Source organism: Mytilus trossulus, chromosome 3 (genome assembly GCF_036588685.1).
Source record: "Mytilus trossulus isolate FHL-02 chromosome 3, PNRI_Mtr1.1.1.hap1, whole genome shotgun sequence".
Classification (NCBI taxonomy): Eukaryota; Metazoa; Mollusca; class Bivalvia; order Mytilida; family Mytilidae; genus Mytilus; species Mytilus trossulus.
The window spans coordinates 68,134,405-68,261,314 of NC_086375.1; the positions used below are offsets into that span (position 1 = coordinate 68,134,405).

The 126,910-nt window shown below is 31.5% G+C and overlaps 1 protein-coding gene across 3 annotated transcripts; it reads left to right on the forward strand.

The window, feature by feature from the left end:
• Positions 1-4,711: 4,711 nt before the first annotated feature.
• LOC134712220 (regulator of G-protein signaling 7-like) lies at positions 4,712-90,100 on the forward strand. Of its 3 annotated transcripts, XM_063573549.1 has the most exons (16): positions 4,712-5,633; positions 23,006-23,102; positions 24,877-24,927; positions 34,105-34,211; positions 48,082-48,133; positions 50,481-50,622; positions 63,322-63,403; positions 66,019-66,093; positions 67,352-67,438; positions 70,419-70,480; positions 70,949-71,062; positions 71,828-71,959; positions 72,717-72,791; positions 73,407-73,521; positions 74,716-74,808; positions 88,780-90,100. In XM_063573549.1, the coding sequence occupies exons 1-16, from the start codon at positions 5,487-5,489 to the stop codon at positions 88,816-88,818; spliced, it is 1,470 nt and encodes a 489-aa protein (XP_063429619.1). In that variant the 5' UTR covers positions 4,712-5,486; the 3' UTR covers positions 88,819-90,100. The 3 variants fall into 3 exon arrangements, with proteins under 3 accessions (XP_063429619.1, XP_063429618.1, XP_063429620.1); XM_063573548.1 differs by lacking the exon at positions 88,780-90,100 and having other exon boundaries at positions 74,716-77,950; XM_063573550.1 differs by lacking the exons at positions 4,712-5,633; positions 88,780-90,100 and adding an exon at positions 9,760-9,856 and having other exon boundaries at positions 74,716-77,950.
• The last annotated feature ends 36,810 nt before the right edge of the window (positions 90,101-126,910 follow it).

The following is a 126,910-nucleotide window of genomic DNA, read 5'->3' on the forward strand; positions in this document are numbered from 1 at the left end:
TAAAATTTTTGATGGATTCAGTCGAGGATTATGCCAGGGCTAAGCGCGAGAAGGAAGACATTGACACTCTATCCGAATGGATTAAGGCAGTGAGGTCGTTAATACAAATCAGAACTAAGAAACTGAATGGGTCCATCAACGCCCATGCTAAGTCAATCTTTAAAGACCCAAATGTTGCTAAACACCTATACGACCTCCATGATAAATATGTTGTTGTCCCCGCAGACAAAGCCCCAAATAACATCGTTTTTGTCTGTAAAAGTCATTACATTAATTGCTTGATAAACGAATTAGGTATAGACAATTCACTTGGAAACTCAACATATACCCTCACGACACTTACCAAAGAGGAAATCCTGGATAATCATAGGTCTGTTCTGTGTTCCTTTGGTATTTCAACTAAAGATGAAGAACTGAATCTTCCATCACTGTATTGGATACCTAAACTACATAATTGTCCTTACAAACAACAGTATATTGCTGGGTCTTCCAAGTCCTCCACGAAACATCTTTCTAAATTATTAACATCTATTTTATCAGCAATAAAAGACGGACTTCAAAGTTATTGTGAAACTGCCTATTCTAGAGGTGGCGTGAATCAGATGTGGATACTTAAAAATTCCAAAGATCTTTTAGAGTACATACAATCTAACTCTCTTTCATCTTGTAACAGTATTAAAACATTTGACTTTTCTACTCTTTACACAAGTATTCCACATTCCAAACTAAAAGACAAATTAAAAGAGTTGGTATTACTTTGCTTCATAAAAAGAATGGCCAACGGAGATACAAGTATCTTGTCTTAGGGAGGGATAAATCCTACTTTGTAAAGAATCACTCTGATTCAAACAAAAATTTCTCTGAAACTGATATTATCAAGATGCTTGATTTCTTGATTAACAACATATTTGTTACGTCCGGATGACGTGTTTTTCAACAGACTGTTGGCATCCCAATGGGAACAAACTGTGCCCCTCTACTTGCTGACTTGTTTCTTTATTATTATGACGCTGACTCCATGCAGAAACTTCTTAGGAAGAAAAATAAGAAGTTAGCAATATCCTTTAACTCTTCTTTCCGCTATATAGATGCCGTTCTTTCACTAAACAATTCAAAATTTGGTGACTATGTGGAACGCATCTATCTCATCGAATTGGAGATAAAGGATACTACAGATACAGTTAAGTCGGCTTCATATCTTGACTTACATTTAGAAATTGACAATGAGGATCGGTTGAAGACAAAACTTTACGACAAAAGAGATGATTTCAGCTTTCCAATTGCGAACTTTCCATTTCTAAGTAGCAACATTCCAGCAGCACCTGCATACGGGGTATATATCTCCCAATTGATACGATAATCCCGTGCTTGCATTTCCTATCATGATTTTCTTGATAGAGGGTTACTGCTTACAAGGAAGCTATTACACCAAGAGTTCCAAATGGTGAAGTTGAAATCATCCCTTCGTAAATTTTACGGACGCCATCACGAGTTGGTTGACCGTTATGGAATAACCGTTTCACAAATGATATCGGATATGTTCCTTGCGTCGTAACTACAATCCCCTTCCCTTTCATGAATGTGACCTACCGAATTAGACTATTTACCGGATTTGTAATCACATAGGCAACACGACGGGTGCCACATGTGGAGCAGGATCTGTTTACCCATCCGGAGCACCTGAGATCACCCCTAGTTTTTGGTGGGGTTCGTGTTGTTTATTCTTTAGTTTTCTATGTTGTGTCATGTGTACTATTGTTTTTATGTCTGTCTTTTTCATTTTTAGCCATGACGTTGTCAGTTTGTTTTGGATTTATGAGTTTGACTGTCCCTTTGGTATCTTTCGAATAATGGGCGACAAAAGTCAATTTTGTATGCAAATTAGTTAATTTTGAATTCTGTGAACTAATTTGCATACAAAATCGACTTTTGTAACACAAAATTGATTTTTGTGAGACAAATTGACGCGACAAAATTGACAAAATTCAATTTTGTCTCACAAAAGTCAATTTTGCCTATTTTGTCTGACAAAAGTAACAAAATTGAATTTTGTGAGACAAAATTGAATTTTGTGTTACAAAATTAAGACAAAATTCAATTTTGTCAATTTTGTCTCACAAAAGTCAATTTTGTCGTCACAAAAATGAATGTTATCATCACAAAATTGAATTTTGTCATCACAAAATTGAATTTTGTCTAAACAAAATTGACTTTTGTGAGACAAAATTGACTTTTGTGAGACAAAATTGACTTTTGTGAGACAAAATTGACAAAATTGAATTTTGTCTCACAAAATTGAGACAAAATTCAATTTTGTCAATTTTGTCTCACAAAATTGAATTATGTTGTCACAAAAATGAATTTTGTCGCACAAAATTGAATTTTGTCTTCACAAAATCGACTTTTGTCTTCACAAAATCGACTTTTGTCTTCACAAAATCGACTTTTGTGTCAATTTTAAAGTCAATTTTGTCTCACAAAAGTCAATTTTGTCTCACAAATGTCAATTTTGTCTCACACAATTGACCTTTGTGTTTTATTTTCCATATCAGGTAACAAAAGCCAATTTGTATGCAAATAAATTTATATTTGCATACTTTTTTGACAAAATTGACTTTTGTCATGACAAAATCGAATTCGATTTTGTCTATCGATTTTGTCTACAAAAATGAATTTTGTCATCACAAAATTGAATTTTGTCATCACAAAATTGAATTTTGTCTGAACAAAATTGAATTTTGTCGTGACAAAATTGAATTTTGTCTGAACAAAATTGACTTTTGTGAGACAAAATTGGCTTTTGTCAGACAAAATTGGCTTTTGTCAGACAAAATTGACTTTTGTCAGACAAAATTGACTTTTGTCATGACAAAATCGAATTTTGTGACAAAATCGAATTTTGTCTACAAAAATGAATTTTGTCATCACAAAATTGAAGTTCTCATAAAACAAGTCTGTATAACATAGTTTTGTAAGACAAACATGTCTTTGTTATGACAGAATTGAATTTTGTACAAAACCACAAGAGTCCCTTCGGCGCCCCGTAAATACCACTACACAAGTAAACAGCTTCTACGTATTTCTGAAGACCCTCTTTCACGTTGGACAGAATTTTAGTCAATCTAATGGACAATTCTTTAGTCGTACATGCAGATGAGCCGGCAATGTAACGTTGTTTGCACGTTATTTTGTGAAGCATGGGTATCAAAAACAAACAATGTAAGTCCTCCGATTTGTTGTTTAATTTTATGTTCATTAAAGCCATGAAGGATTTATGCTTCGCCAAAATCTCATCCTTGTTAAATGGTTTGTTTTTTGTATGTGGCATTACCTGAGTGCTCAATTATCCCTAATTCGTTTACAAGACAATCGTACGGAGAAATATACTAATACAATATTATTCGAAGCTTTGTCCGCATGATACTTATTACATGATATACATTTCACAGCCCGCAGTCTTTGTCTCTGAAAACAGACTTTGGTCGATCAAACACACAGTTTTTCAACTTATGAATGCAACGTTTTCAGAGACCTGATTGTTTTGTCCCAATCTGTATAGTTAAAGTAGAATAAAGCATGAACGATAAATGTAACACTATCTCAACATTTTATGCTATAATGTTGTATATTGACATTAGAAGTCGTAGTGTTATGCATGACATAATGCCGTTGAGTTGCTGTCTCATTGACGTATATAACAATGACTCTTTTTATTCAATTTCAGTTAAAAAAATCATGAAGAAAATATGTGTTGTGAAAATGGACGGACGGACGGACGGACGGACCATGATTACAATATTCTAATAGACAAACAAACTAACAATACCAGCTATAATGCAAGTATTTCCCTCAACGCCGTTGCAGTTATTTCCCTTTGATTACTGACTAGACTTTCATAGTGTTGTACCAACAGGTCAATTACTATTTGGACCCAAACGGATAAAGGCCTCGATACCAGTGGTTAGATAACAGCTTCTAACTATACCCATGACGATGAAAAACAAAAAATGTCTAAAACATAATTGAATTTTGGAAGAAGAAAAAATCCACTAAAACAGATTCCATTTTGTAACACGCACGAAGCTCTATGTGCAAGCACAACTTTTTTTTAAAATTAGCAAGGACGTATGTTTTACCAATACACATCCTTATGTATGGTCAAAAGAAAAACGATAGATAACTTTTAATTAGCTTGCCACAATGAAACTTAAAGATTTCTAGGACATGCTTAACGACGGACCGGTTGTAGATATTATGTGATGGCAGTATATATGGAACCTCCGTTGGAACACAGATGCAAATGATTACTGGAGAAAGTTCAAAATATCATGCAGATACCTTTTTGGGGATCCCAATAGACAAAACTGTTGTCAACTATATATATAGAGAGAGAGAGCGTGTTTCAGTTGATTATGGCCTTTTGATACAGTCTCTAAGTTTTAATTCTACTCAGTTAAAACAACATATTCTCCGTACCTGAATAACTTTTGTATATAAATGCAATCTACCATAAATATTATTTGATTATTATTCTTGTGATAGTTATAATATGATAACACACATCGACAGTACAAGCACACTCATACACACGTGCGTTCTCAATGAACTTCAGTGCTTAACTTCAAAATGATCTTTTCAATACTGAATATTCACACAATGTTACCAGATGATTCAAAAATCATTAATTTATTCCAATTCAAAATGGCGATATTTGCATAGCACATATTGGAATAAATATTAGATGAATTCTATAACTGCAAATACACCAAACCGTTCAGTCATTAGCGACCAATACTAATAATAAACACGCTTAGCAAAAAAATACAAACAAATATTGTACATCAGAGGATATTATTAGATATGCGTAAGTAGACTTAGAAGCAGACGATATCAAATCTGCTAAAGATTGATCGATCCTCTGTTCAGTCAGTGGTAGCGAGATTCCTTTACTTTAAGAAGAATGGCTCTAAAAGACATAATTAGCGACCAGAACAGTGTGCGGAGTGTTCTTTGAAAATGGTCGGTATAAGTACTTTATGTTGTTTTTCTGGATGGATTAATGTACCATTTATTTTATAGTATGCTACGGGAAAACCCATGTACATATAAACAACAGCTGATTATCATTTTCTGAAGCTTTAATGAGGTCTAATTAATCTCACTGATCACCGGAAGTTATTGAATTGCAAGGATGTGATGGAAATAAGCAGACGAGAACTTGTTCCGAGGATTTACATAATAAAAATGCAAAATCTAAACACTCTAACAAGATGAGAAAAATTAACTTTAAAGGATGTAAAATGAAGTTACAACGAAAAATATCCACAAATAATTTTTGGAAAGTTGAGTGGAATATTGTTTAGTTTACCCCTTCAGTATTATATAGTTTTTGTGACATATGTTTCTATGAAATGTGATTTAAAAAGAATCTTAAAAGAGTTGCGAGATCTTGGAGATATATTGCTGTATTGGCATAATGATTATTGATGTGTAGTTTAGTTCTGCATAAGGATATGGCTCTAACGCCAAGATATAAGCAAAGAACTGAATCTTTGCCTAATGCATTACATGTTATGTTCGGTAATGGCCAAATCAACCCAGAAGACAATCCAAATCATTTGGTATACAAAAAGGTAAGCGGGAGACGTTATATAGCAAGAAAACGTTAATTTTTAAGAAAAAAAGCTTTAAATTCAAAACCAGACACCGTATGTGCCTCTCTTGATGTAACGTTGAGCACACTGCTGAATTAATGGAATGGAAATGGGGAATGTGTTAAAGAGACAACAACCCGACCATAGAAAAAACAACAGCAGAAGGCCATGCACCAACAGGTCTTCAATGTAACGAGAAATTCCCGCACCCGGAGGCGTCCTTTAGTATAGAAAAGCACTGTCTTGTGCTCTTAAATCAGGGTTGGGACAGTTAATTGTACAAATATTCGAATTTTCTTGTTGCATATCATGACGACATTATTGCTGAAGACGGTATTAGACCTTATTTTAACCTATAATGGTTTACTTTTATAGATTGTGACTTGGATGGAGAGTTGTCTCTTTGGCTCTCATACCACATCTTCTTATATCTATATAACAAATTTGTAATTTAAAGAAGTATTAGATACGTCATCTTTAATTTTAAACATCAAATGATTCAATTTCTGTCGAATTTCTTGGGTTAATCGCGGACATAGCCTTTATAATTACTCGCACACTCTGTTTCATTGCAAGACGGAACCATGGACAGATAGTTCGATGATTGCAAGCATCGAAAGTTAAAAAAACTTTTGACACAATTTTGACAGTTTGTGTTACTTACTGTCTTACCACAGGCACTTGTCTCAAAAAGAATATTTCCTATATATACCTTAATATGTGTCGTATTAAGGTATATAGGAAATATTTTTTTGGAGACAAGTGCCTGTGTGTCTTACACTGTCCTGCGAGTCCGATCGCACATCATTATATCGATAATAGCCATTGATATATTCAACTAGGTCAAACTATATATCAATATTGTGCATTTAAAGGCATTTTAAAATCAATTTGAGCATTCATGGCATACACATATATATGTTCATATTTATGCGAGCGTAAGACACAATGCATGATTTACTCCAGAAGAGTGGACATTGTAAATATTGTGTACCCGATGTTTTTGCCTTTGTACTTGTTTCGTAGACATGGTAGTTTTACGCAAGTTGTAATTGATGTATTGATATATACATTGGTTTCTCAAGAACTTCCCAGGACGCTGATAGTGATAGTTAACTCTATACTTAATATTCTCTAGTACCATTTAAACGATTATCATCTTGAATTCCGTCACAACACAAGAGTTGACTGTGGTTTATATGTTTTAAGAAATATGGTTATCCATTGCTCTTCTTCCTACCGACAGTAATACCTTTGCCACGTTCTCTTCATCTCGTTAAGAACTAGGTGACCTATTCTAAGTCTTAATTTCTTTCCATATTCAAAATGTCCTTATTTCCCCAATGCCCAGCTTTCCCTTCTTTCACCCAGTCGATAACATGTTGCAGTACCTACCCTTTGCATGTTTTATTTACTTTGTTTCCGTCTTGGAATAAGACTGAAATATTTGCCAATGGACGTAAATCAACCACTAAATAATCAACCGCGAATCGATCACAAAGTTGATTGACAGGTTCTAGTCATAATTCTCAACATGTTGATGCATTTTTGACACCTAATATGACATTGGATTTATTATGCAATGCTTAGTAGATCTCTTGTGTTCCTACCGTTCTCAACCATGTTCTTGAAACAAATAAAGTAATAGTTTGAAAATAAAACAGGCTGCTGGTTTTCTCGTTTTCATTTCTGCACACTGTTTCATGTCTATATGCTAAATATGGCTTTTTTTCATTTATATATATATAAATACGATGACCCATTGTTTCTTACATCTTTTAGGAGATAGTTATCTCGTTTACAATCAATCCACATCTCTTTATGTTTTATATTTAATATAGAATTGGATCGTATGTGCGCATGGTGAGGTACAAATTTTAGCCCATTTATTTAAACTTTCAATTTCAAAGTCCATATGCTCCTCTGAATTTTATGTACATCTATTCTAAATTCAATTGCATATAGACAATCATTATCATGTTTTTGGTTTTAGTGTGGGGTCCATTTTTCTGAACTATATATGGTATAATACATTATTGTTTAGGTGCCAGCTGAAGTCTGTCTTCGAGTGTGAAATTTTTCTCGCTGCGTTGAACACATATTAGTGGCCTTGTGCTGTTTTCTGGTCTTTGAACGGGTTGTTGTCTCTTTGACATATTCCCTCGTTCTCTATTCTATTCTCTTTATATATAATTTGTGTAGATGCTTATATATTTCTATTACCATATTTATCATTGGATTAATTCTCATTTATTGGGTACAAAGATTCGTTGATTTCCTTGCTTAGGGTAAAATAAGAATTTAATTGTTTAACAAGATCAAGTTGTATACTGTCTGCGTCAAAACCACGAAATCAAATTTTCACGAAAATACACTGAATTTTTCATCAGTCCACAAAATTGGAACAAACAAAAATAGATTCTACAGTACATTATTAATGCTGGTGTTCTTATTTATAATGCAAATGATATTCTGAGTTAACGCGTGCATAAAGTTGGTTATATGAAACTGAAGCAGACCTTTCTCTTTTTTCGTATAGAAATTTAGATTAATATTGATGCTGTATTTTCTTTTAATTTTGTAATTTGTTTTTTCCAAAATCAGTCTGAATTGTCCCTTGTCCATGCAGCCTATATATGTATGTATATATACGACGTACATGCATATATAGTTTCTTGTTTAAACCAAGGATTTTTATACATTTGCATGGGTTATCGCATTGCATGCATTAACACTGGCTTCTTCATAAAGCGGAAAAAAGGTTCATTTATATATTGATAGTTAAATGAAAAACAGAATATAAATGGATTTAGGTTACGTCACGTTTGTTTGTGTAGTTAATCATAAATATCACTAGGTACACTAAGTGGGCTAAGCCATAGTACGGTGACCTATAACCATGCTAGGTGTTAAAATTTTTTTATACGTCATATTGGTCACTAGAAGCAGGGACTTTATACTCAGTATAGAGAGCCACTGCTAGAAGAGAGTTGTCTCATTGGCAATCATATACCACATCTTCTTATTTGTGTATGTCATATATGTAACATACAACTTTGGCCTGTTGAACCATAACTGAAAATTGAAAAAAATAATACATTTATCGTTTTTTTTAATTTTTTAAATATTCATTTTCTTAAATCAAATATCTTTCTCCAAAATCAAGCTAATATGTTATTGGTACATAATTTTCCGTTCGATTGTTAAGAAATGACCATAAGGTGACTAAGAGAGAAGGGAACACAGAAAATGTAATGGAAAAAAAAACCCGAGCATTTATGAACTTTTATAGTGAATGTTTCTGTTTTCCAAAAGGAAAATCTAGCTGTGTGTATGCCTTTGGTTCCCCTATATGTAGTCTGTAACCTTTTGCTATACTTCTACTGTGACATAATAATTAACTTAAATCAAAAATCATAAAAAAACAACAAATGCCAAAGGCTTCTGACAGTGGCTTGGGACAGGCGCAACTCCCGTTGCACCGTTGCAATCCGATATTTAACCGAAACATGATATATATACTAGCAAATATTGTGTCAAAGGATAGATATATGACCATTATTATGGTATTTAATATGCTTATTATGGCCTAAATTAATAAGTAAGGCTTTGTTTAAAAAAAGGGGGGGGGGTATATGCCGGTGATAGAAATACTGTAGGGGTCATCGTGATGATAAATTGATTTTGGTCATTTTGTATCACGAATATATACTAGTAATGGATAGCTTGAGAAGATTTTTTTTAACATTAACAAGAATAACGTGTACATATATCCAAGGATTTGTATAGTTAGACTACTATACAAATCCTTGATATATCAGAGACATATAATACCAATAGTATATGTCTCTGCATTATACTGAGTGACGTACAAGTGATACCTTGTATAGGACGACGACTTGAAAATAGCCGGGTGACATTTTATATCATAGTCGTGAAAATATGTGATAATAAAATATTGATTGATAAATTAGTTTAAACTTTAGCACAAATAACCAATTTCACATTAACGTATTTTATGATAAAAGATAAACAATAACTTATTATTTTTTCACTCACAAAGCGGATTTTACACTCAATATATTCCGTACTGTATTCGTAGCTTAGAATTGTTACATCCGGTGTTTTCCAGCATCAGTACCTATTATCATCATGATCATTTGTAATTCATTTGTTGTTCAATGAAGAAGGATAGGTACCTGGTTAGTTATTTAAATCATTTAAATGTCGAACAAATGTAATTAAAAAGAATATCTACACTTTTTGATATACCTGTAACCACAAATACTGAAATATGTCACAAGTCGAAAAATGACGTCTTGAAATGCTGTTTTTTTTTAATTGTTAATGCTTTCACTCCTTAATGAAAGTGTCACTGAAAAAGTTTAAAACTTAAAATAGTCATTTAAGACGTCATAATTATTTGGACTAGTCTGTCACACAAACATGTCTTTTATTCATCACATGTCGCCAGATATGTTGTCAGGATCATATTCATACATATCCATGGCCATAGGCACTTTCCTTCAGGTCAGAAATATTCATATAACTACTTTTATATGAGGGGGGGGGGGGGGGGGGGGGGGGTAGGAGGGGTCCTGATCCCAAAATCCCTGGCTTTAAAACACGAAATCCAAAGATCCCCAATTTAAATTAATTTAAATCCCGAAATTCGAAAAAAGAATTTCACGATCCGGAAAGGGTCAATCCCTAAATCCTGAGCTTAAAAACACCAGATCTCCATGTCCGGAAAAAGGTACTATCCCCCCTCTGAAATAGGCCTTTAATTTTTTTTACAATTTTTACAAATTATGACATTAAAGATATACAAAAGAACCAAAATTTGAAAACCAAATTCTTAAAATCTGTCTGTCCACTTAGTCCTGACTTCCAAAAACCATTAAGAAATGACAGTTAAGTCTGTATGTCTTAAAGTTGGTTTCTCTACCTTTATTTTGCCTTAACCTGTTAACTAAATAGTATGCAACTAATATACACGATTACTAATCGATGGTGTCTCTTTTAACTGTTCTACAGTTATGCCCCTTTACAATTGGAAAAATGGCTGAATTTTTAGTTTCCTTTCTTTGAGTTTAGTTTACCAAATGCTATAAAACTTAAACACAATGTTTTTAACCTCTAAATGCAGATCAAGTTTTAATTTTGGTTGTTTTTTTATAACCATATAAGAGTTATGCCCCTTTACAAATAGAAAAATTGCTGAATTTTGCGTTTCTTTTTGTTAACTAAAGTTACCAAATTTTATGACACTTATATACACAATGCTTATTACCACAAAATGCAGATTACTTTAGTTGTTCTAGAGTTATTGCGGTATGGGCTTTGCTCATTGTTGAAGGATGTACAGTGACCTATAGTTGTTAATGTCTGTGTCATTTTGGTCTTTTGTGGATAGTTGTCTCATTGGCAATCATACCACATCTTTTTTATATTATACCCCTTTAAAAATGGATAAAATTGCTCCATGTTTTGTTTCACTCTGTAACTTAAATTTAAAGCCCCAACCAAATTTTATGAAACTTACACACAAGACGTGCATTGTTTAACAACAAGACTCAGGTCAAGTACAAATTTGGGTAGCATCACTTTTCCTGTTCTTTAGTTATGTCCGTTTATAACTTTATATGTTTTTCACGTGGGGGCATCATCTGTGTCCTATGGACACATTCCCCATTTATTTTCTGTTTTCTTTGTTTTTATGACATAGAATCTAGATAGGTTGGGACACAATTAAAACTGGTTTAAACCAAGAGAGTTTGTGCCAATACCAAGTCTTGCTATCTGGTCTAAGTGAGTAAGCAGTTATTACTGTCATCATTAGCCATTCAACACTGACATGACAGAGGTTGTGAGTTTGAACCCTGAGCCTGCAGGTGCTCTCAACTCCAATCTTATTTGACATTTTATTAGAATTGTCAGTTTTCCTATTTAAGGTCAGTGTTTTTCTCTTGGCACTCCCCCTTCCTTCACCAATCAAAACTTGCTGCCACGAAATAGCTCTAAAGCAGTGCTGAAAAGTGGCGTTAAAACACACAAAAATTTAAAAAATCAAATCAAATCAAATGCAATTGTTTATGTTAGTTTGTTGGTGTTATTTTTAGTATTTGTTTGTTTGTCGGGGCTTCTTTTTAGGAGTAGAGTGGTTGATATTGTCTGTTGAGCTGTGCAGTATTTTTAATGATTCTAGTAATCCTGTTTATAATTTAACCAAAAGTTTGTACCAGAAAGAAAGGACGAAGTATCATAAACATTAAAGAATAGAAAAAGAAATGATTTGATTGATGTGACTGAAGTACATTGGGTTATTAATCAATTATAGAACTGTTGTCTTATTAATTAAAAGAGAACATGAGAACAAGTTGTTTACTAATGATGGGACATTGTAATCACTAATGTCTGGTTATCTGTGATGGAGAATGATCAATATTTAAAGTCCATTAACCGCTGTATTTATAGCTCACTTTAATCAAAAGAGATGTAAATCTGCTTTAGACACCTTTTATTTGTCATAAAGAATTCAAACTAGAAATCAATGCATAACCTTTAATGTTACATATGTACATGTATCAATGTATTTATTCGTTACGGATGAATTAACTTGTACTTTTATTCCAGTTTAATTGAAAATTCAACATCGATTTTAATCACCTGCATGGCCAAGACTTATATTTTATCTGCTCTAGAGAAGAAGAAATTGCATTAATTTATTACCAGTTCACTTCATCTCGGATATAACCAAGAATTAAGCTTGAGAACTTAGAATACCATAGAATTAAGATATGAACAAAAGGTCATATAGGTATTCTATATATTGAAACCAACAATTGTTATTTTTTTTTTAATGAAATTGAGAATGGAAATCGGGAATATGTTGAAGAGACAACAAGCTGAAAAAAGAAAAGATAACTTTCAACCTAGACTTGCTGCAATTCCCTTTCTATTATTTTCCCTTACTAATTTATATGTTTACTGATAAGTGCTAGCCTACTGATTGCCCTTGGAGAAACCCTGTAGATGTCAGTATAATTGTAATCTCCTAGTTATAGCAGTAAAACTATTAAAGGGGCAAAATTGAAAAAAAGAAGAAAAAACATAATTAGGAAGGGACATGTAGCAAGTCTACTTTCAACCCAACATGCCCAAGTCACAATTTGTAAAAACCATTATAGAGAGAAGTATGGCCTTCAACACAGAGCCTCTGCTCACACCAAATAGTAAGTTACATGTATAAAGGGCCCCAAAATGACTTACTGTTATCCTCTTTTGAATGATTACCTGAAGATAATTTAAATGAAAGCTTCCAATCCATTCTCAATTTTATTCATCTTAGTATGTGAACCTATTATTCTGAAATATTGATGACTCCAAACTCTTCAAGAAGTTGATACATGTGTGTACAAAAACATGTACCATATCTATCATATGTCATACCTCAAACATTTGAACTAAAGAATAATTTAGATTGTTTCCAATTTCCAGAATTTTCAAATGTTTTTAGTTTTGGTATATAATAGTCTTTTTGAACTTTTTACATTATTATCTACATCATTTTCTGAAATCACAATTATAAATTATCTTTGCAAATTTAACCATTGTTCAACAATTGCAATAATAAGTTAATAACATGCAAAAATTTCAGAATTTACAGTATTTCTATCTTGGATTATAATTTTAAATAGTACTGCATATCTTGGTGTATTTTTAGCTCACCTGGCCTAAAAGGCCAAGTTATTTTTTCTCACTTGGCGTCCGGCGTCCGGTGTCTGTCGTCCGTCGTCTGTCGTCGTTAACTTTTACAAAAATCTTCTCCTCTGAAACTACTGGACCAAATTAACCCAAACTTGGCCACAATCATCATTGATGTATCTAGTTTAAAAATTGTGTTTTGTGACTGTGCAAACCAACCAAGATGTCCGCTACGGCTAAAAATAGAACATAGGGGTAAAATGCAGTTTTTGGCTTATAACTTAAAAACCAAAGCATTTAGAGCAAATCTGAGATGGGGTAAAATTGTTTATCAGGTCCAGATCTATCTGCCCTGAAATTTTCAGATGAATCAGACAACCCATTCTTGGGTTGCTGCCCCTAAATTGGTAATTTTAAGGAAATTTTACTGTTTTTGGTTATTATCTTGAATATTATTATAGATGGAGATAAACTGTAAACAGCAACAATGTTCAACAAAGTAAAATTTACAAATAAGTCAACTTGACTGAAATAGTTAGTTGACCCCTTTAGGAGTTATTGCCCTTTATAGTAAATTTTTAACCATTTTTCATAAATCTAAGTAATCTTTTACAAAAATCTTCTCCTTTGAAACTACTGGTCCAAATTAAACCAAACTTGGCCACAATCATCATTGGGGTATCTTATTTAAAAATGTGTGGCGTGACCCGGCTAAATAACCAAGATGGCAGCCACTGCTAAAAATAGAACATAGAGGTAAAATTCAGTTTTTGGCTTATAACTCAAAAACCAAAGCATTTAAAGCAAATCTGACATGAATTAAAATTGTTTATCAGGTAAAGATCTATCTGCCCTGAAATTTTCAGATGAATCGGACAACCTGTTGTTAGGTTGCTACCCCTGCATGGTTATTTTAAGCAAATTGCTATGATCTTGAATATTTTTATAAATATAGATAAACTATAAAAAGCAATAAATGTCAGCAAAGTAAGATCTACAAACAAGTCAACATGACTGAAATGGTCAGTTGCCCCCTTTAGGAGTTATTGCCCTTTATTAACCATTTTTCATAAATCTTAATAATCTTTTACCAGAAATCTTCTCTGAAACCACTGGGCCATGTTCATTATATATAAAGATAATTGTAAGCAGCAAGAATGTTCAGTAAAGTAAGATGTACAAACACATCACCTTCACCAAAACACAATTTTGTCATTAATATTCACAAAGAACCAAGGTGAGGGACACAGGCTCTTTAGAGCCTCTAGTTTTATCTTAGTTTCATTTTACATCTACTTTTGAAGCAATATCACAGTTGTAAGGTTCATATAGTTAGTCAAATCACGTTTTCACATTTCATATCTTGGTGTAGTCAGGTAGTCTTTGGTCAAATTTTCACATTTCATATCATGGTGTAGTCTTTGGGAAAATCACATTTTCACATTATTTTTTGGACCTTTGATTTTGACTCATATCTTGGTGAACAGTAGATATATAGATTCTTACACTGCAACAAGTGTATTACGATATTTCTCCCCTCGAGACAGTTAAATTTTATTATTTAAAGCGCGAGGCTTGCCGAGCCCTTTAAATAATAAAATTTAACTGTCGAGAGTGGGGTAATATCATAATACACAAGTTATAGTGTTGGAATCTGTTTCTCTAATGCTTTTTATCGTTCTTTTTCAAAAAAAATCAGAAAATTGTGCTCATTTTATGCGACGTCATCAGCCAAGGTCTCCTTTTTTGATGACGTCACAATAGGAAAATTGAGGAGAAAACAAAACATTTTGACGTCATAATCAAATTTCGACTAATCATTTGCCGAGAACAGATTTTTCACTAGTGAGGAGAAATATTTTTCTCACACTGGTCAGGAAATGTGAAAATAGCACAAAAATTAGAGAAATATGTATATCAGTCACATCAAATTAGTGTTGACCAATATTTTGTATAGTTTATATCTTGTTGTTATCTGTTTTAATTTGATATGGTATCTTTTTGACATCAAACATTCCTATGGTTAAATCTGTTACTGAACCATAATCAGATCATTTGGATATCAGGATGAGATATGTGGTGAAGTCACATTGTTATGTCACAACATTCTGAATGAAAATTTGCTGATCTTTCGATCTCTTTGGAATCAGTCTTTATCATGTTTATATATCCCCGATACAATGGAGCTAGATATACTTGTTTACTTTTGTCTGTGTTTGTTACACAATTCAATCTCATTTTCTGTGCAACTACAAATCACAGAATGTTGATATTTTGTACCAAGCCTGATTTTGGTTATCTAATACTTTGTGACACATTTTCAGATCTATCACTTATTTTTTCTATCTACTACAATTATATGCATTATTGTCTTCATATTGATGTATATATAATTATGTGTAAACATTTTATATTACATTTTATCTCAACCAGAACAAATCAGCTTCAGTTCCAATTAAGCTTCATATTTGTATTCTTTACCAAATTAATCATTTTCTGATCCATCGCTTTTTAGCCATCTTTTCTCATTGCTAAGCAGCAAGAATGTTCAGTAAAATAAGATGTTCAAACACTTCACCATCACAAAAACATAATTTTGTCATGAATCCATCTGCGTCCTTTGTTTAATATTCACATAGACCAAGGTGAGCGACACAGGCTCTTTAGAGCCTCTAGTTACTTCCTGCTGTCAGATACATGTATGCTCTTTACATTATAGTTGTTATTTGTTATTGGAAATACATACGGCGATGTGCCTTTGGCTCCATCATACGGTGTTTATATATCGCAACTCGTTCGGTTTGCCCGTGTGTGTTCTGATGTCATAGATTTTAACGAACGTAATCAATGCATCACTGGTAAATTGTTGTGTCAGGGATTTCGATACCATAAATTACTTAAAACTTTTACTAAATTCTTTCATAGATACAAAGATTTGATTAGTAAATTTGGCTATACCTGTAGAAAGCTTATTAAAAATGGTATTTCTCATCCTAAATTTTATGGTAATATTGTACTTAAAGCGAGGAAATCACTATGTGATCCTTGTAAACTCATCGAACCTTTAAACAAACTTATAAGTAAGGGTTATCGTACCAATATTGTAATTAGATCTCTGAATATAGTTCACATTGGCACTAATATTGATTTTGTCATTAGCAAATTAAAACATAACTAAATTTCATTATCTTTTGAGGCGAGATGTACATGTATAGGGGACACAGCCACGTTTGCTTTTATTTCTATAGAAGTCGCTCTTAACTATACTACTACCTGTCGATACATTTATTTTTGGCATTGCACAAGTCATGTCTTCTTTAACTATTAATGACGTTAAAATACTAAATCCCTGTGATGTGTTTTAGTCGATTTTAGTCTCTGATGCATGATTTTTTACTATTAATTGGTTTTGGCTTTTAACTAGCTGTCAGTAACTGCGAGTACTCTCAAATCGTATTTTCTTGTTAATTCGACCTGTTGATACTGTTTATAATGCTTTTTTGTCATTTTTTATTTATATGGATCTTTGCTGTATACCAGCTTTGATTATTTGTAATATCTTCAATTTTTCACTTATTCTTACAACATTTGTATAAACTTCAAGATTATAAAAAAACGGTTTTTTTCTAAAGTGAACATTGATTGGTTAAATATTTCTCAGTGTGTTTGAATTTGTTTGTTAGCCTTTTGGTCATGAATGTTTGTCTCTAATATTTAATTAACTGTGCATTTGTATTCAGATATCGCAGATCAAATTTATTCGTTCATTGTGTAATCATACGTTTTTTGATTGAGTTAAGTCTGCCAATTGATATTTTATCGTATGTTTTTATATGTTGTGATGTAATGCTATTGTTTCAGAAAAAGGGAGAAGGTTTGGGCCCATTAAAACGTTTAATCCCGCTGCAAATGTTTGCACCTGTCCTAAGTCAGGAATCTGATGTACAATAGTTGTCGTTTGTTTATGTAATATATACGTGTTTCTCGTTTCTCGTTTTGTTTATATAGATTAGACCGTTGGTTTTCCCGTTTGAATGGTTTTACACTAGTTATTTTGGGGCCCTTTATAGCTTGTTGTTCGGTGTGAGCCAAGGCTCCGTGTTGAAGGCCGTACTTTAACCTATAATGGTTTAATTTTTGAATTGTTGTTTGGATGGAGAGTTGTCTCATTGGCACTCACACCACATCTTCCTATATCTATATATAGGAAATTTCTGTAGCATTTTTCTCAAAAGTTCTCATATGATACCAAGTTAAACATCGGTTAGCTTTACCATGTGCTTATCTAATTTCTGTAATCTACTTCAGCATTGCTTGCATGTATTTTATTCTACCCCATGGAGAGAGGTGGGGTATACATTATTTGGCATTAACTAATATTAAATTTGTGGTGCTTCTCTGAAGTCTGGTAATCCTGCTACTGTATAACTTAGATTAAATTGTGGTTTGCATGTAAAAACATTCAAATTTGATTAAACACATTTATTAAATAATTGAAGTCCATATTTTATGTTAAATTGCATATAAGACTTTAAATTCAGTATGTTTTGTACTTTTTGAATGGAAAGAATGGAATACTATAATCTGGCCACCAACAGAAATTGAAGAACTAATTGTATTGAGATTTGATTTAAGTAACTTTTCAACACCTACATTTGTATGATTGTAATGTTTTTTAACGTATCTTTTTACAAATAAAAATACCCAGATCACATGATTCCTATATCTGTTTGTCAGGTTTTTTGTTTGGTTGCTATGGTAATGTTCAATTATAAACTGATATGTTTGTTATCAAACTTATATTAGTGCAGATTTTGTCATAATGTAACTTATTGATGGTAGCAAAATCAAACAAAAAATGTGATATTTAGTTTGCACTGAAGATAAAAGTAAATAACATTATCTCAATTCTTGTAACTCAAAACATAGCACTTGTCAGTTGAACAGCTGGTCTTGTGCTATCAAATTCTCACAACTTACGTAATACATGTCTAAATAAAATTCAAAATGGAAACAGGGAATGTGTCAGAGAGACAACAACCTGACCAAAGAGCTGAAAACAGCACAAGGCCACCAATGGGTCTTCAACACATCGAGGAAAATCCACATCTAAATGCGGACTTCAGCTGGCCACTAAACAAAAATGTGTACTGGCAGTTCAGAGAAAAGGATGACACACTAATTTCTAAAACACCTCAATGAACAGAAATTAAAAAAAACAAACTTACAAGGCTTACAAACTAGGCCAGAGGTTGCTGACTTGGGAAAGTATTTTCTTGATTCCAGGTTAAGTGTGGTTGGAATACAGTGGCAGATCCAGAACTTTTCCTAGGAGGGGGGGGGGGGGCCTCTGACTGACATAAGGGGGGCCTCTCCAGTCATGCTTCAGTGATTCCCTATATAATCAATAAAAATTTTCCCACGAAATGGGGGGCCCCCTGGATCCGCCTATGGAATACAATATAATTAAAGCAATAACAGTACTGTAGTTGAAGAGTTGCCACCATCAATTTCCATTTTACTATTTCTGCTACACATTGCCAGTAAAAATGCATTTGGGGCCGTCAAATCAAAATGGATGGTGGCAACTCTTCAACTACAGTACTGTTATTTCAATTCTAATGCATTACAAAAAGAAATAATACTTTAGAGTTTGGAAAAACGTATAAATTTGAAATAAAATAAAATTCCACAAAACTTCATGAATGTTTTTGGCGCATTGAGGTCATTGCTAAGCATGACGTCATACAAATAAAAATTTACGAACAAGGTAATTTCGTTCCTTCTAAGATTCAAATTTGGATAAAAACACATCAAAATTGCGATAATAGGGTAGATGGTTTTTTTTTGTTGATAATATTGTAGTAATTAACATTTGTTGATCCAATTAATTCAATATGGTGGGCCTGTCCTTAGTAACAACTGGTCAACTGTAGATTTGATTATTTCTTTTAGCGAATGAAAAAGTTTGTTACATAACAAATGCATTAAAATAAATCTTGTATGATCTGCTAAATGTTTGCTAAGTATTTGAAAATCTTTTCAATATGCCAGATACTAGATATATTGTTAAATGTTGATTGTTCCATGTCATTTAATGTAATTTGCCAATATAACATAAGTTTTGATATCAATTTTTCAAAGAGCTTTTGATAAATTTCAGTGGAACTGTCAAATTACATGAAAAAGTAATGCAGATAAGATATATCTTTTTTTGCAATAACCCAGATTTTTAGAGAACTGAATCCTTTTGATTAAGATTGTGATGTGTATTTAGTTACTTAATGTAGTATAAATGTTTCATATTTTACTTTTGACCTTACTTATAAAAAGACATTCATGACATTCTAGATAAATATTACATGATGATTTTGTTAATTTCTTGTTGAAATCTTTCTTTTTATTTGGAAATAAAGAGAATATTAAGAACACTGTTATAATGAAATAAACATAACCTCCATCGACTTTTCAAATCAATGGGCCAGTTGCATATGTATATATTTGTCTTCTGCATCAGCTGTTTTGTGTAGCAATCCTAGTGTATTGATTTTTCTAAGAGAATTCCAAAGTAAATAATTTTATACATATATTGTGAATGATATTTACATCTGTTGAAATTGACATATTAGAAAATGAAATCATCTCTAGTGAAATCATTGATTTGATCCTCAACAAATGAAAAATACATCAACATTTGTCCCTAATTGAACACCTTGAACATTTATATTGAAAAATCTGGAAATTATGAGAAATGCAACTGTTTGAAAATAGAACCATTATTGGAAAATTTATAGATTTTCTTCTTGTTTTTTTACCGTATTGTTTATTAACCAAGTGAAGGAAAGTATGTTCATTTTCAGTTCACTTACTTTCTATACTGTACGCATAGAGTAAAACTATAGCATCTTTACTTAAAAAATAATATGGAAATTCTAACCATATTTATTTGAAGCAGAACTATGCTTCACAACAAATTCTGGGCATGAAATGATAGCTTTATTAATCTCTCCATTTGTCCATATATATAACTGTAAACAAAAGGTTCTTGGGTATTAATTTGAACACCCCTAGTAAACTTTTATGAATAAAATATATATATATATATATAAGAAAATTATTAAAAGATAATAACGGTTTCAATGCATCACTTTTTTACGTATATATATATACAACTTGTCTAAACATCAACCTAACAATGTTAGATCTGTAAATTTGCTTTCGCAAATTTTTGGTTCTTCCCTCGCCCGGGATATATATATATTATATTATATAGGACACAGAAGAAGAAGCCTTTTGATTTTGGGATTAGAAGGTACAAGTTTAAGATAACTTAGTGAAAAAAATATGAAAAAATGGTTCACAATATTTATATATGAAGGCACTGTGATCAATAGTAAAGTATGAATACTCACTCAATTGGTATGATTTATATATCATCTGATCCAGTACTTACGACTTGCTTTCATTAACTGTCAGCATAGATCAATACTATAACTTAGTATTGTTTTTGGACTCTATAATCCTGAGGGGGGATTGGACCCTAATCAGGACTCTGAGATCGGGTGTTTTTAAGCTTGGGATTTCGGGATTGATCCTTGCGGGATCTGGGAATTATTCTTTAATCAAATTTCAGGATCTCGGGATTTCGTGTCTTAAGCCTGGGATTTTGGGATCAGAACCCCTCCTACCCTCCCACAATACTAAAATTGTAAATACAAGTACTTTTTCTAGTCTGACTTGTGATGTATGTTTTCATCATTCTTTTTGTTGTGGGAAAACCTAGAGCTTTATGTTTGTCTAGATGAATTGTTTTAAATCTTACCCATGTGAAAATGTGATCACTGATGCTGTTTAAAGATTCTGGTGTTAATGGCAGGTTTTGATAGTCACTTGTATACTGTGGATTCATTTGATTTTTTGTGGGTACCAATTTTCATGGATTGAGGAAAACTTGCATTTTCATGGATATTTGAATTCGTGGACGTGTCCCAAAAGTCTGCATATAACCATACAGCAAATTTGTAATTCCTTGAACATTAAAATTCGTGGTTTCTTTTTACCCAGGAAATCCATGAAAATTGGTATCCAATGAATAATAATGAATCCACAGTATTTGAGACCGTTTTAAGCTTGTAATATTCTAGATAATTCATAACACTGCGATAAATTGATTGACATGGAGTTCAACAAAAGATATGCTTAAGATGTATATCACACATTTAATCAAAAGCAAATCATGAAGGCTTTGAATGTTCTCAGACGAAAATACGACTGAACTGTGAGAAATGATTAAAATGAAATGCTGACTGACTGATTTAACCTAAATAGATTATTATGATGGTCATTTATGAGGTTTTATAATGATAATTAAGGGATTAGCGACCCATCTGATTGGCGATAGGCGGATTACTTGTCATCACAACTTTTAACACCTTTGGTAAACGTTAATTACCTGAGGGTCATAAACTTGTCAGAAACATAAAGACAGGTAGAATTCAAGTAATTTGATGTGTAAATATTTTTACACTTTCCAAATTTAAGTGACGAAATTGATATGAAATATTTTCGTCATTTCGAAAACCTTTTCGTAAAATACGAAAGTGACGAGCGCTAGCTAAATCACTGAACATGACCAAGTATTACAAAGTATTACAAAGTATGCTACCCATAAATAATTAATAGTTATTGATGGTAATTGACAAATTATTTTATCTGAAATGATCCCTGGATAAAAAGATGAATTTAAGTTTTGAAATATTTTGGTAAAATGATGTTAAATTAATAAATTAATTGCATGGCCTATCTGTCTGTAAGGATTAGTATTAAATTAAGAAATTAATTGCATGGCCTAGCTGCCTGTAATGATAAGTATGGATCACAGAACTTAAAAGACCATTTTTATTAAGGCAAGATAACTGACATGTTATAATGTTTATTAAACATGCCTTAATGCTTGGATTGGCATTTTTACACCTAGAAGAATTAATGTTTTTTGCAGGTTTTGATTTGTACACCTGTAAGAAATAAACTGTATAAACAAAAAAGTAACTGAAAGTGAGATGTTGAACTTAACCAACATGTTTTATGTGTGTTGATACTTGATGTCTTTGGTTTCTAGTAGAAGCTTGGCTCTTTTATTGGGTTATAAAATTGGATGCCAGATTTGACGGAATTTATCTCTCAATGGTTTAAATTCATCTACTGCATATATGTGTAAAGGTATATTATGAAAAAGAGCACACTGTACAACCGACACTCATCATTTGTTTAAAGCCAAATGTATACGAGGCCGAGCATACACTGCAGTAGTATAATGCAGTTGTATGATTTCAAAATATATGTTTACTTGAATTATTCATTTTATTTCTCCTTTCCTCAATGAAATGCATGTAGATAGATCTGTTTTCACAATTTCTTGTACTGAATGATAATTTGCAAGAATGTTATCATAAATAAGGTACATTGGTACTATGGTAACTAAATTTAACTTATAATATCTCAACAACTTGAAAAAGGGTTTTTTATAGTGTTCTCTAGTGGTTTTATATGGTTCTCCAGTGATTGAGAAGAGAAACATTTCTTTTATTATAGAGGCTTCAAGAATGGTAAAATCCTGTTAGTAAATAGAATTATGTATTTTTCAGATGGAGACCATTGTGGAGAAGATGCAGGATGAACAAACTGGTGTTCCTGTTCGAACTGTTAAAAGCTTCATGTCAAAAGTCCCCAGTGTTTTCACAGGTACAGTTAACCGGAAAATAGATACCAGAAATTTAATTGTCTTGTTTAAAGCATAGCAGTGTTCTTGTGGTAGTTCATGAACCACAATATATATACGAGCACTGATGTAACTATTGCTTAAACATTTAAAAAAAAACCATGTTTATCTTCCATCAGAGACCTAAGGACAAGAATGAAACAACCATACCCAAAGAACAGTCTTCAATAATGAGCCAAGCCCATACCATATAGTATGATTTAAAATTAAAGCCTAAACAGCTCTGGTATGAGGAAATATGAAACAATTCAAAAGAGAAAACCAATGTCCTGATTAATGCTTAAAGTAACTAATTAAAAAACAAACCTGACAGCAACCAATGACAGTCAATGAATACATGCTCTACAGCTGTGACACAGGCAGAGAAAGACAATTTCTAATTATGAAAAAGATCTTCGTCACTTTTTCAATTTTATCAGATCTGCATGTACATGAATTTCTTTCAAGAGAAAAAAAAGGTGAAATTAGGGTTAAATAAAGGGGGGAAACTAGGTTTTTCTGGTCAATGAACAATTAAGACAAGTTAAAAACAGTGTAAGGGTGGTAATTCAGAAACAGTTAACATACAATGTTTGGTATGTTCAGACTAACCTCTCTTACAAAAGGCGAATTTAGGGTTAAAAAAAAAACCCAAAAAAACCCGGGAAACTAGGTCAATGGACAATTAAGACAAGTTAAAAGGAGTGTAAGGGAGGTAATTCAAAAACAATTAAAATACAATGTTTGGTATGTTCAAACTTACCTCCCCTACACTTCTTGTAAATAATGTATAAAGAAATGTCAGGTTTTGGACATATTACTAAAAAAGGGGGGATTGTAGAAGTTTTCAATTGTTTTTTTCCAAATTTCTCAAATTCCAAATTTTTGAAAGGTTTGAAGAAGAAATCTTTGTTTGCACAATATTGCATAATAGATTTGTAAGATCTTGACATTTGTTTTGTGTCAGAAACTCATATTATATCAAGGATTTGATCACAATCCAAATTCAGAGATGTATCAAGCTTGAATGTTGTGTCCATACTTGCCCCAACTGTTCAGGGTTCAACCTCTGCGGTCTTATAAAGCTGCGCCCTTCAGAGCACCTAGTTTCCCTATATTTTTGGCTCCAAATATCAATGCTGTTGTTTAAAATTGTTTAATTAAAAAACTAAAACAATTGACAATACCTTTTATACCACCCCAATTTATTCAGAAGAATGGATATTGAGGATATGTAAAAGAAAACTCCAAATCTAAAGTTAGTACAACCTAACTTTAAAGTAATGTTTGTATTACTTCCGCCAGTAGGTCCTTTTTCTTGTTTTTCTACATGGATTATGGATTTGTTACTTTACCATAAAAGGCGTAATGACATTGGTAACATGTCAATATGCCTATTGAAGATCAACAAGTCCTATAGTGGGATGACCTCATGTAACAGTTGCATGTAAATTAGAGGACTTAAAAACAAGGACATTAACTTTAATAATATCAAACGGATTAGTTTAATCGATGGCAAACTAAAGTACATAAGAAAGGAGTAAACATGAGAGTTGTTTACATTTGTTTTTAAGATTCAAGGTTTAGCAGGCATCACAGATTTGAAATAAGGAGGAAGCTAATAAACCTCTAGATTGACATTATAAAATAATTATCACAACTGCAGCCAGATATCTTCCTTCAGCACTGTTCTGCCATTACATTTGTTGATAAATTTTACAAAACCAGATAAAGTAAATTGTTAATACTATTTTGCAGGTGTTGATTTGGTGGCCTGGATGATGAAAAATGTAGATGTAGAAGATCAAGGTACGTTCCCAGAAACATAGGGAGAAAATACAAAAAAACAAAACATTTTACACTATTTCCTGAAATCTGAGATTAAGTAAAGATAATAATACTATGGTATACATGAATGGTTTCTATAGAGAATATTCCTAATAAATGCCTTTGGTCATCTAGTCATAACATGTATTGTTGTATAGTGTCCAGATATGGAATTAAACAAAAGTGGTGACACATTATTTTTCCCTTTGACAATCATTATTTCTATGGAGCCCCTATTAAATTTAGCCTTTTTAGGTGAAAAAATGGTTGTCATGGTAGACTAGATAAATGGTAGTGTTTCTCAGTCGAAGAATCATTCATTGGCTCCAAGCTCCCACTTTACGTTATCTCCACAGTTCTTCTGACCTTTGACTTATAACCTATATGTATTTTACAACAAATTTATCACTTTTACATAACTTCATTATTGTATGCTGGTTCATATTCTGGCCGCCAATCTTTGCTCCTTCATACCTGTAGCCAGGGGGGGTTCTGGGGGTTCGGACGAACCCCCCCTTGAAAACAAATAAGCACTATTAAAGTCAATGTTCTGTTTGAATTGTGACTGTTAAAGTCGAGTTTGTGAGTCAAACGAACCCCCTCTTGGAAATTCCTGGCTACGGGCCTGTCCTTTATTATGTAATTCACTAACAAAACAATTATGAAGCTTAGAAATGGAAAAATACTAAATACTAAACTTGTTCAAAGGGTATCTACACGTCTCAATCTTCAAAATCGGGTATCTAAAAATACTACCATCGCTAACATTTTTAACAATAAAAATCGTGGTTACCCTTCTATCGATAAGTGTCATGCCAAAAAATGACTTACATGTCCCCGTCTTTCCACCAACAATACGGTAAGGTCCATGTTTAATGGTCGCACATTTTCTTTAAAATTTGAAACTGATTTTACTTGAAAAACAAAAAGTATTATTTATTTACTCACATGAAACAAACCGGGATGTGGTATTCAGTACGTAGGAGAAACTGGAAGATATTTATCAAAACGCACTCAAGAACATCTGTATCGTTTTAAAAGACCTAATAAATTCAAAAGTATCATTTACCAACACCTTAAGAAGCACAACCATCCTTTTAAATATTTAGCAGTTCAACCTTTAGAAGTAGTAAATAAGCAGCCTGGTGAATCGCATTCAATGTTTGTACGATCATGGAAAATAATTGAATTAAATTGGATTAAAAAATTACAGACAGTTTACCCTCTCGGTCTAAATGATAATATCATGGGAATTGGTAATATATCTAGAACCAATTCCGTTAACATTTTGGATATTGTTTCTAAAACTGTTCGTAAAAACCGTTCTCACGGTTGTAGAACAAATGGCAATCAAAGAAAATTTCGGGCCAATCATACCAATATTTCGGACCTAATTTCTATTTCAAAAAACAACGGCAGACATTATCTGTTAACAAAACTCTGTTCGTTACCGGTTAATAAGTTAAATAAAATTTTGGAGGATTGCAACACAATTTCATATAGCAGTCCTAAGTATGAAATTGTTCAAATTATTATGGCATATTGTTATTCTAAATTATTTCCCAAAATTGATCGCCCTGAAGATCATAAAAAACATTTTATTAAAATTAAGTATGTCAATAAAGGCTTTGATTTTGTAAATATTGCCGGTATATTTATCGACCATTCTGTTAAAGAACAAATTCCTGGATATTTTGACAATACTGAGCTACCTCTTATTTGTTATATTTACAAGAAATCTACCCGGAAATTTGTGTTTAATTATAGTCAATTGTGTAAAGATGTTAATATCAGTGAAAATACACCTACTTCATGTAATTGCAGTAATTCCGAATATATTTATGGACCCATTTCCCATGTTATAACAGGAGATCTTAACATCGTTCACGACGGAGAGTTAAAATCATTTCTCAGTAAAGGACCTAAATATTGTCCCCCGTCAATTAATAATTGGAATGAGTGTCGTAATATCATCCACGACTCACTCCATACTTACTGTATGAAATGGATAAAACGGGAAAAAGCTGACAAAAAATCTTTGGACTCTTTTTTTAATTCAGTAATGAAGATAGTTGATATATGTATTCAACATTTTAAAGAACATTTTACTATTAACAATAACCACAATAAACCTATTTCTCGTATCAAACATAAACTAAAAGAGCTAGCCAAGGAATTTGTTTTTGTCCCGGCCGATAAAGCTGCTAATAATATTATTATTGTTTGACGTAAATTTTACATTGAGGTTCTGAAAAAGGAAATCACCAATTCACCAACATTCCAGCTGACTCCATTTTCAGAAAACGAAATCTGTAACAAACATAAACTTTTAGCCACCGCTTTACAAGCAGAGCCAAATACAATGAAAGTCCCAACTATGTATTGGCTTCCGAAGCTACACAAAACCCCTTACAAATGTAGATTTATTTCGTCTTCAAGCCATTGTTCAACTACTAAATTGTCTATTATTCTTACCAGCACACTTGGTACAATTAAAAACCTTATAATAAATTGTTCAAATAAGGCCTTCGAAAATAGTGGAATAAATTACTTTTGGAGTGTCAAGAACTCGTTGGAAGTACTTGATAAATTGCATGCTTATATTGGTGATTTTGAATCCGTTCAAAGTTTTGATTTTTCTACCCTGTATACCACATTGCCTCACATTCTCATTAAGAAAAAATTCACACACCTAATTAAATGGGCATTCAAAAAATCAGAATGTGAATATATATGTTCAAACTCTTTTAGGTCATTTTTTAGTAGCAATAAACAAAAAAACTATGTTAATTGGACATGTTTTGATACTATATATGCCCTTGAATTTTTACTAGATAACATTTTTGTTCGCTTTGGGGATTCCGTATATCGTCAGATTATCGGAATTCCAATGGGGACGAACTGTGCACCACTTATTGCGGACCTCTTTTTGTATTGTTATGAGTTACAATTTATGACAAAAATAAGCAAAGACCCATCAAAACAACATCTGATAAACAAATTTAATAATACTTTTAGATATTTGGATGATATTTTGGCTCTCAATAATGACAACTTCAGTATGTATATTAATGAAATTTATCCTGGTGAACTTACTTTAAATAAAGCTAATACTAACAATGACCACTGCCCTTTCCTCGATCTTGATATCTATATCACTAACGGAAAGCTGAATACTAAAATTTATGATAAAAGGGATGATTTTTCATTTCCTATCGTTAATTATCCGTTTTTAGATGGTGACGTTCCCTTGTCACCATCTTACAGTGTTTATATATCTCAACTTGTACGATTCGCTCGTGTATGTAACAATGTTTTAGATTTTAACGAGAGAAATTTATGTATTACTGAAAAATTATTACACCAGGGTTTTCGATATCACAAACCAGTCAAAACATTTACTAAATTTTATCATCGGTATAAAGACATCATTCGTAAATATAGCTCAACATGCAGACTTCTTATACGTTCAGGTATTTCACATCCAATTTTTTATGGAAATATTCTTTATAAAGCACAAAGGAGTCAGTATTCACCTCATAAACTTACAAAACCTTTGAATAGACTTATTAAGAAGGGATATAATTACGATACTGTTGTCAAGTCATTAATGATTGCATATTTTGGCGTTAATATTGAGTCACTTATAAGGTCTTTGCGTCAGAACTAAACACATTTATTCTAAAAACAGTTGTTGGCATGACACGGGTTATGTTCTTCTCATATATGTTATGATGGTATGATACTAAACCCCTTACGGGAAGGATTGTGCCTGATGTTCATATGATGAAATCATAATCTTTCAGTCAGTTTAATTGAAGTCTGGAGCTGGCATGTCAGTTAACTGCTAGTAGTCTGTTGTTATTTATGTATTATTGTCATTTTGTTTATTTTCTTTGGTTACATCTTCTGACATCAGACTCGGACTTCTCTTGAACTGAATTTTAATGTGCGTATTGTTATGCTTTTACTTTTCTACATCGGTTAGAGGTATAGGGGGAGGGTTGAGATCTCACAAACATGTTTAACCCCGCCGCATTTTTGCGCCTGTCCCAAGTCAGGAGCCTCTGGCCTTTGTTAGTCTTGTATTATTTAAATTTTAGTTTCTTGTGTACAATTTGGAAATTAGTATGGCGTTCATTATCACTGAACTAGTATATATTTGTTTAGGGGCCAGCTGAAGGACGCCTCCGGGTGCGGGAATTTCTCGCTACATTGAAGACCTGTTGGTGACCTTCTGCTGTTGTTTTTTTATTTGGTGAGGTTGTTGTCTCTTTGACACATTCCCCATTTCCATTCTCAATTTTATTCTCTCTTTATCTCCCGCCTTTAACCATGTTGTCCTGTCCTGAGTTTTTGCTTGACCATATGTTTGACCAACTAGGCATATGATAGAACAATAAAGAGCTGTGTGATATCAAAAAATAGAGAAGCCCATGCATTCTTTAAAAAAGATATTACTATTTTCTCTTGAAGTCACCTTGAAAGTACAGTCATAAACAACTCATAAAAATCTGGAAATGAAAGTGAGCGAATTAAAGAAGATATTATCTAACTTTAATTGACATTGATATCTTTAACAGAAGTAAGATCATTAGTATGCTATTAATATTACATTCATACAAATTCTTGGCTCAAAAGATCACCTTCCTAATTCATGATATATTAATTTAAGCTCAACATAGAATCCTAACAACTGCTAGTTTTATTATTTTATGAGGTCATTTATTTCATTTGAAACAGCTTAAATATGCTTTGTGATTTTGATAATTAGAAATGTGTTCAGAAAGATCCATCATTAAATGACCTAAGAAATCTCTTTTCGGGGAAATACATTCACAGTCTTACATGAGAATGAAAAAGAATTCTAGCAGAATTATTTTTTTTTCATTATAAAGTCTTCCTTCCCCATGCTAATATTTACGTCCAACAGATTTTTTCCACATGAAATTGTCAATTTTCATGAAGAATTTCAGTACCATTACGTTTCTGTATTTATTACACAAAAACAGACTTTTATTCTCTGTTTCATGTAGTCAGTAATGTTGAAGATTGATTTTTTGTGCTTCAGAGGTGTTTTAAAAGTAAGATTACTAAAACTGAACATAAATTCTGAAAATAGCTTTTCCTACTGCATAATGAAATAAATCATTGAAATCAATCAGAGTTGATTAGAATAATTGCTTTCATCAGGCAATATATATTGTTATAACATGTGTTTTATACATACATGTGTTAATTGGTGAAATTTATTAGATTCATAACTTGTTGCTTGGTTAAAATTGTGTAAATGAAATCCTATTGATAAAACCAGAATAATATGATACCTTGTAACATTACACAATTATTCCTGTATATCATGGCTGATCAATTTGAGCATGTCTATATAAGCGCTATTGTTTCTTCAGCAAATCCAGGATATCAGTCATAGAATTCCCTTTCTACCAATATATTTAATTGACAAGTAATATATATCGGTATATAGATTGTTGTATATTGATATATCAGTGTATATGAGCAAGCTAAGCATCAGGTGCCTTCCTGTTTCGTGATTGTGGTTATAGTAGTTAATGAGCATTAATGAATAAAACAAATCTTTTGATGTTTTTATCTTTAAATTTGACACACATAGACCTCTCAATGTCTTAAGGTTTTTGTGTCATTGGGATGGTTGCACTATATCAAAATTAGGTTTTTGGTCTAACTGTAAAAAAGATAGGAGCTATGGCTGAAACAATCCAAGAATTTTAATCTATTTTATACGAGTAGAACAACTTTTAATCCCCTATGGATACAGTTATACTATTTTGTGTATTCCTTTATTATTTGAATCCAGCTATAACATTGTGTGTCTGTCCCTTCATATGAAAGGATCTGTACATAATTTGTGGTTTCCTTTCATTCCAGAGTAATGGACTTTTATCTAACAGATTTGATCATGTCACATGTACATGATAACTTAGCTTTCCTTTAAAAAATCAAAGTTCACACAGTGATTAAGACAATCAAAATATGAAATTTGAATGTTCATAACTTAGAATTGATATTCAACATTTTTTCAAATATTTGGATCATGAAAACACATGTATAAGCAATCACTTTGGTAACTTGAGCCCTAAGTAAGGTTTTCTTTTCTTATATGAAGACAAATGAAATTTAGAATAATCTTTTTATTATTTCAATCCTGTTTGTATTGAAATTTAGGACTTTTGTTTTTAAAATATTTAAAGAAAACAGAAATATCAAGTAATCATTAGACAGCTGTTATTTGTAATATTTTTAAAAATCAGATTTTTATTTCTTAAATTTGCCTTTCATTGACATAGCTGTCAATCTTATAGCTGACCTTTTATATTTAATATTTGGATCAATAGTAATTTGGCTTCTGTATCAATATTGTTTCCTTAGACAAATGTCTAGGACTTCATTATGTTAGGATAATCACAACTCTGTCCATCATGAGCAGAATTGTGAAACGTCATATCTATGGAGGTGTCTAACAGACTTTATTGACGTTCTTCCATTGATAATTCTCTTGTCAAACCTATTTGAAACACTTGATAACACACTGTAATGACAGAATATAAATAGACCAATGGTGGAGGACAATAGGATTAATTCACTTGGGCGTATGACCATATTTAAGATCCGTTGGACAGGATGTAGCAGTTTTGGACTAATTAAGGAGTAGAAGCAGGATGAAAATGATCAAGATAATAATGCAATCAATATTTATCAGATATAGGTCTTGGGGAAAAATAAGCCAGCAAAAGTGTTTTTCCAACCTTGAAATATGAATGTAAAAAAAGTCTTAAATTAAAGACATAAAGTACTAAATATTAATTGATTGTTAGTATTTAACACCACTTTCAGCACTATTGGTTTAACTATGGCCGTCAGTTTTTACTGGTGGAGGAAGCAAGAGTGCCTTTCTACAGGAAAACTCTCAATTCAACCCAACTAAGATTGAAGTCTAGCACACCTGCCACCTGCGGGATTGTAAACTAACATCTTTAGTGTTTACAGACTATAGTGAAACAGGAGTTCAACTTAACTTTGAACTATTAGATAATTACCTTTTTTAGGGGCTTTTGTGACAGAGTGGTCTTAGAAGTCAAACTCCTGTATCACTTGCATGTAAACACTGAGATTGTGAGTTTGAAATTCCCACGTGTGGCAGGTGGGCTCAACTCCAATCTTTGTCGTTTTGGATTGATAATATTCCTGTAGAAATGTGCTCTACTCTGGCTTCATCCACCAATCAAATTTGACTGCAACAATATAGCGAATAGTGTTGAAATTGGCTTTAACCACCAACAATCAATCAATTATTTCTGGTTTCAAACATCATACAGAATAAGTCAATAGACCTTTCACAGCCTATTTAATTATGTTGAGAGAGACTTTGTTCCACCTAAGTAATAACACTGTTATGCTGTAGTCCTAGAGTTCTAAGTTTAAGAAACCAATATGATAAACCTAGTTGATGTTTTTATATAAATCTTATTGTGTATTTTGTGTTATTGTGAATATGTTTGATTCCCTGTAGAATATGCAGTAACAAAAACATAATAAGATTCTGTGAAAATGAAATTAATTTTCTGTTCAATGTTTTTAAAATAGAAAGTAAATATGAAAATCTTTCAACATAATTTTAAACAATGTAGTGTTAAGAGTTTGATTGTCCCTTAGTGAGGAGTCTGTGTGTTAAGAGTTTGATTGTCCCTAAGTGAGGAGTCTGTGTGCGTCAGTTAAAATCATTTCTCTCAGCTCATACATTCTTTGTTCTGAAAAACAAGAGATTGAATTGATTTTTTTTGGTGTAATGCATTTTACCTAGTAACAAAGCAAATATATGTAAATATAAAATTGATGAAACTAGTAGAGTAAATGCTATCAAAGATGAATGAGAAATGTTACTCAAGGGTGCATCTTACACATAGGCTTTGTTGCATTTTCAGTTTTTAATCTGTTAACTGTCAGATACTCATTTTTATCTTAGAATTTCAGGTGGATTTTTTTCATCAATAAAGGGAGATGTTGAGTTAACTTCTATCAGACAATCCTGCAACCACAAAAAATAAATTAGAATATGAACATCATTTTACTGATACCTGACTTTTTGTTGTCTTTGTTGTCTTTGTTGTTTACTGTTTCTGTTTAGAGCAAATCAAATAAGGAGATGTGGTATGCCTGCCAAATGAAACAACTATCCATAAAAGTCCAAGTGATATGGATAAAAATATCTATAGGTAACTGTAAAGCATCACACAATTCCCAAACCCATACTGTATAGTCAACTATGAAAAGCCCAAGAGCTGTTCTAAAAATAAACGTATGGGGGGTTGGAAGCCACATTTTATCTGACCCTACCATGCAAACATTTTTAATTGGATATTTCCTCAAATTTGTTCGTGCAATCTTTCTTAAATATCCACCACCCATCAAATTATAATAAACGAGCGTTCCAACCTCCCCCAATACACATTCAATAAATTCTGGAAAAGCCCATACATGACAAAATGTGAAACAATTTAAATTCAAATAAGAAAAAAAATGCGTTTTAAACTGCATGGTTTAAAGCTTGCAACCACAGACCCCAATCTCAAATTTGATGAAATCATAAAATCTATGATACATTCTTTTGGCCTACACTTGGCTGAAATCATAAAATCTATGATACGCTCTTTTACACATGACTGAAACCAGTTTATCATGCCTAGGCTGAAGGGACTGTGTTAAACCGTCCTTTCTGCATGTACTAATTTTAAGTGTTATGACTTGTTCATGGTATGTTTACCATTTTTTCATGCCTAGGCTGAGGGGACTGTGTTAAACCATCCTTTCTGCATGTACTAATTTTAAGTGTTATGACTTGTTCATGGTATGTTTACCATTTTTTCATGCCTAGGCTGAGGGGACTGTGTTAAACCATCCTTTCTGCATGTACTAATTATGTGTTATGACTTGTTCATGGTATGTTTACCATTTTTTCATGCCTAGGCTGAGGGGATTGTGTTAAACCATCCTTTCTGCATATACTAATTATGTGTAATGACTTGTTCATGGTATATTTACCATGGTAGTGTTAATTTGGTATTTCACATGTATATATCTGACATGACTTGAGTACAATGTATTGCTTTTTTTTCTTTTCAGTTGAGGCCCTACATTTAGCTTCATTAATGGCTGCTCATGGATATTTCTTCCCAATAGATGATCACGTTCTAACTGTAAAGAATGACAACACATACTACAGATTTCAGGTAAAAAGCTGTATAAAAGTTATGTATCTGAGGTACTTCCAAATTTGTTCTCATCCTAGAGACTAGACTAGCTACATACAGTATGGTACCTGTTAAAGATAGATTTATCATACCATAAACCCTTATATGTCCATCTGTTTGTCCATCATATCACTCAGTATCTCAAGTTTGCTTTGATTTTATAAAATATTTGGTTTATCAAAGACAAACCTCCATTTTATTTTGAAGTTTTTGAAGTTCAGAAGTTTTACGACTGTGATATTAGTGCCAATGAGACAACTCTCTATCCATGTCACTATTTGTAAAAGAAAACCATTTTAAGTGAAAGTACGGTTTTCAACACGAAGCCTTGGGTCACACTGAACAGAAAGCTATTATGGGTCCCAAAAACAACTCATGATAACTCAAATTTTTGTTGACCTCAAAATTCTTTTGATTTTAATCGTGATGATCAATGTGATTTTAATAGCATGTAGAAGAAAGTGTTTTTTTTCATTGAATGGCATTTGATATTTTTAATGTTCAAATTCATCCTACAGATATTTAGAAAAAAACAATAGATTATGTACATTGAGAAATTGAAATGGCGTACATGCACACTTTTGAATTGAAAGTTTATGATATGTTATTTCAGATATTGAAATAAATATCAAATTATGCATTTGGCGACAATTTTGTTAATGCTATTGTCATCATGGGGGCGTTATTAATCATGGTAATTGCCATTGTGCCAAATGATAATTAATAATGATGGAAAAAATAGAATGCCCTTTCTGTAAATATAAATTATACATATATTTATTACAAACAATTTAGAAAATTAACAAATATAGTTAAAACCAGACTAAAATATATTTTTATTTATAAATGTCTGGATGTTGTCAGAAACAGACTTGAGTATCTAACTTTATGTTGAAATATATATACATACATGAACAGGTATTATAGCTTGAAGCAGGAAGTCAATAGTTATTGACCACTCACAAATATTCTGTTTGTGATTTCCAAAGTCAGAAGCCTGTAGTTCAATGGCTGTCATTGGTTCATGTCTGTCATATTTGTTTCTGTCAATTGATTTTGTTATAACTAAAATTAGGCCTTTAGTTTTCTCAATTGAATTGTTTCATATTTTTCATGTTGGTGCTTTTTATAGCCAACCATTAAGTATGTGTGTTTTTCCATTGTTGATGGTTGTCTATAATTGTTTACATCCACTTTATTTGAACTTTGATGGATGATTGTCTCATTGGCATCTCCCTATTCCTGCCACATTCTTAATGTGCCTCTCTGAAGCCAGGAACATGTATTTTAGAGGTTGTCCTTGATTTATATCTGTCATATATTTTGTTTTTAGTTAATTGTTATGTTATAAATCAGGAACATTTTTTATTTGCTCATTGTTGAAGATTGTACAGTGACCTATAGTTGTTTACATATACGTCATTTGGTGGATATTTGTGTCATTAGCAATCATATCACATCTTATTGTTATAAATAGTTGTTCTAATGTCTACTGAATTTGTACACCAGAGAGACAGATGCTGATTAAGTACTGATATATAAATTGTATATTTAGCCTGTGGAATTGTTTTATATCCATATAAATTATTGCAATCTTTAGCTTGAGGGATGTGTTTGATGATTATTTATAATTATTAGTATTTAATGGAAATAATAGCAGTCCATGATGATTAAATATTGATTTAAATATCAGATATGTCAAATAAAATGTAGCAACTGATTTGCCAAGGACACCTGACATTAAGATTTCTTCAGGTCCAAACAGATATAAACTTATAATCCTTGTTTCTCAACTCTTCCATTATATGTCCTATGTATCATATGGATGTTTGCAATCTATATTAATGACGATTACAAATGTGAAAGTATGGTTTTACTACCTAAACATGCCAGTGAGGGATCCAGAATTTTTTATAAGTGGGGGCTCACTGACTGCAGAAGAGGGGGCTCGCTCCAGTTATGCTTCATTGATTCCCTATATAATTAACCAATTTTTTTCCACAAAAAGGACCCCAACCTAAATCCGCTTCGGCATGCCTTTGTTCAGATAAAAGAGACAATTTGCAAATTGTTAATACTGACTAGTCACCTTTATAAAATATATTTCAGTTTAGTATGTTAATTATCAAACATAGGTGAAGTAAGTTTTCCCTAGTTTTAATAAGGCATCAGACAAGGGCATTCCTATATTTATGTTAGGAGCCTTGGTAGCTGAGTGGTATAAGTAGTTAATACTGTTATCAATAGCCAGTCAGCACTGAGGTTGTGAGTTTGAACCCCCTCGTGCAGGTGTACTCAACTCCAATCTTAATTGATTGTCAGTTTTCCTATTGAAGGTCAGTGTTTTTTTCTGGGCACTCTGGTTTCTTCCACCAATAAAAACGAGCCTCCAGAAATGACCCAATAGCTGTGCTTAAAAGTGGCGTTAAAATACCATGAATCAAATAGAATCCTATAATCATGCTGATAACATATGTCTTTTGTATCTGTAGAAAGTGCAGTTATACTTCAAAATATCTATATTTTTCACAGCTGTTCACATCATAGAAATTTCACTTATTAAAATCTATCATTTAGAGACATATTGGTTGCACTTTGTAAATACAGCTGTTTCACAAACCACACCTCTTTTAGGGAGATATTTAATATTCATATATATATTTTTATTTATTTTACTTACCCACCAGAATTCAATATAAGATCTCTATATATTTCATTTCTATGGAATATTATCTGTACATTAATCCACATGGATAGTGACCAAATCTTATTCTGTAGGAGACCAAAAGTGAAGGATCAGGGTTTCTAAGTACAGAATTTTAGTATAAGTTTTAATTCTTAGAAGTGTTAGGCATAAAATGTTGAAAATATGCAGTACAGTCCAATGCTTAACCTTTGAAAAGTAGTAGTGCATATGAACTTTCCAATTCTGGGATATAGTATTTTACGAAACTTCAAAGTAAAAGTGGCACAGTTTTTGCTGTAAAAGGAGTTACTATGAGCTCGAGAAATTGCATTGTCTATATTAACAAAGGTGCAATCTATAGGAGACTAATTTGTTTTGAATTAACACTTTTCATGTGTGTGAGGTCTTATAATTATATTTGTACAGATAAAAAGAAGATGTTCTTTTATTTACAGTAAAAGAAATCCCAGTTAATCTTGATGTTTTACTTTCTCTTTAATGTTATGTAAAGGTACTTGGCTATATCCATTAAAATACCAGAGGGATTACTTTATAAAATGCAATAATAGGATTATATGTTTCCATTGCATGTTCTATTTCCCAGGGATGTATATACATATTAATAATGTATATTGCATCATCTGTTTACTCTCCGGGAGGGAGTAACGGGTTATATTACTGTTAATCTCATCATGAGTAAGATTGTTTGGATCATTCCCATTTACAGATCAGTGGGAGAGAGAGTATACTACATCTAATATGGGAAGATTATTTATTGAATTTATAGAAATCTGATAATATGTAGCCCATTTATTTTCCAGCAGATCTGACACTGTAATTACTATCATATTCCCAAATTTCATTTTCCTTGTCAGATTCAGTAAGCTTGGATCTTATCTTAGCTCAGCTTGCTAGTCTACGTATTATATATTTTATAAGATTTGAAAGGAATTTTTGCAAGAAAAATTGGAGAAAGGAAAAATTGTATTAGACACTTAAGTAATGATATTAGTTTCAAAGGAAAATTGATTTACAAATCAGTTGACAATTGCATTTAGTTCTACTTTTATTTTGAATGAATGTACTGCTGTCTGTTTTTTAAAGAATGTAACTTTCTGGTATAATTACATTGTAAGCAATGACATACTGCATTAAGTTCATAGATGTAGTAAACCCTCTGTTTCACTTTGTAAAAATAAGAGATTTATTACATGTTGGGGAAGACTTGCTGTTGTCAGTGACTACACAAAGGTTTTGTAAAGTGGTAAATTATTGCCATTTGATTCCAACTGTGTTTCTGTTACAGTTATACCAGAATCAATGCAATACACAGAATAACTATACTCTTTTAAATTGAATAAGGAGAGAAAAAAAAAAACGTTTATGACAGAAAACTCTGAAAATTCATTTTGCACATTTATATAGTTTTATCTCAGTGAGTTTTATGCGTTAAAATTCTGCCAGTTTTTGTTCTAGAATTTTTGTTATTACTATTTTCTGTAATCTAGTCTCAGGTTCTCGCTACATTGAAGACCTGTTGGTGACCTTCTGCTGTTGTGTTTTTTTATTTTGGTCGGGTTGTTGTCTCTTTGACACATTCCCCATTTCCATTCTCAATTTTATTATGATAGTTATCCACCAGATTTTTATGTTACTGAGTCTGTTCTTCCTTGTAAACTAGCCTTATCCACTTTTAAAAGTATTGTCACTGTGTGCTTTGTAAAATAGGCTGGACGTGTGTTAGTGATTTGAAAAATTCTACCTCTTGTGTTCATCCATGCATTCTTTGTTTTCCCTACTTTCAAACTGGTTTAACAAAAATTTATATGGAGTACGGTTAATTTATGAATAAAATTGAGAAAGGAAATGGTGAATATGTCAAAGCGACAACCACCCGACCATAGAGCAGACAACAGCGGATGGCAACCAATGGGTCTTCAAAACTTTTAGTAAGTACATGTAGTCAGGTTAAGCTTCGAGGAAGAGTCCTATTTCATAGTGACTATTCATGACAGACAATGACAGATCAACAAATCTATAATTTAGATTAGAGTAGTCAGTGACTCAAAATTTTTCATTACAATTGTCTTATTTCTAGAACCAAACTTATAAAGCAAACTTATAATTGATTTTTGTCACATTGACCTATTAGTATTTGATAAATGAACTAATTGGAAGTATATGAATTTATTTTGGAACATCATTTATCTTGTTAATTATTGAATGTAGTGAAAAATATTTAATGATTCTGTTATATAATCAGCCCAATATTATGACACAATGTTGGTCAAGATCAACATGGCTTTGCTGCATAACATATATCACTGATTATCAGTGTAGATTGCAGCAGCTTAGAATCTGTTTTTAATTTCAGTGAGGTTGAAATAGGAAAACTGGCAAAATAATTGTGTATGTGGTACCACCAAAGGGTGTTCAAGTGACATAAAATTGCAACCATTGAGGCTAGATATCTTGACTTACTTCTAGAAATTGGCAATTAGGATCGGTTGAGAATTCAGCTTCCCAATTGTGATTTTTCACATCCAATTTTTGATAGGGATCTAGTTGCTATTTCTTTTACTTTCTATGATGTGTTTTGTGTACTGTTGGTCTGCCTGTCATTTTTTTTGCCATTACATAGTTTGAGATATAAAAAAAAGTATTCTGTGAAATTTTTTAGAAGATGTTGTATGATTGCCAATGAGACAACTATCCTCTAGAGCCAAATGTTGTAGAAGTTAACAACTTTCAGGTCACCATAAGGCCTTCATCAATTACAAAAATCCCATACGCCACATAGTAATTTAAGCTATCAAATACCCCAAAATGCCAAACGTAAATCAACTTCAACGTGAAAACTAATTTATGTACAAACAAACAAATGGAAAACATTTATGATATATATAAAGTCATCACAGATACCAGGACCAAATTTGGCATATATGGCAGACACGTGTTTCGTCTACAAAAGACTCATCAGTGACGCTCAAATCCAAAAAAGTTAAAAAGGCCAAATAAAGTACGAAGTTGAAGAACATTGAGGACCAAAATTCCTAAAAGTTTTGCCAAATACAGCTAAGGTAATTTATGGGCTAATTTATGCCTGACGTAGAAAAGCCTTAGTATTTCAAAAAAATTCAAAAATTTGTAATCCATTTTGGTTGAAATGTAAGAAAAGTGTAATTTATAATGTCTCAACCATGGTGATAGGTAAAACAAGCCTGTTTTATACAAACTAATCAATTTAGAGAGTTGCTGAAACATACAATGTAGATGTAGCATTGGATTCTATGTATGGAGAAAAAAATGTTGCTTTAAACAAATATGTCTTCATATCATATATGTTCTCAGAATTATATTGTTTAATGTCTTGCCAAATTAAAGCATTAAAACATCACAAAATGGAACAGTGGACATAATTACTTGAAACCATGAGGAACAATTTGCAACTTATATTAACCAAAATCTATTGTCACAATTCTCAAATGAAATGTCAAATATCTACCATACATCTTCCATCAAATGCTGCGGGTCATCAGAAATGAATCTTTACTATTCCGTCTCAAGTTTCATCAATATTTTCAAGCGAGTTATAACGAAACCAATCATGTGTTTGTCATTGCATATTAGGATTCATCTCTCAGAGGAAATAATCAATTTTGTTTGGACAAAACATTCTACACTTGGTTAATCAAACACACATATATGTACAAATTTCAGTTTGTTTGCACAAATGAAAATCATATTTCCCATTGACTGAAGTGAAAAGAATCTTTATTGCTGTCCCTGTTCCCATTTGATACAGAATTAAAAGACAAAAATGAGAAGTAATATTTAATCAAATATATGCTTCATTTCCCTTTTGATCATGAACCATTTATCAGATTAGAAATATAAAACATTGATGTCCTTACTGAAGGTTATCACAGTACAATTCCACCGTATTCCTGTTGTTATTGAGATACTACTGTTTTGACAGTGCTTGAATCAATTAATATTGAAACTGCTGGGCCAACCAGTAGAGTGGTCCTTTCAAAACTATGTAAAGCTGTCCAAGATGGGAGTCATTAAAATGCTTTTTGTTGTACATATTTTGTCTGAAAAAAAGCTTGGTCAAATAATATTAAACTTTTTCAAACTGTTTCTTTAATGGTCTCTCACTAAAACATCAAATGCCAAACCAATCATTCAAATGGTATAAAACTCATCTGATTTAATGAGATATTTCAACTTATATATTAGGGAAACTCAAAAAGTTGAGAAATTCTGTATAACCTCTAGATAATCCTATGTACCAAGACTCAATAAGGAATCATATCCAATTGACCTTGCCTCCCTCCCATGGGGCTACTGTAACCATGATGGTAATATTGAAAAGTTAGGGAAAGATTGGATTTTACTTATTGGTATTTTTCTTCTAGCCATTGGAGAAGTCAGGAGTCAATACCTTTCTTTCCAATATGTATCTGTGTACTTGCTGTCTCAATAGGCAACAAGTTATCAGATTGTTGTCATCGATTGTGGTTGTGTAGTTGTAAATTACAGATTATTACGAATCAGGACATTCTCTGTGATGTAATTACTATTGAATTGTTGTGAAGAGATGTGTTCTATTGTATTGCTTTTTCATTTGAATGCATGTCTCAGTGATCTGGATGTCAATATATTGCTTTTGATGTCTTGAATAAGAATGAGGATATTTTAAAAGCATATAGATCTTGTTTTCATCAAAATAACTGAGTGCACTTTACAGCTGTATTATTTAGCATATGCATTTGCATTTACGTCAGCATCAATGTATCTAATTAAGACTGAATTCACAGTGCTGATCCATTAGATTTATAAAAAAATGAAAAGTTTTCATAATTTGTATAAAAATATGAAGATGTGGTATGAGTACCAATGAAACAACTGACCAACAGAGACCAAATAATGTAGAAACTAGCTACTAAAGGTCACCATACAACCTTTAACAATGATCAGAATCCATACAGCATATAAAAAAAGACATCAGAAGATTTACATACAATTTAATACAGTAATACAGTAATCTCCTTTTTTTTAAGGTCTAGAAAAATTTAAATACACTCTAAATGGAGACTTTCAAGGGGTGCCAACATCATTTATTATTTCCTAATTGACAAAAAAGATTAAGATATAAATACTAGTAAAAACAAAACAAAAAAGATAGCCACATGACCATGTGTCTTGGCTAAACTAGGTTTTTCAGATCTCAACCATCCATCTTATTGCAGTGGTACATTTTAGTCCCATAAATAATGTTCAGCCCAACCAATCCATTGACTTTGATATTTTGGTAAATTTGTGATCAGATGAATATAAAATGAAGTATTAGAGTTATAATTTTGTAAGTAAACCATTTTTAGCTCACCTGGCCTAAAAGGCCATGTGAGCTTTTCTCATCACTTGGAGTCTGTCGTCGTTGTCGTCGTTAACAATTTTTCAAACATCTTCTCCTCTGAAACTACTGAATGGATTTGAATGAAACTTAGCAAGATTGTTCCTTAGATTATCCTGCACTAAGTGTGTGCTTCGATTTTTGATCCGTCAAAAAACATGGCCGCCGTTACTTAAAATAGAACATAGGGGTCAAATGCAGTTTTTGGCTTACATCTCAAAAACGAAAGCATTTAGAGCAAATCTGACAAGGGGTAAAAATGTTCATTAGGTCAAGATCTATCGGCCCTGAAATTTTCAGATGAATCAAATAAGCCATTGTTGGGTTGCAGCCACTTAATTGGTAATTTTAAGGAAATTTTTCAGTTTTTGGTCATTATCGTGAATATTATTATAGATAAAGATAAACTGTGAATAGCAAAAATGATCAGCAAAGTAAGATCTACAAATAAGTTAATATGACACAAATTGTCAATTGACCCCTTAAGGGGTTATTGTCCTTTAATGACAATTTTTCACAATTTGTTCATTTTATTTGCTAACTTTAAAAAATCTTCTCCTCTGAAACTACTGAATGGATTTGGATGAAACTTAGCATGATTGTTCCTTAGATTATCCTGCACTAAGTGTGTGCTTCGATTTTTGATCCGTCAAAAAACATGGCCGCCGTTACTTAAAATAGAACATAGGGGTCAAATGCAGTTTTTGGCTTACATCTCAAAAACGAAAGCATTTAGAGCAAATCTGACAAGGGGTAAAAATGTTCATTAGGTCAAGATCTATCGGCCCTGAAATTTTCAGATGAATCAAATAAGCCATTGTTGGGTTGCAGCCACTTAATTGGTAATTTTAAGGAAATTTTTCAGTTTTTGGTCATTATCGTGAATATTATTATAGATAAAGATAAACTGTGAATAGCAAAAATGATCAGCAAAGTAAGATCTACAAATAAGTTAATATGACACAAATTGTCAATTGACCCCTTAAGGGGTTATTGTCCTTTAATGACAATTTTTCACAATTTGTTCATTTTATTTGCTAACTTTAAAAAATCTTCTCCTCTGAAACTACTGAATGGATTTGGATGAAACTTAGCATGATTGTTCCTTAGATTATCCTGCACTAAGTGTGTGCTTGGATTTTTGATCCATCAAAAAAACATGGCCGCCGTTACTTAAAATAGAACATAGGGGTCAAATGCAGTTTTTGGCTTATATCTCAAAAACAAAAGCATTTAGAGCAAATCTGACAAGGGGTAAAAATGTTCATTAGGTCAATATCTATCAGCCCTGAAATTTTCAGATGAATCAAACAACCCATTGTTGGGTTGCTGCCACTTAATTGGTAATTTTAAGGAAATTTTGCAGTTTTTGGTCATTATCTTGAATATTATTATAGATAAAGATAAACTGTAAACAGCAAAAATAATCAGAAAAGTAAGATCTACAAATAAGTAAATATGACCAAAATTGTCAATTGACCCCTTAAGGGGTTATTGTCTTTTAATGACAATTTTTCACAATTTGTTCATCATATTTGCTAACTTTAAAAAATCTTCTCCTCTGAAACAATTGAATGGATTTGGATGAAACTTAGCATGATTGTTCCTTAGATTATCCAGCACAAAGTTTGTGCTTGGATTTTTGATCCATCAAAAAATATGGCCGCCGTTACTTAAAGTAGAACATAGGGGTCAAATGCAGTTTTTGGCTTATATCTCAAAAACGAAAGCATTTAGAGCAAATCTGACATGGGGTAAATATGTTCATTAGGGTAATATCTATCAGCCCTGAAATTTTTAAGGAGTTATTGCTCTTTAAAGACTTTTTTCACAATTTGTTCATCATGTTGACTTACTTTAAAAAATCTCCTTTGAAAATGCTGTATCAATTTCAGCCAAACTTTGAGAGTTTCAGAGTATCTAGTATAAATTTTATATTTCATTTCCTTGTATGTCAAGAAACATAGCTCCTATGGCTAAAATAGAACATAGGAGAAAATGATTTTTTTTTTGCTTTTGAAGAAAATAGGGCGATTCAAAGAACATTTAAATAAATTGAAAAGCCAAAATAATCATTGATGAGAGATTTAACCAAAAAAATTAAGGTGAGCGATTCAGGCTATTGAGAGCCTCTTGTTAGTAATTCTTCACACAAGTGACATTAATATAAAAATAATGTGATATGGTTTGATTGCCAATGAGAAGACTATACCCTCCCTGACCAAATGATGTGAATATAAGCAACCAAATGGGACTGTACAGCCTTCAAAAACACTATTTATATGCATACATGTTTCTACAAGATTGTTTTTATGCCCCACTTAGGAGCCTTATTTTTTCCCGTCTGTACGTCTGTTTGCCAGGTCATTTATATAAAAAAGAAGATGTGGTATGATTGCCAATGAGACAACTATCCACAAAAGACCAAAATGACACAAACATTAACGATTATAGGTCACCTTATGGCCTTCAACAATTAGCAAAGCCCATACCGCATATAGTCAGCTATAAAAGGCCCCGATAAAACAATGTAAAACAATTCAAGTGAGAAAACTAACGGCCTTATTTATGTAAAAAAATGAACGAAAAACATACATGTAACACATAAACAAATGACAACCACTGAATTACAGGTAATATTTGTCTGTTTGTTCCTCTGTGCATCTGTTTGTTCGCCAGGTCGTTTGTCTGTTCTTTCTCTGTGCGTCTGTTTGGTTTCAAGATTGTTTGCCTGTTTGTCTGTCTGTCCGTCTGTTCCACTTCAGGTGAAAGTTTTTTGGCCAAGGTAGTTTAAGATGAAGTTGGAAGTTTAATCAACTTATAAGTTAGTACACATGATCAATTTTTTTATTTTCATTACAAATTAAAATTTTGTCCCAAATTTTAAGGTCCTCTGAACATAGAAAATGATAGTGTGTGAGGGGCATCTGTGTACTTTGGACACATTATAATTTTTGCTGCATGGGATGATCTCATGTATTAGTGTTGAAAGTTTAGTGCCATTGAATAATTCATTTGAAATATAATGGCAAAAGAAAAAAAATTATTGAGCATAAATCCTATGTGGCCTGCATTTTCATTGTATTTATGAATAATTAACGTAAAATATCAATCATAAAAGGAAAAAAAATTAAAGATAACTTTTTTAAGACCCCCATTAGAGAACATAATTAATGGACTGCATTTTATGAGAGTTCTTAAGTAACCATAACAAACAAGAAATTTTGACTTATTTAAGCATTTCATAAGCTTATGGACAGAAGCTGTTATTTTAAATCAATTGCCATGCTCAACCTTTGTTTTAAGAATTTATAGCTGTTGATTTGCAGTGGCCAATTTCTTTGTTTGCTGAGTACAAGAGCACTTGGAATTTATCATGACAAACTAACATAATGTGATATGAACCTTAATGTAGTCAAATATTTACTGTGGTCAGAATCTGTTAAATTAATGTTACAATGTTGATTCTTGGTTGATTTGGTGTAAAATGTGTCATAGATAAAGTACAAGAATTTCACAAATATAGGGTTTGAACAAAAGTTAGAATAAAATGGCTTTTTCCATAATCATGACAACACTTTTTCGTAATATTGTCTTTTGCCTACCTTCAGTTATCTTTTACGTTACTAAAATTTTCATTCTCAAAGACTTACTAATGACAAAAAAATATTTTCATGATAATGTAAGGAAAAGAGAAATGACCATTTAATTGTATCTAAAAAAGTTGAATCTTTTTGATTTTTTTTTTCACTTACATTGGTTATTTATCTAGAAAAGGGGTACATCCAAGTCCTAACAACATGAACAATGGAATCTTGTGGTAAATTTTCTCATTGTCAATCATAGCTCATCTGTTATGTTTATAAATGCTGTAAAAAATTTTTTTTATTTACTATCAAAATGCAAGAGAACATGTAAATATTATTTAAGAGGGGGGATAGGACCTTAAAGAACTCTGGGATCGGTTGTTTTTAAGCTCAGAATTTCGGGATCTAATTAGCCCTTCGGGATCTGGGAATTCTTTTTTTCAAATTTCGGGATCCGGGATTTAACTTTATTTAAATTCGGGATTTAGCCCTTCGGGATCTTGGAATTCTTTTTTTCAAATTTCGTGATCCGGGATTTAACTTTATTTAAATTCGGGATTTTCATGTTTTTAAGCCTGGGATTTCAAGATCAGGGCCCCTCCTACCCCCTCGTTTAAGATACATGGAAAGTGAATAGTGAAAATAATTTGGATAGATGAAACATATAAATATGCAGATATGACTTGTCAAGCAGAAACTGACATGATCAGAAATGTGCACCAACATGTTGTTACAACTTATTATATGTTGTAACTAGTTTATAATGTCTGATAGTTTATCTAGTATGAAATTAATTGATACATTTTGTAATTACAAACATTAGCAGTAAACATTGAACATTCTTTGTATAATTGGATAACTTTTATAGACCTCTGAAAATGTAAAATGATTGCACATTATTTATTTATATGTGTCAAAATTATATATAACCTTATGGTTTTATTATATATGATATTTAACCTAATATGTTTAGAATTAGAAGCTGCAACAGCTGTTTGCTCTCTGTATATATATGTATACACAACAAGTACAATCTTAATGCATTGAACAACATTGAGAAGGGGTAATTGGTGTATTGTAAGGTAACACATGGACAATGCAATGAAATAATATTTCTAACCAACCTGCCATGCTATTCTTCACATGGAGGATACAATGAAATAATAATTCTAACATTGCTATCCTTCACCTGTAAGATGTTGAAAAGGCTAGAAGAGGGATTAAAACCGATGACTATACAGTTGTAGTGAATATTGTTCCTTCAGTGGATGCTGAGTTTTGATATTTAGTCACTCTTGTCCCAAATGTCCATTTTAGTTATTACCATCACTTGGATTCCATCATCACCATATCACCTTTTTCTTTGCCTTGGAGTGAGGAAATATCAATAGACCCCTGTTGAGTTATTCCTTCACTGGAAAAGTGCGTCAATTATATATGCACACCTTTATTACCCATTTACAAGATAGAGGGTATAGCCTGTATCCCTGCATTACCAATGTACAGGATAAACTTGAAAAAATGTTTGCTCTGTAGGTACTTAACCATTTTAAAGATAGCAGTGCAAATTATCAATTTTAAGAATTTGATTTGCTAATTCTTGCAATATAGCATCTTATTTGTTAACAACTCGCTTGTCATGGGAAGGAAGAGACAATGCTCACGAATGATGTTATTAAAACCAAAGTTTTTGTGATTGAAATGCAATGAACTTGAAAGTTGTCTTTTGAAAGGTACATCATTTTAAGGGAAATTACTTGTAATAAATCAATAATATTTGGTATGCAGTTGTATAAGCATTAACTCAATTTTTTTTCATGGATATTCCTTATTCACCTTTTGTCATAGTCTATTGACTTTTTACAACCTTTATATGTTAAAATTTGTGAAAAGGTCAGTGACCGACAAATGGTTAGTTAGATGTTGTGTTTTGTGTACTATTGTTTGTCTGTTTGTCTTTTTCTTTTTTAAGCCATGGCATTGTCAGTTTGTTTTCAATTTATGAGATTGAATTACCCTCTGGTGTCTTTTTTTTGCCCCTCTTTTGATTTCAACATTTGTTTTATACTATCATAATAACATGAATGCTAGACTTACTATGTACACTCTGTTGTTATAGTAAACTTTAATGATATGAATTATAATATCTATTTTCAGACCCCATGTTTTTGGCCATCAAGATGTGGAGAACCAGAGAATACAGATTATGGTAATAAATGATAATTTTTATTAGGATCAAATTATTTTCACGAGCATGTATTTTATGACAATTATTTGAGTTCAGGAAATATAACTATCATAACTATATCCTCAAAGGAGATAGACATAAAAAATGGTTAACATTGCTTTGATTAAAGATACTCCTAATAAAATGGTATGTGTTTATGGTTCATCATAGACTTGTAGTCTTTGATAATTAATGCTAATATTCTTCTTAAATATCATAACAGTGTTAAAACCTTACGCTTACCCTTAGGGAAAATCTTTTCGTTATGAAAGTTGGAATTTCTATGATGTATCAACTAACCCATCTGGGTAGCATTCATTTAACGTAGATGATCAGGACAGACAAAGGTTATTATACTTTTCTGCCTTTGATTTCTTGAAATTACTTTTAATCAAACAAAGAGATTTGATTTTGATTTTTACTTTGATATAAATGTTGGAACAGACATTAGTCATCATCTTTTATTTGTATTGCAACATTGTCAAACATTGTATGGTATGCAGTAAAAAGATAAGGTAATGTAAGGCAGCCTTCTATCTTTAAGGTATTGAGGCATTTACATTTGGGGTTCTAGACATTATTGTTCAGCTGGCAAAGTCAATGTCCCTTAGAGGTAGATCTATATCTATTTTGTCCCTTGTAGGCAGGCAGATCTGTTCTTAGTTTGTCCCTTGAAGGGAGGCAGATCTGTTCTTATGTTGTCCCTTGAAGGGAGGCAGATCTGTTCTTATGTTGTCCCTTGTAGGCAGGCAGATCTGTTCTTATTTTGTCCCTTGAAGGGAGGCAGATCTGTTCTTATGTTGTCCCTTGAAGGGAGGCAGATCTGTTCTTATTTTGTCACTTGGAGGGAGGAAGATCTGTACTTACTTTGTCCCTTGCTGAGGGGCAGATCTATTCTTCATTTTTCCCTTGTAGAGAGGCAGATTTGTACTTGTTTTGAAATTTGTAGGAAGGCAGATCTGTTCTTATTTTTTTCACTTGGAGGCAGGCAGATCAGTTCTTATTTTGTCCCTTGCAGAGAGGCAGGTCAGTTCTTAATTTTTAACTTGCAGAGAGGCAGACCTGTTCTTATTTTGTTCCTTGAAGGGAAGCCGAACCTGTTCTTATTTTGTTCCTTGAAGGGAGGCCGAACCTGTTCTTATTTTGTTCCTTGAAGGGAGGCAGACCTGTTCTTATTTTGTCCCTTGAAAGGAGGCATATCAGTTCTTATTTTGTCCCTTGCTGAGAGGCAGGTCTGTTCTTATTTTTTTCCTAGTAGAGAGGCATCTGTTCTTATTTTGAAGTTACTAGATCAAAGGTTATAAAATCTATGTAATAGTTTTAGATCTGGTAAAATGCCAGTAACCTATTTTTGTGACAGAAAAGCTGTAGGGTTGAACCACAGGTATTAGCCTAATTGTACTGCCAATTATGTTATACTAGTTATAATTATGTTTACATTTGTAAGACTGGGGTATTCAGTGCCTATATTTTTTTTCCATTCCAACCACATTCACATATAATAGTGACTCAGCAGTTTCACAGAAATTCTTATTTTGGTTTAGGAGTCTACGACCTTCATAGTTTTTATTTCTTTTGTTTTGGAACTATCTAAACAGTAATTCACAAACATAACATTGCTTATTTTGATTGATCTAGTCCTATCCAAATATCCAATCAAAAAGGGGTTATGTCAATTATATTAGTTGGTGAATTAACAGGCTTTGTCTGACCTTGACCTTTACCTCATTCTCATTTTTCTTTGATTCAAAATGTTGAGTTTATGTGATACTTGTATCTCTAAGACTTTCAACACAAAATCAATGGTCAAAAAAGGTGGCAGTACTTTCAGTGAGTGCACTCTTGTTTACTTTCAAAACTACTAACTTTCAAAGCGTACATATTGAAGGTTATTTCAGAAGCCTGCAAGCATGTTGGAGGCTATTCTACAAGCTTGTGGGCCTTGTTGGCCAAGAAATCTAAGTAGTTCTACAACTGTAATCAATACCCAGTCACCATTGAGGTTGTGAGTTCAAAACCAGATCATGCGCTGCACTCAACTCCAATCTCAATTATCTAGAATAGTCAGTTTTCCTATCGAAATTCAGTGAATTTCTCAGAGCACTCCCTTTCCTCCACCTACAAAATCTGGCCACGGTTTTTTGGAAGCCTTATTAAGTTCACAACCTGACTTTTTTTCACTGCATATATATTTGAATTTATATGTAGCTTAATTATACAATTTGAATTTGATTTATTCCTCATGATTATGTATGTAACTTTATTCAGAAGTAATTTGAGTATATAAAATTTAAATATATAATCATATAGATTTTTTTTTTTTTCTCAGCTGTTTATTTATGCAAGAGAACGATGCAAAACAAACAGAGATTAGAACTAGCAGACTATGAGGCAGAAAACTTGGCAAGGTTACAGAAAATGTTCTCACGGAAGTGGGAATTTATTTTTATGCAAGCAGAGGCTCAAGCTAAGTAAGTTTATAAAGTAAAGACCAGCAGAGTGCAAAGTTAATAGTGATGCAAGGGAAGAGTGAAATATTGAAAATTTATAGAAATGATACATCCCCAAAGAGACGTAAAATATAACAAAATCAAAGTCACCAAATACTTCAAGTAGTCTTGCAAAGATCTATTATAATCACATAATCTAACCATCAAATAGGCTACCAGAATATCCAGTAAAATCGCATACTGTAAACCTTAAAAGAGTATCCCAAAGAATCCAGTAGATAAACAAACCATTGAGTAATCTCTTACAGAATCAAGTATAAACACATAATTAAAACTGTAAAGTATTCTCCTAAAAAAGCCAGTATAATCACAGAATCAAAGCAATGATCTGAGAAGTCTCCAACAAAATCGTCAAGTAGTTTCCCAAAGAATCAATTAAAGTCACATAATAAAAAAAATCAAGTAGTCTCCAAAGGTGCTAGGATAAGCACATAATCAAGCCATCAAATAGTCCCCCAAAGAATCAAGTATAATCACATAATCAAAACAATCGAATTGTCTCCAAAAGAATCAAGTATAATCAAAAAATCAAAACCCCCAAATAGTCCCCCTAAAGAATTAAGTATAATCACAAAATCAAACCAATCGAATAGTCCCCAAGAATCAAGTATAATCATTAAATCAAAACCATCAAATAGTCCCCCAAAGAATCAAGTATAATCACATAATCAAAACCATTTAATAGTCCCCAAAAGAATCAAGTATAATCACAAAATCAAACCAATCTAATAGTCCCCAAAAGAATCAAGTATAATCACAAAATCAAACCAATCGAATAGTCCCCAAGAATCAAGTATAATCACAAAATCAAAACCACCAAATAGTCCCCAAAAGAATGAAGTATAATCACAAAATCAAAACCACCAAATAGTCCCCAAAAGAATCAAGTATAATCACAAAATCAAAACAATCAAATAGTCCCCAAGAATCAAGTATAATCACATAATCAAAACCATTAAATAGTCCCCCAAAGACTCAAGTATAATCACATAATCAAACCAATCAAATAGTCCCCTAAAGAATCAAGTATAAACACAAAATCAAAACCACCAAATAGTCCCCAAAAGAATCAAGTATTATCACAAAATCAAAACAATCAAATAGTCCCCAAGAATCAAGTATAATCACATAATCAAAACCATTAAATAGTCCCCCAAAGACTCAAGTATAATCACATAATCAAACCAATCCAATAGTCCCCTAAAGAATCAAGTATAAACACAAAATCAAAACCACCAAATAGTCCCCAAAAGAATCAAGTATAATCACAAAATCAAAACAATCAAATAGTCCCCAAGAATCAAGTATAATTACAAAATCAAAACCATCAAGTAGTCTCCCAAAAGAATCAAGTATAATCACAAAATCAAAACAATCAAATAGTCCCCAAGAATCAAGTATAATCACAAAATCAAAACAATCAAATAGTCCCCAAAAGAATCAAGTATAATCACAAAATCAAACCAATCGAATAGTCCCCAAGAATCAAGTATAATCACAAAATCAAAACAATCAAATAGTCTCAAAAGAATCAAGTATAATCACAAAATCAAAACAATCAAATAGTCCCAAAAGAATCAAGTATAATCACAAAATCAAAACAATCAAATAGTCCCCAAGAATCAAGTATAATCACAAAATCAAAACCATCAAATAGTCCCCCAAAGAATCAAGTATAATCACAAAATCAAAACCATCAAATAGTCCCCCAAAGAATCAAGTACAATCACATAATCAAAACCATTAAATAGTCCCCCCAAGAATCAAGTATAATCACAAAATCAAAACAATCGAATTGTCTCCAAAAGAATCAAGTATAATCAAAAAATCAAAACCCCCAAATAGTCCCCCTAAAGAATTAAGTATAATCACATAATCAAATCAATCGAATAGTCCCCAAGAATCAAGTATAATCATTAAATCAAACCAATCAAATAGTCCCCCAAAGAATCAAGTATAATCACAAAATCAAAACAATCAAATAGTCCCCAAAAGAATCAAGTATAATCACAAAATCAAACCAATCGAATAGTCCCCAAGAATCAAGTATAATCACAAAATCAAAACAATCAAATAGTCCCAAAAGAATCAAGTATAATCACAAAATCAAAACAATCAAATAGTCCCAAAAGAATCAAGTATAATCACATAATCAAAACCATTAAATAGTCCCCCAAAGAATCAAGTATAATCACAAAATCAAAACCATCAAATAGTCCCCCCCCCAAAAAAAATAATCAAGTATAATCACAAATTCTAAACCCTCAAATAGTCTCCCAAAGCATCAAGTATAATCACAAAATCAAAACCACCAAATAGTCCCCAAAAGAATCAAGTATAATCACAAAATCAAAACAATCAAATAGTCCCCAAGAATCAAGTATAATCACAAAATCAAAACCATTAAATAGTCCCCCCCCCAAAAAAAATAATCAAGTATAATCACAAATTCTAAACCCTCAAATAGTCTCCCAAAGCATCAAGTATAATCACAAAATCAAAACCATCATGTAGTCTCCCAAAAGAATCAAGTATAATCACAAAATCAAAACCATCAAATAGTCCCCAAAGAATCAAGTATAATCACAAAATCAAAACCATTAAATAGTCCCCCCCAAAAAAAAATAATCAAGTATAATCACAAATTCTAAACCCTCAAATAGTCTCCCAAAGCATCAAGTATAATCACAAAATCAAAACCACCAAATAGTCCCCAAAAGAATCAAGTATAATCACAAAATCAAAACAATCAAATAGTCCCCAAGAATCAAGTATAATCACAAAATCAAACCAATCAAATAGTCCCCAAGAATCAAGTATAATCACAAAATCAAAACCATTAAATAGTCCCCCCCCAAAAAAAAAATAATCAAGTATAATCACAAATTCTAAACCCTCAAATAGTCTCCCAAAGCATCAAGTATAATCACAAAATCAAAACCATCAAGTAGTCTCCCAAAAGAATCAAGTATAATCACAAAATCAAAACCATCAAATAGTCCCCAAAGAATCAAGTATAATCACAAAATCAAAACCATTAAATAGTCCCCCCCAAAAAAAAATAATCAAGTATAATCACAAATTCTAAACCCTCAAATAGTCTCCCAAAGCATCAAGTATAATCACAAAATCAAAACCACCAAATAGTCCCCAAAAGAATCAAGTATAATCACAAAATCAAAACAATCAAATAGTCCCCAAGAATCAAGTATAATCACAAAATCAAAACCATTAAATAGTCCCCCCCCAAAAAAAATAATCAAGTATAATCACAAATTCTAAACCCTCATATAGTCTCCCAAAGCATCAAGTATAATCACAAATTCTAAACCATCAAGTAGTCTCCCAAAAGAATCAAGTATAATCACAAAATCAAAACAATCAAATAGTCCCCAAGAATCAAGTATAATCACAAAATCAAAACCATCAAATAGTCTCCCAAAAAATAAAGTATAATCACAAAATCAAAACAATCAAATAGTCCCCAAGAATCAAGTATAATCACTAAATCAAAACAATCAAATAGTCCCCAAGAATCAAGTATAATCACAAAATCAAAACAATCAAATAGTTTCAAAAGAATCAAGTATAATCACAAAATCAAAACAATCAAATAGTCCCCAAAAATCAAGTATAATCACTAAATCAAAACAATCAAATAGTCCCCAAGAATCAAGTATAATCACATAATCAAAACCATTAAATAGTACCCCAAAGACTCAAGTATAATCACATAATCAAACCAATCAAATAGTCCCCTAAAGAATCAAGTATAAACACAAAATCAAAACCACCAAATAGTCCCCAAAAGAATCAAGTATAATCACAAAATCAAAACAATCAAATAGTCCCCAAGAATCAAGTATAATTACAAAATCAAACCAATCGAATAGTCCCCAAGAATCAAGTATAATCACAAAATCAAAACCATCAAGTAGTCTCCCAAAAGAATCAAGTATAATCACAAAATCAAAACAATCAAATAGTCCCCAAAAGAATCAAGTATAAACAATCAAATAGTTTCAAAAGAATCAAGTATAATCACATAATCAAAACAACCAAATAGTCCCAAAAGAATCAAGTATAATCACATAATCAAAACCATTAAATAGTCCCCCAAAGAATCAAGTATAATCACAAAATCAAAACCATCAAATAGTCCCCCTCCAAAAAAAATAATCAAGTATAATCACAAATTCTAAACCCTCAAATAGTCCCCAAGAATCAAGTATAATCACATAATCAAACCAATCGAATAGTCTCCCAAAGAATCAAGTATAATCACAAAATCAAAATCATCAAATAGTCCCCAAGAAAGAGTAAAAATCACAAATTCAAAGCCATCAAGTAGTCTCACAAAAAGCCAGTATAATCACATTCAAGCCATGGAGTAGTCAAATTGTCGAGTTTTAGGAAAATTGATAGTTGAAGAAATGTTTGATATAAATTAAAGGGGCTGTTTGGATATTTTTCAGTGAGAAAAACCTAAGGTTGGAGAACAACATGTGAGGGTAGAAATCTTACATTTTACTATAGGTACAAATACCAATGAATTTTCCTTCAAAATTATGAATGACATAAAATTTACCTTCCTACTGCACTGATTATAAGACATGCATAATCTACTATGATGCACTATACCATTATCTATCTATATTCATATGCAATAGAATGCAGTCGTGATGAGCTACATAAAAAGATAAGAAAAGATGAAAACTTGTGATAACTTTAATTAATTTGAAGGAACAGCATTCCTTCAGAACATTTGACTCCTATAAATCATTAAATAGATTATGCAGTTTTAACAGCATTGAGTTTTTCTTTAAGATTTTGATTAAAGATATTATTGTCATGTTCTTAGCCAATTAAATGTAATTGCTATATTCATTATGTTGATATTGAACTGTGCTTGATTAGTTTGGATTTGATTAGACTATATAATTCTGTTTCAAGGCTCCCTTAAGCTCCTGGGGATTTTCTTTATTCATTTTAGATTTTTATATTGTTTTCTGTAAAAACTTTATTGGTTATGTACATTCATTATCAACCAGAAAAGCATACTCAGATCAGAATATGAATGGGGTAATAACAACTAGATTGATATAAAACAGGATCAAGGATTTCACAAGTTGCTGAAGGTTTTACACTGTCCATGGAAAAAGTATAGACATATCCCTTCTAACCTACATGGGCTTCTCAATTTTATAATATTCTTATTTGTATTATATGATTCTCATTTGATGAAACTGTAGGCTGCCAGATAGGTGAAAGATTTGCTTTCCATATCTAAAGTCAGAAAACAATTATTCAGTCAAACTATTTGAAATAAATACATATTATGGACTTAGTATTCAACAAAAATGATCAAATTTTAATTCAAAATTTATCAGATAAATAAAATTCTGGGAAATATTTTAACTTTTGTACTCATTACTTAGGAACATTAAGTCTTGTTTTTAGATGAGCAAACTATTGTTTTATTCCTCAAAACACAAATACCTATTGATTAAACAAGAGCCATTGATCAATATGTCTTTTTTTAATCCAAATAAAAGATTTAGAGGACAATATTAATATCACTTCCTTTATTAATAATGTAACTATACAAGTTTGTTGTGCAATACCACTCTTCATTTAATAACTGGTATTAGAATCCTATTTCCTAAATATGTCATGGTACTTGTTGTACAATTCTGTAAAAGTTTTGACATTTTTATGATATTTGTAGCCATGTACTTTAAGTTTTTTTACGAATGGAAATACAATGTACATTTTGCATCGAAGATTTACATTCATTTCATTTAAAAACTTTCGTTAAAAACTTTCGTTAATAGTTATCTCATTGGAACATCTCCTTACTGTTAGGATGTTTTTGATAATTTTATTTTATTCTTTGAGGGCCCATTTGTTAATAAGTTTTTGAAAATGTTACATTATTATCCCATTTCATGATTTTAAAGTTTTATTAGATTTCAGTCATACATGGCAGTTTACATGAAAAAAAATTAGAATACAAGATAAATTGTAAAAGGCTGACGTCTTCTAATCCCTTTTAGGAATTGTGTTTGATGATTTTAACAGCCATCAGACGTTTCTGCTACATGAAATAGTTTTCATTTTTTTTGTTAAGATGAATTGCCTTAACACTTAGGGTAAATGATCCATTTATTATGTCTTGGAAGAAAAATGGTAAAAACCTCCAATTGCCATTAGACAAAACTGCTGACATTTCTGAATAATCATTTCTACTTGTCCAACCTTCTGTCGATTCTAACAATTCTAAGATAAAATGCTGCATCCTTACCTGATTGAATTCATTCATGCGACTTTGATTCTGTAAGTCTTGAATTTTAAAACAATATATGCAAAAAGATTCTAAGAATTCAGGTAAAGAAAACAGTCTTCGTAAGAGGTTCCCAAGTGCAGCAGCAGTAATTATTGTATAACCATGTTTTAAGTTTATGCTAGGGTTTATAAGAAACCATTAGTTCAGAATAAACATTAATTAATTTTTGCACTATTTAGATATCACATTAAAGCATCATTCGTGAGAATGATTGTTTTGTCTTGCCTCTTTTGCAGCTCAGTTTTATAGCTGATTGAATAATGCTAAGGTGACTTGGTGAAAAATAGGTTTTTATTTGCTGTATTTAGTACTTAAGGAGTGTTTATAAGAAAAGAAGATGTGGTATAATTGCCAATGAGACAACTCTCCACTAGAGACCAAAATGACACAGAAATAAACAACTATAGGTCACCGTACGGCCTTCAACATTGAGCAAAGCCTTTACCGTATGGTCATCTACAAAAGGCCCCAAAATGACCATGTAAAACAATTTTAACAAGAAAACTAACAGCCTTATCTATGTAGCTTAATTAGTTTCTCAGTAATGTTTTAAGAAATAAGTCAACTCTATTTGGTGTATAGAATGATTGATTTAGTTAGTTTCCTTAGTTACTTTAAATGACAGGTCTACTATATGTTGCCTGTGGATTGATTGTACGAGTTTATGTTATTTAAATGGAGTTTACATGACATTTTCCTCATTTTCTTGGTTTAATATTCAACATCGAGTTTTCATAATTATATCAGATAACATGTATTAGTAATTACAAGTAATTACAATTTAACAGGCCACCTTCTGTTTAGTTTTGTATATAATTCATACCCTTTTGACATGGTTCAGCTGTCCTTGACCTCATGTCATGGTTCATTGATCAATGTTTAGTTTTTTTATGATAATTATAATTTAATTCGTTTAAACGGACAGTGCATTAGAGTGAAATTAATTTCTCCTGGGTGTTTCATCATATGTAGCATAGAGGGCGTTATGTTTTCCCGCTTCAAAATTATTTTCGCGGTATTTTATTGCCTATGTAATCATTCAGCACGACATCGTCAATCTGAGCAGTCGAATTTTCTTGGTAAATTTTAATTCTGGTTAAAGTTTATTAAGCTTTTTATTTGGAGAGTTTTTTGTTTGATACTGATGTTTGAGTTATATATTATACTAGAACGCACCCGTGATATCGCGGGTCCGTGACTGAATTAAAGTATTTAACTATGCGCAAGCCTTATCTTAGTATAAGTATTGTCATCTGATAAAGTCATGCCGATTATAAGATACACAGTTTTCTCTGCTTTCAAATCTTTGTTTGAACCCGTCGAACTGGAACTTATCAATTATTGGTAATATTAATTATTTGGAAAACAAAAGGTCCTGGATTGGAGTATTTTTTATCAACAGCATTGTCCTATATTAGTTATAAATAAAGTTTAATTCTTTGATTCGTTGTTTTACGCCATGCCCGCTAACAAACTCAAAACTGTACCTATACGCCTTAATTTTAGTCCAGATTTTCAGTATTCGTATTGTTATCTTAGAAAGTCTTACTGATTAAAATACTACAATACAGTAGGTAACAATTTGACCATTTAGTAGTGTCAACCCTGTGATGATGACCTGAGTATATAGCATATTAATCCTGAATACACCATTTAGTGGTGCGCCTGTCAGATGCGGAACGTACAGATAAGGTATAGGTAACTGTGACAGGTGAATATACTATTGGTATCGGTATCGGACTCGACCCGGAACTTCTTAATTATTGGCAATATTAATTACGTGGAAGACAAAAGGGCCTGGAGTGGTGTAATTTTTAATATACACCTTTGTAATATATTAGTTATATATAAAGTTGAATTCTTTGATTCGTCGTTTTTACGTGATGACTGCTGACAAATTGGACCTCGCAATTTTAGTATTATAGATGTGTCGATATATATGTATGTATTTTGATTATTTATCATTAAATATAGAGCATCGGCGTTGTTGTGCGACTATCCACTTTACAAAGTTTTTGGTATTTATTATAGCCTTTTATGGCGTTTATATTCAGAGTGTGTATATATATATACTTGGATATTTGGTACAAGTATTGTTTATACTTGGATATTTGGTACAAGTATTGTTTATACTTGGATATTTGGTACAAGTATTGGTTATACTTGGATATTTGGTACAAGTATTGATTATACTTGTTTATTTGGTGCAAGTATTGGTTTTATGTCTACATTGATGGGTGGTTTATACCAGGAGAATGCTTCTGTTAAGACATTTGTTGCATTTCACATTATAAGGAGTGCATAAGTATGCAGGATGAGATAAGGTTTGAAAACATTTTTCAGATTTTGTTCACAAACATTGGTGATTGTTGGAAGGAATGAGCTCCTTTTTTGGGTTAAAAGTAGTTTAATGTAAATTTAATGTGATATCAAAATTAAAGTTTTATTACAGATCTTGTAGTATCCAAATGAAACTTTAAATATACCTCTCACACACAATTTTTTTAGGGGATATATAGTAATCACTGTCTATCTGTATCTTGGTGTATATCTGTCTGTCCATCAGTCCATATGATATGTTATTACTGTTGAATAAAAGTTTACAATCTCAGCAACAGCTGATATTTGTTTATAATTTAATTTTGGATGTAACACATCTTCTGATTGGCTGACGTTATTTTGTTATGAGCCCATAGACATAATATAGACATGTGACTGTGACGTCATCAACATTCTTTCATGAATTTCTACGGTTTGAAATGGAACTTAGATTTAAATTATAAGAAATGACTGTAATATTTTTTCTGTCTATCCGAAATAACATAAAAAATGTTGTGCACACTGTTAAATAATCCGCTACGCTGGTTATTCAGTGTGCACCAAATTTTTTATGTTATTTCTTCATAGACAGAAAAAAAATTATAGCCATTCCTTAAATAAACATAAACAAATTTGTTACTTTTTTGCAGAACAACTATGTAAATAACATAATAGGCACAGCTACTAAAACAACATCCCTTCATTTATATATGGACCAAACATTAAAATTCTTACGTCTATAATAAAAAAAACCCAGATATGTGAGGCATGAGGCTAAATTCTTCTTACTACTAAGACTCGGTAGAATTCTTGCTTTAGACCAAAATGTCAAAACAGCAGATGAACTTATAAAAAATATAAGTGTTCTCTTCTCAAAACACTTATTCTTATACACTATTTAGATTAAAAATCTAGGTATCTCCATTTTTCCAGGTAGACTGTAAAAAATTGAGCTTTCTGGTACACACTCAAACTTTTTACCAAACAGTTGTGTTTTGATTAACATGATACACAGTTATGTCATTATTTTGACCTAAATGGTACTGCTAATTTCTAACCAGATGCTTCGCAGGGCGTAGCTTTATACGACCGCAGAGGTTGAACCCTGAACGGTTGGGGCAAGTATGGACACAACATTCAAGCTGGATTCAGCTCTAAATTTGGATTGTGATTAAATAGTTGACACAGCATAGGTTTCTGACACAGAATGAATGTGTTCTAATGAACTTAAAATTTTTGTTTTCTCTTAGAGCAATTCACTATGCTGTTCAATATTAATCCTCTCAAAATAATGATTGAAGAAATTTTCTTTTTATTTATGAAATTTCAAATGAGAAAAATTGAACCCAATTTTTTAATCACATCCCCCTTTCCCTTATTCCAAAACTAATCTCAATTAAAATATTCTAATGGAGTTTGCAACAATAACTACTCATTTAAATACATCATAAAATAAACTGTAAAAAAAATGTAAAAAAACTGCTTGTTATCACTGAATGGTAAAGATTATTTAAATTTATCAGTTGGTAGTAAAAAGTGAATATACATTGTATATTGTATATAACAAAGATTTAAGTTGATTCTGGACAAAGAAAGATAACTCCAATTAAAAAAAATTCTTGCAATAAGATATTTCTTGCTTACTATTTTGGACAAAGAAAGATAACTCTAATTAAAAAAAAAATTGCTATTTCACAATATTATGAAATTAGATATTTCTTGCTATTGCACAATACTGTGCAATTGAAAAGACTTGCTATTCCACAATACTTAATATAGTAATTTTAGATCCTGATTTGGACCAACTTGAAAACTGGGCCCATAATCAAAAATCTAAGTACATGTTTAGATTTAGCATATCAAAGAGGCCCAAGAATTTCATTTTTGTTAAAATCAAACTTAGTTTAATTTTGGACTCTTTGGACCTTAATGTAGGCCAATTTGAAAACGGGACCAAAAATGAAGAATCTACATACACAGTTAGATTTGCCATATCAAACAACCCCATTTATTCAATTTTTGATGAAATCAAAAAAGTTTAATTTTGGACCCTGATTTGGGCCAACTTGAAAACTGGGCCAATAATCAAAAATCTAAGTTCATTTTTAGATTCAGCATATCAAAGAACCCCAAGGATTCAATTTTTGTTAAAATCAAACTAAGTTTAATTTTGGACCCTTTGGACCTTAATGTAGACCAATTTGAAAACGGGACCAAAAGTTAAGAATCTACATACACAGTTAGATTTGGCATATCAAAGAACCCCAATTATTCAATTTTGATGAAATCAAACAAAGTTTAATTTTGGACCCTTTGGGCCCCTTTTTCCTAAACTGTTGGGACCAAAACTCCCAAAATCAATACCAACTTTCCTTTTATGGTCATTAACCTTGTATTTAAATTTCATAGATTTCTATTTACTTATACTAACGTTATGGTGCGAAAACCAAGAAAAATGCTTATTTGGGTCCCTTTTTGGCCCCTAATTCCTAAACTGTTGGGACCTAAACTCCCAAAATCAATACCAATCTTTCTTTTGTGGTCATAAACATTATGCTTAAGTTTCATTGATTTCTATTTACTTAAACTAAAGTTATTGTGCGAAAACCCAGAATAATGCTTATTTGGGCCCTTTTTTGGCCCCTAATTCCTAAACTGTTAAAACTAAAACTCCCAAAATCAATCCCAACCTTTCTTTTGTGGTCAACAACCTTGTGTCAAAATTTCATAGATTTCTATTAACTTTAACTAAAGTTATAGTGCGAAAACCAAGAAAATGCTTATTTGGGCCCTTTTTGGCCCCTAATTCCTAAAATGTTGGGACCAAAACTCCCAAAATCAATACCAACCTTCCTTTTATGGTCATAAACCTTGTGTTAAAATTTCAAAGATTTCTATTCACTTTTACTAAAGTTAGAGTGCGAAAACTAAAAGTATTCGGACGACGACGACGACGACGACGACGACGACGACGACGACGACGCCAACGTGATAGCAATATACGACGAAAATTTTTTCAAAATTTGCGGTCGTATAAAAATGAAACATGTATTACTGATAGATATAGGAAGATGTGGTATGAATGCCAATGATACAACTCTCCATCCAAATTACAATTTATAAAAGTAAACTAATAAAGGTCAAGGCCTTCAACATGGAGCCGTGGCTCACACTGAACAGCAAATTTCTTGTTTATTTATTTAGATAAACTTGAAATTAAAAATAGCTGCAGGATAACTTACCACTTCAGACTTATATAAACTTTAAAATATTTTAAAGAGACAATATTTCGTTATTTCGTTAATTTGGAACTATATGAGTGCACACATTTATCAACACTATACGATCCTGACAATGTGATTATAGAAATATAATCAGGGGAGAACATGCTAAAGGGGAGATAATCAAATTTATTTAAAATTTTCTAATAAACAATATTGCAATATGTGGTAAAAGTTTCTTTTTTGCTAGAATTATATTGGTTGTGAATTTGGTGTTCCTTATACCTTAAAGTTAGACCATTCTGCAAAAATGACTTTACAGATGACTGTAGGGAGAGGGTGTTAAAAGAAGAAGAAAAACTAACTCCATTTGGAAAAGAAAATAATTGATCTACATCTCAAAAAAAAAAAAATATTAGCCCAAAGATTAAATTTCAATGTTTAGCATATGGAAATCAAGAGTAAATTAATACCTACTCATGATATAACATCTTATTCACAACTTTATGAAAATAAATCATTAGGCGAATGGGACAATGTTTAAAAACAATAGACAATTATTGATACCACACCCAGTAGAAGTCTTGAAAAAAAAGTTTTGCAAATGCCCTATTGTTGTAAATTAAGATAAGATTTACAATGTACATAAACATTTCTCAACCATGTTTGGAGGAATAATCTTCTTTATAAGTATAGTATATTGAAACATTCCTTTGTTTCTCGTTTTACACATTGATATAAGTTAAAAGTAAGGTTTTTAATTTCAATTTTCAGAGTTGACAAAAAACGAGATAAATTGGAAAGGAAAGTTTTAGACAGTCAAGAGAGGGCATTTTGGGATGTTCATAGACCTGTGGTAAGTTATCAGAGTGCTGATTGTCAATTATGAGAATTAAATTTGATGAATAAGTCATGTAAAATAGCATTATAGTTGTCCAACCACTTGCTCAACATTGGAAGTTCCAAGTGGTTGCAAAACTATAGTGCTATTTTACACGACTTATTCAACAAATTAAATTCTCACAATTTGGAACAGAAGTGACGATGCTCCTTAATGCACAAATAATGTTCATTAAAACCAGAGTTTTTGACTGAAATGCATCGAACTCGAAAGTTGTCTATAGAGAGGTTGAGGATTATTGGATAGCCTTCAGCCCCAATGTGCTCCTGCTATACAATGTCCATCAAGTTGAGTGGAAGGAATGGACTGTCAAATATGGTGAGTTGTCCCAAAGGCACTCATACCACAACTTCTTATTTAGGATTAAAGATGTAACTTGTTGTATAATCTGCCAAAAAAGAAGTCTTATTACTGGATATTTTCACATCTGTATATTTTTTTTTAATCCATACAATACCATACTATAAAATTGAGAATGGAAATGGGGAATGTGTCAAAGAGACAACAACTCGACCACAGAAAAAACAACAGCAGAAGGTCACCAACAGGTCTTCAATGTAGCGAGAAATTCCCACACCTGGAGGCGTCCTTCAGTTGGCCCCTAAACAAATATTTACTAGTTCAGTGATAAATGAACGCCTTGATATACCTTGATAAACAGTGGTTTCAGATGGTCATTCCATAGGATATGTTCATTTCTTGAACAATTTCTTGCGTTCAATTAATAAGTGTGATACGATATTTCTTTTTCATGTTTTATATTTAGGGACAGTTCATCATCTAATTGTTAATTACAATGAACATTTTATACTTTCCTTGAATATTGAGTTTATTTGTAAAAAGACCCATTACAACAGTCAAAGATCATACAAATCTTGTAACTTGACAAAAGTTTCATAGTCCAGCATTCCAGTACCATACAGGCATGCCTTAAATACATACCTACTTCATTAACTGAAATGTGAAATAAAATAGGTTGAAATAAAGTTTATCGACCTAAATAGGTGTGAATTAAGGGTAAATAAATCTTACAAAATATGTTTACAACACATTACAAACCAATATTTTATATAAAACTACTGAAAAAACAAAAGTAATTATAAATGTTATGATTTGTTGCTTGATGAAAACAGTAAATTCATGTTTATATAAGAGAATTTGTTTACAAACTTTGGATTGAATATTTATTACAACGTATGTGATAATTGATTTGATAGATCTGATCTTTAAGTAACTGATAATTAAGACCCAACCCACAATTTTTATTCATAAGTCAATATAAAAAAGCAATAATTACATAAAGTACTGCTTGTCTTTAAAAATGAATACTAATGTCAGTGAAGCTGGTTACTAGTGCAATATATATTTTGCTTAGATTCTAAGTCTATTTTAAGTATAACCATAAAAGAGTAAATTCCATCCAAATAACAATTTAAAAAAAAGTAGACCATTATAGGTCAATGTACTACCTTCAACACGGAGCCTTGACTCACACCGAATAACAAGCTATAAAGGGCCCCAAAATTACTACTGTAAAACCATTCAAACGGTATAATCTCTAAAAAAAATCAAAACAAAACAAGAAACGAGAACACGTATAAATTACATAAACAAATGACAACTACTATACATCAGATTCCTGACTTAGGACAGGTGCAATTCCATTTTATCTATTTTTGCAAGATAAGATTTTTTTTAAGATGACAAACACGTGTGGATATCAATTTAGGTTGGCCTAATAAACAAAGTGGTCAGGATTCAACAAGCTAAATAGTCAGATATGTAAAATGTTCAAACACCATAGAGTTCACAGAGGGTGAAAACGGATTTCTTCAATAAATTTAATGGAATATATTTATTTTTAGATATTAAAGGATGAATCAATATTTATTTATAATATCTTTATAAAGGAGAAGGTTCACGAAGGGTTAAAATTGACCCTTATTTTTTTAGGTTTTTTAAATTGTGGCCAAAAATTTACAAATTTCACATAGAAATACTTGTGATAATACTATATTGTAAAAATATTTTTCTTACACTTTCCTTTACAATTTATAAAGCTATGACCCCTTAAATAAACATTATTTGTATTACAAGGTCAATTTTGGTACTTTTTTCCATGATTTCATTTGTTTTTTTTTACTTAATTAGCCTTGGCTGCCATTCACATTCCAAAAGATTTTATATTTATGAATTTTATATAAAAATTGGAATCTTTTGGTTACAAGGTGTTTCTGAAGCTTTTAGGTCTGAAAATGACACAAACTCATCATATTTTGACAAAATGTCCAAAATGGGCCTACTTTGGAGAATATTGTGTACTTTTATGAAAAAAAATGATATATTTAGCATTAAGACTTTTGAAATTGACCCATATTCTAACCAAATTGAGACCTTTTTGGTGTTTTACGATAAAGTTGATATTTCAGGCCATTTTGTGCTATAATTGAACCTTGTCTATTAAAAAAGGTTATCTTTTCCTGAGAGTATTGGATAGAAAAAAAATGCAATTTTCTTTTAGAAAATTTTAGTGTTCATATTTAATAAGATAATATGTATTTCTATTTCAGCCAGGATGTGTAAATACAACAGAAGTAGATATAAAGAAGGCATGTCGGATGAACAGGCACTCAAAAATGACAAGGGTAGGAGTTTTAATAGTGTAATAGGCTTTTATTTTGTTAGGCCTTTAGTTTTCTATATTGAAATATTTTTTTATTTTTCATGTCTCTGCCTTTTAAGCTGACTATACAGTATGTTTTTTTTCTCTCATGGTTGAAGCCATACATACAGTAGCCTATAATTGCTTACAGCCACTTCATTTGAACTTGTCTCATTGTTTATCATACCAATTTGGTTTAATTTAACCTTTATTGAGACTATAAATACAGTTTATGACTCCAGAACCAGCCTTGAATCAAAGTTTGGCCTTCAAAATGGAGCCTTGGCTCACACCAAACAGCAAGCTATACAGGGTCTAAAAAGGCCTTGTGTAAAACAATTCAAACAGGAAAACCAGTTGCCTAATCTTTATAAAAAACAGAAATGAGAAACAATTATGAACCACACCAACATATGACAACTACTGAACAAAAGGCTCCTGACAGGTGGATACAAATGCAGCAGGTTTAAACGTTTTAACCTGCACCAACCTTCACTCTAACCTGAAACAGTAATTAAACATTACAACATAAAAACAGGAGTATAGCCAGACATAGATTTAATTCTACTTATCATTAAAATGTTATGATAGATTTCTGAAATTTATATGAAAGGTAGGCAAATGTCTTTTTACAATCATGAGACTTCATAATAATACCAAAGCTTGATAACAAATTTTTTTTAATTGGTAGTAAAGAAAGGTTTATTTATGAGAAAAGAAACTACTTAGCTCACATTAACTAAACACAAATTCATTCGACATTTTGCCTTTTTTCTTACTAAATAAAAAAAACCAATGAAATGAATGTTCTGATTACCAGTATACCAAATTTTTTACTATCAAATGTGTTTTATAGATTCTGAAATGAAGAAAACTGGTCTGTGAAATGTGAAATTTCACTCTGAAATTACCACTCCAGTACCTGCTTTACAATAGTTATAAGGCTTAAAGTCAGAGGCTATGGTGCTTAAAATAACATTTGGTAGCCCATTTATGTTTCAAAAAGATATCAAAACAGTGTTCCTGTCAGAAAAAATTGGAGAAAATTGTGAATGTCTGAATAACTTGTACTGGACCAGTGTTGGAAAAAAAATCTTTAAGAATAATTACATTATAAAATATGTGTCATTTGAATTCCTTGCAAAATCATTAGAAATAATGTATAGTATAACATTTTATATCTTTAGAAATAACAATTGTTTTCATTAAAGAAATATCACATAATAATGTTTTTATTTTAGCCAAATTATGCTGTCCCTGGTGGTAGGTTAAGTCCTAGTGTATCAGAGGCAGATTTACACAATCCATGTGAAAGTTTACGGCATGAGGTAGGAACTTGTAGAAATCTTTAAGGCAATTAGAGTTATCCCCCATTGATCACAAATACAACAGACAGGCAAATACATCATTTCCGGGCTTTTAAAACTCTTGTGACTTTCTAAACATATTCTAAAAAAAAATAATCTGTGAAACAATCATATTATTGAATGAATGCATCTGTTTGTTATGAGAGAACCACACTTACATTGATTGATGGATGGATGTTCAATACCATATTAACACTGCCAGGAATGTGTGTTTATGTAACAGTTTATTTCTTCCTCTCTGATATTTTATCCTGAGGATAATTTGTCCCAGTAATTTTTTTCCTGGCATAGTATTTCACAGGTTGATTTTTTCCAGAGGAGAGAAAATCTATCTGTGTTATGCGGATAGTATGTACCGGTATAAATTTGCCGTACTATATTTCACAGAACCGTGTGAAATTGAGTCCCATTAACTACTATGTAAGTAACTCACAATCAATATATACCTGACTATAATTATAAAATGTTTCACAAAGGTAGAACACATTTGCATAATTCATCAAAGGGAGGTAATTATGAGGAATTTATATTTTAAAGATATCAATATAAGATATTTCTGAATCTATTTCATAGTGAAATTTGTCATTGAATCTTATTTTTAGCTCACCTGGCCCGAAGGGCCAAGTGAGCTTTTCTCATCACTTGGCGTCCGGCGTCCGGCGTCGTCCGGCGTCGTCGTCGTCGTCCGGCGTCGTCCTGCGTCCGGCGTTAACTTTTACAAAAATCTTCTCCTCTGAAACCACTAGGCCAAATTTAACCAAACTTGGCCACAATCATCATTGGGGTATCTAGTTTAAAAATTGTGTCCGGTGACCCCGCCAACTAACCAAGATGGCCGCCATGGCTATAAATAGAACATAGGGGTAAAATGCAGTTTTTGGCTTATAACTCAAAAACCAAAGCATTTAAGGCAAATTTGACATGGGGTAATATTGTTAATCAGGTTAAGATCTATCTGCCCTGAAATTTTCAGATGAATCTGACATTCCGTTGTTAGGTTGCTGCCCCTGAATTGGTAATTTTAAGGAAATTTTGTTGTTTTTGGTTATTATCTTGAATATTATTTTAGATAGAGATAAACTGTAAAAAGCAATAATGTTCAGCAAAGTAAGATCTACAAATAAGTCAACATGACCAAAATGATCAGTTGACCACTTTAGGAGTTATTGCCCTTTATAGTCAATTTTTAACCATTTTTCATAAATCTTAGTAATCTTTTAGAAAAATCTTCTCCTCTGAAACTGCTGGGCCAAATTATTTGAAACTTGGCCACAATCATCATTGGGGTATCTAGTTTAAAAATTGTGTCCGGTGACCCCGCCAACTAACCAAGATGACCGCCATGGCTATAAATAGAACAAAGGGGTAAAATGCAGTTTTTGGCTTATAACTCAAAAACCAAAGCATTTAAAGCAAATCTGACATTGGGTAAAATTGTTAATCAGGTGAAGATCTATCTGCCCTGAAATTTTCAAATGAATTGGATAACCTGTTTTTGGGTTGCGGCCCCTGAATTGGTAATTTTAAGGAAATTTTGCTGTTTTTGGTTATTATATTGAATATTATTATAGATATAGGTAAACTGTAAACAGCAATAATGTTCAGCAAGGTCAGATTTACAAATAAGTCAACATGAACGAAATGGTCAATTGACCCCTGTAGGAGTAATTGACCTTTGTAGTCAATTTTCAATCTGCTTCCTTTGTTTAATATTCACATAGACCAAGGTGAGCGACACAGGCTCTTTAGAGCCTCTAGTTTATATATTCATTTATATAAAAAGATGACTTACAACTTGATTTTATAAGACAGATAATATTTCACAGGTAAATACTATCCTGCAGTTAAACATGCTTTTGTTCCAATACATTGGTATGCTATGATTTATCTGATTTCCATATAATCAACATATACATCTCTGTCTCCAGACAAAACTATTCATATAGTTTAAAATATCATCATACTCAAATTCTTCTATTACTGTTAACAGTAATAATGCAACTATATTTCTACCTTACTTTTAAATTTATATTTGTACTGAGATCTGAAAACAACTCACTTTTACATGTATTTCACTTACCTTATTTAATCATGATATTATTTTCACAATTACGATCTTTGAAATTGCTTCTGGTTTTCTTTCCTATGTTTCATGATAATTTTCTTTTAAAAAGGATGATATTGACTTGAATATTTCAGGAAATTTTTTCAATGATAATTTGTGAAATTATTTCCCATTATAATACATTTTTTTTAACTATTTCGCTTTAATCCAATACACTATTATTATTTCATAGTATTTTTAAAGGATAAGTTTTTTCTGATATAAGTTAACTACCCAGATAGAATTTCACGGCAAAGGAAAAAATATCCCAGGGAAATATTTTCCTCCGGATAAAAAAATAACAACAACTACTGTGACATTTTTTTCCTCCGGATCAAATTTCACTCGGATATAATTTTGCTTTACATTTACATGTATTTTATATCAATACCATATACAGCTGGACAAAATCTCAATCTCTTTAAAAATAGTTGTATTTAAAAAAAAAAACACTAAAAAACTCTTATATAACAGTAAAAAAAGGTTTTAAACAAGACAATTAAATAATATTATAATATTGAAATAAAGAAATGTATGATTGCCATTGAGACAACTATCCACCAAAGACCAACAGATACAGATGATAACAATTAGTGTAATAAAATTTTTTTGCAATTTTTGAATTTAATACAAGAATTGAAATTGAATCAACTTACTGATTTTTCAAATGTTACTACTTGTTACTTTGCTGTTCTTTGATTTAAAATTCTTCTTATGAAAAGTTTAAGTAATTCAAATATCTGTTCTGAATTTTCATACTGTCTTTTTATACAAAATCTTTCATATTAAATTGTATCTATTGTTTATATGATAACTTTTAAATTCTTTATATTTCAGATTGAAGTTTTAAAGAAAAAATTAGAAAAACGAAGAATAAAAATTTCCAAGGTTACAGAGAGGTATATACAACAAGCCATAAAGGGCCCTTAAATATGACTTGTGTAAAACCATTGAAACTGGAAAACCAACATTCTAATCTATTTAAAAAATGAGAAACGAGAAACATTTATGAACCACATCAACAAAAGACAACCACTGAACATCAGGTTCCTGACTTAGGACATAAGTCCACTAGATGAAGAATGAGACAGCAATTCTCCTGTTACTATTTACAGATAAAACGTTCTAAAATATATACAATTGAAACTATGTACACTTGACTGCTGTCTATGGTGTTTAATTCTGAGATATTGGATTACTTAGTCATATATATCAATGTTCATTTTATAATTTCATTATCAAAGCAGCAGCATTATAAAGGAAGTTTAATATTCTGATTTCTATGCAATATTGTATGACAATTTTGAAATGAAAATGTTTTTGCTTAAGACAAAACAATATTTATAAAAAGATATTTTTTTTTGTAGTTATGTATCTTATTTTGACCAGTATTGTGAATTTGATGCATTTATTACTCCTCCTGACCCATCAAATCCATGGATCTCAGACTATATAGATTTCTGGGAACAGGAAAAAACAGTGTAAGTCAAGTTAGAAAGTTCAGTAGTGAATGATTTGTGAAATGCATGGGAAGGATTATAGAAAATCGGTGTGTGGGTTTTGGAGATTTTGTTTTAGGGCAAGAGGGCTTCTGCAGCACCTTCAATCTTAAAAGTCATAACCCAGTACTTATGAAAATGAAAGAGCATAACTAGAAGCATGTTAAAATAAGAGTAGATTGGCTGGTCTAATGTTTGATCTATGATTGAGATGTAAAGCAAATATTCCAGACATCAAAATGTTGTAATGCAGGGAATTTGATTCAAGATTTTAAAAATATCATATTGACACTGACAATGAAATTCCATTTTTTACTCTCAATTGATACTTCCCACAATGTAAAAGTGTTTGATGTTTATGTTTTAGTTAGCTTGGATCCGTTATTAGTGAGACTGAGTGTTATGATAGAGAAAGCATGTTTGAATTATCAAAAAAAAACAAAGATGATGTAAAACTGGGCATTTGTATTTTTGGCAATTTATTATTACGCACCATAAGTTTTATTTCCCACTTACAATTCTGAAAGCTATGCAATTGGTAAAATATACTCAGTATTTTATTATTTAGCACACAATATTACAAAATGTCTTTATACTTGTAATTTAGATATTTCTAGTGATCATGATCAATCCCCTTATTGTAACCCATACTTTTGATAGCTAAACATATGAAGGAAATAATGTTTCGATTGTTTCTTAATACCCAGTATTGTAGCTTAATAATTAGAAGTTTATATTATTTTGTAGCAACCCTCGTGATATACCACAACGCAGAGTAAAAAGATGGGCTTTTTCTATAGAAGAACTACTTTGTGATCCTGCTGGGAAGGAACAATTTAGTAAATTCTTAGATAAAGAATTCAGTGGGGAAAATTTAAAGTAAGTAATGGCACACAATTATGTATAATTGGCCACATTTATAGAACTTCAAATTTTGAAACTCCATTATTAGCATTAGTTGATGGACCAAAGGCAATGGAAGTACAGAATTTAGCATTACATGTATTAGTTTAAGTTGATGGACCAAAGGCAATGGAAGTACAGAATTTAGCATTACATGTATTAGTATTAGTTGATGGACCAAAGGCAATGGAAGTACAGAATTTAGCATTATTAGTATTAGTTGATGGACCAAAGGCAATGGAAGTACAGAATTTAGCATTATTAGTATTAGTTGATGGACCAAAGGCAATGGAAGTACAGAATTTAGCATTATTAGTATTAGTTGATGGACCAAAGGCAATGGAAGTACAGAATTTAGCATTATTAGTATTAGTTGATGGACCAAAGGCAATGGAAGTACAGAATTTAGCAACACACAAAAGAACTCACATTAAATGCATTGATACATTTGTAGTGAATTAAAAAAATAATCTGAAAATGTAATGCTTATGAATCAGACTGATACAGGTTAGGTACTTATATGGAAATTATATGTAACAATCTATATTTATCAAAGTTGCTTATCATAATCGATAAAAGAGTATGTTTAAATGATTTTATTTTCAAGAAAAATGATACAATGAAATTGCAAATTAGATAATTGTTACACATGTACCGTATTTGACTTTTAACAAATTTATATGTACTGAGTTAAACAGTGTTCCTAAATAGATACTTATTTATTTACTTGCAGATTTTGGTTAGCATGTCAAGATTTAAAATGTCTACCTATTAGAGAAGTAAATTTTAAAGTTACTGAAATATTTTCGTAAGTAGACTTCAACTTATGAAAAAAAACTATGTTCTGACTCCTGAGCTGACTATTGTGAACTGTACTTTTATAAAAAAATAGTAAAACAATGAATAAAATCTGATGAGAGATATATATCAATAAAACAGCTAATGAACGGCTTTTCACATTATCACCAGGTTTTCACAACATGATAGTCCATGAAAATAATGTTTACACTATGAAAGTGCTACTGATTTTTTTATTTTGGGGAAAATATAATAAATTTGAGCTTGTCTTTAAAAATTCCCAAATATGTGTCCACATACATATGATTTTCATCAAAATTATAGTATTATTATTAAGACTGAACTTTATAAAGCTTTACAAAATAAAACATGTCAAAACAAGGTAAAACAATTTTTAACAAAGAGAAACATCAGTCAGCATACTTTCGTCAATCTGTTTTTATATCTTCTCTGTAAGTATGTAGTATTGTTGACATTGTTCAAAATGTTTACTGCTTTATCATTTTGAATATATAAAGAGTTAAAAAAATCAAATGATATGTGTATCAACCCACGACTAGAATTAGCTTCCAGACTAATTCCTTTCATTGGACAACATTTTAAAGTGAAATTTATTTATTTTCAGAGAATTTTTAGCTCCAGGTGCTCATAATCCAGTTAATGTAGAAGGTCGCATATCAGAATTAGTACGAGGTCGAATAGAAAATCATGTGGATAGATACTGTTTTGAAGAAGCTCAGGTAATGCATGACCATTATTTAGATAGAAATACCTATGTTCACATCACAAAGTTCATGTTCAAATATGTCTAGTTAGAATTGAGATAGAACCAATCTGAACAATTTCTTTTCTCTCTCAGTAAGTCAGGATTGTTGTTAGCCCTTGATTAACTTAAATTTAATCACCTGTTTCAAAACATAAGGTCTGACATCTCATGTTCAATTTATGCTGTAAACTTTTAGAATTGTATTGTTCAACTAAAATGTATTTCATCTTTGTGCTATATTCTTTATAAAAAGTCTATTTAGTCGAAAATTTACATGTAGATTCCTACTAAAATTCAGAGTTGATGCTCCCTATTGTGCTAAGGGGGATAACTCAAGTATAAATATTTATTCAGGAGTATTGCAGTTGTCATATAAACAATTTATCTCATGAAAGAGAAAAAAAAACATGATATAAGTAAACAGGCTAATGATGATGAATTATTTCAAAGAACTTTTGGTGATAATTGGAAAAATTTGAGATAATTTTTTTTTTTTATTGATTCACATATGATTGTTTATTCTTTTGAAAGCCAAAATTAAAAAAAATATCATGAAAAATATGGAAAACAGACTTTTGAAGGAAAAAAGAAGGAATTTGTTCACTATTCAGATAGAAATGCTTTTAAAAATATAAGCTGTGTATTGTATCCAGTATGTCTTTTTTCCTTATGTAGTCAAGCAAAGGATTATGGTTTTGTTTTAATTAATACTTGTAATCTGGTTTAAACTTTGATAAATGTCTTCAATAATAGACAAAATAGTCATATTATTCATCTGAAAATTTTCTTATTGTCAATTTTTTTTCATTTCTGATGCATACAAAAGCTTTAAAAAAATCGGATTTTATATATTTGATTCCTAAGCCGATCAAGGAACTGTTTAGATAAAAAATAAACAATTTTGCCAAATTTTGAATTTTTACTGAAGAAAGTTTTAACTATATGAGAAATAGTTGTAGCAACTCCTGAAAATTAAATATGGCTTGATATCAAAACTATTTGAAGGCCATTCCCCCTAGGTCATGGTCCAGTGACTTTAAATTTATCAACAATGTTGCTGTCCATCAGCTTGTCTTAAAAAAAACCAACTCAAATCTCTGTGTCTCAAAATTTTATTGTATAATTAATGATCAATTATATATTAATAAAGTTTTGCTTCTTATTTCAGGACCATATATTTAAATTAATGAAAAGTGATAGTTACAGTCGATACCTTCGCTCAGATATGTACAAAGAATTTCTAAGTGGGACACGGAAAAAAGTAAGATTACTTCCAGCAATCAGCAACTTTTCCGCCTTCAAGCACACCTGACACTTATTTGATTTTGTTTACACTTTTGTTGTCAATATCTTTCTGCTTGTGATACATGTACAGTATTTATTTTGAAGGGGTTCATCAGGGAAATACTCTAAAAATTTTCAAATTTTAACTTAAAGGAGAAACTTTCAGTTTGCTTTGCATTATCCTTATTTCAAGCTTTTTGCTTCTTAATATACAAACATGTAAAAAAGAACTGCAAAAAACACCTTTCATGAAAATTGGACCAAATCTTTCTGATAACATTCCCATGAGAGTTTCATTATTTCTTCCATCAGGTCACATGTTCATTCTTTGATTTATGATTGGTTGTTTTTATTACTTGTTCAATATTACAGTTTAAAGACTAAGATTATTTATAATTGGCTTGAACAGTTCATTAAAAATTCTACAAATTTATCATGTAAAAAGCTCAGATTGTCAAAAAAAAGTAATTGTGTTTTTAAAAATAAGTTAGGCTATCAAAAGTTCTATGTACTGTAAATTCAGAAATAATTGTGATGTTATTACAATTGCGAAAAATGCGAGAAGGTTATTTTCGCAATAATTTAAACTCACATTTTGATTTTTTTTATATGAATTTAACAGAATTTTTTCTCAATAACGCAAAAATTAAAATTGCATGTAAGTATAAAATGACAAAATTGCAATAATAAATGCACGCGGTAATTTCTGAATTTACAGTATTCCTAGGAACATCACAATATCCCTGGTGAACTTCCCTGTTTATAAGGCATTCATTTTGTACACATGTATGTTACACAGAATTATTTTATGTGTAAATGATTGGCACAGTCTTTCATGTACTGCACAACAATGTGATATATAAGCAAAATATTTTTCAGTGTTAGTTAATAGTTTTATGAACATAGAATTGTAATGACAATATGAAATATCAAATTTCTTTGAAATATATAAAACATTTTTTTTAAACAAGCCTAAAGATTTGGTAGTGTTCTTTGGCCAGTATAGAAGTCTGAGCATCCATTTTATTAAATAACTGAGTTCATCTATTAAAATGGTGGACTAAAACAAGATTATGTTTAGAAAAATATACCCTACACAAAAGAACATTTTATATAGCATAAGTATTAAATGAATTAAGAGAATATGTTTTTTTGATTTGTTATGAGTTTTTGTTTTTGGAGAGAAACGAATGGAGAAGTGCTTTTTTCTTTTGATTTTACTTATATTACATTTTTAATCACCAATTTTTCTTTTTTAATATTTTGATTACAATTGTAGCAGTTTTAATAACTGTTACAATGGTCCTGTTTTATAGCTTGAATTTAAAAAAAAGCATTTGATATTTGAGTGAACATAATACAAATATAGTAGCAAAATCTGCATTTATTAACCAATGTTGTCATTCTTATTTTTGCTGTTGTTTTGTAAATATGATATTAACCAGTAATTTTTTTTGAAAAAAAAAATCAAAATAAATTTGTTATTTTCACTTGTGTGAAAAGATAATGAACAAAGTTATATCTAACTGTTGCAAACCGATAAATGTTATATTTAGGATCCCAATTCTTTATTTGTTCATTAAATACTAAACTTAAAATTAACAAAGTTTTTCAATTTTTGTTATCTTTACCATAGAATTTCAAAGTATTATTTTTGAAAAATTTGTTCAATAAGATTTAAAAGATGACAAAACAATTTAAAACTGAATTTTTTTATGATTTTTTTTTTTATTGAAAAGTTAAACTTTCTGCTGTTAATTTTTCTGTTGCAAAAATAATTTTGTGGCCGTTTTCTGGAGCTTGTATTTGCACCTATAAGTTATAACATTGAGGTTAACATTAACATTACGTTTTAAGTAGTTTTTACATCTCAATGTTTTTCAATCTAAAATTCGAATTACCAAACAGAGTTGATCAGTGTTGTGTATTGTTGATGATTTAACTTTCTCCCGTATGCTTTACACGTATTTTATTCATGTAGTTAGTACACAAACAGTTGTATTTATTTCATAGTATTTTTTATTTTAAAGCCTTTGCAGGGTTCAAGGGCATGCATATTCATTTATGAGTTCATTTTGTAAATACAGTTAGAATTAACATTGAGTGATTGAAAGACACAGGCTGGCTCTGTGATTTTCACAATGAATGTACTGATTGTTTATTGAAATTGTAACCTTATTACCCAGTTTTTTCTTGGTATCTTTTGTACTATAATTGATGTAAATTTTATAGGGGAATCAATAGTTTTGAGTTTTCATTGTCATGTGAAGCCCAGAGAGTTGACATATGATGCTGCAAGTTTTGCAATTAATACAGATTTTCGATACTGCTATTGTTCCTTGATAATTAGGTAAAGTTAGTTGACAAAGAAAATAACTACTAAAACAGTAAATTTTAAACCTTACAAAAAAGATTCGATAATATTTAGTACCCATAATTTGTGGCATTTTATCCAGGTGTCACATTCTCATAGGGTTTTAGCTCACAATGCCAAAAGAGGTAGTGTTTGATTTTGAGGAACTCACCACTGAGTGTTGGTTAAATAAAAATAAAAAATGGAATTCAAAGGGAATTAATGTCTAATTACTTGATTTTACTTGGTTTTACCCCTGATCAACCAAGAGAATCAGCTTATATTGTGTAAATCTCTAATGGTCCTCTTTCAGTCTTACCTAATAACCAGTATAACTGACATTACTATATATAAATGTAAAATGTTAAACTATAATTACATGTGTTTTATGCCTAGGGATAAAATGCTATTTCTGTTTTAGTGCTCTGTCTTGCCATTTATTTCTTATAGTCTTAATTTTCTGTGTATTTTCATTTTTGTATTACCTTTCAGTATACCAATATATTGGCTTCTTGGGTTAATGTCAGTTAGATGCTACTGAGTTACAGTTCTTTTGTTTGTTTGTTTTTTATAAGCTGTTTAATTGTTCTCTTATATCTTCAGCTGGTAAAATGGTCAGAAATATATAATACCAGATAAACTTGTTTTACTTATTTTGGCTCTCAAGATGGCTGGAGGTCATTAGATTGGTCTTATGTGCAATATAAGTGATGCTGAGCTATCCTTTAGTCTAATGTAGGCTTAAACCATGTTCATACATAACCCTAAATAGATTGGTCTTATGTGCAATATAAGTAATGCTGAGCTATCCTTTTGTAGAATGTAGGCTTAAACCATGTTCATACATAATCCTAACTAGTAGCCTTTTTAACGAGATATTTACTTTATGCAATTTATAGTAGCTTTTAAAATTAGTCAGATTTTTTAGATCTCACTTGTTGTAAATGAATTGGTTGATATTTTTGTTCTTTTATTTTATTTAATTTTACAATTTAAATTATTTTATTGTGTTCAGCAGTGCAATATTTATATTTAGATTGTTGTTTGTTATCAATGTTTATGTGTATTTTGTTGTTTATTCAGTTTTCACAAAAGGATACGTTAATGAAATAATTAGGGTTGTATTGATTTAATATCTTGCCTCAAATTTGATTCCCTGATTTTAACATTAGGAAAAAACACTGCTCCTAAATTGATAAACTGTTGACGTCTTCTACCTTTGAAGAAAGGTGATGACTATTTTGTGGCCAGAATTATTAAAGATAAAAAGTACGGATATAACACTTATTTACTATTAATTTATAATGTACCCTGATATATCCATTTTTTCCCCTGAAACATTCATATGAAATAAACTGAAATAATTATAAATAATTATGATATTATGTAGATATATTTGCTCACAATTTTTTCCAATTTTCTTTATTTTTTTGTCCATCTTCTGCTTCAGTATTATTTTATGCTATTATTTTAACTGGTAACAATTCCTTGGCACTCTTTTATTACATACTTTTGTAACCTTTCATACCTGTCAACTCAATTTTTTTTCTAGAATGTTTAATCCATGACATGGCAAGTTTTAAGATTTTTTTCAATCAAGGAAATGATAAAAACAATCAGAGATCATACTTTTGGTTCTTGTCACCAATGTTTTGATATTTACAAATGAAGTCTTTACAGAAAGTCATCATTCCTATGTACAACTCTTGTAGGAGGGGGTCGGAGTGGTTCTGATCCCGAAATCCTGGGCTTAAAAACATGAAGTCCTGAGGTCCTGAATTCAAAGAAATTTAAATCCAGACATCCCGAAATTTGAATAAAGAATTTCCTGATCCTGAATGGATCAATTCCAAAAAGGGTCCATCTTGAAATCCCGAGTTTAAAAACGCCTGATCCAGAAGTCCCAAAAACAGTTCTACCCTATCCCATTATAGGTCAAATGCTATTAACTTTCTTTCTGTAACTGTAGGTAAGATAGATCAGCAATCATTTTACATTATAAATGGTGGAGTCTTAATTAGATCCAATAGTAAACTTTAAGTGTAGCGACTAAGTGAGTTTCTGAATGACATTAAGTAATTTAGTATATAGAATCATTGTAAGCTTCCTGACCAATGCAGTAACAGGTCAAATATATTAGGTCCAGGAAATTATCATCTGTACATGTCTGAATTACAAGTGTAACTATACTTTTGATTATTCACATCTAGTATACTTTATACTTTTCAAGCTACAGTCAGCTATACCATTGAAATACCTCCATTTTGATAACTTCGATCTTATGAACTTGAACATATTATTTAGTCATAATAATTTATAAAGGCAGCCTTTTCCTCTGTTATCTTTTGTGTTGAGAAAGTCATTGTTGACAGGTATGAATAAAACTAATGTAGTACTCATAGTTTTGTTGCTACAATTAAAAGGGTACATATTTTATCTCTTTAGGTCACATCTAGGCGATCAACAACTGCCCTAATTTCTAATTTCATCCTTTATTCTAGAAAACTCAAAATAGGGCTTTATTTATGCGATAAGTGTTGACATGATGCTATAGATGAACATATTAAAAGTGCATCTAACTGCCATACAATCTTTTTGAAAATGCACATTTGAGATCTTTTATAAATCCATATTAGGTATGATGTTATTGATGTGTTGGTTATTATTATATCCTTGCATTTTTAGTTCGATGATTGTACTGTAGCAGAGATTAAGGCCAATAATTAACACTTTACGAATGATTTTCTAATAAACACAATGATTTTAGTGAAATCTGTTTATCTTGTATTTGAGGTAATATTCTCGTTTAGAAAGGAATTTTCCCACAAGGTAGATTGGTGGTATAAGTAAAGTTAATAGTTTCAAATAGTTTTGGCCCTTTAACATCTAATATGTCTTTTTTTGGCATGATATTAAAAAGTATAAAGTAAAATGTGCATGCATTCATTCAAAACTTTTTCTTTAGAGTTGAAAATTTAATAAGATAAAAGAACAGTTCAAAACTCAACCAGTGATGCTATCTGATAGGGAGAGGGAATAGGGGTGCATTGATAAATAAACAAAATAGTTAAAAACAATTTAAAATGTTTTCTTTTTTTCTGTCTCACAGACGAGATCCATTATACCAAAGTTACCCAGTTTAAACATAGGAGGCAACCTAGGAGGACAGTGATTGCATAGATGCTGCATTCTGCTTTCTTTTCTTGGTATCCCATCATGCCATTCCTGCACTTCCTGTACAACCTGGTATCCTATCCTGCTATATCACCACTTTCTGTAGAGCATGGTATCCTATCATGCCATACCTGCACTTCCTGTACAACCTGGTATCCTATCCTGCTAATCACCACTTTCTGTAGAGCATGGTATCCCATCATGATATTTATTGCACTTCCTATCTTCACTTTTAAAACTGTTTGTTACTCTTTGTAAAGTGATTTTTGTTAAAGGATTAAATACATATTTTCCACTTTATAAGAGAAATAATTTTTCAAGTTTGCTTTTTCACAAGAATTCTTCTCTCTTCAAATTTATAATTACAGATATATAAAAAGTTGTCTTCATAAATAGATTCATTCATAGAACTAATGCATATAATGTGAAGAATCACAGCCTTTTTTTCAATACAAACATATTTTTTTTTTACTAATGAATTGATTCAGAGTTTCGAACACTTGTGAAAATGCTACTTAAATATCTGTACATGTATTTGCACACTTATCTCTCATACTTTGATAAAGATTGCCTCATTTATACTAAATTTATGCTCAAAAACAGGCCCTTTAATTGGATTTAATAAATATTCTTTTTATATCTATACCTTTTTTTTTTAAAACTAATTAATAAAATCTGGTCTGTTAGATGAACATGTTTTAGAGTTTTCTTTCTGGTGGACTAAGCCAAGAATCAAAATTACCCCTGAAGAATGTTTTGTATAGAGATAAATGAGCTGTCTTAGAGATGATTTTTTTTTTTATCTTTGCTTACTCAAATTCAAATTAAACTATGGCTACTTATTAAAGCCAGTTTTAACCTCAGCAAGGGAACTCTACTTTGTATTATTTATATATTGTTACATAAATCTATAAATTAGTTGTTTAATCCAGTTCATTTTTATATTTGTTCATGTATTGTATTTGTTTACCTGCTTTGTTTGTAAACCTGCTTTTCCTTAGATATTTCTTCAATATATGCCTTTTACCTATAAAATTACTGAAGTTTTAAAGGATATTTCTTACAAGATACTCATCTTGTCTTGGCATGTTTTACGACATGTAAAATAATTTTTCTACAAGCCATTGTACAAATACTAAGTATACAAATAATTATTTGCTTCATTTGTATAGTTTACGAATTAAGTCTTCTGTTATCTCATGTGTTGTGCTAATGATGAACTTTAACGTTTACGTCTATACATCACAGTTCATTTTTATGCCTTGTTGGTTTTCCTCTTTAAAATGCTAAAAGTTAAATAGTGCCAAGGTTTGATAGCAGGATATAAATTATGTAAGTTCTTTTTAAAAAAAGTAAAATTATTTTCTACCCCTACAAAACATGAGGAAAACTGACTTAACCTTGGTTTATGACTTGTTTCTAAAGGTCATTCAAAAGAATGGGATATTTAAGAACATAGCCCATGAACAGTTTATAGATTAAGACATCTGCTGTATGAACTTAAATCTCAATTACTTAGTAGTTCTACACATGTAGTTTTTTCAATTTATTTTTGCTGCTTTGAGAGGAAAAACTGAATTAGAATGACATTTTATCTATAACTATTGTGATTCCCTCAAGATGTTAAGTTATAGCCCTGTCTCATTTATTTCATTTAGATCTGATATTAAAAATCACATCAATTTTAATTATATCTATATGTATATATTAGTTATAATTTAATGATTTGTTGCATATTATGGATGACAACTATATAGACAACTTTCTTAAAATGTATGAAGATGTTGAATTTGTGTAAGAATAACCAGTTAACATATTTGTTCTTTTAAGCTCCCCTAATACACCATGCTAGAGCTTTTGTCATCACCTTGTATCATTTGTCATGTATCTAATAACATATATCACTAAGATAAAAGATCCAAGCTTCATAAGAATATTTTTTGACTAGGACTTGTTATTTTCCTAACCATCCAATATTCGAGATTGTGACTGCTGATCATAATGTTTTCTAACAAGAAATAATGCTGTATTTGAACAGCTTCATCTAAGAAAAGGGCTTATAAAAAAAGATTATTGTGCTGGTTTAAGAAGAATTAGGAATTTGGAAGTAGAAATTAAATTCTACATAATGTGCTCTGACAAGCATAACTTTGCATGGGGCTTTATTGGCAGTACATGTAAACTGTGTGTTTTTGGAAGTTACATAGTCCCTGTAAAGATTAGAGTACTTACCATTACATATTGATGACCATAAGTTGTTAGGATCTAAAATTGGTGGTTTTGATGCCAACCTAAAATCAAGATATCCACCATTGTTAATAATCTATTACTTGAGATTTTTAGTTCATCAGGGAAGACCTTACAACCAATGTCAAGATATAGGACAGCAATAAATAGGCTGTTCTTTTGATGTAATGATTATTTCTAAGTACCTCATCGAATATTTGTCTCATTGAAATCCAATTGATGTTATTTCTTCTAAATATATGTACTTAAAGTAGATACACATGAAAGACAATGTGAGGAAACATTAATGAGACAAAATATATAATTGTAGAATTAGGCAGGTAAAACTATATGCCAACCTCTATATCTTCCAAAGTGAAGATATGTTGAAACTGTCTTTTGGAAAAATTTATATTATTCATGGATAATTCTGTGCAGACCCTACCTCAGATTTAAAGCATAGGTATCTATCAGAATTTTAAGTTAGGTGATTATATCCTTTTCATTTTACCTTTTTCCTCTCCCTTAAAATTCATTATCCAATGCTGCTTTCAACATATGACTTCTTGATGACTTGTGACCAACAATTAGTTTGTCAGGTAAACTTATGTTTAATAATCATTCTTAATTCACTGCAGTCAAATAATGCTGTGTCCTGCTAAGTCCTTTACTTTTAGTGTAATTTTGATAATGTTGTGCTTGAGTTTCAAATGAATCGTAAAAGACGACATTGATTTGGGACTAATTGCTGAATCCTAAATCATAAAGCTGTGCATAGAAAATTATACAAGCTTTTTGCAACAATTTTGTTCTTTCCTTTAAAACATTGACTCGTATAAGTTGGTCAATCACAGGCCCTTTATAACCTATAGTATTTTTTCTTTATAAAGCTAACCATTGTTATAGAATTGATTGTTACCAAGTGAAGTTTGTAAATAGATTTTTATCTCATTTAAGAAAAAACTTCTAAAATTTTACATGTTGGGTTTTGTGTCCATAGATATATGGAATTTGCATAATACTATGTATAATACAATGATTAATTAAAAGATATGAAAAATGTGTCGTGTTGAAGTTTTCATTTGTAAATGTGATTAAGATTAAAGATTTATACTTACTAAAATGAGACTGTTCGGGTTTAGTGGTAGTACTTCGCTGAAGTGAATCATAGAAAGACATGTCTAATTTAAAACTGTTACTATACTGAATAAAGACGTTATGCATACAAAGCATGATGATCATATGACGTTACAATACGTTAAGTTAACAATAAGAGCTGCATAAGTTTATGTCTCTGTATTTATGTATTGGGGGTTATTCGAAATAGAGACCTTTCAAAATGAGTGTAAAGATAAATTAATTGATAATAAACAGTACTTGATTTCTAAGTCCTCTACATGCACATGAGTTCATCTTCAATGCCCTGGACTGTTGCTTGTCTTTTGTTTTTTTTCTATCTACTCCATGATTTTCTCATGCTTTCTGTCATGCGGATCACAGTGTTTCTCTTGGTCTTTCTCTCTTTGTCTAAACGTCTGATCTCCAAAGAAGAGCTATCCTTATTATATGATTTTTGTCATTCTTTAAAACACAAACAATCAATTTTCAATCGCTTTCTTTAATTTGAACTATTATATCTCTTTAATGATAGCTTATATTTTAAATCTTTATTACTTAACGTTTTTATTACTCTCTAAGACTGGACTCAATAAATCAACACCGTTTGAATTTTGTAAATCGAAAAAGATGCTAATTCCATATCGGTCCAAGTTGACAGAACGTCTTTCTGGTTTTGATGACTCATGCTATTATATCCATTGAACTATGATAGTTAAAACCTCAAAAACTCTCATTTTAGTGTAATGCATGGTTTAAAAGATTTGTCATTCAGACTTGTTGCCTTATTCTATCCTACAATGATATTAATACAGAAAGAACTGTTTATAAGTTTAACTGTCTCTCTGGTATCTTTCACCCCTCTTTAAATTCAGTGTTGAGGTTGAATTTTGCATATTAATTCGACATGATGATAATAGGCATATTTCCTCATGCACATGTCAGTGATATTGAGGAAAGAAGAGGTTAAATGATGCATCCTGGTATCACTTCAGACTACTTTGAATGTGGTGCATTGCGTTCCATTGGGTAGAACATATCATCCTGATTGAATAAGAAGATGATGTTGAGAATTTTATCATTACTTTAAACATGATGTCCATGTCAAGGCGTACAAGATGCTTTCTAGACGTCAACATTCTCTTTTCAATTGCACATAGGAAGCCTTTTGCAGGTCAAACGTAGAAATGTACCAAACCAGGTGTTCCAGTTAGCTGAGTTTTTCTTGTCTCCTTTTGCCAGCTTTACCATTAGCTCCTTTCACAGTTTTAAAGTACAACCTCCCATATTCTGCTAATAACTGAGTATAGTACTGATTATGTTTTTTCTATATCAAACTTCAGGAGTTCTGCACTGATGTTGTCTACCTCAGCTGATTTTCCTATTTTTTTTTTAACTCGCTTAATGCATTTACTTAATGCTATTGTAATTTGATGTATTTCAATTTTCTTTTCCCTGGATTCATGATCTCACCAGTATTGCCAACTAGTGCTGGTTTGTTTTATAGTTTGCTATTTATTTTGTAAGCTTAGTTAAATTTGAATCGCGTTTTGTGATCTCCAAGACGAGAAAGTTGTTTGCCCTTCTATTATGCTAAGGGTTTCGACCACCTTTCTCAGTTAAGTTTAATTTTTCAAAGTAGAACATATGGGATTTTTTACAGACACATATTCCATTTATTATTGATAAGTATGTGGTCAACACATAACGTACAATTTGATTGCAAAAACTATTTCCTTACATGAGTAAGCCACACGTATCTTTGCATAATGATTACCAACAGTTATCAAAAAAGTTTAAGTGTTTCAAACATTTTTTGCCTCGATGATGAAGATTTAATGGTAGAAATATTCATCTAGGGCAGACATATTGGTACTGCGTATTGTTAATATTATCACAAAACATACACTATGGTGTTGTACTTAAAGGGCAAAAAATAAAGGCAACAGAAGTATACCGCTGCTCAAAACTCATAAATCCATGGACAAAAAACAAACGATTGTAGGTTGTGGTATAATTTAGTCCTTTTTCCAGCTTTACTGTTAGGTGCTTAACAGTGTCATCTTGGAATATTTCGAGTTGAATTGTCTCTTTATAGGTTTCTGATGAATTTGTGGCCATTCTAGACGAACCCTTTTGCATCTTAATTTAAGAGTATTGCAACTCCCTCACGGTTATTGTTGTCTGTTTGTCTTCAGTATCTTTGTTTCAACCGTATCTGTGACAACCGCCCTGCATGGTTGTCCATCTTCATTTGCTTACACCTAGTATTAAGTCAAATAAAAAAAAAATCCGATTAAAATTCTTATCGGAAAGTCCCTAAGCAAATGGCAAATGACAAAATCAAAAGCTCAACAAATCCAACGAATGGATAACAACTGTCACATTTCTGACGCGGTACAGGCATTTTCTTATATAGAAAATGGTAGATTAATATAGACTTTTATTTACTAGCATACTGATGTAACAATTCTTTTCATCGACTTGTGTTGTTTCATCTTTCTCATACATGTTCCATAAATTCCTTTCTGAAAATTGGGTTTTTTGTTGTTGCCGTAAACGTTCACAGTTTGTATTTCTTGTACTATTTCTGAACATATGCATAGTATCACTGTATGATTAAAGTAGCAACTTGAAGGTTCGTTTCTTGGGGTTTCTGTTGCTTTACTTTGAAGTTATGTCAATTTTCTGCTTTTTTCAATCATGATTGCTTTGATAGTCTTCTAGATATTGAGTTCGCACGCGATCTGTTGCAATGTAAACTGGCTGTCTTTATACTCCCATATTTTACCCGAAGTTTAACACGGACTACCTTGATTAAAGACGTACCTATTGTTTTCATTGATTAATATGTTCTCGTCCTAAAAAATCATTAAAGGTTTACATTTATGAGAAACAATAGAGATAGATGACTGTGGTTTTTTTTTGTTAAGCATGGGGTGTAACAGTTTGAGGCTTTGAGTAAATAATGACGTTGAAAATCAAGGGAGTTTGCTAATCGACCTTCAATACATACCAACCTGCCAGGAAAAAGAGCACACGGATAAAATACATCTACTGAAATGAACGTATTAAAAGTGTGGCCAACATCTTTTTCTTCTCAAAACTGATTAAGCTAACTGTAATAACAAATACTTTAATTTTGTACAAAATAAGCGATTTGGTGTCACGATATCACAGAAGCATGGGTTCGAATCCCGGCGAGGGAAGAACCAAAAATTTGCGAAAGCAAATTAACAGATCTAACATTGTTGGGTTGATGTTTAGACGAGTTGTATATAAATTGTAGGACTTATACACCCATACACACAACTTGAGATCATAAACAGATGTTGCTAAAATATGCCTTTCAGAATAGCGCTTCTTTCTAAATGTTCACATCAATTGATAGATGTAAACAGATATTTGAATTTGGTATGGTATAAATGTATAAACATAAGTGCTCGCGATCTTTTTTTGGAAAACGGATAAAAAACAGATAAAACAAAGCATTACACACAAAACAAATAACCGAACAGCCGCACATCAAGCAAATCCAGCAATCCATGTTGCAAATGCCTCTCTCGACAGTTGCATGGAACACACGAATGCAGATCAGCAGTTGTGGAAATATATTTAAAAAAAATCAGTCCTAGAGAGCAAAGCGATGCTCACAGGAAAAAAATAACTTCATTGATATTTTAAGAAGGCAATTTTACAAACAATTGATTAAGTACATAATCTGCCGCTTTATGTTGTATATTAATAAGTAAACACCCAGTATATTTTACTATTTCTATCATATACCCTCACTTGAATTATAACATTAGGAATATAAGTTAATGACAACTCATTGGGAGCAGTTTTCTTAAGTTAATATTTAGATTTAGGTCTTTTTTTAAAATAACATGGGTTCTGACTGGTAATTTTAATCGTAATTTTTAAGTTACATTGGCTTTCAAATTATTTGTGCATGATATTTATTTGGAGTTAAGACTAAACATGTAATATACCCGTGTTAAAAGATATTAATAATTGTCTATTTTTATGTTTTAATTCAATACACTCTGTTGTAGTCATTTATAAATCTGTTCAGGTACAATCAGAGTGTTATTTAGTTATGACTTCTGTAACAATATACTCTGATATGACGTTTCGTCCCCGCGGGTATCACCAGCCCAGTAGTCAACACTTAGGTGTTGACATGAATATCCGTTTACAAAACTTTGAATTTTTCGAAAAACTAAGGATTTTCTAATCCCAGGAATATATTACCTTAGCCGTATTTGGCACCACTTTTTGGAATTTTGGATCCTCAGTGCTCATCAACTTTGTACTTGTTTGGCTTTATACATATTTTGATATGAGCGTCACTGATGAGTCTTATGTAGACGAAACGCGCGTCTGGCGTACACAATTATAATCCTGGTACTTTGATATCTATTGTCTGAAGGTGTCTACCGAGCTGAATTGACCGCAAGCTAATGTCTGAACTTTATATTTCATTTACAAGGACCTTTATTATGAAATATCTAGATTTTTTTTATTAAAATGTAGTATTTCATATTTTCTGATAAAGGTAATACATGATTTTCCAATGAAGGCTATTCCAAAAATATGCGTCATCACTGTAAATCGGCATCATATACTTACTATTCAGACATTTGATGTCACGTTTATATAAAAGAAGCTTTTCCATATTAGAAATGTTTGAAAATAGTTGAAGATGAATGAAAGGATAATTTGAAAAGTATGAATTATATGAAATACTCAGGATTTATTACCTAAGCCGTATTTGGCACAATTATTTTTGGAATTTCGCGTTTCAATGCTTTTCAACTTTATACGGGTTTTGCTTTTTATCTTTTTTGATTTGAGCGTCACTGATAAGTCTTATGCAGACGAAACGCGCGTCTGGCGAAACAAATTATAAGCCTAGTTCCTATGATAACTATTGAGAAAAAAAATCAAAACAATATACACTGGTACTACAAGGTGTTGAGATGACAGTTATACTTTTTTGAAAGCTGAAAACGCATCAGTATCAGATTTATTTCATTTGCATAATTGTTCATTGTCTATTTGTTTTCTTTTTTTCAGAGTAAAAAGCGACTAGAAATTAGAAAAGTTGTTGTTTGACAAAATGGTAACCGATAGAAAACATTTTACTGGACATATCTATTAGACGATACATCCTGATAAAAACATATCAGATTGGTGTAACTTTCAAAGAGAGGCAGTAAACGAGCATCCGGTGTAAAACAACTGCTGAGAAAAAAAACTGATAAGAATATTCTTATGGAAGTAACGGAAGTCGACACGACATAATAAGAATAGTTCAGTGGATATAAGACAAAAGGAACAATTAAAGTTTAAAAGTAGAAATCAGCGTACAGAAGCGTTGTTTGAAATATAGGCTCAATGTCCAAACACATAGCAATATAGCAATATACGAAAAACTTTTACTATTGTAGTAAATGATAGCTCTTCAGTTAAGTTGTCAGAAATTGTTGTCAACAACTTATGATGATATGAGGTATTTTTGAATGTGTCTGTGTGTGAATCTGGTACCAAATGTAGCTTTCAGTTAAATATCTCGCTTTCTGAACAATATAATTAGTACAAAATAAGTTCTGTCTGACGATAGGAGCAATGTAATTTGTGCTGCTGTTTTTTATTTTATATATGATAGGTCTTTTTACCCATATTTCATATTTACTTATATAAAGAGGTATGACAATTTCCTCATGTATTTGTTTATTAGATTAATCAAAATCTAAAACTTTGATCGCATCGACAGGAATTGTGTTTTCTGAATTTTATATATATTTTTTGAAAATATCAATGGTTACCTGTACAAACATTAAATGAAGGCGCCTGGAACCAAATGAATAAGTATAAATCTCTTAATATATCTTAGTTAAATTATGGTTTTCTTTTGGAATGTCTTTCCTGTCAATTCAAATTGTCAAAAGTAATTAAAATTGCAGTTTTAGAAATATATAAGTGTTAAGAAATTAATTGAATGTGTATAAGTGTAAAACAATTGTGCTTAATATTCAAAACCGTAAATATTATATAAAATGAAATTTCAATGAGTAGATGATTTTTTGAAAATGAACGCAGTTGATTAATATATACTAGGAAAAAATTTCTGACCTCTTTATTTGATCATCATTTTAAATCATGTTTATACTAACGACGAACAACGATTTGAACGTTGGAAGATAGAAAACTGATACAATTTGAACTGAATGAGCAACCGGGTATATATGAATAAAAATAGAATGAATGTATGTATGCACATAGCTGATACATTGAAAATAAGCACACATTTGAATGCTTTCCTTTATTTTACAAAAATGTTATCCTGGTAAACAAATAGTTCAATCTATACCTTCAGACATATCAAACAAGATCACTGGTAAAACAAAGGTTGAATTTATGTCCGCAAGGAAACTGCAGTAATATTTGTCCTATTCAATGAAACATGCAATATGAATTCATTGTTTAAAAAAGAATATGTTTTTTTATATAAACGTTCTTTGTTTCATGTTCAAATTTTGTTGCATGCATGCACACACAATTAAACATTTCTACTGGACAATTTTACTGATCGGAACTAGCTCGAAACAGATAATTTTTAATGTATAAACCATATTATACACTTCAGGTATTGAATGCTTCCAAAAGTGATTGATCAATATAAAGTATTTTGAACTAAAAAAAATACAGCAGTGTTTTGTATCTCATCGACACCGGCTATTCGAGATTCTAAGTTTAGCTCGTTAAGTACAAGGATACTCAACAGTTTAATGACAATGGTTTAACATTAATTCCAATATACTTTGTACCATGTTGACTATGTAGCTTTTTGAGGTTATATCTTTTGCATTCATGGACACTTTTGAAAGATTTCGGATAGTAAGATTTATCTATGATAAAGAAAAAAAAATCTTTCAAATATATACTGTATAAAAAGTTAAATAACAAAAATACCGAACTCACAAGGAAAATTAAAAACTTAAAGTTCTTTAGCAAATGGAACAATCAAAAGATCAAACTCATCAAAAGTATGGAAAGCAACTGGTCGTTCAATTTTTTTAAATGTCTGTGGAAAAGTTGAAATAAGAAAAACTTATTTTTGTTGATTAACCATTTAAACTTGTAAATGCATCACACACATAATGTCAAAAATCAATGGATGTATGCATTTCAAAAAATGTTATGCTTAATACTTGTTCGTACAGTTTAAGTTTGTTTTACCTCATTCAATATGCAAATCATTATTTTCCTGTTATAGCAAAAGCAAAACAAGATGATTGTTACCAATTCAACAAAACTAAAATGCAGTTCTAAGTGAATGTTTTATGAAGTTACTATACTGTGTCATGTTTCTCGTTTTAATATGTTAAATTAATGCAATAATGATGATTCATAAATTTAACAGTTTTTTTAATATCTATTTGAATTAAGTACAGAATAGTTCAATCTCAGAGTTCAATGCTCGGAGCAGGATGTTAATTTTAAGTACAAAACGAAAGAGAGAACAATGTTTAAATTTTTAATGACATTTTTTTAAAATTCAAACCCGAAATAATTAATTATGTCGATCCATTTTGATAGTCATCGGTAGAAATTAACGTCAAAGAGGCAAAGTGTTTTTTTTGTTTATGCATAATTTTGTTAAAAAAGATAAAGCAAAGATCCCAAAAGAAAAATCCAAAGCATGAAGTCAAATAATTACATAATACACTATGGTTAGTCAAAAACGACGAAAATACAGACAATAGCCAACAAAACACATTAAATAAAACATCATATAGAGTAACACGAACCACAAATAAATTTGGATAATCTTAAGTATTGATGCCGAAAAGTTAAACAGTTCCTTCGACAACTAGTAGCATCCGCCGTGTTACTCAGTTCATATTCACACAAAAAGAGGACGCAATTACTACAAGTGGGACATACTCTGACATCCTAGATGTATAAGTTGGCTTTTTCAGTCAAGAAACTTACATACACCTTTCAAAATCCCACCTATCTCAGGATATTCATATACAATAAACAAAAATCATAGCACGTCATATGTAGATAAAAATTAATTTATTTTAAAATATGTTGCGCTCGCACCTGTACTCAATATAAGCTTCTGTTGAATTATTTATCTGCTTATTTGATCATTGATTACATCGAAACGACTGTTCAGCTTCAATCAAAAAATGAATGCAAGAATACTGTATACAATGAATGTACTTTGTTTGCTGCTGAGTGAAATTTCACATAACATAATAAATCATGATATTATTTGAAGGTCTTTGATATTCTTCTTTATATTTAATAAAAGAAGATGTAAAATTGGCAAGTGAAACAGCAACAAAGCGACATCCCTGTCACTGGCCTTTTTTTTATATATATATCTTTACGCCACTTTAAAGCCACTCTGGGTTCGTGTTGCTTATCCTTTAGTTTTCTATGTTGTGTCGTGTATACTATTGTTTGTCTGTTTGTCTGTTTGTCTGTTTGTATTTTTCTCGTTTTTATCCGTGGCGTTTTTGTTCTTTTTCGTGGCGGCCAGTTTTTCGAACTCATAACCTCAGTGTTGACTGGCTAGTGATAACAGTAGTAAATACTTAGACCACTCAGCCGCCGATGCCCATAACGGTTTTTGTATGGATTTTACAAATGTTTGGAAATTAAGGAATAATTTTGTTTATGTGGCATTAATCTTAGACACGGTTGGCAATCAAGTATTTAATTTGAAATTAAAAAGTCTTAATATGTTAAATAGCTTTATATATTAAAGCTTTGAGACTACAATGGAGTGGCCTAATGAAGAAAATATCTACTGTTACACAAAGGTTGTTCCATTGCGTTTTTTGTTGTTGTTTTTGTTGATGTTGATATTTCGCTGATTTCTTCGATTCTGACTCTCTGAATATTTCATTCATATTCAAGATTTCATTTCAATCATTATGTAAGTATAGTGAACAAGCTGGTCCTGTCCCTATCTCATAGTTTGTGAGCAAACGAGTGACTTGCACCACAAATTGAAAAGGAAATGCAAACGGCATCAATGACGAAAAAAATTCAGAAAGATGACCAACTAAATGCAGGATACAGAAAAAAACGATTTCATGAAGGATGACGAAACAGGAGGTTAATTAATTAGGGACTTTCCGTCTTGAATTTTACTCGGAGTTCAGTATTTTTGTGATTTCACTTTTTAAGATACAGAGTGGCGAATCAAAGATCTTGATGGATTTTCATAACTTGAATGAACTACAAATTTCTAAATGTGATCTCAAAGTCATCGGTAAATTTGGTAAGAGTAAGATCTGAACAATGAAAGACAGAAATGGATAAACATCTCAAGTATGGGCATGTTCTAAAAAGTAAAATCACAAAAATACTAAACTTAGAGGAAAATCAATTCGGAAAGTCCATAATCACATGGCAAAATCAAATAACAAATCGCATCAAAAACGAATGTACAAGAACTGTCATATTCCTGACTTGGTGCAGGCATTTTCAAATGTAGAACATGATGGATTAAACCTGGTTTTATAGCGCTAACCCTCTCACTTTGATGACAGTCTCTTCAAATTCCGTTATATTTACATTGATGCGTTAACTTAATAGACACAGTAAAAAAAATATGCGTACATCAGTCATCATTTTATAACAACTTTAAAAGAAACAATTTAACAGAACACAAACACATTTATCTACGAATTCATACGAAGAAAAAGAGTTGGAACGACATATATGAAAAATGACGTACGGACGAGTGAAAAGACAATGTCGAAATACGTTTAATACACATTAGACCAAAGTACATACTTTTAAAAAGAATTTATTTGTTTTTAAGTCGAGGTCGTGCACATTTTTTAACAGATAGTTACTATTCACGACGGATATTTAAATAATAATTATCATTTTTCGATAGGTGCGATCTATTGGTTGTTTTTTTAACTGAAAGGAGTAGGTGCAGTAAGACCTCTTTTTGGCCCAAAAATATAGCAGTTTTACAAAACTATTAAAATGTAAACTTCAAGTTATTTATTGGAAAGAAAAATGCTTCTGCTACATAAATAAGGGCTATTTTTTTTACAATACAATGCAAATATATCGGGTACTAGCATCATTAAGTCATGCTAAATTACTAAAATCTTCACAATTTTAGCATTTTTGTGAAATTTTAGACGGTTTCCGTCTTGAATGAAAGTGGCCGCATTTGTGTTCATTCTTAATATTTAAGCTTGATTCAGAGCGTTTTTAATGACAAAATCTGTTAAAATATTTCGCATTTACTAATTGAATCAACTGAAATAGACACTTAAGTTTTTAAACGTGTTTCGTTAGATGCACCTGAAATTTAAGGCCAAAATCTGCCCTAACCGGACCTATTTTTTGTACTTTTATTTAAAATTCCCAACGACGTCACATTTTTGGGGAAACTTTAGGGATCCGCAAGTATTAAAAAACGGTGTAGTTTATGAGCTTCACTGATGAGTCTTACGTAGACGAAACGCGCGTATGGCGTACTAAATTATAATCCTGGTACCTTTGATAACTAATTACAACAATATTTATGAGAGGGCAGGACCTTTTTCGAAACGTCGGGATCTGTTGTTTTTAAGCTCGGGATTTCGGGATTGATCCTTTCGAGATTCGGGATTTTTTTTTCGAATTTCGGGATGTCGGAATTTATGGGTTTTACTTTTAATTTGGGACCTCGGGATTTCATGTTTGTAAGCCCAGGATTTCGGGATCAGGATCCCTCCGACCCCCCTCCCAATGTATCTACATAAACACCTTTTATATAAATTTGTGTGTGGTACATGTTCATATGCTCAATATTTCCCCATAACAAAATACTGGGAAAATATTTTAACTGTACATTAGATTAAAACACAAACTAAACTGAATAATATATCCTTTAATAATCCATTTGTATCATGTTACATAATTTTTGTTATCTGTTAACATCTAATTAGTATTATCAATGTTCTTGTTTATATATAAACTATATCTCCGTTAACTCCGTTGCACGATTTTATAATGAGTAAATGACAAAGACAACATACAATTACAAGAGTCATTAAACAATTAACGGAGTCAAATCATATTAAATTCAAGAGGAGTTACAGGTAAATAAAGAGGAGTCGGAGTTTCCTAACAACATTGTTTTTCGAAAAATTAGTATTTTGCTATCTTTTGACTGTATATCTTCGTACAAAGTAGAATAACAAAAACACCGAATTCACAGGGTAATTAAACACAGAAAGTCCTTTTGATAATGGCAAAGACATAACTATTTGTCAAAATTGCACTTCAGAGACATAAATGAGTGATAGAGATGAACAGAATGTTCCCAAATATGGTTTCATGTTGCTAAATTTATGTATCAAAGATTCTTTTAAAGAATGAAAAGTAAAATCACAAAAATACTAAACTCCGAAGTAAATTCAAAAGGAAAATCACTAATCAAATGGAAAAAAAAATCAAGCTCAAACACATTAAACGAATGTATAACAAGTGTCATATTTCTGACTTGGTACATACATTTTCTTATGTAGAAAATGTTGGATTAAACCTAGTTTTATTAGTAGCTAAACTTCCAATTGTATGTCAGTCGAATCAAATTTCATTATATTGACAATTTGTGCACAAAAACAGACATAATAGGTTAAAATGTCAAAAATAGGGGTAGAGCAGTCAACATTTTGTTATAAATTTATTTATAATCTTCATCACTATAAATACATATGTAACAAAGAAGCAAAAAATTGTGCATATAGACAAAGGACATAAGCTTAAATGACGTACAAGAATACAAAAAATTCAATAACACAATTACACAATAACACTATGGCGGGATGTATAAATACAGAGCCACGTCATACGTATTGAAGAAACACAAAGAGGCATACAGACCAAGCACATTATCAAAAATGAAAGACATGAATACAAAAGTTATTTTAGAACAATAACACATGTACAATGATGGGACGTATAAGTACAGAGCCTCATTATATGTATCAAAGAAACACAAAAATGCATATAGACAATGCACATCAGCAAAAATGAAGTACAAGAATACACAAATTGTCATTGAACAAATACAATGACGGCAAGTTTCCTGTTTCGTAACTAAATCTATAACGGTTGACGGTTTGTCATGATAAGTAAAAAAAGGGGTCAGCTGAAGCACGCCTTTTGGTGCAATTTTCTCCATATATTGAAGATAAGTTGTTAGCCGTCGACTGTTTTCTGCTCTTTTGTCGGATTTTTGTCTCCTTGACACATTCCCCATTTCCATTCTGAATATTAATGAACTTTTGAAGTATTGGTATCAAGAATGCACGATTTCATCCTCTAACCGATACAGTGAAATATTGAATTCATCTCACTTGTACAAAACAAATGTTACCATTTTATTCCTTTTTCATTTTTGTATTCAAAGCTTCATATGTAAATTGGTGTATTTTTAAGAAATCATTTATATTCTCCTCTTATATTTAATGCGTTTCCCTCGGTTTTAGTTTGTTTACCCGATTTTGTTTTTTGTCCATGGATTTATGAGATTTGAACAGCGGTATATACTATTGCCTTTATATATGAATAACACTTATTTTTTAAATTGATTTTGCAAAGTATCTTTTTATATCAATCAATACGTTAAGTGGTTTATGAGAAAGCATACTATAATATATTAAAATTTCCATAAATTTATACTAATTAATGAAATTTTTAAAAATATACGACTGGTTTTACGATATTTTTGCTAAAATTAATAAGACAGCTTCGAGGCAAGGTCTGATATATGTCCAAAGATAATATAAAAGCATCATACGACCTGCCCTATGATAGTCATGAGAGGATCATAAGACATGTCCTAAAATATATCTTATGACAGATCTAAAGATAGGTTCGCGAAACCGGTCAATGATTATTAAAGTGACATAGAGGTCAAAATACACTTTACAGTTTAAAACTTATTATAAAATGACTGGAAATAGTTTCTTTCTGATTTTATTCATGATCAAGTTCCAATCATTATAAAATATTCGGGGTCAGTAGTCCAGATGACACGGTAGTATTTGCATTCCGGAATTTAGGTTGTGTATCTACTTAAGTAAATGTATCTGAACAGTGTGAGTGGACAAAAAATTCAGTACCAACTGAACATACTCTTCCAAACTGAGGGATTAATCAGGTGTAGAAAAATATTTTGCATAGAGGTGAAAATAATTTTTTGAGATTTAAAAAAAAAATGTATTCACTGCATGATTGAAGACCTTTTAAAGGACTAGTGGTCTTATTTTTTTTTTTTTTTTAGAGATAACAAGTAATTGGTCATAAAATATATGCAAATTCTCTCCTAAATATTATAATGAAAGTACATTGGTTAAATGCAAGTGTATGTAATTTACGGTAGTGTTATAAAGTGGTGAAATTTCTAAAAAGGCTATCATTATCCCTCGGTGTTAGGAAATACTACCGTGCTGCCTCCACTTATTCCGACAATATGTTATGAAAAGTTTGAACCCGAATGAATATATTACCAAACAAACATCAGATCTTGATTCAAACCACATGCTTGTTTTTTTTTTATCGAGTTCCGTTAACATAATTAGACTTTTAAAAATAGTACTTGTGTTTTAAACAAAATTCGTGTGAATCTCCCTGTGTTTCCCTCGGTTTAAGTAAATAACCCGGATTTGTTTTTTTTCTCAATAGATTTATGACTTTTAAATACCGGTTTACTACTGTTACCTTATCAAAATGCATCTCAAATTTTTGTTTACGTAAATGTTATGCTTTTTGAATGATTTACGTTTCCAGAATGAAATCGACGCCAATGTACATGTCTTACCTGCAATATATTATCGTACAGTATTATGTAGATCATACTGCTGTTTTTACAGAAAATTTTGTTTGTTACCGATGCACATCATTTCATTAAGTCAAATTTTCTTGTTTACTTCATGTATCGAGATCGCAATAGATTTGCGATAAAATAAATTTTTAATTAAACATGATTATGCTTTTAAAGGGTTTCAATTTGAGCTAGAAGGAATCCCTATATCTTGCCAATCAAAGGATTAAAGCAACATGGTATAAGTGAGAAAAAAAAAAGATGTTTTTAATGTAGCTTTCAGCTTTGATTATGGACTGACCATTTTTGAATTTTCCTCGAAGTTCACTATTTTGTCATTTTACTTCTTTTGAGGGAGCAGGGACACCACTCACATTTAGCATAATGGGTTACCTCAGGAAGACGAACGCCATAAAAAAAGTGTACGCAAGGATTATGCTAACGGTACTTTTCTATCCCAAATTCGTGTATTTGGTTTTGATGTTATACTTGTTATTCTCATAGGATTTTGTCTTATGCTTAGCCTGTTTCTGTGTGTGTTACATTTTTATGTTGTGTCTTTGTTCTCCTCTTATATTTTATGCGTTTCCCTCAGTTTTACTTTGTTACCCCGATTTTGTTTTTTGTCCATGGATATACGAGTTTTGAACAGCGGTATACTACTGTTGCCTTTATTTACCGCAGGAGCAGGAACGCTACTCAAACGGGTTAACAGTAATTAAGTACTTAGAGCAAAATTAAATTCTGTTAAAGTTTTATTCTAGTGTTTTCATATTAACTTTTAAAATATTATTATTTTTAATGTTTTGTTTGTTAAACCAAAGACATGCACATTTAATTTTTGTTTAAAAAAGGTAAACAAATTATCGGAAATTTATCATTTGGTTTTGCCATTTGATTAGGGACTTTCCGTTTTGAATGTTTCCTCGGAATTCAGTATTTTTGTTATTTTCTTTTATTTTCAGTTTGAAACAAACGATTTCTAAACAACATCATGAGTTAAAAAAAGACCTGCCTGTCTTTATTATAGAGAGGCAGCATAATGTGTCCTTCTGATTTTCTTATATTCAATATGGCATGTTATAATCATATTACCGTCATTGATTACCTCATTCCTCATTCAAAAATGTATATATACATGTATTTTTATCACTCGCATCATGAAAATCGGAAACATTGATGTCATCGACTGGAATTGTATTTTCTAGATTCTTTAAAAAAAAAAAAATTATCAATGATTACATGTAATACAAATTATGGAAAGGTTCCCCGAACAGAAAAGAATAGGCAGTAATCTTAAAATATTTTAAGGTTTTGCTTTCTTGTTCATTTTTTTTAAAAAGCGTAGTTAAATTGAGTTTTCAGACATATATAAGTGTTATAATTCAATTTGATGTTTATCAATGTAATATAGTATTGCTTATTATTCAAAGCCGTAAAAATTTATATAACGAATTTTTGATTTTTCGAAAATGAACAATTAAAGTGAATACGGAAATACAAGTTAAAATTGTCTGGCCTTATTGTTTAATCATTACTTTAGATCATGTTCATACGATGTGTTCATTGGTTGATAGAAAACTGATATCATTTGCAACTGAATCAGCAACAGGGTATACATGATCATCCATGAATAATAACTAGAATACATGTATGTACTTTTCTGGTATAACGAGTATAAATAAAGGCAACAGTAGCAAACCGCTGTTCAAAACTCATAAATCTATGTACAAACAACAAAATCGGGGTAACAAACTAAATCTGAGGGAAACGTATTAAATATAGATGGAGAACAACGATACAACATTAAAATGTAATACACACAGAAACGAACCCAGCATTACACAAAATCCCACGAGAATAACAAATATAACATCAAAACCAAATACATGAATTTGGGATAGACAAGTACCGTGACACATCTGATCGCAAAGTGAATTTACATTCAAAAATAAGAAGAAAATAAAACGACGCAACTTTAAAATGAAACACACACAGAAACGAACTATGATATAACAATGGCTATATTCCTGACTTGGTACAGGATATTTTTAAAGGAAAAAGTATAACACACATTTGATTGTGCTTCCTTTTGCTTTACATTATTGTAATCACGTCAAATAATCAGTCCAATAAATATCTACAGACACATCAAATAGGAAGATGACTTATATATGTTAAGACAAAAGAAGGATGGAACAAACATTAAATACTTCTTTGAAAAAGTTTGAATTTATGTCTCCAGAAAGTCTGCATTAATATTTTTTTCCTATTCAGTAAAAAACTTGAGATGTAAATGATCGTAAATGCAGTGCTTTGGAAAGATATATGTTTTAATGCAGCAAAATCATTGGTTTCATGTTGTAACTTTCAACATGCGAGTACATGTTTACATTTTTTAGTTGAAACTTTTACTGTTCTGAGCTCGTACTAGATAAATTTAATACTGATATCATACTGTACATCTTACTGTAAATAGATATTTTATTTTCCACAGGTATTTTTACATAAAAATGAATGTGAATGCCTCCAAAATATATTAACATATCTTTATACATGTATATAAACTCATCATAGATACCAGAACTGAAATTTTATATTTACGCCAGACGCGAGTTTCGTCTTCAAAAGACTCATCAGTGACGCTCGAATCCAAAAAAGTTCAAAAAAGCCGAATTAGTCTTTCGAACTTCTATATAACATATTTGTTCTATTTCATGGCATTATATCTCATTGACCCCGGCTACTCGAGTGATTTAATGACTATATTGATGTTCAATAGTTAAATGATAAGCTGAGAGGAGGGGGTTTCGAAATTTTGTAATTATGATAATTATGCAGCTCCTGACAATATATCTTTTCCATTCATTAAAACTATGACAGGTTTTCACACATACTCTGATTTTATTTTATTTTTTTCTGTAATTTGTTATTTTGTTAAACTTGTAAACCCATCTTGAGATGTCATGGTTTTCAAATAACTTACGTTCAATAGAAAAACTCGTTGTATATATGCATTTCATAACTCGTATGCTTACTTTCTCGTATTAGTTTATCTTATTGTATCCAATATGCATATTATTGTTTTCAACAAAAATTTAGATTGCTACAAATTTCACATATTTCATTTTGTCAAACTTACCTATAAAAAAGGCAATAAAAATATTCCCTGCCATAGAATGCTTCGAAACATTTGAAACTGTGATATTTTTAATTGAATTCTAATCGGGAGAAAAATGAAGTTACTTTTGCTTAAAGTGGGAGATATCCGTGGTCATCTACACATCCAAATTTCACTCACACCAATTCCACGTGAATTTAAATGTATGGGAATCGCACATGAAATTCAAGTGAAATTCAAGTGAATTTCACCTCAAACGAGCTTAAGGGAGCCCGCTTCCCAGCTTCAAAGTAATTAACTTTTCAAAACACTAGTTTATATAGATAGGGGATGTATAAAGGAATACAAAGAGCAAAAATAAATATATAGGTCACCATGTTTGTTTTCAAGATATTAGCCATTTGAACAATAAGCGGCAAAAATATGTTTATATACCTCATCAATCAATATGTTAAACTTTTACACAAATTTTGTGTAGCTCATACTAGAAAGATATTTTTTGTCATGCATCCGATTTCACCTAGATAGATGCACACGCCCGGTGAAGCTAATTTGTTTAGCGAAATATTGCGTGAATAATATATAAAATATAACAACTAATTTTATAACACTCATTAGTGTGTTAAAGTTACATTCTCAGACACTTATGTAATTTAATTTAGTAACTGCATCAGTTATTTACAAACTGATCCACACCTAGATAGATTGAATGTTCATTGTTGCTATTTTTAGACACTATATATATATTTACGAGTCTAAATTGAAAAATACGTTCAAACCTATGATTGCGTGGGATAAAAACCGCAATTTTTATACGTGTGCATGTAAAACAAATTTCGTTGTAGAAGGGTCTAAAAACAGCACAAACAACATTTTCCAAAAGACCAAAAAAGTGAAAAAGAAAATTGAGAAAGGAAATGGTGAATATGTCAAAGCGACAACCACCCGACCATAGAGCAAACAACAGCCGAAGGCAACCAATGGGTCTTCAATGTAGCGAGATTTCCCGCACCCGTAGGTGTCCTTCAGCTGGCCCCTAAAATATGCGCACTCGCGCATTTGAGTTCATATACATGTATAAAGATATGTTAATACATTTTGGAGGCATTCACATTCATTTTTATGTAAAAAGACCTGTGGAAAGTATATTTAAACAAAACGCATTTGACTAACAGGTCGAACAACTGATGTTCTTTAACCCTGCTGACTGCCATTGGCGATTGCCAAATAAAATTGATCACAAGATGTAACAAAATGGATATTAATACAAATTTAATACTAAACAGGATTACAAAAACTGCTTGTGGCCACGATGTTATGCCACAAACATAAGGTGTCATTACTTTTTTAGTACACCAGATCCGGATTTCGACAATAAATGTCTCTTCAGTGATGTTAGGGATCGAAACGGTATTTGAAAGGCCAAATAAAAAGTACCCTCATTTTTAGATAAGACTCTTAAATTTTAAGAGTCAATATATGATGAACGGATCATATAAACCGGAGGGGAACTACGATATAAGCCCGAATGAAAAAATATAAATGAGTCTAAATTGAAAACTACGTTCAAACCTATGATTGCGTTGGATAAAAACCGCAATTTTTATACGTGTGCATGTAAAACAAAGTTCGTTGTTGAAGGGTCCAAAAACAGCACAAACAATATTTTCCAAAAGACCAAAAAAGTGAAAAAGTATATTTTAACAAAACGAATTTGACATTGGCGATTGCCAAATAAAATAAATCACAAGATGTAACAAAATGGATCTTAACATAAATTAAATACTAATCAGGAAAACAAAAATTACGTGCGGCCACGATGTTATGCCACAAACATAAGGTGTCATTACTTTTTTTTAGAACACCAGATCCGGATTTCGACAATAAATGTCTCTTCATTGATGTTAGGGATCGAAACGGTATTTGGATATAAATATATATATAGTTTCGATTCCTAACATCACTGAAGAGACATTTATTGTCGAAATCCGGATATGGTGTACTAAAGAAATATTGACACCGAATGTTTGTGGCACAACATCCTGTCCACAAGTTAACAAATTTTTTTTTCTGTGACGTATTAAATTTATATTAGGATCCATTTTGTAACATCTTGTGATCAATTTTATTTGGCAATCGCCAATGGCAGTCAGCAGGGTTAAAGAACATCAGTTGTTCGACCTGTTAGTCAAATGCGTTTTGTTTAAATATACTTTTTCACTCTTTTGGTCTTTTGGAAAATGTTGTTTGTGCTGTTTTTAGACCCTTCTACAACGAAATTTGTTTGACATGCACACGTATAAAAACTGCGGTTTTTATCCAACGCAGTCATAGGTTTGAACGTAGTTTTCAATTTAGACTCGTTTATATTTTTTGTTTGGGCATGTATCATATTTTCCCTCCGGTTTATATGATCCGTTCATCCTATATATTGACTCTTAAAATTCAAGAGTTAATCTAAAAATGAGGGTACTTTCTCTAAAAATGAGGGTACTTTTTATATGGCCTTCCAAATACCGTTTCGATTCCTAACATCACTGAAGAGACATTTATTGTCGAAATCCGGATATGGTGTACTAAAGAAATATTGACACCGAATGTTTGTGGCACAACATCCTGTCCACAAGTTAACAATTTTTTTTTTCTGTGACGTATTAAATTTATATTAGGATCCATTTTGTAACATCTTGTGATCAATTTTATTTGGCAATCGCCAATGGCAGTCAGCAGGGTTAAAGAACATCAGTTGTTCGACCTGTTAGTCAAATGCGTTTTGTTTAAATATACTTTTTCACTCTTTTGGTCTTTTGGAAAATGTTGTTTGTGCTGTTTTTAGACCCTTCTACAACGAAATTTGTTTGACATGCACACGTATAAAAACTGCGGTTTTTATCCAACGCAGTCATAGGTTTGAACGTAGTTTTCAATTTAGACTCGTTTATATTTTTTGTTTGGGCATGTATCATATTTTCCCTCCGGTTTATATGATCCGTTCATCCTATATATTGACTCTTAAAATTCAAGAGTTAATCTAAAAATGAGGGTACTTTCTCTAAAAATGAGGGTACTTTTTATATGGCCTTCCAAATACCGTTTCGATTCCTAACATCACTGAAGAGACATTTATTGTCGAAATCCGGATATGGTGTACTAAAGAAATATTGACACCGAATGTTTGTGGCACAACATCCTGTCCACAAGTTAACAAATTTTTTTTTTCTGTGACGTATTAAATTTATATTAGGATCCATTTTGTAACATCTTGTGATCAATTTTATTTGGCAATCGCCAATGGCAGTCAGCAGGGTTAAAGAACATCAGTTGTTCGACCTGTTAGTCAAATGCGTTTTGTTTAAATATACTTTTTCACTCTTTTGGTCTTTTGGAAAATGTTGTTTGTGCTGTTTTTAGACCCTTCTACAACGAAATTTGTTTGACATGCACACGTATAAAAACTGCGGTTTTTATCCAACGCAGTCATAGGTTTGAACGTAGTTTTCAATTTAGACTCGTTTATATTTTTTGTTTGGGCATGTATCATATTTTCCCTCCGGTTTATATGATCCGTTCATCCTATATATTGACTCTTAAAATTCAAGAGTTAATCTAAAAATGAGGGTACTTTCTCTAAAAATGAGGGTACTTTTTATATGGCCTTCCAAATACCGTTTCGATTCCTAACATCACTGAAGAGACATTTATTGTCGAAATCCGGATATGGTGTACTAAAGAAATATTGACACCGAATGTTTGTGGCACAACATCCTGTCCACAAGTTAACAATTTTTTTTTTCTGTGACGTATTAAATTTATATTAGGATCCATTTTGTAACATCTTGTGATCAATTTTATTTGGCAATCGCCAATGGCAGTCAGCAGGGTTAAAGAACATCAGTTGTTCGACCTGTTAGTCAAATGCGTTTTGTTTAAATATACTTTTTCACTCTTTTGGTCTTTTGGAAAATGTTGTTTGTGCTGTTTTTAGACCCTTCTACAACGAAATTTGTTTGACATGCACACGTATAAAAACTGCGGTTTTTATCCAACGCAGTCATAGGTTTGAACGTAGTTTTCAATTTAGACTCGTTTATATTTTTTGTTTGGGCATGTATCATATTTTCCCTCCGGTTTATATGATCCGTTCATCCTATATATTGACTCTTAAAATTCAAGAGTTAATCTAAAAATGAGGGTACTTTCTCTAAAAATGAGGGTACTTTTTATATGGCCTTCCAAATACCGTTTCGATTCCTAACATCACTGAAGAGACATTTATTGTCGAAATCCGGATATGGTGTACTAAAGAAATATTGACACCGAATGTTTGTGGCACAACATCCTGTCCACAAGTTAACAAATTTTTTTTTCTGTGACGTATTAAATTTATATTAGGATCCATTTTGTAACATCTTGTGATCAATTTTATTTGGCAATCGCCAATGGCAGTCAGCAGGGTTAAAGAACATCAGTTGTTCGACCTGTTAGTCAAATGCGTTTTGTTTAAATATACTTTTTCACTCTTTTGGTCTTTTGGAAAATGTTGTTTGTGCTGTTTTTAGACCCTTCTACAACGAAATTTGTTTGACATGCACACGTATAAAAACTGCGGTTTTTATCCAACGCAGTCATAGGTTTGAACGTAGTTTTCAATTTAGACTCGTTTATATTTTTTGTTTGGGCATGTATCATATTTTCCCTCCGGTTTATATGATCCGTTCATCCTATATATTGACTCTTAAAATTCAAGAGTTAATCTAAAAATGAGGGTACTTTCTCTAAAAATGAGGGTACTTTTTATATGGCCTTCCAAATACCGTTTCGATTCCTAACATCACTGAAGAGACATTTATTGTCGAAATCCGGATATGGTGTACTAAAGAAATATTGACACCGAATGTTTGTGGCACAACATCCTGTCCACAAGTTAACAAATTTTTTTTTTCTGTGACGTATTAAATTTATATTAGGATCCATTTTGTAACATCTTGTGATCAATTTTATTTGGCAATCGCCAATGGCAGTCAGCAGGGTTAAAGAACATCAGTTGTTCGACCTGTTAGTCAAATGCGTTTTGTTTAAATATACTTTTTCACTCTTTTGGTCTTTTGGAAAATGTTGTTTGTGCTGTTTTTAGACCCTTCTACAACGAAATTTGTTTGACATGCACACGTATAAAAACTGCGGTTTTTATCCAACGCAGTCATAGGTTTGAACGTAGTTTTCAATTTAGACTCGAATATATATATATATATATATTAAAAATTAAATACACAAAAAGAGTTTTAAAAGCAGCATTGTCTAGCGCTTTCATCCATCTTATATATATATATATTGAATTACCATCACCAAGGATTTGTATAGTTAGACAAATCCTTGCCATCACCAATGATATGCAGAGACATATATAATATACCACCGCATCGAGTGTTATACGATATTGATAGCATCGAAATGGCTGTACATGTTGAGCTTCAAATAAAAAAAATGAATGTATATATATAATGAATGTACTTCGATTGCTGCTGAGTGCAATTTCATAAAACATAATAAGATATCATAGTTATGATCTAATAAACACTTAGAATAACGTATAATAAAAACATATGTTTAGTTACTTAAGTTCTTTTATATACTTTTTTGTATGCACAAAAAAAAAAAGATGTAGAGTGCGACAATTCAAACAAAAAATTCTCTGAAACCGATATTATCAAGATGCTTGATTTCTTGATTGACAACATATTTGTTACGTTCGGAGGACGTGTTTTTCAACAGACTGTCGGTATCCCAATGGGAACAGACTGTGCCCCTTTACTTGCTGACTTGTTTCTTTATTATTATGAGGCTGACTTCATGCAGGAACTTCCTAGGAAGAAAGATAAGAAGTTAGCAATATCCTTTAACTCTACTTTCCGCTATATTGATGACGTTCTTTCACTAAACAATTCAAAATTCGGTGAATATGTGGATCGCATCTATCCCATCGAATTGGAGATAAAGGATACTACAGATACAGTTAAGTCGGCTTCATATCTTGACTTACATCTAGAAATTGACAATGAGGGTCGGTTGAAGACAAAACTTTACGACAAAAGAGATGATTTCAGCTTTCCAATTGTGAACTTTCCATTTCTAAGTAGCAACATTACAGCAGCACCTACATACGGGGTATATATCTCCCAATTGATACGATATTCCCGTGCTTGCATTTCCTATCATGATTTTCTTGATAGAGGGTTACTGCTCACAAGGAAGCTATTAAACCAAGAGATTCAAATGGTGAAGTTGAAATCATCCCTTCGTAAATTTTACGGACGCCATCACGAGTTGGTTGACCGTTATGGAATAACCGTTTCACAAATGATATCGGATATGTTCCTTACGTCGTAACTACAATCCCCTTCCCTTTCATGAATTTGACCTACCGAATTAGACTATTTACCGGATTTGTAATCACATAAGCAACACGACGGGTGCCGCATGTGGAGCAGGATCTGCTTACCCTTCCGGAGCACCTGAGATCACCCCTAGTTTTTGGTGGGGTTCGTGTTGTTTATTCTTTAGTTTTCTATGTTGTGTCATGTGTACTATTGTTTTTCTGTTTGTCATTTTCATTTTTAGCCATGGCGTTGTCAGTTTGTTTTAGATTTACGAGTTTGACTGTCCCTTTGGTATCTTTCGTCCCTCTTTTAAAAACAGCAACCCAGTGACAGTTCAATAATATTTAGCTCTAGTACAAATAGCAGATATTCATACAAAATGAAACTAGTTTTACATCACATCGAGTCTGTAACGTGTACTTGTGATTGTTAGTTTTGTTTTAATTGTGTACTGAAAGTTTGGGAAGGTTCAATAGATGGGCACAATTGACAATTATGTTAACATATCGGTTGCAGTAATGTAAGCTACAGAAAAAAAACCCATTAAGTTTCAAATTGCTTAATAGTAGCCTAAAATCGTGTTTTGGAGGTTCAGATGGAATGATTGCTTTGCTTTTTTGTTACTCTAAACCGTGCAAGATCAAATGTACTTGCTTTTATCATTACTGATTCTATAAAAGTGAATTATAGCATTACTTCTGTTGTTTTCGTGTTTGAAAGGTTTGACAAATAACATGATTTAATAACATCAAAAGAAAAGATAAAAAAAACCAAACGAACCGCACTGCGAAAGCATTCTGTTGAACTTGTAAAACTAGCTCATATTCAAATTGTCTCCTTAAGCTCAATTGATTTAGCGCAGTATTATATTGTATTATTATAGAATAACTGATTTAGTCAATTAAATGTTAAGTAAACTTGTAGTAAACTTGTGAATAGTCTAAGCCAACTTTTTTTTAACGTTTATCTTCATTGTACTATGACCACATTGATTAATATTTTAGAGTGGTGTACATTTCGCAGATAAATAGATAGATATATACTCTATTATACAAAATACATAGAACCAATTGAAAAATGTTCAGAAAAGCGAAAATAATAATTCAACACAAAATGCTTAATGTGATACATGGAGTTGAATCAATTTGCATTATTGTCTAGGGAACAGATGAAGCCAGAATCCGGTGCGTGATTTTCTCGCTGCGTTGAAGACCAATTGGTGGCGTTAGGCTGTTTTCTTGGTCGGGTTGTTGTCTCACTTCAGTGTTTCTGTTATTTCGTTGTTTTCCTTTTATAGTTGATGTGTTTCCTTCGGTTTTAGTATGTAACCCGGATTTGTTTTTGTCTCAATCGATTTATGACTTTTAGACAGTGGTATACTACTGTTGCCTTTATTGAGCTAGCTAGCTGTCAGTAACTGCGACTGGAATACTCTCATATCTGTACTTAGTGGATTTTTTTCATGTACAAGTATCCGTCAACGTCTTCTCAGTATTTTTTTTATATGTAGTTCTGTTTGTTTCAATCTGATGAGCTAAGCGTTATAACTGATTTTGTTCAATTTTATACTGTTACACCACTGTCCAAGATTAGGGGTAGTGATTGACACACGATAACATGTTTAACCCTGTAGCCTGTCAGTAGCCTGTAATTCAGTGGTTGTTGTTTTTGTTCATTATTTTGTTCCTTATTTAAGCAGGTAGTTTTCTAGTTCTTTGTTATTTCGGGGCCTTTTATAGCTGACTTTTAGAATCATCATGATTTTTCATTGTATAATCTATATCGGTACATCAACCGTAATATCATATGATTAAACGCAAATATACAAATATGGTTTTAAATATAGAAGTAAAAGATTATACCTAAATGTAATGTCATTTACTTTATAAATATATTTCGATAATCTAGATTTTGACCGGTCAATTTTATATATATAGACTGTAATCATCTGATATGAATAAGACTACGAAATACATTAATTAAGAACGAACATGACCACAGTTTTTAATAAACCTTACGATAGTCCATTGAAATAAACGTTATATTTTGGTATGATTTTGCGTTGAAGGAAACCGATGAATTAGATGAATAGCTTTTGAGCAATAACATTGCATTTCTTTCGATGGTTTGTACGTGCTTATTGTTGTTATTCTGTTTTGCTTCAATGCTTCATAGCGATCTGGTGAATACAGTTAATACCGACTGATTTTTATAGTTTGTGTTATCTTGTACGGTAACATCAGTGTCCCATGGAAGGGGAGACTGTTCAAAGTAACATCACAAAAATACTGAACTTAGAGGAAAATCAATTCGGAAAATCCAAAATAACATGGCAAAATCAAATAACAAAACTCATCAAAAACGAATGGACAAGAACTGCCATATTCCTGACTTGTTACAGGCATTTTCAAATGTAGAAAATGGTGGATTAAACCTGGTTCTATAGCGCTAACCCTCTCACTTTAATGACAGTCTCATCAAATTTCGTTATATTTACATTGATGCGTTGAATAAACACACACAATAAATAAAATAGTCAAAATATGGGTACACCAGTCATCATCGTATAACAATTTAAAAAGAACAATTTAACAGAACACAAAAACATCTACTATCTACGAACACATTGATTGATTTGAGTGTCTGACGTCAGAAATTTTTTATACGTCACATACATTTGTCGTTTAATGTGCATACAAACAATTAAAAAATTTACATAGGCAATGTCAGCATGTAGGGTTAAAAAATCAAAAGTATGTAAGAATAAATTAAAAATAAAGTCCAAAAGTTATAAGAATCCAAATATAGTTAATTCCACTACGCGATTGAATGATTTTAACGTTTGTGGTTCAACGTATATAGTAATTCATAATAGAAATATATCATAATGACATATAATAGAATAATATCATACTGACGGGATCTATTAAAAGTATAGAGTCACGTTATAAGAACAAAAGAAATACAAAAAGTCGCATGTACAAAACAAACCACCAACAAATGAAAGCCAATACAAACACATTGACGAGATGTATAAGTACCGAGCCACGTCAAACGGATATTACATAAAACCATTCAACAGTAAAAGTAATATTAATAATAGAACAAAGACAAATGAAAGAACAATAAAACACGTTGTTAAGATGTTAAAAAACATCAGTACGCAGAATCTATACATCAAGACTATCGTGTATTATTTGAGAAGTTGATATGGAATATTTACAACAAGGTCTTGGTACCTTCCGATGAACTTTTTTAGAAAAAAAACTTGCCACAATCTTTATATACCACATTATTATTCCATTACTGTGTACCTGTGTTTGTTTGTGTATCATAGTTGTTTCTCATGTATAGCTAAATGGGCATATTATTTCTTTCACCGTTTTACACGTGATTCGTATTTTGACAGATCGATGCCTTTTTGATTTTTTTGAAATACTAAGGCTTTTCTACCTCAGGCATAGATTACCTTTGCTGTATTTAGCAAAACTTTTAGGAATTTTGGTTCTCAATGCTCTTCAACTTCGTACTTTATTTGGCCTTTTTAACTTTTTTGGATTCGAGTGTCACTGATGAGTCTTTTGCAGACGAAACGCGCGTCTGGCGTATATACTAAATTTAGTCCTGGTATCAATGGTGAGTTTATTTATAGGTTACTATACGGTACATGGCTTTCTCATTTTTCAATGCCGTACGGTGACCGTCACTTTATTCACCGGTGAACAGTTATTATATTATAAATTACAATCGACTGATTGCATCACCTTATTTTTATATTTTAAAATATAAAATATATAAAAAAGAAGATGTGGTATGATTGCCAATGAGACAACTATCCACAAAAGACCAAAATGACACAAACATTAACAACTATAGGTCACCGTACGGCCTTCAACAATGAGCAAAGCCCATACCGCATAGTCAGCTATAAAATGACTGATTCGTTAAAGTCATAAGAAACAAGTGACCGGTGACAAATAATGTTATTCCAATTCTTGAACCAATGCATACAAAAATCATAAACTAAGTCTTCTGTGCACGAATTTATCATGTTTTCCGCATAAATTTCGTATAATCGTCAATTTGTTTTCAATCAGTCAGTGTTGTGAAAATATGACAGGTTATTAAAGTTCTTGTTTTGAAGCCGAAGTTTAACGATTGTCACCTGTCTGTAAACAATCAACACAAAAACAACAAAAAAGCATGGACACTGAGCACGTGTTTAACATGATAATTCAGATAATAGTTTATTTTAAGGACATCCATACGTATTGCGATCAGCGGATTTTTACGAGATTGGTCACACTGAGGTCACTTTGCATACGGAAATAATGTCGGAGGAATGGCTTCCTGGAAGGAATTAAAATGAAGTAAACTTCTTCTAAATATGAACAAATTAAAGAATTCTCTTAAGAAAAAAGTATATGTACATAAGTTTTATAATGAAAACTATCCATTGAGTTATAAAAAATCATACACATTATTTTTTTTAATTTGAGGTTGCTTTTGACTTTAAGTTTTACCATATACTAATGATCTATTATCATATGAAAGTCAGTTTCGTACAGTAAACTTTATGTTATTGTATGTTTGTACAGAAGAATATAATTATAACACTGCTTTATAATGACGTATCAATATGTTAGTTTTGACGAGAACGGGTTGCCATAAAAGACGGTACTTTGACCTGTAGTCTAGATTTCTTTTCTTTTTGTGTGTTGTAGGCTTTCTGTTGCTCATGTATACCCACATATTTAACCAATTGATTAACTTTGTAAATAAAAATAACACTTTAAGAAATTGATGCGTTCAAAACTCTTTTTTTCGAAATTTTTGTCAGGAACTTTTTAGTAGTCTCGCAACACCGTTTCATACATAGCTGATGGGACTAAAAAAAGCGCCAAGCAGCTGTATCGACTCAGTATAAATTTCGTGTGCCAATTAAAGTGCTTTAGAATAATAAACAGATTCAGGTTTGGAAGATGATTTCCACTATATTACTTAAACATCAAACAAAGCACTAGATTTAATAGTTTTTCTTGTGATAAATTATTTGTTTTATTTGTCTAGAAAGACAATCAAGGCAATTATGTTACGAGAAACAAACACGCTGACAAGAATAGCCTATGATAATCTGAAAGGATAAATAATGATAGATTTATGCGAAAAGATATACAATCCGCCTCAATAAGTCAATAATGGCATGTATGTTTTACCTGCTATATACGGGGGAGGGGGCAATAAGGGGTTCGTTATCAGGTTAACAATACCTTAATTATGGCAAAAACAGTTCACAAAGTTGGTTGAAAACAGTTAACAGCTTAAATTGATCTCAGATAACAGTTAGTTAGTTACCACACACCCCTCCCCCTATATACATGCATACTGTATACGCGTCGTGCCTGTCCCAATTTTCACTGGAGTCTGTATTTCAGTGATTGTACGGTTTGATGCTGCTTAACATATTTTCATTTATTTTCCGATTATCTTGTTTTGTACATAAATCAAGCCGTTATTTTCTTGTTTTGAATTGTATTACATTTGTCATTTCTGGGTCTGTTATCTGACTATATATAATCATATATGCGGTATAGGTTTTGCTCATTGTTTAAAGCCGTATGTGACGTATATCTTAATACGAGATTTTTGTTGAAAATTCCCTGCTATTTTTAGTAACAGGAATTTCATGTTCTAAATTTACTCAATTACATCGTAGCTAAAATTACGATTGTAATCTTAGTATGTATTTCCACATATTTCATAAATAGAGACAGTTGGTAACATGGAATTATAAAACTCTAAACAAGACGGGTAAGTATGCGTTTATAATTGTTTATTGATAACGGTAAAACTGAAAAGTAAAAGATACCCCAAAACTCATGTAGGTCATATATTTGGGTTAATTTTTTAAGTTTTCCTCGGTTTTTTTTTAGACAAAAATAGGGCTTTTAGTTCTGTTATTGGATTGTTATCTTGTTGGTGTTTTCTCATTTTCAGGTTAATTTGGACTATTGTCATTTCTGATCTATTATTTCGTTCGTTGTCCGATTTTTGTTTTCAGAGAGAGAAAAATCGCCGATCAGCATCTGTCGACGCACACATTTGTTCCTCTATAAAACAGAAGTTCCGTCGGAAACTATGTTACAAACAATAATATAATATCTTCTCATATTGGATCTCTATTTCTACATCTTTTATTCCGGCAGGAAAAAAAACCTGTAATCTTTCTTCTAGCGGAAGTAATCTTCCGTTTGGAATGGCAAATAGGTATTATTTAGGAGATAACTGTATTGTATTTTAAACTCCGATGGCATCAATTGGGCATTTGATGGTCGCAAATTGGTCGCGATGCGTTAGCGGAGACAGTAAACGGGTATTTGCGACCATCAAATCCACAATTGATGCCATCGGAGCTTAAAATACAATATTGTTATCTCTATTCTAATGAAACTGACAGAAAACAACGTTAAAACATGTATTTGAAATCTGTCATATGCCGTCTGCGCTTGCGCGTACGTCCCATAGCATCAATTTGTCAATTGATGCCATGTAAATAAGTGACGTTATCCAATCAAAATGAACGTTACAAACGTTGTTGCATTAGAATAATTTATGACACGACGCATTACAAGACCGTCTGTTGCCAACTTGGTGTGAAATCGTCAAACGATCGAGTTGGAATTATTGCTATGGCAAATTTTTCTAAGTTTATGGATGTTATCTTGACAAAAACTATTAATGAAATAATTTGGAACAAAACATGATCAGCATAACAACTTCTTCAAGGGAAGCGAAAGATACCAAAGGGAAATTCAAACTCATAAGCCGAAAATAAAACTGACAACACCACTGCTAATTAAAAAAAATAAAACTATTAGAGACAAACAAAATTACACGAAATACAACACAGATAACTAAAGACTAAGCAAAACGAACACCACCAAAACGTGTGAGTGATATCGTGTGCTTTAGAAGGGTAAACAGATCCTACTCCACATATGACAGTCATCGTCTTGCTCATGTATTCAAGTACAAACCTGGTAATCAGTTTAATTCGATAGGTTATATTATGGGAAAACAGAAACTCGACATGACCGAAACCGCCATTTGACTGTTTAAAGAGTCAGTGTTCTTTAATGGCAATAGATATTGTTTTATTTTACTTTTAACGTTTTACTGAAACATTTCAATTGGTCAATGCTAGGGAGACATTTTACTTTATTATACATCACGTTAAAATGTCAGCTGCTGATTGGTTAATGCTAGTATCATCCGATAATCTATGTGTTAATTATTTAATGATATATTTGCAAATTAAAATTGTAATAGCGAGAATATATATATACATTAGAATTATCAGCAAGCTGACATATATGCGGAATTGTTCATTATTTCAAGATCTTTCCAGTTTTTAATGTTATTTGTGTTGCTCTTTTTTTACTCCAATCATTATTTTTTAAAGTGAATTGAGCTTTGTTCTTTTTTATCTTTTCGTCGAAGATTCCAATGGGGAAACAAAAAACTCTTTGTCTAATGAAACAGGAAACATCATGCTATAAATATATAACAACAAAAGACAAATAGCATTCCACGAAAACACTAAACATGCACCTATTTTAACAAAAATAATCCTACGACAAAATACTCGTATCAAAGTCACGAAATGTTACATTTTAGATCATCTTATGATCAATATTAATAGTAAAGAAAGTCATAGGTATTTTCCCATTTAAGGTGTGCTTATCGGGAATATTTACGGTTTTACTAAAATGAGTTGGCATATCATTGCACTGAAAAGGCCCACTTCTTCGTCTTATATAAACAAGGATTGAACAAGTACACCAATGAACGTTTTTAAATGGAATTATACTCATTCTCTGAGCACTCATATGTAACCAATTATTTTTCTCTAATAAGTTCGACCAGGTAATAACATTAAATAAAGGTTTATGAATATGTTAGTGTAATACGAATACACTCCTGATGACATTGCAATAATACTTATGAAATATTTTAAGCGGTAATTGTCTTTATCTTGACTGTTTCTTTAAGAAATACATACGAAGCGTTGTAACATTTCTTTGTAGGTAATAACATATTTAAACAAGATATAATATAACAATAAGTAAAAATAGATAATTACGTACAATCGATGTAAGAAATGTTTTGGGAGACTAAGATATATTAATAGGGAGCTATTTTTAGAATGTTGTAATAAATTTATATTTATAACTTGTTTTCCACGAACAGGTAGAGCAGGCGTAATATGAAAACATTCGATTGGTGTTCTTTTGATTCAGAGCTTGTTATAACACGTAGCATTCTTTAGTGCACTTGGTCAAAATTAATAAGAATATTTAAAACTCATATTATCCCTTTTCAGACTAGCTCTAGTCCAATAATGTCCATTTTTTTTTGATTATTTGTTCATATGCATACATATATATCTTTTTTTTTTTTATCTTTTCATTGAAGTTTTATTAAAACTATACATTGCCGCTGATGTTTGTATTCTACGTTTTTGTGTTCTGTTTTAACTAAAACGCATGTCCAGACATTAATCCGTTTTTTTGTAAAGTTTAGTGTTTTAATGAAAACAGATAAGCATGCAGGATATAATTTTAGAAAAATAGTCGATACAATATAGAGACCAACTCAAAATAAATAAATCATGTAATAATAATTGCTACATATAAATAGACAAATTCAAAATGGAATAGATGCGTCATCAAATTTTTAATAAGTGATAAAACAAAATAGTTTTAAATTAAAACGAAAAAAAGGACCCTGGTAAATTATTTTCTTTCTTCCCAAGACGTGCCTGCATGAAGTCAGCCTCATATGAATACAAAAACTAGTCGATAAGGAGCGGATCAAAGTTGGTTCCCTTTATAATGACGATCGTTTGCTGAAAAAAATCGTCCTCCAAATTAAACATATATGTGGTCAATCAAGAAATCAAGCATCTTGATAATGACAATTTAGGAGAATTTTTTGTTTTAATCAGAGTTATTTTTTCAAAGTACGATTTATCTCTCCCTGAGAAAAGATAGATGTATTGATACTAGTACAAGATGATTCTAGTATCCATATCTATTTCACGCAACCTCTAGAAAAGGTAGTTTCATAATGACTTTAATTGAAGCCAGAATTTGCTTTCTGACAAAATAAATGTTAATGAATTAGAAAAAGGTTTTGTGAAGCACTTAGAAGAGACTTAAAAATGAAGTGATGTTTGTAAGACATTTTGATAAACAAAATCAACCACAGCGCTTCCGTTTTCTAGTAGAAGCTGGAAATTAATCGACTCTAGAATAATTTGTATATGTATATTGGTTCTCACCACGTCGTCATCGCAACGCCGACCGAAGACGGATGGTTTCCGAACAATAACTTTAGTATAAGTGAATAGAAAACAATAAAATTTTAACACAATGTTTACAACCACAAAAGGAAGATTGGGATTGATTTTGAGGGTTATGGCCCCAAGGTTTAGGAATTTTGGCCCCAAAGGGACCCAACACAAGCATTTATCTTGTGTCAGGACAATAAGTTGTGTAAAGTATTTCAATTGTTCTGAAATTGTTCCACAAAGATTAATACCATAAGTAGAAGATTAGGAGTTATTTTTTTAGGGATATGGGGCAAACAGTCTAGGAATAAAGGGCAAAAAGGGGCCACGTACAAGCATTTTTGTAGTTTCAAACAATGAATTGGAGTTATCTTTCTTTGTCCAGAATAGTTGTTGAATCACCTAACCAATGCTTTATGAAATCTTTAAAAATTGGAGTTATCTTTCTTTGCCAAGAATAGTAATTAGATCAACTTAAATCAATGCTATATACAATATACAATGTAACATTAACTTTTTAGTTTCTATTCTCTTAACTTAAGTTTGTCTTAACTTAATTTAATGACATGTGTATATAATGCTTTATTACCTCTAAACTCAGTTTAAGTTCATTTTTTGGCAGCTTCACTTTAACAATTCTTGAGTTATGTCCCTTTATAACATTATATACTACAGGGGGCATCATCCGTGTCCCTTTGGACACATTCCACATATATTTTTTTAGAAGTTACTATTAATTAATATTAATTTTAACCATGACTGTATCATTTTATATTTTATATTTTATGATGTATTTTAATGAGTAGTTATTGTTGAAAACTCCATTAGAAATTTGAATTGAGATCATTTTTGAAATAAGGGAAAGGGGGAGGTAAAAAAAAATGGGGGGGAGTATTTTTTTTTCAATTCAGATTTCAGAAATTGAAAAAAAAAATTCCATCAAATAATTTTTTTTTGAGAGGACTATAAAATTTTAAGTTCATTAGACCACATACATTCTGTGTCAGTAACCTATGATGTGTCAACAATTTAATCACAATCCGAATTCAGAGCTGTATCCAGCTTGAATGTAGTGTCCATACTTGCCCCAACCGTTCAGTGTTCGACCTCTGCGGTCGTAAAAAGCTGCGCACTGCGGAGCATCTGGTTTATTGTTATACGGATTGTTGTTTTCGTTATTCTTATGGGCAGACGCGACCCCTTTAGTTATTTCCTTCTGTTCAATTGATTTAAGTCAATTGTACTTCTTGGAGATAAGACCATAATACAATGTAAATGTCCAATTTCAAAATGTTCAGTTCTTCGACTACTTTTAATTTGTGCCAAAAACCTATGATGTGTCAAATATTCAGTCACAATCCAAATTCAGAGCTGGTTTGATCTTAAACAGGGTTGGACCTCCGCATGAAAATCCGGGTTTCTGTCACTCCTGTCACTCTAACAGCCTCTCGTTATATATCTGAATCAAATGAAAATCAAGACAATCAAGTTCAAAGTTCAAAATCTTCTTACTTGCATATGCAGTACTTAGAATAAGCAAGGCAAATATTATTATTTCTAATCTTTTACGTTTATTTTACAGGTGACAGAATTTCTATTTGAACATATAATGGCGCTCAAAAAAGTTATACATTAGGTAAGTTTACTCAACAGTACACACAAGTTTAAACTAACGAATCTGTCTTTAATTCAGCGTAAAAAAAAATGTTATACCAGTTATAGCAATAAAAGGGAGTTTTCTTCATTTTTTTTTACTTATTTGCTTAGTATCTTGAAAAGTATAATAGACAAACAGAAACTGTTAACAGCAATGATAATCAACAATACAATACAAATATGCGAATCCATACAAGAGCTGCCATTCACATAACTGGAACCATCGATTGGCTTCATATAAGACATAATCTCCTGTGATGATATATTCATGTACCGGTACTTTTAATGGTTTTTGATAATAGCTTGAAAACAGTTAAAGATTTAAAAAATAAAAATAAATACATTAGTGACTTTATTTTTGCCAAGAGAGCTATATAGGCTCTTGTTCGTTGTCTTTCCATTTTTTTTTATTCATAATTAAGGGATCTGTACATAACTAAAAAATGTTTGAATCAAAACCAGAAATAAAAATGCATCTGTATAAACAAAATATTATAGTAAAAAATTAATTTCAGGTTATCATTCATTGCAATTGCTACCGCAGTAACATCCGTGCCTGTCAAACCTACGTCATTTAATCCTTGTAAGATTGTGTGTTAAATCTTGTTTTTATTTTGAAATCTTTTTTTTTTTAAGTAACGAAGGAGATTTTCACCTTTTATATTGCAACTGTAATATTCACGCACTTAAAATGCATTTGCCATATAAACCTTGTCTTATGCAGTTATGAACAGAAATAGTGCATATAAAGTTTGATATTACAGACAAGTTTTATAGATTTTTAAAAGACACTGCATTAATGATAAATGCAGATAGATGTTTTCTTTGGTAAATTGTTTAATCTTGTAGGAAACTCCTTTAAATACTAAGCTTATATTTTCAAGGCTTAGTTTTCGAATTTTGGTTTAATCACTTCAACATGGGATTCTTTGATATGCTGATTCTAATAATTTTTTAGTGGTTTTATTGATTAATATAACAGATATATTTTACATCATAACTTATATAAGAAAACTATCATGTGTTAATCGCATTATTCAGTTTGAGCTAGGAGATTATATTAAACTAATATAACCTCCTTGGTTTGAGTTACTTACCCTTGAACAGAAAACTATATGGATAAAATTAAACTGAGTTTCATTTCAACATGAATAAGTTATATATATACGGGGTTCTTTCAAATGCTGAATCTAAATATGTTTTTTTAAATATTCGTTTTCGAATATGGTTGATGGTTTAGTACAATTAAAACATTTTAACCCGCTACAAGTGTTTGCACCGGTCCTAAGTCAGAAGTTGTCGTTTGTTAATGTGGTTCATAAGGGGTTCATTGAAATGTTAAATCTGTCCATGTATTTAGAGATTTTGTATTGTGGGCCCCTTTATCAAAGTGGTCCACTTTAAGGTCCAAAGGGTCATAAACTAACTTTTGTTTGATTACATCAAAAAATGAATTCTTGGGATTCTTTTTTATGCCGATTCTACTGAACAATATTGTACTTAGATTTTCGATGTTGGACCATCATAGGTAAATATCAAATTTTATTTTTGACTGTTATTGGACCACATTCCCTTTTGTGTCAAATTTTTAATCAGAATCCAAATCTAGAGCTGTTTTAAGCTTAAATGTAGTGGCAATATTTGCTTAACTGTTCTGGGTTCGTCCTCTGCATGCCATCCGATTTGCTGTCACTCTCTGACAGCCTCTTGTTGGTTGTGGCCTTTGCAAACGCCCCACTTACACTTGTTATAAAGATAAAGGCGTTTTTGCAAGCTTTAAAAAAGATACTGCTTTTTGCATTGTTTAAAAAAAAAGTATTTCTTGCTACTTTAAAAAAATTTGTTCAACAAAAATAATAAGCGTCGTCTGAAGACGGATGGTTTCCGGATAATAACTTCATTATACGTACTCAGTAAATATAAATCAGTAAAATTTTAAGACAAGGTTTATAACCACCAAAGTAAGGTTTGGATATATTTTAGGGGTTATAGTATTTATAGTCCTAACTGTTTAGAAATAAGGGTCTCAAAAGGGGTCCAAATAAGCATGGTTGTAGCTTCCAGACAGTAACTTGTCTTAAAGTGTATGAACATCTCTGGAATTATACCACAAGGTTCCATACTACAAAGGGATGGCCAGGATTGACTTTGGGAGTTATTGCTCAAACCATTTCGGAATGAGGGGCATAAAAGGGGAAAACAAGGGTTTATTCTGGTTAAAGGACAATTGAGACAATTTGAAAATAGTGTAAGAGGGTACTCCAAATCAATTTTAAAAACAATGTTTGATAACCTCCCTTACACTGCATGTAAATTATGTATTTAGAAATGATGATTGTCTTGGGGCGATAAGCTGTTTATTTATTTTAGCTGTTTCTAATAATTCATATTAATTATAACCATGACTATGTATGTTTTTTTTTATATTTTAAAACTTTTATGGTGTATTTAAGGTAGCACAATACAAAGATTTTATAACTCCAATTACCAAGTGGGTAATTATGGTCGCAAACTCCATTACAAATTTGAAATGAAATACTGACCATATTTTGAGGGATTTTTTTTTTAATAAAGGAAAACGGGAGAGGTGAAAATTTGAAGTTCTTTGAATACGATTACTAGTATTCTGTGTTAGAAACCTATTGCGTGTCAAACATTTAAGTACAATCCAAATCAAGCGTGAATATTGTGACCATTTTGGCCCCAACTTTTCAGGGTTGGACATCTGCGGTCGTATCCAGCTGCGCTCAGCGATGCAATTTATTGAAACATTGGGGCGTTGTAAAAGATGACGGGGAGAAACGTTCAATTTTCTTAAAATAAGTAATATCACAAAAACACTGATCACTAATGAAAAGTCAAGACGGAAAGTGCCTAATCAAATGGCAACATCAAAACCTCAAATACACAAACGAAAGGACAACAACGGTCTTGATTTGGTACTTAACTTTCTTTTGCTAACAAAATGATCGATGCCATTTATTAATGCAATTTCGTTTACCTTCCTTTTACATCAAACACCATAAAATCTAACTCACATTTTTAAAGAACAAAGTTATAATAAACATGTGAAAGCTCTTTCAAAGGCCTACCAAAACATCAGTATGGTTTATTTAGCTTATACACAAGGCACAAACACGTGTTGCTTTTAAATATAAATCGGATTGTAATGCGCACATCTATATTCATATATTATCCGGATATTCACATTATAATAGTGTCAAAGAAACGTTTGACCTAAAGGTCGGAATACTCTCAGCCTAAGGCGACATTGGACCGATGCAAGTTTAATTAACAATCATTCTGTTGACGATCTTATTTCAGACATTTAGGATATTTTTGGTATTTTTCTCCGAACGAGGAGTTGATACAAAATAAATACAATTGTTCTTTTGTGAAGATTTATGAACAACTCTCTTGCTACATCTGTCTTCAAGACCAACATCTTGTCAAACACATATCTAACCTCTTTGACAAATGTGTTGTAGTGTCCACAGACAAAGCCCATAACATTACATCACATTACCATTTTTGTATGTATAACGCAGTATATGAACTGCTTGAGATAAGGATGATAGTTATTGACATATCATATAGAAACTAACACTACAACGACATAAAAATTAACTGGAGCAATTATGCCTACATGAAAAATAAGATAAAAATATGGAGATGCGTTATGGTTGCCAATTGGACAACTTTCTAACAAAGTTCGAACGAAGTGGATTTTAGCAACTATTAGCAACGGTATGGTTTTCAATAAGAAAAGACATACTTACCGTAAAGTATACCATAAAAGAACCCAACATGAATAATGAAAAACAATTTAAACGAGAAAACTAACGGCCTAATTTGTAACAAAGCAATGTACAAAAACATGTATTACAGACATGAACTAACAATTGATTGCCAATGAGAAAACCATCCTGCTTTATCTATCTTTTAAGCTTAAACATTAGATTAAAAACATTTATTAAAATGGTTGGAAAGAAAATAAACAAAACCAAAACTGTGGAAGGACAATCCAGTTAACAAGCACAATACAAAAATAAACACTCCATAAGATTCAATATTTGTTTAAAAAAAATGATACACGTTGTAACACATACGATAAAACCCGCAGGTATTTTCATTTCGAAATAAACCAATCATTAAAAGAATTATCCTGTGTTGCATGAAAAATCTACTAAAAGTGAATTTATAGGCCCGCATAATAAATCATATAATGACGACTCCAAGACTACAAAAGTTGCTTTTTAAAGTCAAATGAAACGAGTGACCAGTAAAAAATAATGTTAATCCAATGCAAACATATTAAACCGTTGCTTTTCCCGTGTGAATGGTTTTACACTAGTAATTTTAGGGCCCTTTATAGCTTGTTGTTCGGTGAAAGCTCCCTGTTGAAGGCCGTATATTGACCTATAATGAATTACCTTTTTTTTAAGTTGTTATTTGGATTGAGAGTTGTCTCGTTGGCACTCACACCACATCTTCCTATATCTATATATCATAAACTTAGTCTTAAATTCTGTGTACGATTTTATCATTTTTTTCGCAGACATTTTGTATAATCGTCAATTTTTTTTTCAATCGGTCATGTAATTAAGTTCGTGTTTTAAAGCCGACTTTTAACGATTGTCACCGTTTATCAACAATCAACAAAGAAGCATGGATACTGAGCACGTGTTAACCATGTACAATCAGATAATAGTTAATTTCAGTGAAAGATCCATGCGTATTGCGATCACCGGATTTTTACGAGAAGGGACACACTAAGGTTACTTTGCATACGGAAAACTTCTTCTGAATATGGACAAATTAAAGAATTTTTTTTAGATAAAAAGTATATGTACATGAGTTAATTAATGAAAACTATCCATTTTGTTATAAAAAACATATACTTCATTTTTTAATTTGAGGTTTTGTATGATTTTAAAGAGAATCATATGTAAATAGATATAAGAAGATGTGGTATGAGTGCCAATGAGACAACTATTCATCCTATTCAGAATTTGTAAAAAAAATAAAGTATTATTGATAGATTAAAGTACGACCTTTTACACAGAGTAGTTGCTATAAAGGTGATTAGTGTAAATTAATTCAAAAAGGAAAACCACGGTGTAATCGATATGAAAATGAGAAACGAGAATCACTTATGAACAACGTCAACATACGAAATCCACAAAAAAACAACAGTTTTGTGAAGTGAGCCAGGTGCAAACATATGCAGCCGGTTTAAACGTTTAGTTTTAAAGGCACTCATCTTCACCCTAACCTGAATATAACATAACAACATAGACAGCAACACTATAAAATATTGAGTGATGTGGTTCAAATTTAATTTCGACCCATGAACAAAAACGTTATTCAAAGGGAATTATGTGTAAAAATAATATTTTTTTAATATTGTTTGAACCAAAATTAAATAATATTGGTCGAACTTCTTGGAATGAATTTAAAATTTATTATTATTTATTACAGACTCTTGTGTCTTACAAAAGATGGAACATCATACTAGACATAATGCTTCCATAGTATATCTTGGGAAGATCTTATGGCTTCGAAAGGTAAAATTATGATTGCTGAACAAACATGATTTTTTTTTATTCATATACTGCCGCATCAAAGTTTTCGCTTTTCTGGATATTTAAAAAGTCGTTTTAAAATATTTAAAACATGAACATAAAATCGGAGAAAATTCACCTAAGATTAATACGTGATGATAATATATAACGATAGCTTTTATAAAACCTATCATAATATAGTTCTCTGATTGCGTTATACTATATGTACGAACACGCAAGTTAATATAAGTTTGACAATTGGCATATTATTTGTATCTATATAGTTTCTTAAACTGTATCTTGTGTACCTTATACTATTTATTTTAGATGTGAAATAACGAATAAGAGTTCATGTTGTTCAATATTTACTGTTTAGTGTGTGATGGACTGTTGTTCGTTCACTTGTGTCTTTTCTGAATTTTTTAGTGCGAATATTAGTTAACATCAACACTTTGTCTAAACTTCCCATTTTTAAATTGGTCTACACTAAGGTCGAAAGGGTCCAAAATTTAATTTTAAATTTAAATTAACAATGGATTTTTAACCGGTAGGGGACTATGTATTGTAATGCAATACTTACTGTTTATTCGGCCTCATATCTTGACTTACATCTAGAAATTGACATCGATGGTCGGTTGAAAGCAAAGCAAAACTAAACGACAACACAGCTTTCCAATTGTGAACTTTCCATTTCTAAAATTAGTAGCAACATTCAAGCAGTACCCACATACGAGGTATATATCTCCCAATTTATACGATATTCCCGTGATTGTATTTCCTATCAAGATTTTCTTGATAGAGGGTTGCTCAGGCTCACAAGGAAGCTATCAAACAAAGAGTTCCAAATGGTGAAGTTGAAATCATCCCTTCGTAAATTCATTTACGGACGCTATCACGAGTTGGTTGACCGTTATGGAATAACCGTTTCACAGATTATAACGGATATGTTCCGTTCGTCGTAACTACAATACCAATTCCCCTTCCCATTCATTAAATGTGACATACCCAATTACACCATTTTTAAATTACCGGGTTAATTATAATATGAGCAACCGGCGTTGACGACGGGTGACACATGTGGAGCAGGATCTTCAGTTCCTCTTTCGGAGCACCTGAGATCAGCCCCAGTTTTTGTTGGGGTTCGTCTTGCTTTTTTTTTTAGTTTTATATGTTGTGTCATTTGTCTGTTTGTCTTTTTAAACGACTTCAAAAATTGAAAAATTTTTGGTCGTATATTGGTATCAAGTTGGCGTCGTCATCTGCGTCGTCGTCGTCGTCGTCGTCCGAATACTTTTGGTTTTCGCACTGTAACTTTAGTTTAAGTAAATAGAAATCTATGAAATTTAAACAAAAAGTTATGACCACAAAAGGAAGGTTGGGATTGATTTTGGGAGTTTTGGTCCCAACAGTTTAGGAATTAGGGGCCAAAAAGGGCCCAAATAAGCATTTTCTTGGTTTTCGCACTATAACTTTAGTTTGATAAATAGAAATCTATGAAATTTTGACACGAGGTTTATTGCCACAAAAGAAAGGTTGGGATGGATTTTAGGAGTTTTGGTCCCAATAGTTTAGGAATTAGGAGCCCAAATAAGCATTATTCTTGGTTTTCGCACAATAACTTTAGTATAAGTATATAGAAATCAATGAAATTTTAACATAAAATCTATGACCACAAAAGGAAGGTTGAGATTGATTTCGGGAGTAGAGGTCCCAACAGTTTAGGAATTAGGGGCCAAAAAGGGTCCAAATAAGCATTTTTCCTGGTTTTCGCACCATTACATTAGTATAAGTAAAAAGAAATCTATGAAATTTAAACACAAGGTTTATGACCATAAAAGGAAGGTTGGGATTGATTTCGGGAGTTTTGGTCCCAACGAATTAGGGGCCAATAGGGGCCAAAATTAAAATTTGTTTGATTTCATCAAAAATTGAATAATAGGGGTTCATTGATATGCCGAATCTAACCGTGTATTTAGATTCTTAATTTTTGGTCCAGTTTTCAAATTGGTCTACATTAAGGTCCAAAGGGTCCAAAATTAAACTTAGTTTGATTGTAACAAAAATTATATTCTTGGGGTTCTTTGATATGCTGAATCTAAACATGTACTTAGTTTTTTTTTATTATGGGCCCAGTTTTCAAGTTGGTCCAAATCGGGGTCCAAAATTAAACTTTGTTTGATTTCAACAAAAATTCAATATATGGGGTTTTTCAATATGCTGAATCCAACCATGCATTTAGATTTTTGATATTTAGGACCGGTTATCAAATTGGTTCACATTGAGGTCTAAAGGGTCCGAAATTGAACTTTATTTGATTTCATCAAAAATTGAATTCTTGGTTTTTTTTGATATGATGAATCTAATAGATATAGGAAGATGTGGTGTGAGTGCCAATGAGACAACTCTCCATCCAAATAACAATTTAAAAAGTAAACCATTAGAGGTTAAAGTACGGCCTTCAACACGGAGCCTTGGCTCACACCGAACAACAAGCTAGAAAGGGCCCCAAAATTACTAGTGTAAAACCATACAAACGGGAAAACCAACGGTCTAATCTATATAAACAAAACGAGAAACGAGAAACACGTATATATTACATAAACAAACGACAACTACTGTACATCAGATTCCTGACTAACCATGTATTTAGATTTTGAATATTGGAATACCACAAAGGGATGGTAAGAATTGTCTTTGGGAGTTATGGCTCAAACTGTTTTAAAAGGAATAAGGTGCAAAAAAGGGGGGAAAGGGTTTTCAGGTTAATGGGCAATTATTTAAGCACAAAACATAATTTAAAAGCAGTGTAAGGTTGGTAATTAAAACTCATTTTAATATCTCACCTAAACTGCTCTTAAATAATGTGTATTGGAAATTTACCAATAACTTTATTATTAATAAATTCCATTGGAAATTTACCAAAAACTTTTGGTTAATGAACTTCATGGAAATATGCCAATATAAAATGTTGCATTGGAGTTATCTTTCTTTGTCCAGAATAGTAGTTAAATTAATTTGAACCATGATTGTATGACATTTTATATTTTCTGATGTATTTAAATGAGTAGTTATTGTTGAAAACTCCATAAGAAGTTTGAATTGAGATCAATTTTGGATTAAGGGAAAGGGGGAGGTGAAAAAAATTGGTGGGGTTAAATTTTTCTTAATTCAGATTTCAGAAATGAAAAAGAAAATGAAAATTTCTTCAAATACCAAAAGATTAATATTCAACAGCATTCTGAATTGCTCAAAAGCTATAAGAAAAACATTTTA

Coding starts and splice junctions, on each gene's coding strand:
- LOC134712220 (XM_063573548.1), top strand. CDS start 5,487: ATGTGTAGTTTAGTTCTGCATAAGGATATGGCTCTAACGCCAAGATAT. Junction 24,928..34,104: donor TGTAGATGTAGAAGATCAAG/GTACGTTCCCAG, acceptor TTTTCTTTTCAG/TTGAGGCCCTACATTTAGCT. Junction 34,212..48,081: donor ACACATACTACAGATTTCAG/GTAAAAAGCTGT, acceptor ATCTATTTTCAG/ACCCCATGTTTTTGGCCATC.